The sequence below is a fragment of the Bacillus rossius genome, chromosome 10, assembly GCF_032445375.1.
Source record: "Bacillus rossius redtenbacheri isolate Brsri chromosome 10, Brsri_v3, whole genome shotgun sequence".
Classification (NCBI taxonomy): Eukaryota; Metazoa; Arthropoda; class Insecta; order Phasmatodea; family Bacillidae; genus Bacillus; species Bacillus rossius.
Window position 1 is genome coordinate 2,030,422 of NC_086337.1, and position 144,179 is coordinate 2,174,600.

At 40.6% G+C, this 144,179-nt stretch overlaps 2 protein-coding genes and 2 long non-coding RNA genes across 5 annotated transcripts; 3 read left to right on the forward strand and 1 right to left on the reverse strand.

The window, feature by feature from the left end:
* Positions 1-508: 508 nt before the first annotated feature.
* Positions 509-8,796, forward strand: LOC134535711 (uncharacterized). Its single transcript, XR_010075685.1, has 4 exons — positions 509-2,191; positions 2,397-2,650; positions 5,427-5,680; positions 7,167-8,796. It is a non-coding gene; the product is annotated as an uncharacterized LOC134535711 (long non-coding RNA).
* A 19,328-nt stretch (positions 8,797-28,124) lies between these two features.
* LOC134535712 (ubiquitin-like-conjugating enzyme ATG3) lies at positions 28,125-87,127 on the reverse strand. The gene is made up of 7 exons (XM_063374916.1): positions 86,961-87,127; positions 78,618-78,806; positions 69,370-69,501; positions 68,558-68,674; positions 48,875-49,027; positions 37,427-37,554; positions 28,125-29,562 (listed from the first exon to the last, which is right to left on the reverse strand). The coding sequence occupies exons 1-7, from the start codon at positions 87,030-87,032 to the stop codon at positions 29,412-29,414; spliced, it is 942 nt and encodes a 313-aa protein (XP_063230986.1). The 5' UTR covers positions 87,033-87,127; the 3' UTR covers positions 28,125-29,411.
* An 8,145-nt stretch (positions 87,128-95,272) lies between these two features.
* LOC134535714 (uncharacterized) lies at positions 95,273-112,015 on the forward strand. Its single transcript, XR_010075687.1, has 2 exons — positions 95,273-95,375; positions 109,855-112,015. It is a non-coding gene; the product is annotated as an uncharacterized LOC134535714 (long non-coding RNA).
* On the forward strand, positions 95,643-105,066 carry LOC134535713 (putative nuclease HARBI1). Of its 2 annotated transcripts, XM_063374918.1 has the most exons (4): positions 96,043-96,593; positions 96,779-96,835; positions 97,307-97,522; positions 98,803-105,066. In XM_063374918.1, exons 1-4 carry the CDS (start codon positions 96,303-96,305, stop codon positions 99,301-99,303), a joined length of 1,065 nt encoding a protein of 354 aa, XP_063230988.1. In that variant the 5' UTR covers positions 96,043-96,302; the 3' UTR covers positions 99,304-105,066. The 2 variants fall into 2 exon arrangements, 1 of the variants encoding a protein (XP_063230988.1); XR_010075686.1 differs by lacking the exon at positions 96,043-96,593 and adding an exon at positions 95,643-96,036 and having other exon boundaries at positions 97,307-105,066.
* Positions 112,016-144,179: the final 32,164 nt, after the last annotated feature.

A 144,179-nucleotide genomic window follows, 5' to 3' on the forward strand; every position in this document is an offset into this window, starting at 1 on the left:
AAATATTATCGGATTTTAATGGGGAATCATTTAAAATATATAAAAAAATTAACCAATCAATTTTTAATATTTTGTTATTGCAAAAAAAAGCACAAATAAAGCCCCGGGTGAGGATAAAATTACTTATCAACTTCTTAAAAATCTGCCACTTAATGCTCTATCCGCAATAACAGATCTTTTCAATGCCATACTCACGTTTCAACACTTCCCCAGCTCCTGGAAGACTGCTAAAATTATTACTATACCAAAACCAGGTAAAAACCCTAAAATGCCCGAAAACAGACGCCCTATTTCACTGCTCAGCTCTCTTAGTAAAATCTTTGAAAAACTGTTTTTAACCAGGCTCCAAACTCATGCGGCAGTGCACAAAATTATCCCGGACACACAATTTGGTTTCCGCTCAGCTCACTCCACAGTTCATGCACTTACTAAATTTACTACAGAAACCATGGCTGCCATGCAGAAAAAAGAATTCACCATCGCAGTATTTTTAGATGTTGCCAAAGCATTTGACAAGGTCTGGATCCCGGGGCTCCTACAAAAGTTAATATCATTTAATTTCCCGGACTGCTACATCCATTTACTAAGCAGCTACTTTCAAAATAGAAAATTTTACGTGTCAATAGACAAAGGTCAGTCTACTATCCGGCCAATCACCGCAGGTGTACCGCAGGGCTCGGCAATTTCGCCATTCCTGTACAATATATATACTGCAGACATCCCAGTTACTCACTCCACCATTCAAATGTACGCCGATGACACAGTAATTTTCACACACGACCCTAACCTTCCCTACGCTGTTCTCCGCACTCAACTACAATTAAATGATTTAGAACTCTGGTTCACTAAATGGAAAATTAAAACTAACCCAGCCAAGTCGCAAGCTCTAAATCTCACCTCTCGCAGACTAAAACCCTCTAAAAACGTAACTCTAAATAATGTAATAATTCCTTATACTGAAACTGCCACGTATTTAGGTTTAACTATAGACAATAAGCTTCGTTGGACCACACACATTCACAAAGTGCGGGGGGCAGCGATGGCCAAACTATCCCTACTGTACCCTCTCCTCAAGAGTAATAAACTACCCCGCCACTTAAAATTACTCCTTTACGTGTCTATTGTCCGTTCCGCGTTTATGTACGGTAACGAAGTCTGGGGCAATGTTACCAACTACCAAAAACAAATTTTGCAGGTAATTCAAAATAAATTTCTCAGGATAATAGGCGATGCGCCCCCACTCACACGGACAATAGACTTACACAGCCGACTTAAAATTCCTCTTGTAAAAGATTACTTACTCTTCCGAAATAATAAATTCTTCAAGAAACTCGCACTTCATGCTAACCCAGAAATTAAACGCCTAGGCGATTACAACCCCGATATAAACCGCCGCTTAAAACGCCCCAAAATGACACCTAATTAAAATTATTTAAATAGATTAGACACAAAAACTCCGTGCTCCTCCTACATTGCAGCGCGGATCATATAATTAAATCTATAAATCTATAATTGATTAATTAATTAATTAAATATTACCGACCGTTAAAATCACCTTAATTACGCAACGCAGCTTCACTGTCAGCCTTGGCGCCACCTACATCATATAATTAGAAGTAAATTCGAAAATTCGAGAATCTCACCAAACTTTCGGCAAAAATTAAGACATGCCAACAGGCCAGACCTACAGTATTCAAAATTTTAATTAGCCACCATCGGGGCAGGGGATGTTTTACCCTGCCTCTCCCTCCTTCCCTGGTAGGCAGGACAGGAGGGGGAAACCAAAGGGAAAGGAAGGGGGGCTGAAACTGTGGCTCTCAGTCCTCCTCTCCACACATTCAGCTGGGAATCAGCACTCAATAACCAAAGACGAGGGGGGAGGGGAGGGGCTATCCCTCTCTTTCCTCCCATTCCGATAATGACGACCACTTGGGAGGACAAGAGCCCTGACAGGCTTGTACCTCCCCCGCGCTGAGGGGCTGCGCCCCAGTGATGATCAAGCGGCGGCCTTCTGAAAGTTGAGGCCAACATGTCCTCCCGCCGCGAACAGCTGATTGTGGGCCGTTTTCTGTTGTTTTGCTATTAGGATACATTGAAGCTATGTGCAGCTGCCTGTGAAATTGGTTTAGAAATGTGTTGCGTACGGTTGTAATGAAAAATCTGTCAAAGGAGCATCGGTGTCGTTTCACAGGTAAGTGTATTTATCAAATTTATGGTGTATTTTGGGATTGTATGTCAAAATTGTTCTGAAATAATTATACCACTTTTACGTTTTGGTTGCATGATAGTTTGACTTAAAAATTAATTTATATTTACGTTAAATGTGGGGTATATGTATGGTATAACTATTGGTTACATGTTTTAATCGGAATTGTGTGTTATATTTGTGTGTTTAGTTTTCCTGGAGATGAATTGAGGAAGAAGTGGACTCTATCTGAGGCGGGAAAGTTTTGTGCCATCCAAGCATTTCAGAATTTGTTCTAAACACTTCTCCCAAGATTGTTTTGACAAGGAAGCTTGTTCCAACTGTTTTTGACTTTCCGGCACATTTACAACCTAACAATGCTAAGAGGAAAGCACCTACCGAGAGAAGCCAAATTATGACTCAGCCGCATGAAAACGCCACCACCTCGCAGCAATCCACTACCAAGTATGTGATTCAGAAATATTTTTTAAATTTTATATATAGGTATTTAAATTTATTTAAATTTTAAGGTTTAAGACTATGTTTAAAGACATTTAACTATTAGCCGTAAACTTAAATATACAATCATTACAGCTTTTGGCCAAAAAGTAGGGATTGGGTTAGGTTAGGTTGCTCCTGAACTAGGTACTTTGTATTTTACAGGGTGGCCATCAAACCGGGAAAACGGGATAAACCGGGAATATGTCGGGAATTTGAAAGGGCCCGGGTAAAACCGGGAAACTGTCTGGAATTTTATTTCTTTCCTGGGCAAATGCTGCGGTGTAAATGCGCACAACTTATATAAGACGTGCATCGCGGCGTCTGATAATCACGCGGCAAATCTGTACAGTGTCATGTTGGCAGCGACTGTAGTGTTCCCAGGCGTGTCATGTTTCTTCTTTCCTCATAGACGCAATACGTCACTAACAGGCGGAGGGGGAGGGGGAATATGAACCGCACTACGGCGTGCAACACGGGGTGTTGTTCTAATTTGTTCTGTTCAGTACAAGTCTTCGAGCGGTTTTAGTCTTACGCTGTGCAGTTTGTTAGGAAGCTATTGTGGTAATGTCTACTAGGTATTCCTGTCGTTATGAGTCTTGAGGTTCCATGGGCTACTGAGGATGCGAAAGACAGAACTTGTGCGAGATGCAAGATATGCAATAAAAGTTTCAAGATCGATACAATGGGTAGGGGAGCATTCACAAGCCATGCCAAATCTAAGAATTACAATAGAGTTATAAATAACCAATCAAGAAACCTGCAAGTTACAGAATTTTGTTTCCACTCAACCCGCTCAGGATGAAGCCCACGCTTCCTGTAACAAAGTTTTATTAGTACTTTAATTTATACTAGTAGCTTCCAACGGTTTAGCGGTGTTATAAACTACGACGTCTTGTAATCCATTGCTTATCAATAAACTGTCAAATATGTCCAGTAACTAACGACACTGCACGTTTTTTTTATGAATATTCGCAGCGTGTTGAGGCCGGCCGATAAACCTTCCGCATTAACTTACCTTTAACGTCGGTAATGCTATGTTCACTTAAAATTTGTAAAATAACAATACTAAACATATAATTATTATGTACACCAGAACCCCGATTTCACGAACACCGGATTTAACGAAGCAGTGATTTTACGAGTACATTCTCGGGAACCGTAAAAAAATTGGAAATTTTGACCAAAATGTGAAAAACAGAAAAAAAAATTAAAAAAAAAAAACCGCAATGAAAGATCATATATACCGAATAAAAGCATGTTGGACCTCCAGCGGTCACCAGCAAAGCATAAACACGACCCAATGCGTGGTGCAACTGCTACATCGCTTCGTTATTGCTCGCGCGAGAGGCGGGACGTGGAATGTTAGAAGAAAGGAAGGGGGAAATGCGGGGGATGACAGACAGCAGCCAGTGTGTTTCCTGCGTGGGGAATAAGTGGCGTAGCTCCTTTTTTTATGCTGTGTGAAGCGACCTTTTTCTATCAACTCACGGGAAAAGATAATTGCTTGAGCTGTCAAAATAAACATCGCTGCGGCAGTTAAAACAAGACGCGGGCGAGCATCCGGTAGGTCGATGTGTATATCTACTCGAAAAACATATCTCAATTCATGACACTAATAAGATTCCTTATAACTTACACGTATAGCCTGATGTTTTCAGCCTGATCCATGCAAGTTCTTTAGCCACGTTTTGAATGAAAACAACCACCAGCCGGCCAGTGTTGTGCCCTGTTTAATACGCACAAAATATACCAGATATATTTGGTTCAAAAAAAAAAAAACAGAAAAGAACCTCAGGGAACTTAAGGCAAAAAAAGTCGAAATAATGAGTGATGCCTTAAAACAGACCACTCTCATAGACGAAAAAATTTTAAACACAAAAAAGGTTAAAGTTATGTGGCAAATATATATTTAGTAAACTGCCACCTGTTTTTTTAGTTGGGTATGTATCACATTTTGTGCATTTTTGTTTTATATTTAGTACTATACAGTTCTGTGTTTTAAAATGTGTGCTTTGTATCATGTATTACATAAATAAAAACATGTCATTTTGTATATATATTGCAAAACCTGGAAAATCTTGAAAATACCTGGAAAAACCTGGAAAAAACCTGGAATTTTTTATCACAAATATAGTGGCCACCCTGATTTTAACTTGGAATGAATTTTCAAAGTTCTTCAGGAAAATATCAAGAACTGTGTTACATTTTATATTTACATCCTCACCTTCAAACAATGAATGACAATGAAGGTATTGATTTGAAATTCAGTAAATTTTCTAGTTATATAATTTCATGTTTTTTGTTTCGCGTCTATACATTTCACTGGCAAGTCAATTATTTGAGCCAAGTGATCTGAGCATCCTAATACAACATTTTCTACTTTAAGGAAAAAGATGTTTGTAATGATGAAATCCAAGGGTGTCGCCAGGGGTGGGGGGTAGGGGGGCAGTTTACCCCCCCCCCCCCCCCCTAGAGCCCTAGAGATTCAACAAAGTGTAGCAAAATGTAAAAAAATACATACTTTTCCCACAACTTGCCCCCCCCCCCCCCCCCCCCCCAGGTCATCGGCTGGCGACGCCCTTCATGTAATCTATTGTATTTTTTGATTGTGCTGTTTAGCACGTATAGCCAAACACTCTTTTTCAAATTGCATTTGCACATAATCTCTACAAGCCTGGTACCTACATAATATGTTCATAGGTTAGCAAAATAATAATTACAAACATAATTTTTTTTACAGGGATATTCATACAATTGGAAAAAAGTTAAGATTGGCATATGTAGGTGACTTCAATGAGAAGAACCTGACTTCCCAGCAGAAGTAAGAAGTGCCTTGGTGTTGCAAAGGAAATAAGATTAAAATACAGTAAGAAACTGAAACTCCTTCGTCAGCGGTGTAAACGAGCCACTGCAAAAATAGTGAGCCTTCAGGCAGTTATCTCGCATCTGCAGGACAAGAAACTGATGGGTGATGTTGCTGCAGATACACTACAGGTAATGCCACTTCAAATAGCTCAGCTCATTAACACATTCATTGTTTGTAATACCTATTAGCACCTGGACACCTGAACACATTGTCACTAACTATTAGATTTATTCCCTCAGCTTTCCTTTTGTCTAAAATATATCATAATTCAATTTTAAGTAATTATAACACAATAAGTTCTCTCTGAAACTTGGTTAAAGAGATATGTAAGGGTTAGAATGACCAGGATCTAAACTATACTTATGGTCAGAACTGTATATAATTATTCACACGTTTATAAATTTAGTGGTCTGAGTTATTGAGAAAATTATCAAGTACATTATGCAAAATTTCAAACAATACATTTTTGTTAGGAGAAATGACAATTTGTAATGCGTCTGCTAGTTTCGTCCTTTATTGAAAGACCAGCTTTGACAGAAAATTCCTAGTAGACATTTAAGCTGTTATACATTATGCAAGTTAGTATATTATTTGCAGATGCTGAAACAGCAATAACTTAAACCAGCTGTAACAACCCAGATTATAGCCTTCCTCATGCAATCTAGTAATTATTTTTGTTATAAATTTTTTTTGTCAAATTTCAGGTTAGGTTTTCAAATGATGTAAAGTTTTTCCTTTTAAAAATTTTTGTAAACGTAATTCTCTGGGTTTATTGTTTTTATTTTTTATAATGCATAAGTTTATTTTTGAAGTAATTTTTTTGCTGGCTTCTTTGTGTGGGAAGGCGTGCTGACGTGATTTTCCTTCGTTATTTCCACGACCGAGGCTATGTTTCACACGCTAGGCGTGTGTGTTACGGTCACGGGAGTGCGAGAAAGATACAAAATCGCTGCGTCGTGGGAACAGAAGTAAGCATTTCGTGGGAGCTTCTGTTGCTATGCGCAGTGATTGGCTGAAAATTACGTCAGCGAGCCCATGTCACTGCCCGCACGAAGGTAAGGAAAACTGAAAATCAGTCATTGTCTGAGCACCGTGCCGAGAGGTCGTGGTCGGGCGATGGCTCGTATCATTTAACAATGTAATATTGAACTAAAACTTAGCGGCTACGGTGCGAGCGACGCCTAACAACCTTCTTTTTTTTTTCTTTGGACATTTAAATAAATTAGAAATTTTTGACCGTAGTCGTAGGCAAAGCTCACAGCGAGGCAACAAAGTGTTTTGTCCAGCCGTCGCTGCCCGGAACTGATCTGGGCAATATAATGTAGTCGTAGTAAGAATTTACGTGTTTTTTCTCCTTTCTGGAGGTACAGTTTAAATTTTTTTTGTGTGCTCTGTTATACGGAATATGGTGCGATTTTATCATGAATAAAAGAAACAGGTAATCCATCAAACATTGAGCAGTAATTTCTTCGTGACCTGCTTCTAACCTGTATGTTCCACTCATCACCAAATTTGAGCTAGCCGGAGGTGGTGGGTGGTGACACAGTTTCTTTTTACTAAATTTTAAAGGTAAAATCTGTTGCACTATAACACAATTAAGATCATTGGTTTCAGAAATATTTGCCACCTGCTGTTGCGGATCTCATCCAGCGATGGAAGAAGGGGCCAACCAGAGCTGAAGATGTTTGCTCTGACACTGAATTTCTACTCGGTAAATATGTAGTTCAGCGGTATTTGCGAGAAAAAAAATGTTAAAAATCTGAAAATACTTTTATTGTATGCTCTTCAACTTCCTCTTTTCATTTAAAGCGGCGGAGATAAGAAATTCCAAATACTTTAGGAGATATCGCCGTTCTTATTTTGCTATACAAGACCTGTGTAATCATTCGACAGTCACAATTTTTTTATTGCCGTGTGTTTGTGAATGCCTAATTAATGAAAATGGTTGATTAGGTCAGGTCAGTTACATTATAAATACTTTGAAACTAAGCGTACATAAAAAATAATATGAATTAATTTCAATGGTTTTTTAGTTTTAAAGTATTTATAATGTAACTGACCTGACCTAACAAACCGGGACAAAGGATGAACAGTAACAACTCACGTAAAAATTTTTTGTTACTTATTACTTGCGCAACAATATCCAAATAACAAATAAGACTTTAAAATTAGAAACGTTAAAAACTCACCTAAGTTGGAGGCGGTAATTAAACACTGTTTTAAACAATAAATGAACTAAATAATAACATATTGGTTCATTTGAATTCTGGCCTATCACGAACAATCACGTGACATCATTATCCAATAAAAAAATAGATACACGTAAACAAGAAACAATGTTGAATGCCACATGAATGCACTGGTATTGTGATGAAATTTAAAAATTCGATATCTCCTAAAGTATTTGGAATTTCTTATCTCTGCCGCTTTTAATTAAAAGAGGAAGTTGAAGAGCATATAATAAAGGTATTTTCGGATTTTTAACATTTTTTTTCGCAAATACCGCTGAACTACATATGATGAAATTAAAAAATTAGATATCTCCTAAAGTATTTGGAATTTCTTACCTCAACCGCTTTTAATGAAAAGAGGAAGTTAAAGAGCATATAAAAAGGTATTTTCGGATTTTTTACATTTTTTTTCGCAAATACCGCTCAACTACATATTTACCTTCTACTCTCCTAAGGCGTACAATTATGTTAGGAAAATGTTTATGAAGTGTTTGCCACATCCTGTTACACTGCAGAAGTGGTATTCAACTGTTGATGGAAAGCCAGGCTTCAGTACTGAGGCTTGTACAGCATTGAAACTGAAGACAGCATAAAATGTTACTTGTGGTAAACCTACATTATGTTCTTTGATGTTAGATGAAATGGCCATACGTAAACATATAGAATTTGATGGTCAGAGTTTCATTGGATATACTGACTTCGGTACAGGGTTGGATGATGATTCCCTACCTGAAGCAAGGGAAGCATTGGTGTTCATGACTGTTGCTCTAAATGGTAGCTGGAAGATCCCAGTAGGGTATTTCTTGATTGCTGGTCTGCTTGTATAATAGTCTACCTCAGCATGTTAAAAATATCAATAATAAAAAATAATTTGCAATAGAGTTAAAAAAAATAGCAGAAGAACTGTTTTTCTATACCTTCAAAGATATTGAAGACTTTATAAAAATAAAAAATAATAGTAAATATTTTACAGGGTAATTTCAAACCTACTTGTAATTTATGCTATTACTATCTTTATGGCATACTAATTATGTGTTATATGTTCTGTTTTACTTTTAATTATACTATCAGTAGTTTCATATGCTGTAATTAATAACTTATAAGTAAAATGTAATTGTATATTTTGTTTTTTTGTTTTGTGAAATTGTATATTTTATGTTTTTGTTTTTTGTGATATTGTATATTTTGTGTTTTGTTTTTGTGAAACTTTATATATATATATATATATATATATATATATATTTTTTTTTTTTTCTATATGTACTGGACATTTATCATACCCTAGAAATGGGGTCAAAGGATATGAAATAAAAATATAAAATAAAATGGTATGACAATGGCAAGACAATGCTTGAAGATTCTTTTTGATTGTGGCATAGTTGTAGCATCAATGAAATTTGATGGTGCTGCATCAAACTTATCTATGGCTGAACATTTTGGAGCCAAGTTTTCAGTACCTGATATGAAAACTTGGATCACAGATTCTCATACAGGTAAGCCTATAGGTATACCTGTTTCTTGACCCATGTCACATGTTGAAACTTGTCAGGAACTGTTTGGCCAGCAAGGGTAGTTTAGTGGATGAGAATGTAATTATTCTGTGGAGGTTTATTGAGGAATTAGAAAAACCTTCAAAGGTCTCAAGGTTTACATGCGGCAACAAAATTGGGAAAACGCCACATAAATTGGTCTAGCGAAAAGATGAAAGTGAAGTTAGCTGCACAAACATTCAGCCAGTGTTGCTGATGCTTTAAAATTTTGTAGCCAAGATTTACAGTTGGTTGAATTTGAAGGATCTGAGTCTACCTTCAGATTTATAGAAGTTTTCAATAATTTATTAGATATTTTGAACAGTCGAAACTTGCTAGCAAAGTGTTACAAAGCATTGACAAAGTGAAGGAATTCTTGGTGTCGCAAAGAATTATATATTGACATTATGTGAATCATCAGGTGGGAAACCAATGCATTTGAGCAACACAAAGACAGGTTTCATTGGATTTCTTGTATGTATTGAAAGTTTATTGCGTTTGTATGATTATGTGGTAAAAATAAAACTTGATGAAATTTCTGTTGACATACAAAGTAAGCCAGGACCATCTGGAGTTATTTTTCAGTGCAGTAAGGGGTCATGGGGGCCATAACAACAATACAACTGCGAAACAGTTTCAAGCAGCTTTCAAGCGCCTGCTAGTGCACATACAAATAGGCACTGTTGTAGTGTAGTCATGAAGTTGGTGCCACTGTAAGACAGTTGTGATGATGGTGTCATGGAGCTAGGATAAACACATATTCCAACTGCCAAGCTATTGATTCTACCACTATTTTGAATGCAAGCAGTGGGAAAAGGAATATTAGTGATCCCTTCCTCAACATACACTGTAGTGTTCCTGTTGCTGTGGAAAGTGTTGAACATGACCACAGCTACAATACACTAGCGAGTTCTACCAGACTGAGTGAATATGTAGATGATGTAGTGGGGTATATTGCTGGCTTTGTTGTCAGGAAGTTGAGATTAATTTTGACAATTTTTGTAGTGCACTAGTTGCAGAGGAAATGGGTTTAAAGCTTCTGAACCGGAAGAATATTGGTGGATTGGCGAGACCTGCTGAAGATGTAAAGTTATGCCGTTTGGCTGAAAAGTATTGTAGGATTGAGCTCTAAATTTCGCATTGCATAAAGTTTGTTTGAACACTTTTTGTGTAAAATAATGAGAGGCCTCGATCTATCTCTGTTCTGTGTGCTAGATGAACATATACTGTATCAGCAACCCTTACATAACCATAATAAGATACAACTTTTAAAGTCCATACTTACCAGATAGTACATAAAAATTAGATTGTATCACACAGGAAAACAATATTCAGATCCTTGTACCAGGAGAGAGTTAGGAGAGTGTGCACCAAGTTAGTGCTGTTTAAAAATCAGTAAACCTGTGTACGAAAGTATTTATTTGGTGCATATTCAGAACCATTTTTGTTAATTAAGGTAATGCATCAAGGGATGCAGTGGTAATTTTAATTATGTGAAACCACGAAGTCATGCATTTCGTAACACTAACACTAAATAGTTAATGCTACTGAGAAATGCTTTGAACATTCACAAAAAATTTTCCGTGCAATATATGGTTTTAGATTGAGTATCTATACAGCCCAGATCTGTGTCATTCTATAACCTAACGAAATATTTTTTTTAGACATTTGATAAAAGTACAATTAGTTAATTAATATTATTTAATTTTAGCACCTTTTTTGTATATTTCATCCCAGCTCAACATGCCGAACGAGACGCTATCATAAAATTATTGTAAATTTAAAACTTCATTATGCCAACACTAAGTTAACATTTTAGGTTTTCAAGTTTCTAATTATTCTATAATTGAACAAAGCACGCAATATAATAGTGTTAAAGTAATTCTAAGTAAAACACATTCGAAAAAAAAAATTATGCTGTGAGAAGGACGAACACTAACACTTCGCATATGCTCCAAAATATGCCGTACATCAGTAAAATGATATAAATAAACCACAGGAATATTTAAAGCACCTTTATTGACGTGTAAGTCATTTAATTATCACCATATCTTACAGCAAATAACGCATATGTCAGAGGTGCCCACCCCCCCAAAACACTATGACTCACCCCCCCCCCCCCCCCCCCCCCGAATTTTTTTACGTCATTTTCTAAATGATTTACTCAATTATTTTATAATATTATACTTTTTTAGTATTATATTTCATCACATTTTGCATTAATTAAAACTGATTTTCTAATAATAATTTTGGTCATATCAGGTAATAGTTCCATCCTGAACCGACGGATGCCAAACTGCCTTTGTTGAGGAAAGTGCGGGGTGGCCAATTTGATTTACAAGATCTCTTTCAATTATCAAAGCACCAGAATCGTATTTTCACATTAGAAGCTATAATTATGTAAATAATATATACATTTTTCTCGTCTTTTAACCACCCCCCCCCCCCCCCCCCCCCCCCCCCCCCACCCGACACACACCCAGAAATTTTAATGACTCAGTCTGCGTCGTTACCCCCCCTTGTGGGCACCCCTGCATATGTATTCTAATTAATTCAGAACCATGTTTCGTATCACGAATTGCCATTACGTTGCAAACAATAGCAAACCCGAGTGGCCCACAATCAGCTGTTTTATGTTGACCTCAAGGCGGTTTCCCAATACCTTTGTGCAATGTAGGCTTCCCATAGACGACGCAGGGTCTATGATATATATACGTCGTTGGAGCTACCACCATATTAGTTTAATTTTTAATCACTAAAGTGCAGTAAATATTTATTATTACTGTGGCACCCACCAGCCAGATATTTAGACACCATATTGGAAATATGTAATTAAGTAGCTAGAAATCTAGGAAAAATTACGTAATTCATAAAAAAAAATCTGCAATTGATCTACTGGTTAATTCAATAGATTCCTGTCCTTTGTTCGATTCTTGATCAATGGAAAATCACTCAATTTACGGATTGAATCTTGTTTCGTCACTTGATCAATGCAAAAAAAAAAAATACTGTAGACAAAAAATACTTATTTAATAAATTATGTTCAAAATCCTAAAAGAGTATTCAGTCCCTAATATTTAAGCCTTCAGTAAGCTGATATGACCACCATCTTCCAAATTATAGACCTAGTAATTAGGGAAACATTCTAAAAATCAACAAAAAATTACTTATTAAAATAATGATTCACCCGACGTATTTCCATCTTTGTTTAGATTCTCAGCTACAGATGAGAGTTACTAAACCTTCAGACAATCAGAGGCCAGTTCCCCCACTTCCTAGGCCTTCGGGCTCCTGGCGTGAGTTGGAACCTTGTGAATCCCAAGGGACAATTGATTCGTCCTTCTGCCGTCACCCTGGTCGTTTCTTCCAGTGCTTCTTGCCCGTGAACCCTTTTGCGGATATTTCTCACGGCGACTACTCGACTCGTTTAAGGGATGTGATCCCACGGATCTGGGAATGATCCCAATCATATTTAATTCCACTTTTGCCTATAGTTTACTTATTAACTTAATTTTTTCCCCTGATTTCATAATCCCAGTTCATCCCCTTTATTTCTATTCTTGATCCCTGGACCTCCTTTCTGTGTGGTTCCAGTGGGGTCCAAAAGTTCGGACCTGTCGCCGGCTCAAGTCCACTACATTTACATCCTCCTCCTTTTTGAGTTGATCTCTCCAGCCGCCACCTCTCCTCGCTTCTAGTCAGCGCCAGTGAACAGTCGATATCAGATATTGTTCCTTATAAATTATACATAGTCCCTCGCTGGGTGGCTAACAAATGTCTTAAGACAGTATTTTAACCAATAACTCTCCTACTTAAATTTTAATTTTAGTTTTTTTTCGTGAAAGCTTGGGTATTAGAAGTCTTAGTTGGTCAAAGAAAAATGTTACCAATTTATATTCCAAGTACAATTAAGAATCCATTTGTAAAAGTTTTGATGGCCAGGGCTCCAGTAACTTTAGTGTGTAATTTTGCAATTCTTGAAACTAACAAGGTCCAATTTATTTTTTAATCAGTTATTGGTTCTCTAATATTGTCAAAACAAAAAGTTCCGTCAGTGATCTTATGTAACTAACACTGTTAGGCCAAAAAAGGAACATGTACCAAATCACTTCGTTACAAAAGAAAAAAATTTAAAACTATATGCCAAATTAACAGGGTAAGCTTTGAAATAAAACAATTTTTTATTTAACTGTATCACCATTTGATCCACTTTATACCCCTTCTTTTAAGAGTACAGTACACTCCCTATTTAACGCGGTTGTCGGGGGACATAACTTTTACCCGCGTTGTTGCATAACCGCGATGTTTCGATGTGACCAAGGTCAAAAGGCATAAAACACCGCCTGTGTTCTAATAGGTCGGCAAGCACGCACAGTATAGACGGCCCGCCTTTGTGCGGACTTTGCATCCGCAGTTTTCACTAAACGCGGGTGAAAAAATAAAAATAATAAATTTTAAAGATAAATATTAAATGTTGAATTTTATTTTTTATTTTTCCGCATGCCGCGCACAGTTTGTCGCACGGCCTACGAGCGCGCCACACGCCGCCATACACACGTGCGGCACACAAGCTGCTGCCAGTCTCGTGGTGTCAGCCACAGTATCTGCTTCGTCTAAGTGTCCGTTACAAAGTAAGTGCAGTGTGTGCGGTTACACACGATTCTGTGGTCAAAGTCTTCTAAATAGAAAGGCCATAGTAATACTTCAAACCGAATATGAATCGCAAAGTACCGAGTTTGATTGACAAAATAAAAATTCTAGATTTACGTACTTACAGATAGCGTGTCTTTTGCAGAAGTATGCAGCAGATACGTGAAAAACGATTCTAGCATTCGTACAATATAAAATAAAGAATCGTCTATCGTGTAAAGTGGTTTAACTTTGTTATCCATGCTTACAGTAAATTATAAATGGTCACATGTGGGATACAAAAATTGCGCCAAAATAATTTTAGCGCAATCAGTGGCGCCATATTAAAAAGTCTGTTAAACGTTGTCTTTACTTATTCCATCAAACGCTGTGTCGAGTTGCTGAGTGTGTGTGGCTCGGATCGGCAAGTGTTATATTCCCCAGCCTCTGGTTAAAGGTCGGGAGGCCGCTACACATAAACATTTCCGGGGCTTGTTTACTACCTCACGGCAAAAGTGGTACAGTATGGTTCACGTAAGTATTGGACCACTGGGAATTCCTCGGCAAAGATTAAAAATACGCTAGCTGATTTACTTTACTATTTAATGTTAAAACATTATACCAAAGTAAAAAGATGAACGTGTATAATACAACGAATAATATTACGTCTGTAGGTTCAAGTTGTAACAAACCATTTATATGTCTCCGCTTGTCAACACACGTGACCACGAGAAGAGTGCAGACGAAAATGAGTGAACTACTCAAAGTCACCATACTTCCCCCCTTTCGGCTTAATCGCCCCTCTCATCATTGGCGCTTATATTCCACTCCTCCCGTTTACCCGGGTGTCTTGGTCGCATATTCTCGGCTCGCCTCTCCCCTCCCAGCGCTGGCCGTCTACCAAACCTATCCAAAATCAATCCCAGCCGAGTCACGCTGGATAATGTCGCTGGACGGTGGGCTTTATCGGGTCCCCTTTCCGATGCTTTATTTGTGGGTTAAAAAAAAAATGTTAAGAACTAGTGTTTCAGAAAATAACACTGGGCTGGATTGGACCATAATTTGAAAACACTACAAGATAGAGGAATAATGTACGGAGATATCTTGTTTAGAATTTCACTGCGGACATTTTCTACGCCTAGGATTTTTTCTTCCCGATGCTTAGTTTGTGAGTTACAAAGCAAAATTATCCTAATCGGCTGTCAACCATTTATTCCATTATTATTACAGTAGAAACTCGTTAATCCGTGACGATTTAAAAGTGCAGAAAAAAAAAGAGAAGTAAAAATTTGTCAGCGCTTAAAATTAACGTCACGCGGGCCGGCGGCCGGCAAACACTGCAAGCCTTCGCATGGGCCGCCAAACTCTGCAACGCTGTTTGTACCGACCCTTTGTGTCGTCCCCCTTTCAGCTGTCACATTTGTCACTCTTTTAACTTGAGGGGGATGTCCTGACTTCTGCTTCCCGTTTCCCTTTGTTTGTTTCCACCCGCCAACGCACCAACGCACGGCAGGCGCCTGGCGAGTGACGTGTCTGGCTGGCATTCGGCTGGACGAAGTGTGATGAGGGGGGTGGGGGGGGGGCTACCCAAAATTGATGTGTGAAAGTTCAGCACGATCTTATCTTTCTCTCTTCGGCTGTTGTAAATGACCGTGAACTAATGGCCAGGCAGTGCCGTATTTTTTTAAGCCGAGACTAATTCGAAGACGGTCCTTACCTTGAATGGATTATCCGGGTTTATTACTTTTTTTTACAGGATTTTAACTATCCGGGCATCGGCGGGTCCCAATTAACACGAATAATGGAGAGTTTACTATTTTTTATCCATCTGCTGCCAAGGCGCAGTAAGCCTCGGTAGACGTTACGTCACATGACCTTGGCCTTAACCCAGCTGCACGCCGGTGTCTGAGAAGCTTGACAAGACCTTCCGGGCTTTTAATCGCTAGCCCGTGAAATTCGGTAATCCGTAATTATCTCGGTCCCGACCATCACGAATTAACGAGGTTCTACTGTGTTATTAGTATTATTATTAATTTCTGATTGGGGGACATGGTTTGACCCGCGATATACCCGATTCCGCGATCTATCGGGGCGCGGTATACCGGGAGTTTACTGTAATTAAATTTTTTTTATGTTCGCCCTTGTGTTCGTCTCGGGTGTAATTGCACTCCTCCTTTCTTTACCTGAGGAGCATAACACACGAGCACTTACTACTTGTCGCTGCTAAACAACAGACGAGTCCTTGCTGCTACTGCTGGCCATCAATGCTGCCAGGTGGCACCACTGTCATCTCCTAGTGTATTTTCATAAAAACAATAGGATGTCATTCAGAAAAACAGAGCACTCATTAAAATGCTTGAATCTCCCATGATTCACGCTTTGGTTTTGCAACTATGAATCATACACCTTTGTTAAAACAATACGGATAAAATTTTTTTTTTTTTTTGGCTTTTATGTCAAACCAGTGAGTTATAAATTGTTACTAAATAATTCCTTGCTATAATTTTTTTCTTCAAATTTTTTCATTAATGACACAATTCTATTAAATGTTGTAATTACATGACATTAATAAGTATTTGTAAAAAAAAAAAAAAGTAAAGATAAAAATACAGACTTTCAGAAAATTTTACACACTATCCGAAAAATGATGATGACCAAAAATGCACAACATTCTAGCTGTAAATGGGTCTAAAAGGATCTAGAAGGCCTCACAAGGCCACAAGGAGAGACACACTTGGCGTGTTGACGGCAGTACTGGACCCGCCTCAGACGGACGACAGGAGGTATCAGGTATGGAGCCTGGGTCAGCATGCTACTTCACACTGTATACTAAATGATAAATAATACAATGCCAGTCAAAAAATTTATTTAATCCATAATGTAATAAAAAGAAAATTATGTACATGTTATAACTCATTGTCATTTTCAGCTAAATAAGCAAATATACCCATGTTTATCCTCTCAAACATCACATCAACAGTGGCATAGTGAAATTCACAATGGAGACAACAATGCATATAAGTCACAAATCATGGTGGGGAAAAAGAAAAACATTATAAAAATAAAACAATCACTACAAACAATTAACATATTCTAATATTTAAAAAATGCAACAATAATATAGAAGTAAATACATACATACATACATACAACACACTCGACATAACTTCTGGTTAGAAGTGATGTGATGCCATGAGTGCCAGGAGTGATGAGTGATAGGAAGTGAAAGTGGCGTGCTGCACTGCGCAGATGGTTCCTGAGCACGGCAGTGGCACGACTGGCAGAATGACGTGCAGCTACGATCCAGCCAACACATCAACCAGTAACAGCTCGGTTGGAATGTCAACAGCAAAGATAAATACACCCATTCCGAAGTATTCACAGAAGCATTAAAGAATATAAATACCTTAAATTTTAATAATAAAGACAGTTCAGGCAAACTGGCTACCAACATCAAGTTCAACAGCCCATACACATACCTAAGTATTTCCGAACACAAACCACACAACGCAGCATCCCCAGCTCTGCAGCAAATTATTATAATTTTTTTATTTCAGTAATGCACTACATCGGCTGATTGAATAGTTCAATTCATGGTGCCATAATTTGAACTGGTTTTTTATTGACATGAATATTCTGGTAACAGTTTCTGATAATTAATCATTTTTATTTAGAAAAGCCTTTTAACCATATTTTTATTTACTTTCGATAGTGTTGTTATGCCTGTATTTTGTATTTGGGTTTATAGAGGTTATAGTTGTGATTCTAGAACACTGTAAGGCTCAGATACAGGTACGCAACACGGCGTGTCATGTTTCCAGTTACCGAGACATTCTAGTGCATGCTGCATGTATTCTTGCAGTGGGACAGAGAGCAGATGTTCGCTTCCACGGGAGATAGAAGAATTATTAGTGTTTCATGCCAGCCAATCAGAAACAACGGTGTTATACATATGTTTTGTTTTTAACAGATGCAAGGGTTATGTATTTTTATGCGTTGTTGTGTCCTTGAAGGTAAGAGGGGCATTGTGATTGGTCGGTGAGTTCAACAGCTACCTCCTCCGTGCAGTTGCATAGCCTGGGACTCTATCTGACTTCCACTCACGACAACTCGTCTCCTAACAGCATCTGTATTCGCAAATGGGGGGGCGTAGGCGAATATTTCTCGTAGCCTCCGAGCACTGCAGACTATTAGGCGGTACCAAAGGTATTGTGTCATCTTTCCTGATACACATACCACACACGAGCCGAAACTGCCAACATGGCACCCTCACATATGTGGCAGCATGCACACGTTTATGTTCACGTTTCTGGACATGGGGAAAACGTACCAGAAGTATTGGTGTGTCAAATGAAACTTGTCACAGTGAAACAACCTTGGAATATATTTTGCCAACTTAAATAATTTAAATATGAAATAAACAAAAACTTTAAGAATTCGTGATTAAACTAGCTTTATTACATTTATGAGGAAATGTCTCAAAATTTCAGGTAATGTGTGTCAGTAATACAACAGTAAAATGCATAGTGCCAATAAATGAAAATTAAGGCCAATTAAGATATGTTTCAAACTCTGTCATTCCATTTTATGTATTTTACCTTATGCAAAAAATATTATGTATTTATCTCTTTAATTGCAGTAATAAATTTTAATTCATTTTCCTGCTTTTTTGTTGTTATTTGTTACCAGTTAGACCCACAAAAATGTTTAAAATTTTACTAGTGGTGCACCGATGCGGATACCGATGAATCGTAATCGGCGATTATGGGTACTTACCGATTAATCGTAATCGGTGATTATCTTAACGATTACTTTGCCGATTATCTACGTCCCGGCGTAATTAAGTAGGTTTTTACCGTGTAATATTTTGTTACACATTTTAGGACGAAATACTGTAATTTTTTATATATTACAAAATTCATCTAACTCCGCCATATCATGATTACAGATATTTCGTTAAGTTTAATAAATCTCATTGCCTCGAACAATAAAAAATACATTTTTCCTACACGTTTATTTACGTTTCGTCTTTTGTTTAGTGGCCTTGTACAATACGTATAGCCAGAGACGTAAAATAGATGGCACGCAATCAAAATACAAGCAGTTGCAGTGTATTCTATGACAATCGATCTTTTCGAGTCGTAGTAGCGGTTCAAAATCGTGGTCCCGATACCTTCTAGAGTTTATCTCTGCGTTTTACAAACTCGTTATGGGCATCTTTGGTAACATTATTTGTTGTTGTGTTATTTGTATGTGACGTGAAAAGTTAAAAAGTATTTATAATTTTATATATTCAGTCAACATAAATAAAATCACATGTGCTAGAATTGGTTTTGAGTCATTTTTATATAATTATAGTGAGATGGCGACTAGGGAGAAAAAAAGTGAAGTGTGGAAACATTTTTCTATAAACTCAAGTGAAGAAAATATAGCAACATGTTTACATTGTTAAACGGTAATTTCTCGATGCAACCTTATGTGATAGTCGATAATAATGCTAGTTTTCCGCAACAAAAACTTACCCACTGTAAATTACAATTATTAGACTGTAGTTCAAGTTGTTTACAATAACAAATATAAATAGAAGTTAATTTAATTTACACTTTGCAATGACTTAATATTGTATTTTATATATTTTTATACTGTTATTATAACTGCATTCTCAATTTTACCTAATCTTGTTATAAAATTCACATGGAAATAAAAAATTTTGTGTGCATTATTACACTTAAAAAAATTTGTTCAATATAATCGGTAACTGAATCGGTATCTGCCGATTATTGCTCTCATAATCGGTAATCGAATCGGTAATCGGTAAAGTCATATCGGTGCACCACTAAATTTTACTATATTAAAAAAATTAAAATAATTATAAATTTATATTAACTAACTAAAAGAAGTGAATGTTCATATATTATTGACATTTTAAACGAACAAATTGATAGGAATATGGGGTAGTTTCCTTTTATTTAGTATTGTAATTTATGATGAGGACTTCACTTATCTTTAGCGTTGATTGTTTCTAGGTTCTAGGGCCCCCTGAAAGTGGTAAATAAAGTTTTCAGATTTCGTCATTAAAAATAAGCAAAAGTGGTGTTAAAATCCACTTAAAAACACAAAAGCGGTACTAAAATTCACTTAAAAACACAAAAGCGGTGCTAAAAACTTGAAGATAAAAGTGTGTGTGTTATTGTAAATATATGTGAAATTATTTAAGTTAAATAATTTTACTTGAACCTACTCATTACTGAATACCCTAAACAAATAGGTTACATATATTTATATGACAAACTATTGATTTAGACACTGATTATTAGTTCGTTCCCATAAACTAATCCGGAAAACTATTAATCCCTTTAACAAAATCTATAAAACACTGTTGACAAACTTATCATCAACGTCACACCATTCGAAAATTAATTTTTGTTTACATTTTTCCGCTTTTTTGGCGCGATTTAAAATGCTTGTGCTGCCCCCTACGGCTGGGTGATGAAGTAAAGATAGTTCCCAAGGTCCCCTTTAAGAGTTTCCTGGTTCGCCCGATAATCTGCTTGATATTACGACGCTGTTCCAACTATATGCCAGCGCCCCCGGCTGACGTGATATGGCCACTCACGTAAGGCTGTTCCAAACACCGTTTGCCACCGTTCGCCCAATCATCTGCTTGCTTTTGTATTTATCCGGTGTCGCTGTTACAAGCTGACGTCAGTGCCCCGAGCGGTGTGCGTAGGCTTTAAAACTTTGCCTGTTTGTCTTATCTATCCAAACATTATGCCGGAAAGGAAAATAAACGCAGTAGTTTTGCGTATTTTTACAGTATATTTTTGGGTTTAACATTATAACGTGAGCGTGTGTAAGCTTTTGTTTGCTTTAGTGCATTTATGATTACTGTTCAATGGCGGCCATGTTGCGGTGTTTGTTTACCAGTGACGAAACAAGTCTTTTACCCAGTATTTAAATTTAGCGTAAAAAACACTGCGCTTTCACGTTCTAATACTAAATTTTGTGTAAAAACGCTGTGTTATGGCGATTTCGCGTAAAAACTGTATTTGCTGTGATTTCACGTTTATCGTCGTTTGATCGCGATCGCGAAAAGAACAGGCCCCCAGTTATTACTTTAAAAATAATTGCTTATTACAATTACTCAAAAAGCTTCATAAGTTATACAACACACTAACAAACTAACATAAAATAACCTGTTTGAAGAGCCTGACTCATTGTCAATATGAACTATTAGGATGAACACATTTATTACTGTGGACGTAGACTATCCCCAGGAATTAAATGCATGTTATTTTACGATTAGGCATACCTACATCACAAGTTTCCTACGTTCAATCAAACTCAAAGTCTCTTGCATACTTCTTAAATTAATATTAAATAAATACATTTCTAAATTATCTCATCAAGAAGGAAAAATTCAGCTCATTTAGTCCAGAGATGGACAGAATTTTTTTCAATACGATGACACAGGTTGCATAATTTTTGTAAAGTGATGTGTAGAAGAAAATTATAAAAAATCAATTCCCCTGGTAACATTCTTTCAGAATCAATGGCTTACAAATTTTGGTAATTTTAAGTAGGTATTTGGTTAAATTTACAGAAATTTTACCCAGATATGCAGCCACAACACAACATAAAATCTACCGAGGAAGAAAATAAATTTATATTAACATTAAACAATACTTTTCTCACTTTGGTTTTAGTTGCATAATAACTTCCTTGTGTAAGAAACATAATTCTTGCTGTGTCAAAAGTGTGGTTTTATGTTATGTATGTAAAAAAAAGAAGTTTTTAACAAGCTTTATCCTCACGAAGCTGTCAGTGGTACATCAGTGAATGAAAAGTTGCAATGCACACTTCCAAAGCGATGTTTTCATGGTTTTAAGAACTTGAAAGCTTAAATAAAACCTTACAAACTAAAACATTTGGAAATTAAAAATAATTATTTTTATTTCACACACCAACTCTTCTGTGTTATACCACTATGAAAAGATTAATTATACAAAGTAAAATAAGTCTAATAAAAGAAATTACCACCCATATTTCATAAGCACAGTTTATAGAATAATATTTATATTTAAATCAATTTTTTGACATATTGACCAGCAAGGACACTTTGGTTGCAATTAAGCCCACCTTACACGATGTTTAATTTCTGCCATATCGTCTGTCATACCCGTAGATATAAAAGTGGGCATGGCAATTTGTATAGCAGTGACGAATGGATTTGAATCTTCACACACACTATACATAATGTGCCAACAGAAAAACACCTCCATATTTGCTGACCAAAGCAGCTACATATCCGAGAAGAAATAAACACATTGCTATAATCTGACCAAATACTGAAAGGACACACACATTTCAGGAGTGGAATCTAAAACTATGTAACGTGGGGAGTGGATATTTTTTGTTTTTTCTTCTATACCTCATTTGCCTAAAATGTATCACCGGTGTCTTAATATACGGTTTATAAAAAATATTCTGTGGACTTTTCAACTTAATCAAAATTGAATTTACTTATATGCTGTTGAGAAAATCCAGTAATATTACGTAAAAAGAATACAATGGAAATAGAGTCTAATTGAATGTGTGTTTTATGTCATATAATTATAACATTACATGCAATTAGTCACTTTGAGATAATTTACAGCAATAATTGGATCATTTTACATTACAAGTTTAAAATGCTACCGATTTTTTTTTTAAATTTGATTAATTACTTATTAAATTAGTTTCTAAAATTGTAAAAAAGTTATCTTAACAACTGAGACAAAGTAACAAGCACATTTCAACATAATAATAATGCCCATCATTCTTAAATTCTAAGTGAAATAAAACCAACTCGCTTTTACATATAACAGGGGTTCAGTAGGCCTACATATAAATAATTCATTTATCCATGAATAATCTATGAAAACTTATTTACTTACAAATGTAGGTGTGTTCAATTATAGTTTTTTTGTGTAAGGTTGTTGTGCTTATATTATTCATTTTTACTATAAGTAACAAATAAAGGCTAAGTAGCATTAAATAATGAACCAAGAGACTTAGGTACATATGTATTAAAATTTATTACAGCAATTAGACGCAGAAAAGAAATTAAAAAATCAATCATTTTTGCTCTAAGTAAAATTTGTATACTGTAATATTTATAATTTTTTTTCTGGTGATGAGATTTTAACCCAATCAAAAAGAACCTCTTCTGATCAAGAGGTGAACACTTAATACAATATTGCCAAATGTTTAATGTATTTTTAAAGTTGCGATTACTCCTTTCTACGACGTTTTAAGATTAACAATTTGTATTGGAGAATGGTTTTGCTACCAAACATGTTCACCAGGCACACCAATACGGCTGGTGCGCCCCCGATGTTTCCTGACTGGGGCGTGCTGCGACGCTGCTGTGCTGGAGGCCATGACCGCTACTGGGCCGGGCCTTCGCGCCCACCGCCTGCTCGCTGCGTGGAGAACCTGGCCAGTCGCTTCAAACACTATTCACAATATTTTATTATATTTATTTATTTATGCCTATCTACGGCAAGAATGCCTTAGATGATAGGCACAAAGACAATCATATACATACAATTACAATCTTAACTAAACTTTAACACAGAACTAATTAAGAACAAAACACACAGGTACAAAGACAAAACAAAAGTACACGGATTTGGACAACACTAAAAACAAAAACAGGACAATACATAAAAATACACAAACATTAGATCTATCATGGATTGTATATCATTTATGTAGGGTAACGGATTATGGTAAGCTACTTCAACTTAGAAATAGATAACATAACACATTATATATTTAATTTACTATCTGAAAAAATAAGGAAATAACTATCATACTAACTGAACTTTGTAAGAGGCTTCTATATAACATATTATGTGCTAGTGATGAATATTAAGTGATAGTACAGTTTTTTTGTAGTTACAGTAAGTCCACTATTTACGTTGTACCGATTTACGTAGTTTCGGATTAACGTCGCTAATGTTTGAGTACTCATGTTTCAATTTAAGTTGTCGCCGATTCACAATAACGTCGTTTACAATGACCGTAAATCTTTATTTTAACCAAAACACCGTATATAATTCGTTTATAATTCTTTGTTTCCTTCGGTAGTTAATTTATGCTATGTAGCGTAAGCTACACGTTCACCGCCTTATCTTATCATACATCATGAGGGACGCTTCCTGCTCTTACGTACAGTATGTACTATATATCTGTTTTTATATTTCAATCAATAAAGGTAATAAAGCAGCTGGTTAAATAACCATTCTATAAAGCTGAGAAGTACTAGTTGGACTTGTTTCCCACGCTGTCGGTTGTCATTTGCTGATAAAATTGCCCGTTGTCACGTCTGTATGCCAGCGCTTCCGGCCGGCCGGTGGCATGAAACATGGCTCATTTTGCGTCGTTTATATTTATGTCGCGGTTTTCAGGAACGTAACCCCGACGTAAACCGAGGACTTACTGTATATTATTTAATTAGGGAATTAAGCTATTATATTTGTTCAAGTTTTTGACTATACTATATAAAATATTATTAATGTACATTACAAGGTCGGTATTGACTGTTCAAAGAGGGAATTTTTATTCCAGTGTTTTCAGGAACATAATAACATTTTAATTTAATATCATAGAAGTTTTTTTTTTTTTTTTTACAAATTGTGCATCTAATATATCTCTTCTTGAAGACAAGGAGCCAAGAATAGAATGCTTATCAACATCATTATTAAAATTCTTATTTTAACTTACAATTTTGATTAATATTTTTGGACTTTTTCTAGTTTATCACTTTCTGGGTTGTTAATGGTGTTATAAATGCTAGAACAATATTCTAGTTTGGATCCACCCAATGATGTATAAAGAATGAGAATAGAATCTAATTTAGTTGCATTAAATGCAATTTATGTAATTAGTACAAGAGTTCTATTCACTCTTGTTAGTAAAGATTGAACATGATGGAAGAATAATTCAGAATTGAGAGATATACCTAAATCTCTAACAAATGGATTTTTTTTATATAATAATTTATATGTTTATAATAAAAGTTAATCGGATGATACTTTCTAGTGAAAGTTATGATAGTTGTGTTATTGTTGTTCAATTCAACCAGACTTCAGTTACATAATCTAATGATAGTAATGACAATGACTCTGTGTAATGAATCAGTCATGTACAGAAGTGACAGATCTGGAAAATGTAAGGTCATCAGCAAACAGAAAACCAGTAACGTGTTGAGTTCCCTAGTGTATCATCTATGACTATATTACAGAGGAGGAGAGAGAAAGTTCCACCTTGAGGAACAACTAAACAAGCAATTTGTCAATTAGAGTTGAAATTATTTATTGAAACATAATTTTTTTTTACCTTTTAGATAACTAAAAAACCAGTTCAGGTATTTATCAGTTAATCCTGTGTTAGAAAGTTTATAAACTAGTAGAATGTTTTGAATTATAGTGTCAAAGGCTTTTGCTAAATAAAAATAGCATGCATTCACCTGAATGTGTGTAATAACTTCAGTGACTGAGCACAGTTGTACCTTGACCTTGGAGAAACGAAGCTCCAAGATGTGATTTGAGACAAAAAAAAAAGAGTAATTAAATCGTGATGAGCCCATTGCTGGTATGCAGTTAATAAAAGCCTGTGCTTATATTGAATACCAAAATTAAATGTGTTGGATGTGTGTGTGTGTGTGTGTATACATATACACCAGGCACATTGAATTCACCCATTATTATAGTATTATCTTGACAGTTTATAACTTATATTAAAGTAATTCAAAGTAAGAAATGTAAGCTGCAGTAGCAGAATTTGGGGAAAATAAATGTTTCAGAGAATGAAAAATTTAGTGAGTTATTTTTACTTTGTTGGCTAGACAGTTGAAAATTTTTTGTTTATTAATTGAAATTAATGCACAACTCCTGTCTCCCTCATTGGTAGGATAGGATGTGTGACAGTCCTAAAGATGTGACAGTCATCATTGAAGCAGTGTGAATTTATACTAGTTATTGAACCATGTTTCGGTGAGACAAATTATGTTGTGATCACAAACTTCTAAATTGTTGTTAAATTCAATTGCTTTTGTTCTCAGGCCTGTAACTTTTTGATACAGTGTATCTATCACTCTCACTGAACACCGACAAGTCAGACCGAGGGCATTCTACTCCTCCAGTCCCGGGCTTGAAGACTTATCCTTGGATTGGGATTGGATTTACTCATTTATTCTCGTACCATAAGACTAGTCATGGTTATTGGAAATATGTTCTGCGTGAAGTGTGCCATAAAAACGACTGATCAAACAGCCATAAAACTGTGTTATTTATCCTAATGAAATCTTCTTCCAGAACAGATATATGAAAAGAAGCATACTTATCATATTTTGAGCTTCATAACCTTGACTTGGGAAAGATTTAATTCTCTGGTGATGTAGACCATTATCTCCTTTTTCTTGTACTGATGGATCGAAACGTGTTGCAAACAGGGCTTTGCTACTTTTTAACGCTAGATTGGCTATGGTTTTTAAGGAAGCTGTATTTCTTATACCAACTTTCATTGGGTTTTTCTTTTTATCATTAGACACTAAATTGGATTCCTGATTCCGATTAGAGTTAACCTTGTGTTTATTTTGTTGTACAACGGTAAAGCCTTGAACATCTGTTGTCTGTGGTTTTTGTGGGTTGATCGTGTGTTGCTGATGTCACTGGAATACAGCTGCGTTGCAAGGTCAGTCGTTCGAACATTTCTTGTTTTCAGTTACCTTTTTTTTGTCCCGTAGAACTTCTTGCGACTTGAGAAATGATTTCTGATTTTCATTTTGTAATTTCAGACCTTGTTTAACTATGGTCATTTCACTCTTAAGATTTAAGATTTCGTTCCTGGAGTTGTCAAACCATGAATTCAGCACTTTATTTACACTTATTAGATCGTCAATTTTGATTCACAGACTTTTCACTAAATTAGTTCTGTTGATTTGCTGGATTCCATTGGCACTGACATAGATTCAGGGGTAGTAATTGAAGTGTTTTTACTTTTATTCATAGTCACGTCTGACACAAGTTCAAATGCTAACAAATGTTGATTTTAATCTTTATCTTGTGGCATTAGAAACCCCAAGAATTCGTGACTTTCGTCAAATGTAGAATTAATGTTAACGATTCACGCCATTTTCAACAACACGCACAACGAACATTTGGCCGCTTGACTCCTGACGCGTGTGAGCAAGCAATGAACACGGCCGTCGCTACAGACGAACGGCCGCATTAAAATTATTTTGTATGGTTTTAAAATGTGTTAGTAACATAACATTACTAATTTAAAAGTTTGCTTCAAATCATGTCCTTATCTGACTTGCTGCAGTTCGGAGCCTGTCCCACAGAGTCTCTGGAGATCTGCGTGTCCGGGCGCTGGACACTGCTCCTCGACGCATGTCACACTCGTAGCTCAGTCACTCAGCATCGCAGCACCACCCACATTCTCCTGCTCATTCCACCATTTTACAAAATGTTTTTGACGGGTTAACGTCTTATAAACCGATGAACGCCGGCTGCACGCACGAAAAAGCATGACTCATTGTCACGTTCCGCCTGGGCCGAGCGTGCAAGAACCGGCCAACCACCGTGCGAGAAAATCTTCTATAATATCAAACAGGTTAAGGCAGGCTTTTTAAAAGCAGAAATTTAAAAAATTTGATTTGTTTGTCCAATTTCATCATTTCAAATTAATAATTCATTGACATTGATTTGATTTCAGTTTATTTCTGTAACTAATTAATTGTTTGTGATTATATTTAAACAAATTATTTAAATTAAATTTGCAAAAACTGTAAAAAATATTTGAAAATTAAAAAGTATGCAATTTTCCATCAATATTTTCTTATGACATTATCACGTAAAATTATCGTCTGTAAACAGACTTTACAGATAATCCCCCTCTTTTTTTTCACAAGAGGACTGTTCACTTATCTCTCAGGGCGAGTAACACTATAGTCCCACGGCAGGGCACCACATGTAATCACAACTGTGCCTGACTGCAAAGACTGTTCCTTGCACACACAGAAAAACTTGAAGAATATCCCATCTGAAGTTGCAGTTAGTGGGGGGAAAAGCCCTGTTTTTGATTACTAAATTTTTGAAAAAACTGTTACTGGTTGAATTTAAATAAAGAAGTTTGAAACGAATATTGACGTTTATTCTTCAAATGATGAAAAATTTACATGTTCTTTAGAAGATAGGCCCGACAGAAAACACTTACTCACTTTTGCTAATCGTTACTTCCAGTCCTGTGCCTAACGAAAGGAAGTCCGTAGCGATCTCATCGTCCAGGTGCGAAGAAACACGGAAACTACGTCCCGATGTACCACCCGGGCCTGCACCGCACATCTGGGGCCTAATTTATAATTCATGAAGTCCGAAAGCTGAAGAAAACAAAAGTTGACTCTTAGCAGCGGCACGACCCTGGTACCCAAACGTAAAATGATCTGCCCCTAACTACTCATAAACCTTGTTTGTGAGCCACAGAACAGTGCTACCTGACAGCACAGCTGCGTGACCGCCCACAACCACCAAGCGACCTCAGCGACCAACCACAGCACAACACTGTACGAGGATAGGGCAGTATACAAATTTATCAACCCTTGCAATGAGGCTTTTCCTACAAAAAATAAAACTGAAAATTCACAAAGTCTTTTCTGATTGGCCGGTGCAACAACGTGATAATTTTACAGTGTCCTGAGAGTGAACATCTGCCAATTTTTCCATCACAAGAAATACATACAGAACGCACTAGAATATCTCGGAATATATCGGCTATGGTGTACGTGTGTCTCTCGTCCTTTCTTCTACCAACACAACACTCACTGTTCTATAGCTTCCAAACAAATACAAACATAAAATACAGGTATAAAAACACTATTGAAAGTAGATGAAAGACTGAAAAAAGTATATACACAAATAATAAACTAGCGAGCAAAGTGTAAACCAGGAACAACACAGGTAAAAGGCTTTTCTAAATAAAATAAAAATAAATATTTAAAAATTAATTACAAGAACATTAATAATGATCAAATTCAAGTATGAGAAACTGGGTCACTATGACCTTGAAGCTAATATAATCAGCTGATACTATTGAATTTCTAGAAAAAACAAATAGGTATAAAAATACGGTGCAAGTTGGGCAGGGCAGGAGGCTGCATGCTACAACATGTGAAGTGTCTCCCAAGTGCCCTAAAGCCGTCAGCCTCTGCTGTCCAGGGCATTACACCTGCCAGAGACCACTTCACCTGAGCCAACGAGGCCGGCTCGGCCTATGCTGTGCATGCGGTCACCACCCGCTGCACGCAAACACATCGGCGCGTTTCCGTAAGTAGCTAGGATACTGATGGAACGTCCGTGACGGAACCATGCATTGTGCGGTTTAAGCACAAACGAAGCAGCGAAACAGAGATGGTGAAGAGTTCACATGGTGAAGTTCTGGGTGTAGTCGTACTCTATGGTGGGGATGACCGCCTGCAGAAACTTGAGGAAGATGATGAGGTAGATGTGCACGCCCAGCTCCCCTCCGCCGTCTGTCACCGTCTGGATGATCTTCTTCATCACCTCCGCGTGCCTGCAGTCCACAGTCCCAACACATCATCACACTACATGACACCTTCTTCCATCTCTGCCGCTAACTATCGCTAATCTATCCTCCAACACATCATCACACTACATGACACCTTCTTCCATCTCTGCCGCTAACTATCGCTAATCTATCCTCCAACACATGCTCACATTACATGACACCTTCTTTCATCTCTGTCGCTAACTATCCTCCAACACATGCTCACATTACATGACACCCTCTTTCATCTCTGCCGCTAACTATCACTAATCTATCCTCCAACACATCATCACATTACATGACACCTTCTTTCATCTCTGCCGCTAACTATCACTAATCTATCCTCCAACACATGCTCACATTACATGACACCCTCTTTCATCTCTGCCGCTAACAATCACTAATCTATCCTCCAACACATCATCACATTACATGACACCTTCTTTCATCTCTGCCGCTAACTATCGCTAATCTATCCTCCAACACATGCTCACATTATATGACACCTTCTTTCATCTCTGCCGCTAACTATCGCTAATCTATCCTCCAACACATCCTCACATTACATGACACCTTCTTTCATCTCTGTCGCTAACTATCACTAATCTATCCTCCAACACATCATCACATTACATGACACCTTCTTTCATCTCTGCCGCTAACTATCGCTAATATATCCTCCAACACATGCTCACATTACATGACACCTTAATCATCTCTGTCGCTAACTATCGCTAATCTATCCTCCAACACATCATCACATTACATGACACCTTCTTCCATCTCTGCCGCTAACTATCGCTAATCTATCCTCCAACACATCCTCACATTACATGACAACTTCTGTCATCTCTGCCGCTAACTATCGCTAAACTATCCTCCAACACATGCTCACATTACATGACACCTTCTTCCATCTCTGCCGCTAACTATCGCTAATCTATCCTCCAACACATCATCACACTACATGACACCTTCTTCCATCTCTGCCGCTAACTATCGCTAATCTATCCTCCAACACATCCTCACATTACATGACACCTTCTTTCATCTCTGCCGCTAACTATCGCTAATCTATCCTCCAACACATCATTACATTACATGACACCTTCTTTCATCTCTGCCGCTAACTATCGATAATCTATCCTCCAACACATGCTCACATTACATGACACCTTCTTTCATCTCTGCCGCTAACTATCGCTAATCTATCCTCCAACACATGCTCACATTACATAACACCTTAAACATCTCTGTCGCTAACTATCGCTAATCTATCCTCCAACACATCATCACATTACATGACACCTTCTTCCATCTCTGCCGCTAACTATCGCTAATCTATCCTCCAACACATCCTCACATTACATGACACCTTCTTTCATCTCTGCCGCTAACTATCGCTAAACTATCCTCCAACACATGCTCACATTACATGACACCTTCTTCCATCTCTGCCGCTAACTATCGCTAATCTATCCTCCAACACATCATCACACTACATGACACCTTCTTCCATCTCTGCCGCTAACTATCGCTAATCTATCCTCCAACACATCCTCACATTACATGACACCTTCTTTCATCTCTGCCGCTAACTATCGCTAATCTATCCTCCAACACATCATTACATTACATGACACCTTCTTTCATCTCTGCCGCTAACTATCGATAATCTATCCTCCAACACATGCTCACATTACATGACACCTTCTTTCATCTCTGTCGCTAACTATCCTCCAACACATGCTCACATTACATGACACCCTCTTTCATCTCTGCCGCTAACTATCACTAATCTATCCTCCAACACATCATCACATTACATGACACCTTCTTTCATCTCTGCCGCTAACTATCACTAATCTATCCTCCAACACATGCTCACATTACATGACACCCTCTTTCATCTCTGCCGCTAACTATCACTAATCTATCCTCCAACACATCATCACATTACATGACACCTTCTTTCATCTCTGCCGCTAACTATCGCTAATCTATCCTCCAACACATGCTCACATTACATGACACCTTAATCATCTCTGTCGCTAACTATCGCTAATCTATCCTCCAACACATCATCACATTACATGACACCCTCTTCCATCTCTGCCGCTAACTATCGCTAATCTATCCTCCAACACATCCTCACATTACATGACACCTTCTTTCATCTCTGCCGCTAACTATCGCTAAACTATCCTCCAACACATGCTCACATTACATGACACCTTCTTCCATCTCTGCCGCTAACTATCGCTAATCTATCCTCCAACACATCATCACACTACATGACACCTTCTTCCATCTCTGCCGCTAACTATCGCTAATCTATCCTCCAACACATCCTCACATTACATGACACCTTCTTTCATCTCTGCCGCTAACTATCGCTAATCTATCCTCCAACACATCATTACATTACATGACACCTTCTTTCATCTCTGCCGCTAACTATCGATAATCTATCCTCCAACACATGCTCACATTACATGACACCTTCTTTCATCTCTGTCGCTAACTATCGCTAATCTATCCTCCAACACATCATCACATTACATGACACCTTCTTTCATCTCTGCCGCTAACTATCGCTAATCTATCCTCCAACACATGCTCACATTACATGACACCTTCTTTCATCTCTGCCGCTAACTATCACTAATCTATCCTCCAACACATGCTCACATTACATGACACCTTCTTTCATCTCTGTCGCTAACTATCGCTAATCTATCCTCCAACACATCATCACATTACATGACACCTTCTTTCATCTCTGCCGCTAACTATCGCTAATCCATCCTCCAACACATGCTCACATTACATGACACCTTCTTTCATCTCTGTCGCTAACTATCGCTAATCTATCCTCCAACACATCATCACATTACATGACACCTTCTTTCATCTCTGCCGCTAACTATCGCTAATCTATCCTCCAACACATGCTCACATTACATGACACCTTAATCATCTCTGTCGCTAACTATCGCTAATCTATCCTCCAACACATCATCACATTACATGACACCTTCTTCCATCTCTGCCGCTAACTATCGCTAATCTATCCTCCAACACATCCTCACATTACATGACACCTTCTTTCATCTCTGCCGCTAACTATCGCTAAACTATCCTCCAACACATGCTCACATTACATGACACCTTCTTCCATCTCTGCCGCTAACTATCGCTAATATATCCTCCAACACATCATCACACTACATGACACCTTCTTCCATCTCTGCCGCTAACTATCGCTAATCTATCCTCCAACACATCCTCACATTACATGACACCTTCTTTCATCTCTGCCGCTAACTATCGCTAATCTATCCTCCGACACATCATTTCATTACATGACACCTTCTTTCATCTCTGCCGCTAACTATCGCTAATCTATCCTCCAACACATCATTACATTACATGACACCTTCTTTCATCTCTGCCGCTAACTATCGATAATCTATCCTCCAACACATGCTCACATTACATGACACCTTCTTTCATCTCTGTCGCTAACTATCGCTAATCTATCCTCCAACACATCATCACATTACATGACACCTTCTTTCATCTCTGCCGCTAACTATCGCTAATCTATCCTCCAACACATGCTCACATTACATGACACCTTCTTTCATCTCTGCCGCTAACTATCACTAATCTATCCTCCAACACATGCTCACATTACATGACACCTTCTTTCATCTCTGTCGCTAACTATCGCTAATCTATCCTCCAACACATCATCACATTACATGACACCTTCTTTCATCTCTGCCGCTAACTATCGCTAATCCATCCTCCAACACATGCTCACATTACATGACACCTTCTTTCATCTCTGTCGCTAACTATCGCTAATCTATCCTCCAACACATCATCACATTACATGACACCTTCTTTCATCTCTGCCGCTAACTATCGCTAATTTATCCTCCAACACATGCTCACATTACATGACACCTTAATCATCTCTGTCGCTAACTATCGCTAAACTATCCTCCAACACATGCTCACATTACATGACACCTTCTTCCATCTCTGCCGCTAACTATCGCTAATATATCCTCCAACACATCATCACACTACATGACACCTTCTTCCATCTCTGCCGCTAACTATCGCTAATCTATCCTCCAACACATCCTCACATTACATGACACCTTCTTTCATCTCTGCCGCTAACTATCGCTAATCTATCCTCCGACACATCATTTCATTACATGACACCTTCTTTCATCTCTGCCGCTAACTATCGATAATCTATCCTCCAACACATGCTCACATTACATGACACCTTCTTTCATCTCTGTTGCTAACTATCGCTAATCTATCCTCCAACACATCATCACATTACATGACACCTTCTTTCATCTCTGCCGCTAACTATCGCTAATCTATCCTCCAACACATGCTCACATTACATGACACCTTCTTTCATCTCTGCCGCTAACTATCACTAATCTATCCTCCAACACATGCTCACATTACATGACACCTTCTTTCATCTCTGTCGCTAACTATCGCTAATCTATCCTCCAACACATCATCACATTACATGACACCTTCTTTCATCTCTGCCGCTAACTATCGCTAATCCATCCTCCAACACATGCTCACATTACATGACACCTTCTTTCATCTCTGTCGCTAACTATCGCTAATCTATCCTGCAACACATCATCACATTACATGACACCTTCTTTCATCTCTGCCGCTAACTATCGCTAATCTACCCTCCAACACATGCTCACATTACATGACACCTTCTTTCATCTCTGTGGCTAACTATCGCTAATCTATCCTCCAACACATCATCACATTACATGACACCTTCTTTCATCTCTGCCGCTAACTATCACTAATCTATCCTCCAACACATGCTCACATTACATGACACCTTCTTTCATCTCTGTCGCTAACTATCCTCCAACACATGCTCACATTACATGACACCTTCTTTCATCTCTGCCGCTAACTATCACTAATCTATCCTCCAACACATCATCACATTACATGACACCTTCTTTCATCTCTGTCGCTAACTATCGCTAATCTATCCTCCAACACATCATCACATTACATGACACCTTCTTTCATCTCTGCCGCTAACTATCACTAATCTATCCTCCAACACATCATCACATTACATGACACCTTCTTTCATCTCTGCCGCTAACTATCACTAATCTATCCTCCAACACCACATCACATTACATGACACCTTCTTTCATCTCTGCCGCTAACTATCCACTTTGTGTTACTGGCTGCTGTGAAAAATGTTTATTTTAAAACAGAGAGGAAATGTTTCCAGCATCTTTGCTTTCTACAATAGTAACTGTAATAAATGAATGTTTTTAATTTTATGTGTGCGAAGATTTAATCTTATTATCTGCTTGTCATTATAACTTACATGAAGAGAGTTAAAAAAAAAAAAAAAAAAAAAAAAAAAAAAAAAAATTAAATACTAAGACGAAAATTGACAGCTGGTTTCTTGGGACACTCACAGAGAAAGGAACTTAATAAATTTTTGTAATATCATTATAACTTTTGATTACTAATCGAGTAAATTTCTAGCATATAATATAAATGAACATTAATTTTAACTGAAATTTGATAATAACTGTAACAGAAATAAAAGTTAAATGCATAAATTAACAATTTGTTGAATTTGCTTAAGTTATAAAGAACTACGACAGTGACTGAAGACAATCCCTGTCGGCTGAGCAGGTTACACTGTTTCGCTGCTTGTCACCATATGCCTAACCAGGAGGTAGTAGTAACTGTAGCTGTGGTGCTTGGTATTCACTCACTGCCAAGAGGCACACTCACACAAGGGTTTACTACACAATAGGCTTCACTGCCAAGAAACCTTTTTGCCAGAAAGCTTCAATTGCCAAGAACCTTTACTTCAAAGCGGCTTAATGACAAGAGGCTTTCCTGCCAAGAGGTTTCAATGACAAGCGATCATACTAACCTAAGATGATATACTACCCAAAATGCTTTACTGTCAAGAGGCTTCACTGCAAAGAGGTTTCATTGCTAAGATGCTTTACTGCCGAGAGATTTTCTTGCCATTAAACTTTACTGCCCAAGATAGTTTACTATCTAAGAAATTTCACTGGAAAGGAGCTTACTACCATAAGGCTTTACTGTCAAAAGGCTCTAAAGCCAACTGTTTCACTGCCTAGAGACTTTACTGCAGAAGATTTACTGCCAAGAGTCGAGACTTTCAATGTCAAGAGGTTTATTGCCACCTGGCTTAGCTGCCAAGATGTATCATTGCCAAGCTTCACTGCCTTAAGCATTTACTACAAAAAATGTGTCACTACCAAGAGGTTTTACTGTCAATAGGCTTTACTGCCTACAGGTTTTACAATACAAAATGGTTCGCTGTCAAGATGTTTCTTTGTCAAGAGACTTCACTGCCAAGCATTTTTAATGCCCAACAGCTTTACCGCCAAGATGCCCATTACACAAGAGGCTACATTACTAAGAAATTTACTACACAAGAGGCTCACTGCCAAGAAGCTTTACTGCCCAAGAATCTTTACTTTCTGAGAGGCTTTACTGCCAATAGGCTACTAAGTGATTTATTGACAAGAGGCTTTAAAACCAAGAGTTTTCTCTGTCAAAAAGTTTTCACTGGCCAGAGGGTTCATTGACAAGTCATTTAAATACAAGAGGCTTTACTACCCAAGAGGCATCACTGCCAAGATTCTTCCTTGATAAGAGACTTAACTATCACGATGATGTACTTATCATTACGCCTTTCTGCTCAAGAGGTCTCACTGCTATTAGGCCCAATTGCTAAGGGACATAATTGCCAAGAGGATTTACTGCCAAGAGACTTTACTGTTAAGTAATTTACTAACAAGAGACTTTAATTCAAAAGGTTTTAATGCCAAGAGGCATCATTGCCAAGAGGCTTCATTGCCACATGGCTTCATTACAATGAGTCTTCATTGGCAAGATTTATTTTTGCCAAGTGGATTTATTCCCCAAGAAACTTTACTGCCAATATGCTTCACTGGCTAGAGGCTTCATTGCCAAGAAATTTCACTCCCAAGATGCTTTAATACAAAAGACTCTTAACTACCAAGCTTTATTGGCAAGGGGTTTTACTGTCAAGAGTCTTTATACACAAGATGCTTAGCTGCTAAAAAGCTTTATTGTCAAGAAGCTTTACTGCCAAGTGGCTTTACTGCCAAGTGGCTTCACTGCCAAAGAGGGTTTACTAATTAAAAGGTCTCACTGTAAAAATGTTTTACTACCAAGAGGCTTCATGCCATGATCCTTTATTGCCAAGAGGTTACTGTCACCTGGGTTCACTGCCAAGAGGTGTCACTGCCAATAGGTTTTACTGCTAAGACTTTACTGCCTAAGAGACTTTACTACCCAAGATACTTTAATGACTTAGAGGCTTTACTGTCCACGGGGCTGCAGTGCTCAGGGATACTTTGTTCAAAAGACTTCTCCATAGGGTTCACTGTCAAAGATTCTTCACTACGCAAGAGGTCTGACTGACCAAGATGTACCCTGACATAAAGGCTTCACTGTCCATGGTGATGCATTGCTCAAAGTTATCTACTAACCAATATACTTCACTTTTCAATAGGCTTCACTACCCAATAGACTTCTTTTTCCAAGAGACTCAACTATCAAACTTCTCTTCCCAATAGGTTTGACTGCCAAAGAGGCTTTATTGCAAAAATGCTACACTGCACATGGAACTAATCTGCCTATGGGGTTAAATTCCCCAAAGAATCCAGTGCCCGAGATGCTTTAATATGAAGAAACTTCTCTGCTAAAGAGTCCTCAATGAGCAAACTGCTCCCATGCCAAGAGGAACACTCACTTGCAGGGGTGCACGGACGCCATGGGGGGCCCGGGGATGTGGGGGTGCGACTCCATGGTCACCGTCTTCTTGGCGTGGTCCTGGCTCACGTCCTCGTACATCTCCTCCACCGACAGCGGCCTGCGACTCTGCACATCACACACACTCTTCACCGAACCATCCAACCCTGTTAGTACACCTTTATCCGCTCAGCCACCATGGCACCATGAAATACAAGTCTTTAAGAAGAATACCTTAAACGGGCCTTAGCTATCAAATTCCTTATTATTTATAATAAATATATTTAATTTGATAAGACTCGAAAGTACTTAGACTCGTTCTGGTGTATTTATATGATAAGAACAAAAGAACGAATCATTTAGTTTAATTTGTGGGCGCCACAACTTATACGAAGTTGTAATAATGAATAATCATTACAATTACTTCTATTTTAATTAATTTGTAATACACACCATTAATTAAAATATATTTTATTATTGTCCGGACTATTCAGGGGTAGAGTTGGGTATGTCGTGGAAAAATTCGTAAAACCTTGGATTAGCTGGTATACAACGATTTTGTGAATTTTAACTCAAGTTGTCTCTAACTTTAGCAACCTGGTAGTGTGAAAAGATTTAGTAAGGGATTTCAAGTGATATTAATTATTCCCGATTGTCAGTTTTGCAAGCTAGTAAATGTGGTGACATTCATTCATCATTATATAACCGACCTGTTATTATAGTTCCGTGGTAACGAACTATGCGTTACTAGGTTTGCCTTCTTTCGGCCAGGACCTCAGCAATGAATCTTCTGCATCTTCATCCTTGGCACGCCCATTCGCTGTCTTGTACCTTCGTCCTGGGAACGCCTGGTATTACAGGTAGTCTTCGTCCTGGGAACGCCTTTCGTTGTTTCAAACTTCGTCCTGGAAACGCCTCTAGATGACCATCTTCGTCCTGGGAACGCCGATAGTTGATCGTCTTCGTCCTGGGAACGCCTATCGTTGATCGTCTTCGTCCTGGGAACGCCTCGCGTCGTTTCCGTATGTTCTCGTACAGTTGAAAATTAGAAATACTTCTTTCTTCGTCCTGGAAACGCCTTAATCTGATTTCAGTCTTCGTAGTTTATACTCGTAGTCTTCTTCCTGGTATCGACTTGTAGTACTCAAATCTTCTTATAAATAATAATTCTTCTTTATTTCCCTAACTCTCTTCAAATCATTAATATTATTACTATTTCTATCATTTCTTATAATTCTTCAAAATATTTCACCAGTTATAAGTTCAATTTCTGCCGTCATAAAATATCATGTCTTTCCTATCCGAAGTTCCTATATCAATTCCCTTTCGTTTTCTCGATTCCTTCCAAACAAAACTTTTATTAGCTAGCAATAATTTTTGTTAAATCTTTTCCACCAATACCAGATTGTTTTACAAATATTCGTCATATAATATTACATATGAACTGTGAAAAAAAACTATTCTTATTCGTTAAACAAATATCATTACTTGAGCAAGGAAGTATTACATTCAAAGATATAAATACAAATTACTGATTTTATGTTTCATAGAGAAATAAAATGTGTAGTGAAGTGAAATTATAAATATGCTACATTAATTTTGTTCATCCATCTTGTTATGTGAAATTAACAAGTTCAACCTTTATAACCTATATCAAATAAAAGTCTCAGAAAAAAATTTAATTCTTACGGGTCCTTTAATAAATGTGTTTGAATATGATTTATTATATAATCTCGAAGGAAATTTTATTTCTTTTGACCTAAGCCCTAATAAAAAATTAAAACTCTGTATGACTATAATCTTATTGCATAGGTATGTCTCTAACATACACCCTTTATTTTATGTAATATAGAATAACTTATTTGATTAAAATACATTTCTTAACAAAATGTTAATCATTAAAAAAAAAACATAAAAAAAAACACTTTATATAAAACTAAATACCTATTGAGTATTGACTCTTGTGGTAAAATAATGTAATTTTTATGTTCAATTCACTTTAATTTGTTGCTGAAAGTAATGTTTTCAAGCTGTATTTAGCCTAGTTTTCATAAGTCCTAATTAAATATTACTTCAATTATTTATTTATAGAAGCAAGCCCTTCATGAAAACTTTACTCAGGGTTTCCCTCATTGTCATCACTGTTGAAAAAAAACAAATTAAAAACAAATTTAAAACTGCATCAATAGTGAACTCAACTCAAGGATATCTATGCAACCACCAATAGTGGACTCAACATACGTTAACCCTACACACACCAATATGTACTCATTGTTAGGTTAACACTATAGCTAGGTTAACACTGCACCCACCTATAGCAAGGTTAACCATAAACTCACCAATTGTGAACTCAACTCAAGGTTAACCCCTACCCACCAATAGCAGACTCAACGCTATGTTAACACTTCAGGAGTGGGCATTTTTTACTCAAAATCTATGGTCTTCTTCACCTTTGGAAGGTTGTTGAAACCTACTTTTCAATTCTTGTCAGCTATCATGTAGTATGCAAAATTTTGTGATCAACCGAATCCATAAAAATACAAACGTTGTAAAACAACATTTCAACACAGCACTAGGTGAGTTTTTTTTCTAAGGAACCATGAAATGTATATTTTATCCAGATCTCTTATATTTTGAATCATTGTTGTGTGTAATATAGGGTGACTAAATCATAAACTTGAAACAACGGGACACATCCAAGGAGGGTTTGGGGGCGATACCCTCCAGCTAAAGGGGGGTCCGAGTGGCCGCCATCGAGACGTATTCATTGAAACATGCTCTTTTCTGCTCATTTGAGACCTATAAATATTTTTCAATTTACCTATGAATATGTAATTTAATTTAAATTGTGAGGCGTATAATAAATAAAAACAACAATTTTGCAGTGAATACTTATTTATTATAAGAATTATGACATACTTCAAAAAATAATTACACAATATAACTAAAATTGCTAGTCAAAGTTATGTTAAAAAATCTTTAGGATTTCAATTGGGGATATTTTTCTTTCGTTCCAGCCAATTAAAACCTCTCTTTTCCAATATAAAGTTGTAAAAACTAGAACAGTCCATTTTTAAATTGTAGAGTACCTGCAAGATTGCAAAAAGGGTATCCACTCCCATCTTGTTCCTTTCATCCGTCCATTGAATGTTCATAAGCAAAATAATTCTTTCAGTATTACCATTATGGGCAGGGATCGGAACACATACTGGCATATCTTCAAAAATTCAGAGTGCTGTTCTGGCCTGGTACGCGTTTTAAAAAAACAAACCCATTTTTGATAACATTGAGGTGGTTTTTTTTATCTTCATCAATCAATTCTTTAATTTTTTCACTTACAAAATCCACTAATGGTGCCAGTTAATCAAATAGAAAAGTATCATTTATGTCAATGCTTTTTTCATTGAAGTAACAAATAGTTTCTTCAATTTGTTCCCAACTGGGGATCTCTTTCAAAAGCATCCATTTAAACCTTGAGGAAGTGCAGAATGGTACACTCCATGTTTCAAGATACTGTATGCATGTTTCATAAAAGTCATTAACTTCAGTTCTGAAGTTAATTTTGTCTTGTTTTTGTTGCATAATACTGCCATGCTTAAGGGAAGTTTCAATAGAAAATTTTGGGGAAAAAAAAAAAAAAAAAAAAATCAATTTCGAGATTTTTATTTTATCGTATAGACTGAATTCTAACATTAAAAATAATATATAATACATAATGTTTATTAATTAAAAAAAAAAAAAAACCCAAGATTTTATCACTTACAGTCAGAAGTTTTCCTGAGCTGGTTTATATATTTTTATAGACTTGTATCAATATTGATTTTTATTGTTTGTACCAGTTATGATTTTAAAATAATTTTTAGGTTGTGCATGCAATTTTTTTTGCTGTTAAGATATGAATTACGGTCTTTATTTCTGTGTAATTTACTACTTCATTTTCAGTTTTAGATTTTGAAATATTAATTAATTAATTGTATGTGAATAATGTATTTCTAATTTTTATAATGCATGTATTTATTATTTTGTTAGTGTGCAAACATTTTTTTATCATAATGGTTCGAATGGTAGGTAAATATTAAAAAAAAAAATTATTTTTGTTTCAGTTTTATTTATTATTGTCAAGAAATTTTCTTGAACTGGGAGTATTACTATTTTTATAATTATGTAAACCTGTAGCTTTATTGATTTTCACAAACTCCAAATATTTATTGTTGTCCTTTTTAGGTTATGGTTCAGGGATGCATTAGTGAAAAAATGTGCGACAAACTTTAAATGCAATTTTCTGTGAAATATTTTTTTTCAATGCATTTGTTCCTTTATCTCAGCTTCTAACAATCCTAAAAATCTCATATTTTTACCATGCACTGTGAACACTGCATTAAATATTTTAACGTAGGGATATTGCTCTAAACACAATATGTTTTGTGGGAAAAAATATTTATCAGAAATATTTACATAAATTTATGACTGAGAAATAAAATTAGAATTATTTTTAAACAATAATAAATGGAAACCCCTATGTTAAAGTACTAAACAACCCTAGTAGATTATTGTGAGCAAATTTCAATCTGTTCCATGATGTAGTTTCTGAGAAAAAAGAACATGAAGTTATGGAATTTAACATTGTGTGAAGATAGGCCATTGAAACTCCCCTTAAGAATGGATTTTACATTAAATGATAAGAACTGTTCCTCTTTTCTTCTGGTGAAAGCTGTTAGAGTAGATTCCAATACATCATCACTTCCATAACACATTTTGTACTTCCTTCAATCTTTTTAATTCCTTGCTGAAAAATATTGAATTGGCTATGGACAAACCATAGGTATGCCTCACTTAAAGGATTATTAAAAAATGTTAACATAATGTTTGGAGCTTTTTTCTCGTTTAAAAAGAAATCCTTTGTTTTAACAGTTTTAAAATTCGTTCTATTGCAGGCATCAAAGACAGCCAATGAGTTTTTGAATGTGCTAAAATAGTGCCATATTCGACGTCGACCATTTCACAAAATTCTTTTAGCCTCTGTTTGCACCGTGTATGTAGAAAAATAAGAGAAGAGTTTGACAATAATACCTTCGATGTCACAGCTTAATCAATCAGATGCTGTACAAATGGAGTTATGTAATATAATATATGCCGGGCAACCCACACCATGTAAAGTAGTTTTAAATTTTTTTAATACGTTGTTTGGTCCCTCTCTGTTCAAACCACCAAAATTTGTATTTGTATTTGATAACTTTTCGTAATTAATCACAATTTTATTTTATACTTACACACATACATGTTCTTGTTATTTCCATAGACAAAACGATAACAGTTTCTTTTTATCAACACAAAATAAAAACCGTCAATTTATATAAACAAAACATAAACGGGAAATCGATACAATGGATGGCGCTAAATTTGAATTCATTTTAACACGCCCCTCTCAAATTTTTGCATCTCTACAGACTTTTAATCCCATTGCTTCTGCATGACGATGATGCGCAGGTCCTGGAAGCGGCTTTGTGAGAGCATCAGCAGGCATTATTTCTGTTGGTATATATCTTAAACTTAGTTCATCATTTTTCAACAATTGACGCACAAAATGGTATCTTGTAGCAATGTGTTTAGTGCGTGAGTGACAAGTAGCATTTTCTGCAATATATTTCGCACCTCTGTTGTCTGTTCCGAGATCTATTTTTGATAAATCAATCAAGTTCAATTCCAACATTAAATTTCGTAAATACAAAGCTTCGCGAGCTGTTTCTGACAAGGCTACATATTCAGCTTCAGTGGACGAAATCGCAACTGATTTCTGTTTCTTCGAACGCCATGATATTGCAGCTCCACTTAATGTAAATACATATCCTGTGTATGAAATTCTATCGAAGATATCATTTGCGTGATCTGCGTCAGAATATCCTTGAATTCCATATGAGTTCCCCTTAAATGCTAGGCCATAATTTTGGGTACCTCGTAAATAACGTAATACACGTTTAGCTGCTGACCAATGAATATCTTGGTACTTTTCATTGAACTGCGATAATCTGTTTACAATAAATGTAATGTCCGGACGAGTAGCAATTGCCAAATACATCAATGATCCAATTAATTGTCTGAATGGTTTTTCTTCACTCCCTTTTCGATTTGAATTTCCATCTGGTAACTTTGCTTGATGTTCACAGGGAGTGTTTACAGGATTACATTCTTCCATGTTAAATTTTTTCAAAACATCGTTTATATATTTTTGTTGACTCAATATAATTTCACCATTTTCTTGATTAATTTCAACTCCTAAACAGTGTCGTGCTAATCCTAAATCTTTTACTTCGAATTCTTTTGCCAGACCAGTTTTAATTTCATTTAGCTTCTTTTCATTCTTTGATATGTACAAAATATCGTCAACGTAGACAACTAAAATCGTATACTGATCTTCACTCATGTTGTAATATAAGCAAGTTTCGCTTGCGGCTGAAATAAGTCCAATACCTTGCAACACTTCACTTAATCTTTTATGCCACTGACGACAAGCTTGTCGTAGACCATATAACGCTTTCCTTAACTTACAAACTTTATGTCCTTGTGCTAGTGTCAGGAGCATTTTTTGAGCTTCTTTTCCTATTTAACTGTTTATACCATCATTTGTAATTATTTCTTGTAAAGCTTCTTGAATGTACTGTGGGGGTTCCATAAATATTTCTTCTTCTAAACTTCCATTTAAATAAGCTGCGACAATGTCCAATTGAAAAACTGGCAGTTTTTCACGAGCAGCCAGTGCCATCAAAAGTCTAACTGAATCTAATCTTGCTACAGGAGCAAATGTATCAGTAAAATCAACCCCTTGTCGCTGCGTAAAACCACGAGCTACAACTCTTGCTTTTCTTCGCTCAAGTGTTCCATCGGGCTTTAATTTATTTTTAAGAACCTTTTTACTTGTGATAACTGCTCTATGTTTAGGACGTTCAACTATTTCCCAAGTATTATATTTTATCAAACCTCGAATTTCTTCAGAGATAGCTTTCATCCATTCAGCTGCTTCGTTTCCAGTCATAGCTTCTTTCAGTGTTATGTTAACCAAGTTTGCTTCGTCGAGTATGTCAATTTCATTTTCTGCACCATCAACAAATATTTCATCATCACTCAGAACTCCTTGCGTTCCAGTATGGTTATAATTTTCATATTCTTCTTGATCTTCATTTACTTTTGCTGTTGGTCCAGTGTTATAAATTTTACGCGGTCTTCCTCGTTTACCTAATCTCTCCAATCGTGGTCTTCCGGGCATTTTATGCAAAATTGGCTGAAAAATTTCATCTTGTGCCTGTTCTTTTTTATTTATTTGCTCATTTCCTATTTCTTCATTTTCTTCCTGAATTTTATTTTGCATATGTACACATTCAAAATCATCTTTATTACTCTCAATGGTTTTACTTCCCTTTTCTTCATTCAAAAATTGGTTTTCCAGTATTCGTACATCTCTTGCTACAACAACTTTCCTTTCGACTGGAATCCATACTCGGTAGCCTTTCGATTCTTCAGAATAACCTACCAGCACACCTTCTTGTGATCGTGAATCAAATTTTGATTTTCCTAATCCTTTTTCCAAAACAAATGTTTTTGCGCCAAACACTTTCAAGTTACTCAAGTCCGGCACTTCTTTGTTCCAAGCTTCAAATGGAGAATGACTGTCTAGACTAGATGTTGGGCACCTGTTTCTCAAATAATTTGAAGTAGATACTGCTTCAGCCCAAAATCCATGACCTAATCCAGAACTTATCAAAAGACATCGTGCCATTTCAACTAATGTTCTATTTTTTCGTTCTGCCATTCCATTTTGTTGTGGTGTATAAGGAACTGTCAGACGTCGACGAATACCATTTTTCTTTAAGAAATCATCAAATTCCTTATTGCAATATTCTTTACCGTTGTCTGACATCAAACATTTTATTTTACGACCAGTTTGTGTTTCAACACAAACTTTGTATTCCTTAAAAACTCGAAAAACATCACTTTTATTTCTAATGAATCGAACTTCACACCAACGAGTGCTGTCGTCAATGAATGTGACGAAATACCTAGCGTGTCCTAATGACTCTGTTCTTGATGGTCCCCAGACGTCGGTATGTATTAATTCCAATATGTTTGTACATTTTTCAGATTTCTTGGGAAATGGCAAGGCGGTCATTTTTCCTCGTAAACATACCTCACATGTTCCCAACTGCTTTTCTCCATTTAGCTTTATTCCAACAGCTAATCCTTTTCGCGGAATCTTTAACAAGTCTTCTTCATTCAAATGACCAAGACGATGATGCCATAACTTCAAACTAGCAGAATTATCGTTTGCAACATTTGTTTGTTCTCTACTACCGCAAACATAGTATAGATTTCCAACTCTTTTTGCTAACAGTTTTATCTTACCATCTTTCCCGAAAACTGTTGCACCAGTTTTGTGAAAAGTGACTGTATTTTCGTGATCAGTGATTCTCGCAACAGATAACAGATTTGTTCTCAATTCTTTTACTAACAGTGTATCATTTAGTTTTACCGACCTGTTTACTTTCCCATCCGTAGTAGTAACTTGCGCGGTTCCTTTTGCAACAATTTCAGTCTCCGCACTGCTAGCTAACAAATCTTTTCCATTTGTTGATGACATATTTAGAAACGCTGCTTCATTACAACTTTACAACACATGTGAGACGTGCAACCACTATCCAGACACCATCGATCATCGCTTGATGTAATCTTCGTATGTAAAGATTCCTCGGTAATTTTCTATTTGATTTTGAACACATCTTCAACTTGAGATTCAACTTTTGACGAAAATTCTTGACCATCATCACTTAGTTTTCTGGGACAATCAATTGCCTTATGTCCTATTTGATTACATTTAAAACAGTTGTATTTGAAAGGCCTATTAAAATCACTATTGTATCTGCGTGGACTTCCTCGATATTGCTTGAAACTTTTCTGATTTTTCCTTACCCACATAACCTCAGAATCGTCTGTATCTCGTTGATTTTTAGCTTCATACCTTTCGATAATTTTTTCTCGAAGAACATCCGGTTTTGGCAATTCGTTTTGAGACTCCATTGCACATCTAAACATTTCAAAACTTGGTGGTAGTGCGTTTAGAAGTAACGTTGATTGTAAATCATTGTGCATCTGAACGCCCATAGCTGATAGTTTTGCAATTATATCGAAAAACTCCATCAGTTGTGTGTGGAAATCATCATTTTCCCTTATTTTGTACGAAGTTACGCGTTTTAATAAACTTGCCCTTTTTACTGGTCCTGTGGAAGCATATTCTGACTTTAACTTATCCCAAACTTGTTTTGAAGTTTTTAAACCTTTTACCATACGTAATAAACTGGGATCTATTGCAATTATTAGATCTGATTTTGCTTTAGCATCATCATCCTCCCACTTTTCAAGGTCTCGTAGTGAAGCGTCCTTACCTTCAACTTGTTCTGGTCTTGGCTTTCTTCCATTTACGTATACCCATGTTCCATTTTTAACCATCACAGCTTCAATTTGAATTGCCCAAGTATCGTAGTTCTCCTTTGAGAGAGGTTTAATCGAACTTGACGAAGAAAACATCTTAAAAAACTTATTAAATCTGATCAAATTTTCACGAAGCACAACTTTTACATTCAGTGGATCAACAATTTATATTTTAAGCACTCTGGGCCCATAACCTGATAACTTTTCGTAATTAATCACAATTTTATTTTATACTTACACACATACATGTTCTTGTTATTTCCATAGACAAAACGATAACAGTTTCTTTTTATCAACACAAAATAAAAACCGTCAATTTATATAAACAAAACATAAACGGGAAATCGATACAATGGATGGCGCTAAATTTGAATTCATTTTAACAGTATTATCACCACAAAATGCAATGCAACTGTTTTTATTTAACTTGAACTCATCAATACAATTTAAGCAGAAACTAGATATCTCATCTGATGTTTCACATGGCAAAGAGGCAACTTTTAATAACTTTGACTGTATCCCTTCATTTATGTCAAAAAACTGAACCTAAAAAGGAATGATTTTTACAGCCTTGTGATTACTTGCATCAGTTGAAATGCCATAACAAGGGGATTTATTCATCTGTTCAATTCTAGTTTTCAAGCTGAATGGAGCTAAAACACCAGTTATCAGAGCTGACTGTTTTTTTCTGGCAGAGCTAAACTTAGATGCAATTGCAGAGTCACTAAACATAACGCTGTTTCACTTACTGATACAGTCATTTGACCTGAAGCTGTGGTGGTGCTTGATCGTATGAAAGGCCTGAGTTAACTCAGCAGCTCTAACTTTCGTTTCTTCATTTGAATTGTGTTTTATAAAATAATTTTCAAGAGACTTACTGCTACTTGGGGCACTCAGTCTGTTCGTATGTTTCACTGATGCGATGTGTTGTTTTACATCTGAACGTCCACCATGAGCAATACTAAAAACAGTATGGCAAACTGTGCACTCTGCTTCATTGTCATAGCTTCCCTTTTTAATGTACTTCCATTCTTTAGAGTACTCCTCCTTAAACGTGCACTGACGCTTGGGCATAATTAGTAATTAATAACAATATGAGATGCACCAAACAAACACTTGTAACAAGACAACACCCACACCCACAGCCACACTGACTTGTCTGACTACGGTTGGATAGCCGCCTGCAGAATGGGCGAGTTCAACTGTCGAGGAGAGGGGAAGACGGCCTGAGGAGAGGCGCGACAAAAGTGTATCATCAACACAACGTACATACGGGACATTTAGGCATCCCGGGAGACTTTTTCGGGACTCCGTGTACGATCATTAAAAAACAGGTCAATCCCGTTTTTACGGGACGTTTGGTCACCCTAGTGTAATAGCATCCACACCCTGGCCATGAGGTGCTCATCATGAGCGGAAACTGCTTAGTTCTGGAGTGATGTTTTTCCTCTTGTACCAGCTGCCCTGGAGATCGGTAAAAATTTACAATCTGTAAGCAATGATTTTCGGTATTGAGCTAAGGTACAATATACGCTGACTGTTAATGTACAACAATTGTAATTATTTGGCTTAGCAAATTTTTTGGCAGCATAATAAAATACTTTATAATTTTATGCCTTTTTTTATAGCAGTGATCACCTACTTGCAACTTAAAAATTTGGAACATAATTTTTTCTTGATGATATGTAGCAGGTTGCGAGCCACGAGGTTATAACTACACCCACTTATAGTGGACTCAACACAGGGAAACTCTGCACCTATCAATAGTGAACTAAACAGGTTATACCTGCACCCACCAATAATGAATTCAACACAGGATAATAATGGACTCAATGCAACAGGCTATCTGAATGAGACAACTGATTTCAAGTCTGGAACTAGCCAGAAAACCTAACATGTCAACTAAAAACTAACAATTACTTAAACGTAAACTTATCTTGAAGAAACAACGCGTTGTTAAACCTGAACAAACCTCATCGTATCCACTGAGCCACATCCTCGGCGTCTGGTAGTACTTGTCGTAAGTGATGTGCAAATCATATGTGCGTGTGCGAATGATCTCGCCGCACGAAGACAGATTGAGGTCAGCTTCGTTTTGATGATCATCTACTGCGGAGTTGACGGTCTGTGGGGAAAAAAATTATGAATGTATTAATAACTAAAATAAACAAGAACAACTCTATTAGGCTTTTTATGATTTTTAATCAAATCAATCTCTATCAACAACTAATACAACTACTAACTAACGCTTGAATAATTTTATTATACACTATTGTGTTTTTGGCATTTTTTACAGCAATATTATAAATGTTTGGCTGAGGACGAAAACCCGGTTACGGAATACTCATTCTGAGTAAATGGCTATTGAAAATTAGCATTTTGCACTAATTCTATACCATTATACAAGTATTATAATTGTTTATTAATATAAATTGTATAGTGGTCCAGACCTTCAGCTAGTTAAATCTTTCTGACTATTACATATAACACTGGAAAACTTTTCTGGGTTTGAAAATACTGTTCAAATCTAGTAAAAATTTTTCTGTTGATGATTGATTACTGAAAAAAGTCTCGTGGACCAAATTACTAGATTAATTTCTCTTTTATGAAAATTCAAAAGTAACCTTGGTGGATATCTTCCGATCACAACACTGTTCTAGACTTCTCACAGTAACATCACAAAACTTTGTTGATATTACAAACAATTCTCTCCCCAAAATGTCAAAGAAGTCTATTAAATATTATGAAAATTACTTCCCTGCTACGTTCCACCCGTTATCTTGGGCCCTTGCATCGCCAGCATTGGCTCTTATTATTTTATTTTATGAAAAAAAAAAAAAAAAAAAAAAAAAAAAAAGAATTTGTAAAAAATATTTAATTGCCATTACTTACATTTATCATGTTATAATTTAGTAATTTCTATGTACCTATGCTTTGTAATTTGAAGACATTGTTTAGAATCCTATATTGTTTAGAATCTTATATTCACAATTATAGTTATTTCCATTTAAATCTTTTTGTGAAACGAACATTCACTGGTCTCACTACCTTGTACTTACGTTTTCTTAAAATTTAATTATTAGTTGAAGATTTTTGTCTTTCAAATTTTCTTCTTTCTTTTCGCAGTTTTTTGCACTCTGAACTAAAAAAAAAACTGCTCAAATGTTTTGCTCGACAACTAGCAACTAAAATTATGTAACATTATCGTTTTTACCACCTTTGGGATAAGTTTAGTTTTATTTGGTTAGGTTTGGTTTTGCTCTGTACTCATTGGGAGCAATTACAGTGTATTTTCCCTTTTTTGTTTTTAGCAGTGTGCATCAACTTGTACAGGCCATAATTCTTTGTGATCAGTCTTAGCAGTTGTAATTGAGCTAATGCTGATAAGTATAAATATTAATTTTATGTTTTCTATTATTGTGACAGTAGCCAGTACAAGATTATAAACAGGTTACCACAACTATTTTAGAAAGGTTTATTGGATCTGATTTAAAATATAGAGGGGCCAATCAAATCCTCAAAGAGAAACATATTTGGAGAAAAATATCAGAGTAAATAAAGTCAATTAAAAATTTCAACATTGATAACCTTTGAATACCAGGTCAATTGTTTCTTCATAGCTATTTTGTTACCATTCCCGAAGATAGTTTTAAAATGTACTAATTAGATAAATAAAATTACAATATTTATTGATTTTGGAAACTTAGTTTGTGAAAAAGCATATAAAGGTTGGAAGGTATTAACACTATAGTTAATATTTTTTTTTTTTTGTAAATATAGTATATATATTTTTATTTTTGACCCTTGAAACCTAGATTCGGATTCGAGGGTTGTATTTAAGACACTCTTTCGGATTCAAATTTGAGATTAGATTCGAAAAAATTGGAATTGAACCCATCGCTAATTTAAAGCAAACTTAAAAAAATTAACATAAATGAAACTGGAAACATTTACTGTGGTTTTTTTATGGACATAATAAAATTTTGCTGCTAAAATAGCAAAATCTCAACCATTTAAGAAAGCGTTTTAAGTCAAAAAAAGTGTAAAACTATGATATTATAACTCATTACATTTAAATCACATATTTTTCATTTGGAAAATAACCTTACTGTCTAATAAAATGCACAAAAAAGTTTTCTACTTTTTTTTAACATTGCTTCCTTGACTAAACTGTATCTGATATCTCGCACGAACTGGTGTTGACTGCACTGCAAGGCATCTGCTGAGTGCAGTATTCTAGCAGAGTCTCCACTGTCACCACTCACCACGCTGCAGTAACCCTCGCATTACCACGGCCCTGCTGCTTGCGCGCGGGACTATCTCCGACAATACAGTTGCCAACTTCATGTTAATACATGCCTCACATTTTACATCATTGAAACAAACTTATTTACAGTATATCCTTTGACAAATGTATTTTGTGTTTGCATGAATAGACAGCATTCAGGGTGGCCACTCTTCTGGGATAATAAAATTCCTGGTTTTTTCCAGGTTTTTTCAAGGGTGGTTTTTATCAATATTTGCATACAATTTGCATTTTTGTTACACAAAGCACACACAATATGATGTTTTATTGCCGTTAAACAATAGACAACTTAACTATAGGCTTAAAAATTAAATCAATGAACTTGCTTAAAACAAAACCTACCACCAACAAAAAATTTATAATCTCACGTCACAAAAATTACTTGACACCCAACGCACGTGTTTTGCCCCTCTTGCGTGGCTGGCTAATGCTGTTCTTCCCATCCATGCTACCGATATAGATTTTAACATTACAGAAATTGCAAATAGCATTCGTCCCACACTTTGGATCTTTCTCCACCCATTCAAACTCTTCCGTACATTTGTCATTGTATGTGGTGACCGAACTCGTTGACATTTTGATAGTCTGCGCCAATTACATGTTAGATTAAAAAATTCAAAACAACGTCCCGCACAACTAAACTTTAAAAAAAAACTCGAGAAAAGTATCCGTGATACCGTGACGCAACAACATGAGCGCAAAGTAAAAACAAATATACATACAAAACTAGTGCTACCAACATGCCGTGCGAGAAATTACTACCATCCTACAACAACATTTTCAGCCAAAATGCTGTTGCTTTTGAATACAGAAACATAATAAGTATGGAAGTCTGAATTGTTAACGGTTTCTTATGTACTACAAAAGTTTTTAAATGCAATATGAACAAATTAACTTTCACAAAATATAGCACACGAGCACACTGTCGTGCTTCGACGGGTGGTGAACGTGCTCATTTAACAGCCGTATGTTATTGTGATCGTTACTTCATAAAAAAAATTCCCGGTTCTAATAAAAATTCCTGGTTGATTCCAGGTATTCCTGGTTTTTTTAAGAAATCCTGGCTATTTCCCGTATTTCCCGGTTGGCTGGCCACCCTGGCATTACATTGCTTCTGCATGGTTCGGCTTGAGAGAGGAGGGGAAAGGAGGGGGGGGGGAGAGAGAGAGAGACAAACCCCCCCCCCTCCCTCCCCAAACACGAATAAGCCACTTATCTGAAGTCACTACACCATTCACAATAGACTTTGTATAACTTATTCAAAGTTAGACCTGGAGAAAGGTACCTACTTTTTATAGGGGTTATATACTGCCTACTGTAATGACTGTTTGTACCTTGGAAAGGGACGAATATGTTCACTAACATGATCAATATCTTTTATGCTAACTCAATTTTTCGAGACACTCTTTCCATTTTCATTTATGGGTGCTATCCCAGCTTTCACTTTTCTTTTCGAATGCAAGGTCTCGTGTCAGTTGTGTGAAATACCTAGTGGTTTAGTTAAAAATCCTTTGTGCGTAGCTGGCGAATTATCATGCAAATCAAACAAAACAAGTGACTTTTTTATTATTTATTTATTTACTTTATTTGATTTTACCATGCCTACAAAGAGCAAATGATTAGGCTTAATTGATAAGCACAACATCAAATCAATGACTAAACACACAAAAACCATACAAATGAAGTTACTTAAAACAAAAACTAAAAATGGACAGATACCAAAACACCAGAACACAGTACAAAAAACAAGCCAAAACTAAAACTATATAAAAAAAAAGGACAAAATAGACCAGTTAATAAATCAAAGTAACTAGTATAGAGAAATAATTTAATCTATTATTTACTTACTATGTAGCGATTTGAAATGCGCGCGTCATCGCGGGCCTCCGGCACTCCGCTCCCCTCATCCTTCTCCCTCCTTTCCCCCCCTCCTAGTGTTTGTTCAATTTGTACTCGTTTCCCCCACCCTTTCAATATGCGCATGCGCGCGCTGCGGCGCGAGTTTATAAAATCTGCTGCAGACATGATGAGGGCCTTCTTCTACTGGTAGCCTTTGTGAGGCTTGGTTGTCAGCAGTAGCTGACCAGTTGTTAATTTCACTAGCATGTAGTCCGAGAGCTTCGACTTAGTCTTCGTGCGTGTGCGACCTCAGGGGAGAAATGTAAGTTGGTTCCAGTCGTCAGTGAGGCGGTGGCCCTCACCCTAATGTAGAATCATTATGTTTGAATTTGTTCTGTCTAAATTCCTTTTCGGCCGCCACCATCAAAAATTGTTTGGATTTCTGCTTTAAATTTAAATTTAACTTAACTTGCGTTTTTCTGTTTGTAACTGTCTCCCCCTGAGACGTCGTCGCACGTATTTGTTTGTTAATGCTTTTTAAAGAATAATGAAACTTCTTTCTTCCGTTTACCTGCACTTTGCAGTAATTTTGTAAATGTAATTTTTTTGTAATATAACTTCATACGTGGAAATTATGTCCCTTTTTGACGATCCTTGATTCGATCGTTCACTGTGTAGCCGGCTTACCCATGCAAATTATAATTGTCAACTAACTCGTTTTGTCAGTAATGTTAACGTAATATTTATTGTGTATTAATATTGAATTTGTTCTTGCTTTTTGTATTTAACTTTGCATTGACGTAACTGTATCTGCATATTAACGTAATATTAATTATGAACTAATATTGAAGTTGTTCATGCTTTTTGTATTTTTGTATTGAACATTGTCAGAAATGTTGACGTTATATTAATTTTGAATTAATATTGAATTTGAATAAAATGTCTGTGTACCTGAAACCTTTTACCTTGATTACCAAACTGTTCCAATCACGTGAATCCCTGTCCCATGCCAGGTTCTGGCCTCCCTTCAATCCCTAATAGGCCCCCACCTATTACAACTGCGCAACTCTGCTGCAGGACTGTGTGTACTTATGTGTTTCTGTTCTTTTTTTCATGAACCATGGGGACTCCGGCAACCGGGTGGATTTACCGTTTGCGGAGAGACGACCTCATCCAGGTTTTGACGGAGCAAGCCGTTCCTTTCGAGGAGGACGCAAATGTGGCGACCCTTCGTGGGTTGCTGGTCAGGCACGTGCGCGGCGCCTGGGAGTCGTCAGACGAGGTACCGTCTCGGCAAGTCCCCACCCCCGCTAATCCAGTTCAGAATAATTCCAGATTTAATGAAAAGATTTTTTTTTCTAATTTGAAACTTCTCCCACGTGTTGATAGTTGTGAACCGCGTGCGGTTCTTGATTTTCTGAGTGCCGCGGCACGTTTAGCTGGTTTAAAGTTAGTCAGTGAGGCGGAGTTTTTGAAAGCTCTCCTGAGCCTGTGTGGGCCGGCATTTTTGCCACTGCTCACTGACGTCATGAATCAGAATCAGACCTTCGCACAGTTCAAGACGTCTGTGCTACAGTTTGCCTGTCCGCCTCGTGTGCTAGAAACGTGTAAACGTGAACTTGTATTCAGGTTTCAAAGGCCTGAGGAGCCCCTGTTGCAATTCATTAATTCTGTTGCGGCCTATGCTGAGGTACTGGAGTTGAACCTCGCTGAGGCGGAATTAACGCAAACTATTGTTAGCAACGTGTCTCCACTAGTGTTACAGCATAGCGCCATGCTTAGCCCTCCCTCCAATCTGAATACACCAATCCCTCGCATAGCACGTCTTCAATTAATGCGAATTCAGTTAGCACGATGTAAATTTTACTGCCCTAGTCTCGAATAGCACGTCTGTAAATTTCAGTTAGCACGAAATCGCCACAGGCTAAAAAAAATCTCGGAAACGACGCGACGTCAGGTATGGAATTCGAGGGGGGAAGAGTGGTTTGAAATGCGAGGGGAAAGAGATGCGCACGCAGATAAACAAACACCGGGCCGTACTGTTGATGCCCGGCCGGAGACCAGGCCGTACCGTTGATGCCCGGCTGCAGAACAGGCCGTACCGTACAGAAACCAAAGCAGATGAAATTGGACAAGTTTTTTTAAAAAAAAGCAAGATGATAGTGTTAATTTCACCCCAGAAAATATTTAACTAACTTTTATGTTTTGTATATGTACATATTGTACATACAGTAAACTCCCGGTATATCGCGCCCCGATTGATCGCAGAATCGGGTATATCGCGGGTCAAACCATGTCCCCCAGTCAGAAATGAATAATAATAATGGAATAAATGGTTGACAGCCGATTAGGATAATTTTGCGTTGTAACTAACAAACTAAGCATCGGGCAGAAAAAAGCCTAGGCGTAGAAAATGTCCGCAGTAAAATTCTAAACAAGATATCTCCGTACATTATTCCTCTATCTTGTAGGGTTTTCAAATTATGGTCCAATCCAGCCCAGTGATATTTTCTGAAACACTAGTTCTTAACGTCGCTTTATCTCACAAATGAAGCATCGGACAGGGGACCTGATAAAGCCCACCATCCAGCGACATTATCCAGCGTGACTCGGCTGGGGATTGATGTTGGATCGACTTGGTTGTCGGCAAGCGCTGGGTAGGGAGAGACGAGCCGAGAACATGGAGAGAGGTAGAGATTAGAGCGGGCAGAAACACCAGGGGGAGTGGGGGAGGGAATGTGTTCACGCAGCACACAGGCAGAGCATGAGTCACTTGACTGAGCAGCGTCGCTGCGTACAAGGCAAAATCAGGTAGTCCGGTGTTTAAAATTCCACTCCAGAATCTTAATTGGTACTTTACTGGACATCTGTATATAAATGTTTTGTTACAACTTAAACCTACAGACGTAATATTATTGGGTAATTCATTGTATTATACAAGTTCATCTTTTTACTTTGGTATAATGTTTTAACATTAAATAGTAAAGTAAATCGGCTAGCGTATTTTTAATCTTTGCCCAGGAATTCCCAGTGGTCCAATATTTACGTGAACCATACTGTACCACTTTTGCCGTGAGGTAGTAAACAAGTCCCGGAAATGTTTATGTGTAGCGGTCTCCCGACCTTTAAACAGAGGCTGGGGAATATAACACTTGCCGATCCGAGCCACACACACTCAGCAACTCGACACAGCATTTGGTGAAATAAGTAAAGACAAAGTTTAACACGGTTTTTAATACGGCGTCACTGATTGCGCTAAAATTAAATTGGCGCAATTTTTGTTTCCCACATGTGACCATTTATAATTTACTGTAAGCATGGATAATAAAGTTTAACCACTTGACACGATAGACGATTCTTTATTTTTTATTGTACGAATGCTAGAATCGTTTTTTTCCTGTATCTGCGGCCTGCTTCTACAAAAGACAAGCTATCTGTAAGTAAATCTAGAATTTTTATTTTGTCAATCAAACTCGGTACTTTGCGATTCATATTCGGTTTGAAGTATCACTACGGCCTTTCTTTTTAGAAGACTTTGACCACAGAATCGTGTGTAACCGCACACACTGCACTTACTTTGTTACGGACACTGACGAAGCAGATACTGTGGCTGACACCACGAGACTGGCAGCAGCAGCTTGTGTGCCGCACGTGTGTATGGCGGCGTGTGGCGCGCTCGTAGGCCGTGCGACAAACTGTGCGCGGCACGCGGAAAAATAAAAACAATTCAACATTTAATATTTATCTTTAAAATTTATTATTTTTATTTTTCACCCGTGTTTAGTGGAAACTGCGGATGCAAAGTCCGCACAAAGGCGGGCCGTCTATACTGTGCGTGCTTGCCGACCTATTAGAACACAGGCGGTGTTTTATGCCTTCTGACCTTGGTCACATCGAAACATCGCGGTTATGCAACAACGCGGGTAAAAGTTATGTCCCCCGACAACCGCGTCAAATAGGGAGTGTACCCGTATTTTAATGTTATGTTTGTGCTCTAGGGAAAATCTAAATCTGTTTATCTGTTAACTGATTTGTTTACATAGCCGCTTTTATAAGAGGTGTGCATAACAAATTAAATGTTTACATATGGCTGTGTGTTTTAAAGTTATATAAAACCGGTTCTTAATTTCATAAAAGTGTTTTAATGTTGTTAAGTTTTAAACGTAATAACAAAGGATCCAGCTGCTTGCAACAGCAGGCAGACAGGCGCGCGCGTGTTGAAGGTCACGCCTGGGCGGGCAAGCCAACCTGCTGACTGACGGTAAATATGTTACCACTTATCTCCCGTTACACTGTGCCATGTTTTCTTTATCTAACGTATTCGGTGGTAGGCTTAAAAAGATAAATGATATGACATATGCATTTTCAAGTATTATTCTACGCATTTATATTATGTAAAGATTACTTCCCTACACATCTTGGAACACATTAAATAATTTAGCCTTATATTTATGGGGACTAATGCTTCAGAATACGCGATTTCGATTAACACGAACATTTTTAGGAACGAATTAGTCGTGCTAAGTGAGGGATTGGTGTACTCTCCGTAAGTGGAGTGCAGAAGTGGAAAATAGATTGTTAGCTGTCAAAAAATACCATGAGGATTTTCAGTCCAAGGCCTCTCCAGGTAGTTTTGTTCCTGTTTCTAATTCTAATTCTAAATTCAATTCTCCTAATGTTCAGTTTACGTCTCACGTCAACACCGTACCCGCTCGCGCGGTGTGCGCATCGCGGCCCGTTGAGTGCGCGGCTAGTATAAGTGATCCCTCTGTCGGGGCGAGTGTTGCCGCCGGCAGACGTCATGAGTCGGCTAATGCACCCGGCCCGTCCTCAAACCGTCCCAGGTGTGCCAACTGCTGTACTTACGGCCACGCGGTGTCTGAGTGCACGCAGCCCGCTGTTAGCCGTGAGCAGCGAAAATGCTTTTGTTGTAAGCGCACTGGGCATTACAGAAATCAATGTCCCGGGAAACGGGCCCTGACCGGGCGAGCAAGTGGTCGCCACGGTCGTCGCTTGAGGAAAGCCGCTCATTACTCGTACAATAATTTTGTACACGTACGTCTGTTTGGAAATAATATTCCGGCCTTATTAATTGATTCCGATGCTACCAGTTCCTTGATTAGTTCTGAATTGTTCGATGCATGTTGCATCAAACATCCGTATTTGTTAAGCCGTGTTTGTACCGGCTCTGACGTGAAAATTTGTGTAGGCAACGGCGTAATTGTTACGTCAGACGTAGAAGTTGAAATGCACATTAAGGTCGCGGGTTTCTCTTGGAACTGGCACTTTAATGTTGTTCCCGGGTTATGTCACCCGCTTATTCTAGGTTTAGATTTTCTGGGAAAGACGCAATGTTTGTTAGACGTCGCTAACCAGGAACTGGTTTTTGGTTTTCATCCTACACGTAAAATTAAACTTATTCATCATGACTCCGCTCCTATCGTCATGTCGTGTGCCGACAAGTCTGACGTCATTAGTAGGGACGCGGTCATTGCTGACGTCATGAACAGGTATTCTGACGTAATTAACAACCGGATAGGCAGGTGTGACGTCATGCCCTATAAATTTTATTTAAAGGACACGACTCCTGTTAGGGCTAAAGGACAAAATTTCTCCTCCCAAATTGCAAAAGTTGAAAAACATTATCGATAGACTCCTAGAAGCAGGAGTTATTGCTCCGTCTGTTTCCGATTTCTGTTCGCCTTCCTTTTTAGTCCCTAAAAAGGAAGCGGGGGAATTCCGGCTGGTACACAATTACAAGGAACTGAATGACAAAATTAAGGAGGACAGCTACGAGTTGCCGACCGTAGAGAGCGCCCTTCAACATTTAGGAAAAGCCGCAATATTTTCCGTCATCGATTTAAATGCTAGTTTCCACCAATGTTTGTTGCATCCTGATTGTCGTAAATATACTGCATTTTCTACCCCGTGGGGGCAATTTCAATTTAATCGTGTGCCTATGGGTGTGTCTTTTGGTAGCCAGGCTATGAGCCGAGTGCTAGATCACATTCTAAGCGACTTAAAATTTAAATCAGTCTTCAATTACATTGACGATATTATCGTCTACAGTGATAACCTGGAACAACACAAGCAACATTTGAGTCAGGTGTTTGATCGTCTCAGAGCCGCCAATTTGACAGTTAATCCCGAAAAAATTCATCTGGGAAAAGATTACGTAAAATTTTTAGGTTACATTATTTCGCAAGGCTAACTCATAATGGATCCCGATGAAGTTTCCCCCATCGTAAACTTTCCTCCTCCTAGGAATGTCAGAGGAGTTCAGAGATTTCTCGGCATGACGGGATATTATTCTCGTTTCATCCCCGATTACGCCGCAGTATGTGGTCCGCTTGATAATTTACGTAAAAAGAATGTTGTTTTTGAGTGGGGCGACACTCAACGGAAGGCCTTTGACAGTCTTAAGGCCTTAATCTCTTCTCCCCCTGTCTTGGTTCTACCTGATTTTCAACGCAGGTTCGCCCTCCAGGTAGATGTATCAAGCATCGCGGTAGGTGCTGTATTGGGGCATATTGAAAACGATAGGTTGCGCCCTATCGCCTATGCCAGTAGAACACTTACTGACGGGGAACGACGTCTGGGTACCTATGAAAAGGAAGCCTTAGAATGTTTGTTTGGCGTCGAGAAATTTGCGTCATATCTCGATCTTTTTACGGACAATCAAGCGCTCAGTTGGCTGTTTAACCATCCGAATCAGCTCGGTAAACTAGGGCGCTGGGTGTTAAGACTGTCCCGCTTCAAATTCAAACTGCATCATATTAAGGGTAGTGACAACGTTGTGGCAGATGTGCTTTCGTGAATGTTTTCGCCCGATGAATTTACGACTCGTGTTTCGTCCGCGGATGAAACACAGCCGATTTGTGCAGCTGTTTGCAAAATATTTCCGGAATCATTCCTTAGCATTCGTCAGTGTCAACAGGAGGATCCTTTGTGTGTTCAAATCAAGAAGGATTTGAGTGCCGGTAAGGCCGTGCCATATGTTGAGGAACAGGGTGTTGTTTATTATACCGGGACAACTGGTGGACAAAGGAAGGCTGTTGTTCCTGCATCCCTACGCCCTATGGTTCTAAAGTATTTTCACGATTCCTTATTGGGTGCACATTTGGGCATCGACAAAACGTTCCGTCGAATTAGTGCACATTTAGCTTGGCCTGAATTGCGAGCTGATGTACAAAAACACGTGCAAACTTGTCGAGATTGTCAAGTCTCAAAACCGCCGCAGTGTGCCAAAGTCGGCTTGTATTGTGCTGATGCTCCTGTTGCCCCCTGGCATATACTTCACATTGACATTTTTGGTCCCCTAACACGTTCTAAAAAAGGTAACAATTGTATTTTGGTTATTCTGGACATTTTTTCGAAATTTGTGTTGCTAATCCCCTTAAAGAACATGAAAGAAAACAGTATTGTTAAAGCCTTACGAGATCAGGTATGGATATGTTTTGGTGCTCCGGCCATGATCACGTGTGATAACACACGTTACTTCCGCTCTGTACTTTTCAAAGACATGTGTTTTCAATGTGCCATTAAGCCCATTTACAGCAGTCCTTACTGTCCCCAGGGATCTGAGCGCGTAAATAAAGTGCTTAAGGGAATTCTTAGAGCTTTCTACAGGGATGATCAGTCACTATGGGATAGTGATCTGGATTTCATTAATGTAGGCCTTAATTCAGCTGTGCATTCCGCTACCCGGTTCCCACCTTCAATTCCGTTTCTAGGTAGGGAGCTGACCCACCCTCTCCTTAACCTGTGGGGACTGCCGCCCCTGGAGGCTGCCTCGGATGACGAGTCACTGGAGGCCGTGCTGGATAGTGTGGCTTGCAATCTCACGAAGGCTCGTCAAGCCGTGGCTAGTTCATATAACGTTTCCCGGAAGCCCCATGGCTTTTCTGTTGGACAGTTGGTCCTTGTAAAGAATTTTGTGCTACCTAATTCAGCTGAAAGGATTAATGTTAAATTAATCCCACCTTATGTGGGACCGTTTATAATAGACAGGTTCCTTAGTGAGAATACTGTCTTGATGCATAGTACTTCTGGATCTAAAAAATTTAGAAAGGCCCATGTGTGGCAATTAAAAAGGTTTAATACATAAATAAAGGGTTTGTTGTTGTTTTGGCGTGCGCGTCTGGTTTGTTCTTTTTTTTCAGTTTGGTTTAGTTATCGTTCTTCCCCCCTCCTTCCACGTCGCGGATGCCGTGCCCTCAAGAGGATCGGCGCAGCTACGGACCTGAGGCTCCTCCGCCTGCCCGCTCCGTCGTGGTCACTGGTGCCCGCCCGCTATTCGCTGCGTCTACGAGGCAGCCCGCCTCTTTCGCTGTCTGAGTCCGTGGATGTGTCCATGCGACTCCGTCATTCGGAGTTCCGCATCAGCATGATGCTGTGTGGCTCTTCCCTGGCTCGCCCCGAGGCGCCCTGAGTCGCTGCGGTTGATGGATGCTGTTCCTCGGTGAGCGAGCGGCTGGCTGCTCTGCCGTGCTGGTGTGCCGGCGTGTTGGCGTGAGACTTGTCCCGCCAGCCTGGAGCCGTGATGCATGCCGCATGCGAGCCTGAACGATGCACGCATTGACATCTGGAAGCCCTCGTCCCCTGTGAGCATGCAACCCGCTCGACAGGGGAGCGAGGTGAAGAGTCGACCCTGCCAGGCGCCATCGGCGTCAGCTGTTGCGGGGACGCCTGCTTCGGTTACGTCCGGAATTGCGCCTGTCTGTCGACATACGAGCTTGAGAGCTCGTTGCTACAAATTGTAACAAAAAATGAACTTTCCTGGGACGTCCCTCAAGATAAAGAAAAGTCTTCAGCGCTGAAGATGCTCCCTTTGGTCGTTGTACTAGATCTATGTAATCCTTCAAGAATCTTTGGCCATTATATACGGCGTGTAAACTTTGTATGTTTAGACCTAGACTGACAGTTGAAATTGTGTTCGTCATGAAAATAAACATTATCATTACATTACAGTAACATTATGAAGATGGAGAAGATGGAAAAGGGCGGCGGGTACCGTGGTTTAAGGGCAGGAGAGTTGTAGCGATTTGAAATGCGGGCGTCATCGCGGGCCTCCGGCACTTCGCTCCCCTCATCCTTCTCCCTCCTTTCCCCCCCCTCCTAGTGTTTGTTCAATTTGTACTCGTTACCCCACCCTTTCAATATGCACATGCGCGCGCTACGGCGCGAGTTTATAAAATCCGCTGCAGTCATGATGAGGGCCTTCTTCTATTGGTAGCCTTTGTGAGGCTTGGTTGTCAGCAGTAGCTGACCTGTTGTTAATTTCACTAGCATGTAGTCCGAGAGCTTCGACTTAGTCTTCGTGCGTGTGCGACCTCAGGGGAGAAATGTAAGTTGGTTCCAGTCGTCAGTGAGGCGGTGGCCCTCATCCTAATGTAGAATCATTATTGTTTAAATTTGTTCTGTCTAAATTCCTTTTCGGCCGCCACCATCAAAAATTGTTTGGATTTCTGCTTTAAATGTAAATTTAACTAAACCTTCGCTTCCGTTTTTCTGTTTCTACCTGTCTCCCCCTGAGACGTCGTCGCACGTATTTGTTTGTTAATGCTTTTTAAAGAATAATGAAACTTCTTTCTTCCGTGTACCTGCACTTTGCAGTAATTTTGTAAATGTAATTTTTTTGTAATATAACTTCATACGTGGAAATTATGTCCCTTTTTGACGATCCTTGATTCGATCGTTCACTGTGTAGCCGGCTTACCCATGCAAATTATAATTGTCAACTAACTCGTTTTGTCAGTAATGTTAACGTAATATTTATTGTGTATTAATATTGAATTTGTTCTTGCTTTTTGTATTTAACTTTGCATTGACGTAACTGTATCTGCATATTAACGTAATATTAATTATGAACTAATATTGAAGTTGTTCATGCTTTTTGTATTTAACTTTGCATTGACGTAACTGTATCTGCATATTAACGTAATATTAATTATGAATTAATATTGAAATTGTTCATGCTTTTTGTATTGAACATTGTCAGAAATGTTGACGTTATATTAATTTTGAATTAATATCGAATTTGAATAAAATGTCTGTGTACCTGAAACCTTTTACCTTGATTACCAAACTGTTCCAATCACGTGAATCCCTGTCCCATGCCAGGTTCTGGCCTCCCTTCAATCCCTAATAGGCCCCCACCTATTACAACTAGATAATTGTTATTTATTAAAGGAATTAAACTGTTAGACTTAGTATTAAAATTTTTGACTATCCTATAAACGTATAAACTATATAGATATTTTGATTTATTTGATGAACATAACAAAGGTTATTATCGACATTTAAAAGAAGGTATTTTCCTGTATTTTCAAGAAGATAATTAAGGTTAGATTAGTTTATATGATTTCTTTACAAATAAAGCATCTAAAATATCTCTTCTAGACGACGGGTGTCAAGACAAGAGTGTAAATCTAGATTATTATTATTAGTGGTGCACCGATGCGGATACCGATTAATCGTAATCGGCGATTATGGGTACTTTCTGATTAATCATTATCGGTGATTATCTTAACGATTACTTTGCCGATTATCTACGTGTTTCATTTAATCTTAAGTGTTAACTAAAAAGGATATAATGTTACCATTTTTTGCGATTCGATAATTATCTGGAATGAAGTGAAACATTTTTAATAATACGATACATACCGCATTTGTGCAAAGTGTTAACTATACTCAGCCCGGCGTAATTAAGTAGGTTTTTACAGTGTAATATTTTGTTAGACATTTTAGGACGAAATATGGTAATATTTGTTTATATTACAAAATTCATCTAACTCTGTCAGATCATGATTATAGATATTTTGTTAAGTTTAATAATTCTCATTGCCTTGAACAATAAAAAATACATTTTTTCCTACACGTTTGTTTACGTTGCATCTTTTGTTATGTCTCTTGTTTAGTGGCCTTGTACATTTCCTACAGCCAGAGACATAAAATAGATGGCACGCAATCGAAATACCACAAGCAATTACAGTGGATTCTATGACAATCTATCTTTTCAAGCCATACTAGCGGTTCATAATCGCAGTCCCGATACCTTCTAGAGTTTATAACTGCGTTTTACCAACTTATGGGCACCTTTGGCAACATTATCAGTTGTGTTATTTGTGTGTGACATGAAAAGTGAAAAAGTATTTATAATTTTATATATTCATATAATAAAATTCACATAAATAAAATCACATGGGCTAGAATTGGTTTTGTGTTATTTATATAATACTATAGTGAGATGGCGAGTAGGAAGAAAAAAAGTGAAGAGTGGAAACATTTTTCTATAAACCCAAGTGAACAAAATACAGCAACATGTGTACACTGTAAAATGGTAATTTCTCGTGGTGGTTGTAGTGGATTGACCAATCAGCAGGAATACACTACTATTAAGTATTAACCTATGGAACCACACAAAGCGAATGCATCCTGATAAATTAGTGGAGAAGTGTGCTAATGTAACCACAGATGATTGTGATACAGATGGGGTTCCAAGAAAAGTAATGAAATTGGCTCAAACAAAAATAACACATCATGGAAAAGAAAATATGTATAATGTGAATTACCCAAGAGCATTAGAACTGACACAGTTAATAGCTGAAATGATTTGTGAAGATATGCAACCTTATGCGATAGTCGATAATAATGCTAGTTTTCCTCAACAAAAACTTACCCATTGTAAATTACAGTTATATTAGACTGTAGTTCTTCAAGTTGTTTACAATAACAAGCATAAATAGAAGTTAATTTAATTTACTCTTTACAATAACTTAATAGTGTATTTTATATATTTTTATACTGTTATTTTAACTGTATTCACAGTTTTACCTAATCTAGTTATTAAATTCACACGGGAATAAAAATTTTTGTGTGCATTATTACACTTATCAAAATTTGTTCAATATAATCGGTAACTGAATCGGTATCTGCCGATTATTGCTCTCATAATCGGTAATTGAATCGGTAATTTGTAAAGTCATATCGGTGCACCACTACATTAGTTAACCCAAAAAAGTTGGATAGTTTACAAAGTAATAAGTTTTGGTTGACAATATCAAATGCTTTTGCCAGATCAAAATAACAAGAATTCACCTGACCATGTGAAATAACTTTAGCATAAATACAATTTAGAAAAGTTAGTAAATTAGTGATTATCGTAGTTTGGCCACTTCGAAAGCCATGGTCACTATAAGAAAGTTTATTTTTGACATTGAATTCCAGATCTTAGTAAATAATTTTTATTGGAGCTGGTGTCTTCATTGCCGGCATTTTGTTGAGGATGTAATTTTCCTTAGAAGGGCTGATTAAGCATCTACTAGGCCAGAATACTATATTAAAAATTCTGCTGAAGAACAGAAATGTACGAGGGTTATTTTTTTTTCAACCTCCGATCGGCTGTAATAAAAAAACGGGAATGAATTAGGAAATTATTTTAATGTCAAAAGAAACGTACATCTTTACTCTATTTTTCCACATAATCACCGTGCAGATTGAGACATTTGTCGTACCGATGCACCAGCTTTCCAATACCCTCTGTATTATATGATGCCTCCTGCCTATTCAGCCACGTTTTAACACACAACACTCATTCGGCGATGGATTTCTGCTGCAGTGTGCCCTTCTGCCTGTAAGAAACGGATGACTACAAGCAGCTCGCATTTCGCCGTACAGTATATCGTTGCAGCCATGTTGACATTCCCATAACCAAGCTTCAACTGAGGTGTGAGTTGGCCGCTCCACATGGTTGGTGGAAGGGGGTAAACACTAGGAGACGTGTCAATTCGTGTACAAGCAATTAGGGTATCGATTAATGGGCATGCCATGGAGAAATGAAACTGTAATCACACTGCAGGGCACTGTTAAAACGTGGCTGAATAGGCAGGAGGCATCATTTTATGCAGAGGGTATTGGAAAGCTGGTGCATCGGTACGACAAATGTCTCAATCTGCACGGTGATTATGTGGAAAAATAGAGTAAAGATGTACGTTTCTTTTGACATTAAAATAATTTCCTAATTCATTCCCGTTTTTTTTATTACAGCCGATCGGAGGTTGAAAAAAAATATAACCCTCGTTGAAGGAGAGTAGGAATTAAACTTTGTTCACATTTTGACAACTTTCACATGGGAGAGATTCAGTTCTGTGTTGATATAATAAGCAACTAGTACTTGTTCCTGGACTAATGTGTCGAAGAGTGTCACAAACTGTTTTTGAGTGAAGCTATGTTCCTTATACCCACTTGCATGGGAGTTATTTTACCATCCTGTTTCCCTTTCATTTCAGAGCTCACATTATTCTTATGTTTACGTGAACGATCACCATCAACATTATATTATTATAATGTAAGTACATCTAAACTTGGCACTCATATTATTTGTAAATGCTAAACTCCTGTCTGGATCACTCTTGCCCACATAACTCACTCACCAACGATTCTATCATTAATTACATGGATAAGGCTATAAACAACACTAACCTACTTTTCGTCCAAACAGAAAATGACATATTGCAAGTACATCAATCCCTCACTTAGCACAACTAATGCGTTCCTAAAAATGTTAGTGTTATCCGAAATTGCTTATTCTGAATCACTGGTCTCCATAAATAGCAAGGCTAATTTACTTAATGTGTTCCAAAATGTGTAGGCTAATATTCTTCACGTAATATAAATGCGTTGAATAACACTCAATGATAAATATGTCACACCATTTATCTTTATAAGCCTACCATTGAATACTTTGTATGACAAATTCAACACCGTGTAACGGGAGATAGTTATCAGTTGGCTGTTTGACTTGTCCGGGCGTGACCTTCAACTCATGTCAATTACCTTACCGCAAACTTTCCAACCATCCTTTAATGGCAATGAAAATGATATTACTGTCCGGATATTTACATTTTCATTTTTCAAAAATTAAAGTGTTTATATTTTTGTATCACAGCTTGGTTCACATCAATCCTGTCAGGCTCATGAATTTTTTTTTCATTGCACCATTCATTTAACAACCTTTTCCATGTGAATCATCTGTTCATTTCTGTTCTGGTATCTAATGTCAAATATATTCCCGCTAGTAAAACCAACAGCATCAGACTTATATAAACCTTTGGTAAGAGTCCTTATTTCATACAAAACGCTTGAACACGATGCATTATGCTTCACTTGGAAGCCATGATTCCACTGTAATTCCCACTGCAGGTGCTTGCGCACGTACAGTTACCGGCAGACGAACGGGCAGACGTTGCTTTGTGTTTGTTCCCTGCCACTGGCTAGACTGAGTTTACCACGGCCCAGTCTGAAGCCGGGAGACAACGGTACGGCACGAAGGCATACGCGCGGACGTAAAAACATTTGGTCTTTTACACTCCATAGCCGCAACTTAACTTGCCATAGCTGATGTTTGTACAACGGTCGATAGCGTAGACAGACCTGTGCGCGCATCTCTCCCTCCCTTGTATGGCTAACTGTATCCCACGGCACATCTGTTGTTTACAGAAGTTGAACAGACTTCGTGGCGTCGTGCTTGATTTTTTTTTATGCCTGCCGAGATTTTGTGCTAACTGAAATTTACAAACATGCTATTCAAAACAGGGACAGTAAGATTAACATCACACTAAATAAATTTGTGTAATCTGAAAACATTATAAGTGAGGAAATGGTGTATGGTAAATGATCCCTTTACAGATAGCATTTCAAGTTCATTATACAACTTGATTTTTGTCCACAACCGGTTACGTATTCTGCTTATTAAACATTTCCTTAACTCAATTTTTGCGTAAATAACCTTTTAACTGTTTTTTGTTCTCAGCTCCTCAAATAAAATCAGACAAAGTACAGGATGTCCATAAAAAGTGTCACAGTTTTATTTGTATGTTATAACAGTTTGATTTAGACTATTTACAACAAATCATAAGTTTGAAGGTAAAATAACATAGTTTTACATAAATCATGTTATATGTGCACCTTTAGATATAAGACACACATCCAACATAAAGTCCAATTCAACCCACACTTTGGTTAACAAGGCCAGTGTAATGGAAGTAATAGTCTTTTCAATTAGGTGTACCAACTTTGGCAAATCATTAGGTAGTGGGGGAATGTAGACCTCTAAAGGAAAAAATTGCATAGCGTTATGTAAGGTGAATGTGGATGCCAGCAAAAAAGATGTCGCCACCATTACGACCAATCCGACGGTCAGGGACTCCAACCTTCAACCACTCTTGTTCAAAAAGATTTCAATTGGGAAAGGCTTAATCCTGTTGTCAAATAAAAGTATGCAGGTTAACCCTTTACTAATCGACATTTTGTGTACGTGGCACTGCAAGCGAGAAAACCACAAAGCAGTACTCGCGAATGAGCTTGACAAAACTGATTGAGTTAATCTTTGTGAACTTGAAAAGAATTCTAAAAATCTAACAGTTAATAATATTAAAATTTATAAGTGGGACATTCTTTAAAGGGTATACTATTATGATGATAAAATATTTTCTTTCTGCAAACACTCACGTTGTCTTCTTCATCCAGTAAGCCTTTCTGTTCGAATTCCTCCATGTCCGCTGCCTCCTCATCCTCGTCTTCATCATCCGACCTGCTCTCATCGGCCGCGGCATCAGGCATGCCAACCTGCAGTCACAATCATGCAGTCTGACATCCACCATGCCTATAGCTCCCCGCCCGCTGCGCTTCTCTGCTCCATCTACCTTTCTTCATATCCTGCAACGGCCCTTCATTTCTTTTATACTTATTTATACACTAACAATTCAGCACAAAGCCAGTTTACAATTTTTTTTACACATTGCAATAAGTTAACTATCAGGTTAACCCTAAATATTAAACCACGCTTTAGAACTCCATTAAACATACTAAAAAAGATATGCAAGTCCTTCCATTAATAAAATTAATCAGTTCCAATTCGTAAGAGATACCTACTTAAGAGTTTATTCCTATACATGATACAGTATGTTATAATACTGACTGGGTAGGGCCACACCTGCAGTGTGCCGCCTCTGTCAATGAGGCAGGGTTCCGCTAACCGAGGCTAGGGGTCACCATACATCGGGCTTGTTACAAGAGGACTTCCCATACAGCACACAACTTTCACATATATTTCTGTATTGTTGAGAAAACATAACAATGTTTCAGTAAGTTACTGTTATATATATATTTTTTAACTTATCTGAAACACTGAGCACTTTTGGGTAGTGATTATGAGGCAAAAGTTAAGATTCCAATAACTAAAAAGGAGATGCATAATTCAACTGATGTATTGTCCGTGGGAACAGGCCTAAACCACTGTCGTGACGCGGGAACGGCCTCACCTGAGGTTCCAACGTCATCTCCGAGATGTTGTCGTCGAGACCGGCCGAGACATCGAAGTGGTGCGTGTCCACCCAGCCCCCGTCCGCGTCGTCCGCGTCTATTATCTTCTCGTTGTCGTCGCAGTACTCCATCTGCACGGCACACGCACATCACGTGCCATGCTGCGCTGCTACCTGGCACACCTCAGCATGGAACTGCTTGTAGCAGTACATAACCAACTGTATGAATGAGAAATGATGGGCAAGTCCTGTAGCAGCGTTCTGCTCGCACCAAATGTTTCGTGGTTCCTAAAATGACTTCAGCAAACAAAATTTTAACAATTTCTATCTAGTAGATTATTGCTTAAGTATAATTTTTTAATTTGTAATGTTAGTGTTCAATAAATTTTTTTAATATAATAATTAATCATGAAATGTGCCTAAAGTGCTAAACTTAGCTAACAAGTGTATACATTGAAAGTAGGGATATTTTATGCACACATTATTTAAGGTTAAGACTGCTAAATTATTCTGCTTCTCTAAATGTGTATTTTTGTGGTGTTTTTGACTGGCTCAATAATCTAAAAATATTTAATAGTTAATACATGGTTTTATCAATTTAGTACTAAGTGTTTATTTAATGGTTTCAAAAAACTTATATTCACATTTTATACTTAATCAAAGCATACATTGAAAGAATTAAAATGTGTCGTACAATCTGAATGAACCATTTGATTATAGATTTTGTCACAATCCAGGCCTCACCAGTTAGCTATGGCTTGAACTGCACACACAAAGCACTCACAGAATTGCGTATATTTAATTTGAGACTGTTCATTATGATAATTGTGCAGATTATTAATGAATTTGGAGTGACGATTCAAATAAAAATGTTTATAGCTGAATACTGCAGATTAATTTTTTCTTTACCAAAATATTTAGCATACTGTCCACGAATATACAAGAGCCACTGAGTTCATAGCAACTTATAACTCAGCTCATAAAAATTTGTTTAAGGTTATGCAAATGAGGAAATTCTTCTGAATATTATTTATTTACTGGTAAAAATGTCCCGTGGTCACATATGAATACACGGTATGACCAAGGAAAACTAACTGTCCTTGGGACAACGCAAAAGTTCACTACTGCCCCATCGTGGGCTCCTATCGATGATTGTAGTCAATTAAATTCCAATTAAAATGTTACGAAAAAAAGTTATTATCAGCACAGCCCAAACCACTTCCATTACGTTTGTCTCTTTGTCTCATTGAAATTCATGAGCAACTGTCCAGCGCAACCTCACATGGCAACGTGTGAGCGACTACTAGCCAGACAAAACACACCCAAAAAAGTACAAACTGGGAACTTCCCTTGCTATTGGCTGCAAATATTGTTCTTACAGTTATTACTTTGTGATTCCCCAGTCAGAGAGCTTTCACATGGACCTGGTGATGTTAATGTCTCTCTCTAACACAGGATGTGATGAATATTGTCTATCATTTTGGCTCCTCAGTGCCACACATCATTCTTTCTTTCACCAAAACCACTGTCCTACGTTCTAGAAACATCAACAACACACTATGAAACAGACTGTAAACTTATAGCTATAAAATAAAATACTGAAAATCTCATACATAAATAGAAACCTAGCCAACCTTGTGAAAATTAGTCAAAACATAATTAAATGGATTTTCTAAATAAAAATACTTCAATATCAGAAATATTCCAAAAATATTTCAGGCAATAAAATACAAATACAAAACTAGGTCACCATGTCCTTGAACCATATATAAATGCAATTGCTGATATTCCACCTTACTTAAAAACATCATGTCTAAAGAATACTCCGTGGAGTTGGGGAGGGCAGGGGTCTGCAATGACACAACTAAGACACAAAATTGTTAATTCTAAAAGTTCATTCATAAAATTTGCAAAAAATTAGTTTTCAGAAAAACCTGTAAATTGTAGTTTTCCAGAATTTTGGCAAAATCACATTTTTAAAGCTTCATAAGCAAAATCCTAAAAGATAACAGTTTAATGACAAACACTACAAAATAATGATTTATTAAAACTTGTACAGCCACAAAATAACATGGTCTCAGTTCGTAATAACGTTGAAATATAAGTATCTTAAGACTAAAAAAATAAACCCAAAGGAATAAACACAATTAAAATTTGATACAAAACAATTTCTGGAGTTCCTTATTACTTCAGCCCTTGCCACTAAGAGTCAGCTCTTTCAAAAACAGGCTTCACGGCCAAGACAAAAACCAAGACAGGATATTTTTGCTTCAGAGACATCAATGTCAGATGTGTGAGAGCATTTTGGTGGGTATCTGAAACTTAATGTTTTTTTTGTTTGGTTATAATTCTGTCATGACTAAAGAAACCATGCCATAATTGTACACTCTGAAACACCTCACATATTTTGAACAAATTTCTGTAAGAGTTTCAAATGCCTTCTCACAGAGGCTACTCTTTTGTTCAGTAATTATAACAAGTTAACAGGTAGATACTCTTCACAGAATATTGATCACTACCACTGGTGTAAACACCACATAATTTTAATAATAATGATTTAACTAAGAGAATTAAATTCTGTTTTCATTGTAATTAAAGTACTAGGAAAAATGTAACTAGGGATACCTGCAAATGATAATTATAATCCATCAGTATCATAATTAAAAATGTGTTAAAATTAAATAAAAAATTGTAATCATTCAGTTGCTAAAAACATAAACTTGTTTTACACTATGCCAATATAATTCAAAAATAAATTTACTGTAAAATATTAATACTTAGGGATCAAAATAATACAAAATTTAGTTAAAACATGTTATGAACAGGGACAAACCAAATAAGCCAGTTGATGAGGATGGTTGTGATTGCTCAACAATTACGAGTGGAGTTAACGAAGATGAACTAGCATTAAGCACTAAGTAGCACACACAATGTAGATCAATTGTTTAAATCTTCAAATCTACGACAACCCTTTTTAACTCTAAGAAAAATTAATTCAACATTGTGAAAATGCTTCTAGTAATAAATAGACAATACTAAATCCAACTATTGAATATATATGTATGTATATACACACACACTGTAGAGAGAATGGAAGTTGTGAGCCTACATATGTTAAACACAAGTTGAGTCAGCTCAACAAGGTCTGACGTCACCCGGGCCTGCGTCCCAGAAGCCTGGTCAGCCTCCGCCACCTTTCCCCTCACCCCCCGTCCCACCTCCCTCACTGGCAGCCGCTCCGTCGGGTGGTTGTGTTTGAACAGCGCTGTAGCAGCAGTGCACCACACCCCTCTAACTAGAGACAAACATTGTAATTATTTTTTTGTTTATTTTTCCCCAAGTGGCGTGTGACGGCAGATCAGCCGGGAGTGTTTTATGTACTTTACGCCTTAACTAAATATTAATTACTTTAACAACGAAAAGACGTACTGAACATGCACGAGGCGAACCGAAGTCCGCCGAAACCGGACTGGTTATCATTAATAATAAATTGTTGTAATTTTAGTTAATAATTCTTATCATGCATTAGGTGTAATATAATTATTAAGAGTGTTTCATGTTTTACCTGCAGCTTCCTGTGGCACGTAATCGTATATAGGTATAATAGTAATTAGTTCGGCGCGAAGACGCCATGTTAGGCTAGCGGAGCCCTGAGCTCGCCCCAGCCCTTCGCCAGCACCGACTGAGAGCAGTGAGCACCCCGGGGACCTCACCGCTTGCCTGCGCTGCTAAGTAATTCCGTTAAATCTTAATCATCTTCAATCTTTCGTTCGTAATTCCTCGGGGCTTCTCTTAGTCCGGGGGGGGGACTGTTTAAAAAATTGTATGAGTGACCACTATGGTCCTTTTTATGCTAATTACCTAATTGTAGAGTGTGACCACGTGGTCAGGTCGCACCACGTGAACCGATTCGTGCCGCAGGCGTTGTGTGATATAATCAAAGATGTAGGCGAAGTAGCAACTAATAAACCAGGACATACATCCTGTGTGTTATGGTGTGTGGGATGCCGTAAGAGCCCACTGCATACGTGAAGAGCGTACCCGACGCTGAGAGCGGACCAGTGGCGAGTACTAGGATTGGCTTTAGGGGGGTCAAAATCACACCTCACATGGGCAACGTCACGGCCCTGAAGAAGAGTCTCTCCCGGGTCCATGCCCCTTGCACGGTGGCGCCCACAAATTAATCTCAGTACATGTATCGACGCGAACCCCTGCTTAGCATAAGAACAGTTAGGCCGCGGCCATGTCAAGTGGCGTACAAGAGCGTGGGGCGTATAAAAGCAGCCTAGTACCGAGATCTGTATGAGCGCGGGAGATAAGCGGTTGCTGCACGGGAGCACGGAGCGAGACAGCCTGCATTGGCGCGGAGTGCATAACGGAACTCTGGCGCACCGGCCATGTGACCATGACGTAGCGCGGACAACTCCAGGAATCCAGCGGGCAAAGACCACATCCCGGGCGCGGACGGCTGAGTACAGGCAGCTCGCAGGGTGAGTGTGTGTGTTGGAGCGCCTTCCGGGCCGCGTGGCAAGGAGAAGCAAGGCAGTACACCGGCCTTACCACCACACACCACCACGTCGGACAGTACGCGAACGGACGGTAGCACAGGTGCAGTGAAACTCGAGGTATTGTACAATGTGAATCGAATGGGATGTAATGTGAGAAGTGCGCGTGGCCTAAACACGTAGGGGACGTACAGGGTATGTCGTGGGCGGACACATGCCGTGTGTTTAGAATCACGTGCGAGTAACCTACTGCTAGGAACGGACTATCTCAAGTGCACAAACGCGACGTGTGACGGACAGGCAGGCGAGGGCACGTGGTGCAAGCTGTGTCGGGCATTCAAACACCTGAGATGCCTCACAGGGAACAGACAGACAGTATCAAGAACAGCTGGTATCTCTGTACGGATTGCCGGAGTATAGCGCACGCGAAACGGGAAGCAGCAGAGCGGGAGTGTCGTGACGTCACGCGGGACAGAAGGCACGTGGTTCCGGTGGGGCCGATTGGACTTCCGGAGTTTGCGGGACGGACCAGTGACGATCCTAGACAATTCCTGAATGCATGTCGCGGACGGTTGAGTCGCTACGGAGTGCCGGAAGTGGAGTGGACAGAGAGGATAGGCGGCGCGCTATGAGCAGACGCAAAAACGTGGCGGACGATTATTCAGGAGTTCGACATGCAATGGTCGGAGTTTGTCAGGAGGTTCGAGTCCCGGTTCGCGGATGCTCGAACAGAACTGAACGTGCGAATGGAGCTATTTTGCGTAGAACAAGGGCAAACGGAGGTGGCTGAAGCGTTCGTACTGAAGAATATCCGCCTACACAGATGCCTATTTCCGACACAGGTGCCGGAGGAGGTTTAGGGCCAGTCATAGAACTCATGCGCCCTGAGATGCGCCCGCACATGCGTCACGCGTCATGTCACTCGGCGGAGGAATTCGTGCAGCTCGCCAGAAACGTAGAACAAGACCTGAAAGCAGTAACACCGCCCCGAGCCAGTGCCGGAACACCAACACGGACCAAACAGACCGCAGCCAACTCCCAGGCAGTTGAGTGGTACCCTGCGTCGCGCAACAAGCAGGAAGACACCACAACAACCACCCACCACCGGCATGGCGTCAGCGCGCCATCGGCAACGGACCACCCCCACAGTGCCACACATGTCTGGCAGGCACACGCCACTGGCACGAACACTGCCTACTGCGGAACAAGTACCGACCGGACTCCATGACGGAGCAGACGATGTGTAACGGACAGCAGAAGGCGGCAAGCTAAGTCAACCTACCTTCCCCGCCACACCTAAAGAACCGGAACCAGCAACGACAGGACCTCTTCTGGGACACGTGGGCGCAGCGGAAGCCCAGCTTCTTCGGATTCCGGTGATCGTCAAAGCCCTCGTCGACACCGCCGCCAGCTACAACTGTCGTGGCGCGGTTGGTCGATCATACCATGTTCGAGGCCAGACTGGGCCGACTCCACCTGGCCACTACGGGAGACGCCTGCCTCACGCAGGGCGTTGCGACGCTGGACGTGGCCGTGAGAGACCAGCGGTCTACCACTACTGCCTTGGTGTTGGAGAACCTGTGGGACGACGTCATCCTCGGGCTGCCATGGCTGTGCGAGCAGGATGCGGCCTTCGAGGTACGAGCTGGGTACGTGCACATCGGCCCGCAGGGATGCCAGACCGTCTACGGCCTCGGACGTCTTACGCCTCCAACTACCACCCAGGTCAGTCTCGACGAGTTCCGACACGGAATTCCTCCTGAGTTCCGTGCCGACATCCAGACCATCTTAGAACAACAGTGTCACGTGTTCACGTCCGCGGACCCGTTAAAACGTACCAACATAACTGAACATGCCATTCCTACCCACCCTCACGAGCCAATGTTCATACCACCCAGCAGCTATGGACATGCAGGTAGACAGACCATCCTTGAACAGGTGCATGAAATGCTCCACGATGGCATCATTGAGTCAAGCGAAAGCCAATACAATTTGCAGATCGTGCTAGCCGAAAAGAAGGACGGTAAATTATGTTTTTGTGTAAATTTCAAACCTATAAACAAGGTAACCATTAACGCACCTCCGCCTTTGCTGAACATTGCCGACACGCTGACGGGACTGGGGAACACCAAAATATTCACATCTCTTGACCTTAAATCAGGATTCTGGCAGGTACCTATACGGCCAGAAGACCGACCCAAGACCGCATTCACGATTCCGGACGGGCGTAGATTCTAGTGTTGTGCAATGCCCTTTGGCCTCCAGGACGCACCAGCCACGTTCCAAAGCATGATGACGCGAGTCCTAGACAAATACGCAGGCAGATTCGCAGCAGCGTATTCAGACGACATCATCATATGGTCTCAAACGTGGGAAGAACACACACACACATCACGTAGCGTTAGTGTTGGAGCGCTCGGGCTCACGTGCAACCGTGAGAAATGTCACATAGGAACGACGGAGTTAGATTTCCTGGGATTAGTTGTCAATGCCGAAGGGAACAGGCAGACGGAAAAACAACTAGGGGTAATCGTCAACAAAGACCCGCCGCACACCCAAAAACAACTACAAAGGCTCCTGGGACTGGCAAATTGGCTACGCGCCTTCATTCCAGAGTTCTCGATAGTAGCGGCACCTTTGACGGAACAACTGTCACAGAAAAAACCATTCCGCTGGACGGAGCGTACGCAGCGCGCCTTTGACGAGCTGAAACACCGCTTCCAGCAATGTCACCTGCTAGCGCGACTCGACCCCAGTAAACAGCTGATCGTTCCAACGGACGCGAGTCAGGAAGGCATAGGCGCCATCCTGTTAAAGCTCGGCGACAATGATGAACCACGACCACATTTAGAGGGGCAACAATTCGTATTGAGGACAGACAGCCAATGTCTGAAGTGGCTGGCAACAATGCAGGGCCGGCGGTCCAAATTGACACGCTGGGCTATGCTACTTCAGGCAATGGACTTCGTGGTAGAACATGTGCCTGGTAAACAAAACGAGCTAGCGAACGAATTGTCACGACATCCTGACGACACTGACACTGTAACTGCACGCGACGACTCAGAATGGGACGAGTTGCTACCGCCCACTAGCGGACATAAATTCTCTAGCATTTCTACCCTGACGCCAGACGCGACTCTGTGCGCTATCGCCACAGACGCCACGCCCACTTTACCCCAGGCACTGAGCTGGATGACCTGGTAGCGTACGTGCGAGCTGTACAGCTGACGGACGCTGGCATGCAGGCTTTAATACTCCGGTGCAGCGAGGGGGAATGCGAGGGATATCGCACGGTAGACGGCAACCTGCCAGTATGACCCAGAGGAACGGACGGACCATGGCGGACATATGCACCTGTCACCACGCGGCACGAAGTGTTTGACATGCTGCATGTAAACAGACTCGCCGGACACCCAGGGGCAGACCAAACATTACGTAGCATCCGTGAGCTGTTTTATTGGCCAGGCGTAAACAAGAACGTGAGGGACTGCGTGTGCATCTGTAAACACTGCCAGAGACATAAGACGCGCCGGTCAGACGGAAACGCACAACAGCTACCAAGGCAGCCACCGGAACCCTTTCATACAGTTGCTCTTGACTTGATGGGCCCGTACCCGAGATCCCCACGAGGGAAAAGGTTCTTGTTAGTTGTCACTGACTGCTACACACGTTGGGTGGAGGCCTTTCCACTGGCTAACGCCCGCACCGGCACCATTGCCAGAGCGCTCGAAGCAGAGTTTTTCCCGCGCTGGGGATACCCACGTGTTATGCTGACAGACAACAGTAGTCAGTTCACCGGATGTAGATGGACACAGTTGGGTGTGAAATGGCGGGTCCTCCTGCACACCACACGGTTGTACCATCCACGCCCCAACCCGACGGAAAGACGAAACCAAGAGATCAAGGTGCAGTTACGGCTGCGACTCTCGGACGACCACACCAAATGGGACACGCACATCCCGGACATCCTGTACTGCATACGTCGCAGGGTGAATGCATCGACGGGAGAGACACCAGCGACCCTGGTTCAGGGCCGGAACCTTCCCCTCCAGTGACAGTACCGCGTACAGACACAGAGGCAGAGGTTCCAGAGGACCAGCTCAGGAGACCAGCGGAGCTACACGACTCGGCGTGATGCGGGCAGGCGGTGTATCAGGTGCATCGAACACCTGAGACGACCCGCCCCCCTCCGGCGTTGAATCCCGGACAACTGGTATACGTGTGGCTACACCCCTTCTCTGCAGGAAACCACAAGTTCTGCGCAAGCCTCGCACAGAAATGGATCCACCCCGTGCCTGTGATCAAGGCAGGGAACACGGCGGTGGTAATAAAACTACCTTCTGGGTGTGTGGCGAAGTACCACAGGGATGACGTACGGATAGCGTTCGAAGCGGGGGAGGAACGGGCAGAGACGACAGACGGGGAGACAGCAACCCCACTGCAGCAGGCGCAAGGGGCGGATTTTACAGGATTCCCGGAAATGGAAATGGGACACGAGATGCACCCGACCATCACACAGGTACGGCCGAGACGGTTGTTCCCAGACTCGGAAGACGATGACACCTCTTTTTACGGCTTCAACGAGGCCATAGGCGACGAACTCCACGACCACGAGGCTGACCCCACACCACTGATATGGGAACCGGACGAAGAAGAGGAGGGACAGGAATCGATGAAGAACCCAATATGTTTGGACAGTTTGGGAAACACGCCAATGCGGACTGAATGAACAATAGTGGTCACCTGCTTGCAGCGGCGCGAGCACGGCACGTTGCGGGTGATGAGGAACTGCTTGTTGCGCGGCAGGTAGTCCTTGGCACGGCCCTCGTCGCCCGTGGCCCACTGCCACGTGGGGCACTGGTGCACCAGGTGGTCCCCCGCCGCCACAAACTCCTCCGGCGTCAGCACGCCCGTCTCCCGGAACCTGGACACCTGCGCGACACCACCGCCACTGCTCGTCTGCCACAGTCGTGTTGGGGCGTTTCAAGGACACCTTGGGACCACCAATGCTTCATTCATCGAAAAAAAAGAACTCATGAAAATAATAATAGAAAGCAAACCATTCACTTCCACAAATCAATAAATATTCTGTAAAAGTAAATATGTAAGTAGTATATGATAGGTGCTCCTGGTGCAGGTTCCAGGGTCAGGAGCTGGGTGTCCACCTGCCATCTTGGATTGTGACATCACAGCTGTCATCTTGGATGACCTTGGCCTTGACCCTTGGCCTTGGCCACCATTTTTGAATTATGTCACATCGATAATCTTGAAATTGAGCATCCTACTCACGAATGTTGCACTTTTCGTTATGCTGACATCACCATCGAGCGCCCCACGCATGAACTTTGCAGTTTTCATTACAGTAGAACTTTCCACCATCTTGTTTCTCATTTGCTGGAAGCTGCCATCTCTTATTTTGCAGCCACCATATTGTTATTGTTCTGCTGGATTTCACCATCTTGGATGATGTAATATCCACTATCTTTGTTTCTGCTGATTGTTCCTAGGGAGCACCAGCATAGCTTTGTCTCATTCATGTAGCATTAATTTTTCATTATCTAACAGTGTTGATATGACCCTTATCGACATAATAAATTTAATTTTTAATACAAAATACATTGAAAGTGAGGTGATTCACCATGACAGCTCGGACCTCTGAATTAGAAAACTTATGCCATCGAGACATATTCAAAACCGAGAATTAAAAAAAGGTATATTAAAAAAACACATATTCAGACTTGTAGATTTTCATTTGAAGGGAATAATAGCATCATCTGTGATAGAGCATTGCCACCATCTTTATTTTCAATACTTGCTACTAGGAGCACTAGTATCGTGTAGTGCACACATCGTTTGCTAGAGAGCGCTGCCCCCATATTGGTTTAATTTTTACCTGCTAGAGTGCAGTAGTATTTATTTCCATGGTTTCTGTAGTCTTGTCAGCCATCTTGGCTGCAATTATTAACTTAGCAAATAGTAAACAATTCTATATAAAAATAAAAATATCACTTATTATAATATTGATCAATTCAATCGATTGCAGCCCTTTTCTTCACTGCAAAAAAGTTTTTTTTTCAGGTTATAATTGTTTAACTAAAATCATTTCAATTTAACATTTTACTAAAATATTTATTACCAGGTTGTCATAGCATCTGCCATTTGTCGGCCATCCAGGCCAACAATTTGACAACAGTAGTTATTAACTTATAAATTCGGAAAAAATCTTGCTTTATTTAAGTAACTTGAAATAATCATAGGCTAACAAAAATGACAGCAGATTAAATAGTTTGTTACTAATACAAAGTATACAGATATGAACATTCAATAAGCTACATTTAACATGACTGATTTTCTTAACGACAAAATAAACATTTTCATCATATCCAAAGCCTCTTGTGCCTCTGTCTGATTGGACTGGACACCCTACAGTACTTACTTATCTTTTTATACAAAACATGACAATTTACAACTCACAATACATTTTAATATTATTACGTACCCATACAACATTGCAAATTCCTGAGGGCGACCACACCCCGACAAATCAAACAATCAGTACGCCAATTAAGTTCAAGGTCAGTCCGTTCCTAGACTCCGTTTGACCTTTGAAGACAGAACATTGTTTGCAACATTGTCCACACTGCAACTCACGATTTTAACCGAACCATGTTTAATTCCAAAGTTCTTAAGGTAAATGTAATCATCATCTCACTGCTCAACCACCTAAAGGCTAAAGATCAATTTATGTACTAATTGAAAATCAGGATTCCATCATCATAAAATATGTTGTGTGTGCACATTAAACTGTGCACTGAAAACCACCAGGGGTCAGCAAACTAGAGTGCTCAAAATTACTTAAGACCCTTTCTCTAACATAACTTCCACAAACCGCAAATTATTTGTCTCGATACCCTCGAGTGTGTTTACGCATCACAGACAGATACCTAGAGCATTTAGGTTTACCACCGCATGAACAGACATGTTTGGAATAAAAGTTGTGCTGCAAACTCAATACCATAATTCTCGAACACATGAAATTAACAACTATGCAGAGTCAAGCCGAAACACGCGCAGTGCTCCCAAACACTAGCATCTACACTACTAATGAAATACCACCGCGACTTCTACCCACACAATATTACAACATGTCCAGCCAAGAGCTCGGGGAAGGACGGTCCCACTGTGCGTGCGCAGAGGGGAAGGAAAGGAGAAGCACGCTGAAGGGTGGAAAGCAAACACGTCGCAGCGGCCTCTTCAAGACTTAAGCGTCCACCCCTTACTGCCGGTACAACGTCCTAGAAAATTATTATAAAGGTTTTTGTACATTGAGCAATCAATATTATTTGTGAGGGATACCTACTAAATAACTTTCATTACAGTAGGATACTGTTGGAGGTTGCAATGTATCTACGAGTTATCTTGGCCGATCCTATTCCCCTCACAAAGCGAAACACGGTGGACGTTGCCATGCATCGAAGTGGGGTTACCTATTTTCGACATATTACAACCATTCGTTGAATATTACAACCACAATATAGTGTGTGTAAAAGAGAGAAAACTATGTATTGCTGGTTTTCATGACAGTGTTTGCGATTCTGTGGTATCACATAGATAATTTTTTTTTATAATTGTAGTGATAGATTTTTTAAGTATACTTTAGCTTTATTCTCCTACATTTGTTACAAAAAGATAGGATAAATGCATTTTTGTGCACTTAAAAAATATAATTAGCTTGTTTCAAATTTTCCTAATAAATGCAAGTGTAAACTTGAATTTGATGGTTTTTTCCTTCCAGCCAATGGTGTTGGATGTAAATTGTCTGTGTGTTCGCTAGCATATTTTTTTGTTCCATAGAGTTAGTGTTGAGAGAATACCATATCTATTATACATTGAGCTTTTTTTTTTGTATCTTGTATGGTACTAATCTATTTTATGCATGTATTCTTGTCACAATGTACGTCAGTAAACTTTAATGGTATTTTGTGTCTCCAATTGTGGAACATTAGTGTAAAGTTAGCATAGTACATTGTTGGTATTTTGGTTTGAGAACTTTTTTTTCTCAACAAGTTGTGAAACTATGTTTAACTGTGTTGGGACAGTTTTTCCAATCTCTGCTTATAGGTTTAGTCGACGATGGTTGTCTAATGTGTCCGGACTTTGGGATATCACGTTTTACGCCTGTTGGTTTTATTATGCCTCACTGAGGTTTGAACCTTCAATGTTTTGGTTGAAAGTACATTTTTGTTTTAGATAAGTCTGTTAAATAATTACATATTGTTTTCACCCCATGGGCGTCCTTAGTGTCTGCGAAGGGCCCGCCTGGCGACTCATGCTGGGCTGTGATGGTCGCAGAGTTCAAGGTTACTGTGTCACTATGTCTTCTTGCCTCCTCCTTTTTTCATAGAGGGCTATGGACATCCTGGAGAATATTCTATTATGTGTGCTGCGTGCTGCAACTATCGCAGCTGGTGTATTTTTTAAATATATTTATCCTAGTTGAACACACTGATTATGAGTTATGTTAATTTACGTGTCTGGTTCCCTCGACGTATCTTGTCCACATCATGCTTGAGCAGGGTTTCACTGGGTACTTGATTTTAATTATTAAAAAGTTGTACATATCCTACGTGTCTAAGCATAATTTTCTCGTTTCAAGCACTGTCAAGTGCCTAGAAAGGCTGACAGTGTGCGTCAATATGGTTACAGGCGTGTTGAGCTTCTAGCTTTCTGTGTGATAGTTGGCGCATGCACATTACTAATATGATATAAAGGATTAATTCGTGTTGTACTTAAAACATTAATTTTGTTAAGAAAATTATATATTAATTTTGTCCTGCCCTCAAAGTGACATAGTTAAGTACGATGCTTTTTTAATCACTCCCAACATATTTTTTTCTACTACTTATTTTTTATATTTGATTTGCCTTAATTTTTTTTTTAACTTTAAAACTTATCATTTGGTTCATAATATTGTTTATGAAATGGCTTAACCTTGTTCACAGGGGTGGTTACCATACATATAATACACACGTGTTTCTCTCAGAGAGCGAGTGAGAGAGAGAGAGAGAGAGAGAGAGAGAGAGAGGACACAAACATACGTCAGTCACTTCAAGACAGCAGCCTCCAGAGCCAGACAGAGCCAGCTGTTTCGCCAAGACGGTGAGACAGAGAAAGGCAGTGAGGAATATGGAGAACCACCCCCCTCCCACCACCTATGAATACAGTCATTTTTGCTATTTGCAATTTACAAAATCAATGTGTGTTCCATGCATTGGGACCTCATCTTTTTTGACGTTATAACGTCTTATAAAGCGATGAATGCTGGCTGCATGCACGAAAAAGCAAGTTCCGCCTGAGTCGAGCGTACAAGAACAGGCCAACCACCATGCGAGAAAATCTTCTATAATATCAAAAAGGTTAAGGCAGGCTTTTTAAAAGCAGCAATTTAAAAAATTTGATTACTTTGTCCAATTGCGTCATTTCAAATTAACATTTTATTAACATTGATTTTATTTCAATTTATTTCTATAACTAATTGTTCGTGATTATATTTAAACAAATTATTTAAATAAAATTTGCAAAAACTGTAAATAATATTTTAAAATTAAAAAGTATGCAATTTTTCATCAATGTTTTCTTATGACGTTATCACGTAAAATCATCATCTGTAAACCGACTTTTCAGATGATTTTTGCTAACTTAAATTTTTGTCATGAATTTTTAGTATTTTTTTTTTCTAACGCATTGCTTGCTGTGTAGCTATAATGTGCAGGCTCTTGTTATGCAGCTACCTTGGCTCTAGAGATAGCGAAGTTATTAGAGTTGGCTGAGCTCCACACTAAAGGTAGTAGTGTGTGTGGATCCGAGGCCTGCTCTTTGCGAATATGTGACTGCGATCTAGTTGGGAGGTATTTAACCCGCGCTCTGCAGTCATTGGTTTTATTATTTTTATTGTTTTTTTCTCTTGGATTAATTAGAATGTTTTTCATTGAGTAATATATTTTTCTTAAATCATTTGCACGTACAATTTGTAAGCTTGCTATCATTTAGATGTGCTTCATAACTGATGCAAGAAAACGTTGTAAGTTTAATTTCATTTCTCAAGAGGGCTACTGATACAAAATGAAAACTCCTCTAAGGTTTTATTTTCTAAATAATAAAATTTAAATAAATAATTCATGAAATTTTTTATTAAAATAACATTAATATTCTAAAACATTTATTATGTTAAAGTAAACATATACAGATTTTTTTCCCCAATTTTTGTAGTATATTTGGCAGCATATCACCTTGGTTTTTTATTAACCTGTACTTTAATGATACTGTTACGAACGTGACATTGGCCGGGACATGTGCAGGTGCAGAGCTGGCTGGCGACGCCGCAATATATGTGCCGCGCGCGCCTGGAAGATAACAAGGATTGTCGCTTTCCCCCCTCCTTCCCACCACTCCCCGCGCGGCGCCCTGCCTTTGACACGTAACTGACACCGGAGAGCTGGGAGTTGCGCGAGCCGCCGACACGTGTTTCGAGAGATTTCTGCCGTCGGGACGGCTCGCGATGACGCGACTGGCCCCAGCATCTCTCGTAAGTTCTGGAATTGCTCGGGCCTATATATATGCCCGAAGACGCGAGTCAGAGAGGCAGTTCAAAATGTTCAGTCGGGAGTCCTCCCGCGGCGGAGTTTCCGGGCGATAGTGCCGCGGGTGCGGCAGAGTGGCGAAGTCCTTGGACGAATGTTCCAGGGCAGGGAGTGAGTGAGTTCAGTGGAGTCGGGAGTTTTCCCGCGGCGGAGTTTCCGGGCGACAGTGTCGCTGGCGTGGCGGAGTCCCGAGCGAAGACCCGAGCGAGGCGTCGAGCGGATCCTCGGCGAAGGCAAGTGTCGGCGGCGGCGGAGTGCGGCGACGGAGACCCACGAGGGGTGCTGCGGCGAGAGTTGCGCCGGAATTGTGGCCCAGCGAGGTGTGCGAAACGAGTAACTGGGGAATTGACATTTCTTTAAGTGTAATTAATTATTTGCCAATTTAGAAGATTATTTGTAAGTGACAAGTAGTGGTAATAAATAAAACTGTGTGTGTGATAAAAATCTTTAATTGGGCTATCCTTTACGTACCCGCAGGAAAATCGTAACAATACTAAAAAAAATAGTAAGCAAATCTAAGAAATAATATAAAACATGTTGAATAAACAGGATAGCAATAATATTAATATTACTTTTGTTGTTTGGTGAAAAATCCTCTTGGGGAGAGAAAAACCATTATAAATTTCTGGCAGTATGACCTACAACATTATCTAAGAAAAAAAATAGGCTATCTCCGAACTATTGTTCAGCTCAGAATGATTTCTTTTTCTTTATTTTTTTTAGGTTTGTTGCAAAAATTAAAAGAAATTACTGAGAACTAGAATCACTTTGGGTAGTAATTGTCTGTTGTAAAATTGCTTTGGGATTGCTCTTGCTGGCTTGTGTCATAGGCAAGACCCTTCCCTTTCTCTCGTCTTATTATATTTTCTTTCCCAGAAGTGGCAATAGCTAAGTATTTGGGTTTCACTAATCTAGTGACATATACAGAGTGGTAGGACACGCCCACGAGGCCATACTAAGGTAATGTAGTTTCAAATGCTATATATATATATATATTTATAAAAACTTTGTTCACGGTAGGGGTATAATATTAACACGATTTTATAACAAATACGCATCCCAAATACACCAAACTTATTTATAATGTGTTACAATATTTTTTAAAACATTGTGCAAAAGATCCCGGGTGTAATTTGAATTATTATGTGTAACTGTAAAACACTATTGTTGGTTCTAAACGTATTTGAATTTTCAACATTACTTTTAAATAACCGTACCGATTGTGCTGAAAATCGGTGGATGATCGTTAAATTACATAATATTAATAATTCAAACTACGAAAATATGATTTAAAAGTCAAATCGATGGTTGTTCCAATCGAGTGGAAGAGAGATGCCATGCATGCGTACAATGAGCATGAAGAGAGATGCCACGCATGCGTCCAATGAGCAAACAGAACACATCCGTAGTGGGACATCCGTAGTGGGACACTTTTTCGTGTGTGCAGCTGGCGTTCATCGATTTATTAGACGTTATCACGTCAAAAATTTTACGTAAGTTGTTACTGTTCATCCTTTGTCCCGGTTTGTTAGGTCAGGTCAGTTACATTATAAATACTTTAAACTAAAGAACCATTGAAATTAATTCATATTATTTTTAATGTACGCTTAGTTTCAAAGTATTTATAATGTAACTGACCTGACCTAATTGACCATTTTCATTAATTAGGCATTCTCAAACACATGGCAATAAAAAAAATGGCAGTTGAATGATTACACAGGTCTTGTATAGCAAAATAATAACGGCGATATCTCCTAAAGTACTTGGAATTTCTTATCTCCGCCGCTTTTAATGAAAAGAGGAAGTTGAAGAGCATATAATAAAGGTATTTTCGGATTTTTAACATTTTTTTTCGCAAAACCCGCTGAACTACATATGAAATTAAAAAATTCGATATCTCCTAAAGTATTTGGAATTTCTTATCTCCGCCGCTTTTAATGAAAAGAGGAAGTTAAAGAGCATCTAATAAAGGTATTTTCGGATTTTTAACATTTTTTTTTTTCGCAAATACCGCTCAACTACATATTTACCCCTTTTCGGAATTACAGAAACGGAAAATCCACTACTCTATAAATTTACCTATTTGTAAATAAACTTAACCTAGCACTTCTTTTAAACGGTAACCTAATAGTAAAATACTTGAAATATCACAACGACCTCTGAAACAATAGTTGTAAAACATATTGCAGTCATTAAAAAGCATTTTGGAAATTTCTTTGTTTATTTATCATCAGAGAAGATGCTTTCTTTAATTATTACCGGGCATTGTGATACATAAACTACTTTTTCTTGTAAGCTTTTAAAATAATTTCGTTTACTACCAAAGCCGTGACGCTGAAAATTTACCGAAATTTGCATTTGTTCTTTAATACAATTTAGATTAGTTTTCAAATTCTTATACTAAAGAGATGTGACATTGAAATATTAGATTAGGCGTTAAATGTACCTTCAGAACCGGTTTCAAATACTCTGCAACACCTAAAGCAGTGCCTTTAACAGTATTTATAACATTCTGCATGTTTGGACACGACACTGAAATTCCAAATTGATTAAAATTTCCAACTTCAAAAAAAAAAACAATAACTAGTTGCTGCAGTCTGCAGACCTCTTCCCAAAGATAAATGTTAGCATAGATAAAGGCTTCTAGTACAGAGCTTACTGGTCTTAAGTTAGGAAAAAGAGTCTCAGTCAGCTGACAGAAGGCTTTTATTTAGGTTTTTCCATTAGAATCAATGAAGTGGCCGGTTAATATTCTTGATATTGTGTAGTTGCTGTATTAATGGAAGATGGTAATCCTTTGTTGTGTCCTATATTTGTCCTCGGCCTCTCTCTGCAACCAACATGGCCGCTTCGTTAAGAAATCCGTATCCCAACAGGCTTCTCTACACCAGCCGTGGGATATAGGCTATGAGTGGTGCCGTTTACATATCATAGATGGCAGCACGCATCTTTTGATCTGTTATAGCAGTGCATATGGATTTATTAATGACTGTATAATATAAAATGTGTGTTAGTGCTATATATGTTATAAGGAAATAATATCCTAGTGTGTGAATTACTGGGGAGGGCACAGGATGGCCTGTTTTTCTGTATTGAGGAAAGATTGTCGCTTTGTCAGTGACCAATGTCTGAAGGAGCTGTATTTAAGCTACGTCGAAATGTGCCTAGCCAGGCAGTGGTGCAGAGAGGACAGCCTCTCTAAGGCCTAGCTTCGCTGTTCATATCAGTGTTTGTCAGCCACCACTGCTTCAGGTATTAAGTGACCCGGCGGGTCGGATAGCCCGCGAATCGGAACCGCGACAGGGACAGGGATCATGGCGAGTACGAGTACAACAACACACGAACAGGCCATGGAAACCCAACAGGCTAACACCAAATGCGAACGCGCTGACGATGAGATCGACTTCCAACAGGTCTCGGGTAAAAAGGCCTTGAGGGGAAACCGTAGCACATCACTCGGTAGGCGTCGGGAGACGGTACTGGCGAACAGTGAGGACGCGCGGATTTCGAGGCGCGGCTCCGCACAACAACACACAGCAGCGACATCCGCAATCCCGCTGCAGAACAGCTACGGCGTGCTGGCAAATTTGCCTGCCGACACACAACCACAGACAAGTGCACAACCACAGACCACAACCGCGGCCGGCACACGGTACAGGGGTGTACCGATAATGGTCAGGGAAGTTGCGAAGCTCAAGGAGATCGCAACTTTCCTGAACACACACAGAATCGCGTTCAGGAACACGATCACGCGCAGGAGAGAGCTGCGACTGACATTTGAGAACAGAGAGGGCTACTCTCAAGCTCTCTCATACCTGAAAGGCCACAACATCTACCACCACACGTTTGCGCATCCCGACGAGCGCAACACAAAGGTCGTTATTAAGGGATTGTACCCGGAGGTCGTCGAGGCCGACATTGCCGCGGAACTGACGGAGAAGGGATTCGTAGTTCATGACGTGCGTAATTTCGAAGTCACCCGGTCAGACGCCACAGGGCAGCAACAACGATTTAGGTCGGGAACTTTCTGCGCGACAGTCGCGGCCTCTGACGTCAACATTCTCGCCGTTCGTACACTTCACTATACGACAGTGACTATTCAAAAATACCAGGCCCGCCCACAAGACATCGCCCAGTGCAAGCGCTGTGGTGAATTTGATCACACCCACACTCGCTGCAGTAAGCCACCGCGATGCGTCAGGTGTGGCGAAAATCACACCCGAAAGGACTGCCCGAAAGCTGACGACGCAGATAAATTCTGCTTTAACTGTAAAGTGCGGGGACACACTGCAGCATGGAAGCAGTGTCCAGTATTTTTGAAAATGGTCACGAGTAGGTCACAGCGACAATCCGTGCAGACACAGGCGCAGACAAAACAACAACCGCCAGCCACGCACAGCCAGGTGGAGTTCCCCCCCACCCGCCCCGCTCACGCACAGCCGCGCGCCCAGGTGGTCAACAAGCCACAGACACAGCCGCAAACAACAACCACCGAGCTGACACGATCGGAGTGTAAATATTCGCAAGCCGTGAAGGAACCACGCACCACACACACTCCAGCGCAGAACAGAGTAGAAGGTAACACCGTCGGTGATCTATTCGAGCTGGCAGAGATTCTGAAACTCTGCAATTTCTCACAGCTCATTGCTACACTCTCGCCACACTACGCCGCCATCCGAGCTGAAACAGACGCATCGAAGCGACAGATGATCTTACTATCCGCAATCCTGAATCTCGCTACACCTTAAAATGGCACAGAACCCGGGGAAGCTTTTACAGGTCCTAATTTTCAATGCACACGGCCTCCAAAATAAAATATATGAACTGGAACAGTTACTTTTTGTGTACGGAATCGATGTCGCTTTCATCTCTGAAACTTTTCTAAAACCACACATGCGAGCGTACATATGCGGCTACACAATATACAGAACAGACCGCCCCGCACTCCACGGCGGCGGTACAGCCATACTAATAAAACACGGAATTCACCACCACCCGATAACAATAAATGGACTACAACACATTGAGGCCACCAGCATAAACGTCCGTAATAATAATTCGCATGTTTGCATGTCCGCGGTATACAAGACGCCACAAGACCCACTCACACCACAGGACCTCAATAAATTAATGGAAGTCGAAGATCAATTTTTTATAGCAGGAGACTTAAACAGCAAACACACTGACTGGGGCTGCACCCAAACAAACGCCAACGGGAACATTCTACACGGCCACGCGGTTGCAGGAAACTACATCATTATTGCGCCTGACTCCCCGACATGCTATCCAGTAAATGGTGGCACCCCAGAAATTTTAGACATAGCCCTAACCAACATTCCAAACGCTCAGATAAATACAGAAACCTTGGATGAACTAAACTCCGATCATTTACCGGTGCTAACACAAATAACTTTTAATGCTACATCCAACATACAACTCTTTAATAATAAACTAAAGATTACAGATTGGGACGGGTTTAAGATAGAACTTATAGACACCCTAAATCAGCCCCCCGAAATAAATTCACCCGAGGAAATAAATCCACACGTAAAACTTTTCACGGACACAGTAAAAAATGCCATTAAAAAACACTCTCGCTTTGAAACAAAAAGGCAGTTCACTCGAACACACTACCCCGATCTGGATTATTACATTTCTCTTAGGCGGCAAGCCAGAAACAGAGCACAAAGGCTCCGCACAACAGAAGCCAGAAACGAATACAACAGACTGAATAATCTCGTACAGCGTAAATTAAAACAGGAAAAAATAAATCAATTCGGAAACTTAATAAACGAAGTAGCCACAAAACCGCAGGAAATGTGGAAACTATCTCGCAGGCTCCGCGGCAACAAAAAATTTATTTCAACCCCAGCTATTATAACAGCCACCGGGGCTAAATACATCGCAGAAGACAAGGCCAACGCAGTCGCAGACCTACTGGAGAAACAATTCTCCCCGAACACAGACGTAAATGACAGAAACTTCACGTTAACAACAACACAGGCGGTAAATAACTTTTTACAAACAGGCACGCAGTCTGTTCCTGAACCCATAACGTTAAGGGAACTTTTAAAGCTAATTAAAGCCAGTCCGAACAACAAATCAGGCGGCACGGACGCAATAAATTACGAAACACTTAAAAAACTCCCTCTAGAGGCACTCGAATATTTACTGGCGATATTCAAAGCAATACTAACACACAAAACTTACCCCGATTCCTGGAAACTTGCAAAAATAATCACAATTCCTAAACCAGGGAAAAACCCAGCCATCCCAGAAAACAGGCGACCTATAAGTCTTCTAAACAGTATGAGTAAAATTTTTGAAAAAGCCTTACTCTCGCGCCTTCAAACACACGCAGAGGAACACGACGTGATTCCAGACATTCAGTTTGGTTTCAGGAAAGGTCACTCAACAATCCACCCCTTAATTAAAATCGTTGAAGATGCTACCGACGGATTTAATAACCCATCTAAAGCCTACACAGTAATGACAATGCTCGACGCAGAAAAAGCATTCGACAAAGTCTGGATTCCGGGTCTTATTCAAAAATTAATAAACTTCAATTTTCCAGACACATATATATACCTGGTGGCCCACTATCTATGGCGTCGTAACTTTTATGTTGCTCTGGACGGGGCTAAATCGACTACTCGCGAACTTACAGCTGGAGTGCCACAAGGCTCCCCACTCTCTCCTTTCTTCTATAATATTTACACAGCCGACATACCGCATGCAAACGCCTACGTACAGATGTATGCGGATGATACAGCCATAATTAAACAATCTGGTAACCTAAGATATGCCATGGTATGCGTCCAAAGGCAGCTAACTGCACTTGAGCAATACTACACTCGGTGGCGAATTAAAATTAATGCAGCTAAATCAACCACGCTTGTAATTTCAAAACGTAGAGGCAGACCAGACAGGGAACTAGAAATTTTTCACCAACCTATTCCTAATGTTTCACAGGCAAAATATCTAGGACTCACGCTAGACAGGACATTACTATGGAGCAAACACATTACTCGAGCAACAAACATTGCAACAGGATCCTTAAGAAGCCTGTACCCAATGTTAAAAGCACCTAATTTACCACGCAGGAAAAAACTCCAACTTTACACTCAAATTGTACGCCCGCAGTTGCTATATGGTTGCGAGGTCTGGGGCTATGCTGCAATTCACCATATAAATCGGCTACAAGTTAAACAGAATAATTTCCTAAGGGCCATTTTAGACTGTAACAGATTTACGAGTAACGAAACTATTCACAACGCACTTAAAATTCCGTACATCCGCGAAATAATATCAAAGAATAATAATAAAATGTACCTAAATTTACCACAGCACGAAAACGCACTGATAAATTCAATAGCGATTTACGACCCGTCCGAGCAACGAAAACATAAAAAACCTCGATTAAATTAAAACAATAATTATTACAAAACGAAAGCGACATGGATTCAGTTTTTAAAAAAAGTCTTCAATAAATTTTAAATTACATAAAATAGCTCTCCGAACACCTCGTGCGGGGGCTTTCGGGGCCCCGGCCAATCACAGGCCTAGAAGCTCTCTGATTGGTCGGGGCGCTGGAGGCCCCCAAACAAAACTGTTTTTTCTCCCGACACCAAGGCAGTCGCATTCCAGCTCCGGGCGTGTTCACACCGCGCAGAGCCTACAGTTTAAAGTTTAAAGTTTACACGGCCTATACAATTCAAAATGGTCCGAAGCACGCAGGTGTAGGTTTTGGCTCCCGGGAGATTCACTGCCTGTGTTGTTAGGGCTGACTCCCTATGCCTGAAGGGTGAGACCCGCCTGGCAGGCTTCACCTCCAGTGCCGGCCGCGTTTCGGAAAGGCATGGGATTTTGAATTGTGAAACAATTATAATTTCTATATATAATAACAACAATAAAAATAAATAAATACAAGCTACAAAATAACTTCAGCATCATTAACTCCACTTCTTTCGATTCAAAATGGTCCAAAGCACGCAGGTATGTGCGGCCCCCTCGGGTTCACTGCCTGTGATGTTAGGGCTGACTCCTTATGTCTGAAGGGCGCGGTCCGCCTGGTAGGTTTCACCTCCAATGCCGGCCGCGTTTCGGAAAGGCGGGGGATTTTGAATCATAACAATAAAATACACTTCTAGCTCACCACTTAATAATAGCAAATTAAATTTCTTACATTCTCTGCATTTTTCTCTCTCCTAGCTAATTCAAAATGGTCCGAAGCACGCAGGTGTAGGTTTTGGCTCCCGGGAGATTCACTGCCTGTGTTGTTAGGGCTGACTCCCTATGTCTGAAGGGCGAGACCCGCCTGGCAGGCTTCACCTCCAGTGCCGGCCGCGTTTCGGAAAGGCATGGGATTTTGAATTAAAAAAGCTAGTTCCGTAAATCCATCATCACCTAATTAATTTTCCCTTCCCCGGGGTACGTAACATTTTACAGCCACACCACTACAACACGCGCGACAATCCACACACATGTCGTAGCACCTCGTCAAGGCAGAATCATGCAGGTGAACTGGTAGAGGGAGCTGCCCCAGCCCTCGCTGGGGATCTGGGCCGAGAGGCATGCATGCCTGTCAGGGCAGGGCTCTGGGGGCTTGTACAGTAGCTTTAAGTCTAGATTTAAAAATAAAAAAAAAATAAAAAAAAATTATAAAATAATAAAATAAAATAAAAAATATATATAAAAATTAAAAACAAAAATAAAAAATTAAATAAATAAAAAAAAAAAAATACTGGACGAGGGCATCTCTCTGCTCGAACAATAATAGAATAGGACGACCTTCATTTATTAATTTCACTTTCTATTTTTCAGGTTTAGAAGACAACAGCCAGGGGGCTAGCTACAGCAATACTGGTTTAGCCTAACTTTGACCGAACTATATTGGAACGCAATAGTTCGGTCCTTAAGGCGGCCAGGTGTTTACTAATCTATGTAATTTCTTTTACCGTATCACCAACACGACCACACGATGATATGCCTGTGTGAAGTGACGGCCTGAACTACCTTGTTACATGCAATAATGGGCTAACTACCCTAGCATGTTTCTGTGTTCCCAGGGGTTCGTAGGAGCGGCTTGCACAGCTTTACACTACACGCCACACCCGAATTTAACTAGGTCACTTGAAATTACAGCACACCGACAAGCCTCTATTGCACACCAACACGACACTACATCACGCCAGTTAGCCGATCTAGCTGGTGGGGAGCTTCTCTCCCCCGCCGAATTAGGTACACGTAATTTTTTCTAGCATTACACAACCTACCAGCGCACACACAGGCCCGTGTGCCAAACTTATCCCTCAAGACACGCGCCCCGCCCGTTGATCCAAGTGATTCTACAAAAGTGTGGGGTGCACCTGATTTACAATGCACTAAGCGAGTTATAGAAACTTCGGTTTCTGGTCTCGCACACACTAACTGCCCCGGATGGCAATATGATGGATCGGCGGCGGCCTAGCCAGAGATCTCTACCTCAGAAAAATCTGGGGGAAATAAAGCAGATAGTTGGAAATTGGGTTATTGCTATCTGCTCACCTCTCCCCTTCCTTCCATCCTCTGGAGGGGCCCTTGGGTGCTCGCTCTAGGAGCTCAACTTCCCCGCCCCTTGGAGCGGCCTTCGGGTGCTCGCTCTAAGGCACCAACTACCACCCCTTCCTCGCACTGTACCTGACCACACCCCTTCTCTACCCCTGACCCAGCAAAAGGGCAGGATAGTGCCAATATCTGTGAGTCAAGGAGCAGCTGCCAGCCTATCAGAGGGCCTTTCGCCCCACCTCAAGTCACTCCATCACCCGACGCTGTTGCCGGGACACATCACCTTTTTTTTATGAAAATAATAATGTTGACAAATGAAAGTGCATTTTAAATTGTGATAAAACGTGCGTAAAGTGTATGGAACTTATGTTATTTAGGTACGCAAATGTATTGTTGATAACATGCAGGCAATTTTAAATTTATTTGAAAAAGAAAACTGTTTTCATTTACAGGTAAGGTTGTTAAATAACATTAGGTTTGACGCCGTACCTCCTCTTTATTTAAACAAAAACCCGGGTCACAGCCCTGTCCACGGCACAATATTCCAGCCATAGCCCTGGTAGTGCCACCACTCGTCACCAGATGGCAGTTGTAAATATAAAGAGACAATGTATTATAGTAATGTTATATATGTTATTATTGTAAATATTTATCAAGATTATTAAATGTGTATTGTAAGTATGTTTTGTAGACTTGTAAATAATATTGTAAATGCAAAAGATCCAAAGGGATAGGAATATATAAAATTCTAACACAAACGATTGTCGGTGGTCGTCTCTCGGGGTGTGCGCATCTCTCTCGTGGGCTGTTGGCTGGGAGTTCCCTGCGCCCTATTGGGTAACCGAAGGCTGGCAGCAGGGGGTGGCAACTCTAATAGGCCATTATGTACCCAGATACTATTTTTAATCTGCACAACAGATAGCGCTAGTAGATTGACCTAGTTCGTTTGTAAATTCATAGGTAGCGTTAGTGTTCATGATCAAATGTCAATTGAATGTTTATAAGAAACTAAATTTATGCAATAAATACTAATAATGCAATAAATATAGTGTAATATTAATTTATTTTGATTTCGAAAACATTTGATTTGTAAAAATTGTTTTTTTTGCAGTAATATTCGTTTACATATTGATTTGAGCATTATAGTTTCTCTTTTTTTTTTCGGTTTGTAGTAGATTTTGGTTGAGTGAAAGATGGTTTTTAAGCCGATGAAGATGCCTGTGAATACACAACGATGTTTTGTGTCTTCGTGCAGGAACAGTATTACTGTTTATCCTGATGTGACAACATTCAGATTTCCATGAAGCCGAAGCAAGTGAGTACTGATGTTTATATAAAAAAAATTACAATAAGTGGTTTAACATGTTAAGGGTTAGGCATTTATGTTAAGGCTTATTATACGGGATGTATATAGCGATATTATCGAGACCTGAATTTGCTCACATAATAATTTTTAATTAAGTAGTATTATCATTTATTTTTAATAACCCACCTATATATATATACATATATATATTGACGCCGCCGTCAGTGCTCCCTCTGAGAGCACAGGCCGTTATGTGTCCTCAACAACTGATAAGTGCCGCGCCCCGAACGCGCCCGCGCGCGCAACGTAGTGCAGTGCCCCGAACGGCGTGACGTCAGTCACGGCCTCCTACGTGTGCAAAGCGCCCGGCCGGGTGTGGCACTGCGCAAGGGTATTGTTTCTCAGGCATTTTATAATATAAACAAAAACTAAGAAATCTAAACCATTCAATAATTAATGTTAATTAAATGATCATATGTTACAAGGGTATAATTCACAAAACTGGCCGAAGTCATCTTCCCGCGCTCCGCAGTTTTCCCGCGGAATTTCCCCCCTCCCTGGCCCCGGCGGCCAGGGAGGTTAGTCAGTCGCCATCCAGCACTCGCCCGGGCCGGCAGCCCACACACGGGGAGCCTTCAATTTTCGCGCCAACACCATATAACTGCAATAGGTAAATATAGTCCAAACGTTTTATATCAGCTCCCCGGTCGGCCCAAATCGGCCGTTAGCATCCACGCGCGGTCTTTTAATAATATGGGCCGAATGCATAGACCATACTATTACTAAAATTTAGTATTAAGTTTAACTAAATCGGAATTTCGGTATGCACAGGTTGTGAAGTATTAGTGGGGCTTATTTTTTAAGTGCATTCGTGCAGAGAATATTTAGTCGCCGATTGGCCGTACTAAATTGCTATTTAGTGCTACTTTTCACAACATGGAAGCTGTAGGACGCATTGTGGATGACGAGTTTGTGGAATTTGTGCGATATGCTAGGGATGTTCCCTACAATCCGCCGCCTAGAAAGTATCTTCGAGATGGGGATAATCCATTGGAATGTTTTAGTGATGAAGAGTTTGTGAAACGTTTTCGTTTCACAAAAGAAACTGTAATTGGTACCATCGTGCCCCTTGTTGCGGCTGACAATGGAGATAAGCGTGGTTTGCCGGTGCCAGCAATTGTTAAAGTTACCACTGCACTACGCTTTTATGGTAGTAACAGTTTTCAGGTACGTGAGAGTAAAATTTATTTAAAGTGTCTGACGACAGGTATGTTGGTTGTAAATGAGGTGTAACTGATAGAAATACATTTACCTATTTATTGTCTTTTTTCGTAATGCTGTCATAAACATGCCTATTTACCCGATATTTCTTTTAAGAGAGAAATTACTAACCTGTGTTCGTTATTTTTCAGATTGTTTGTGGTGACCTTATCCACTTGAATCAAGCAACAGTAAGCAGAATTATCAAGGTTAGAGTTGCTTAAGTTTAGGTTATGTACATCATCATTTTGGAAGACAGTTTTGTGCCCTTCATTTGACATGTTAATTTCCATTAAAAAGTAGGAGCAGGGCATTTGGGAAAAAAGTTGAAAATAAATATTTCGAAATAATTTTTTTTTTTTTAGCAAGAGACCCCAAACTAGGCTATTACCCCAAATTGTCTATCTAATAACAGTTTGGTATTAAGAGTTTTCTGGAAAAATTTGTAGGTGGATTACTGTTTACATGCTAAATGAACCGATAAAGTAGTGACTAACAAAACAAGTTAATTTGTCATGGTAATACATTGTGCTGCCCTATTAATGTTGGTAATCATGGCAATAAATATTATAGAGCAGTTGTTTAAATTGTTAAAATTACGAGGCATTTACCTACACTTTTATGAGTTTGGAGTGAGTAGTTTATATTTAAATTATAAGTATGTGAAACATATTTTACAGGTAACTTCAAATGAGCTGGCAGGACATTTGCTGCAGTATGCACACTTCCCAGGACCAGGAGGTATTCGTAGTAACCAGAGGAAGTTCTACGATTTGGGTGAATTTCCTGGAGTCACTGGTTGTATTGACTGCACGCACATCTGTATTAGTAATCCTGGTGGCCAGTTTCCTGAGTTGTACCGTAACAGAAAACAGTACATGTCCTTGAATGTTCAGGTTTGTGTAGATAATTATTATGTTTGTGTCGTAAAAGAGAGGTAATTTCGAAAACACTTTTTTGGAGCACTAAAGCTGTTCTTATATTTTAACCTGAAAATAGTGTTTATAAATTGCTACTGATTTCTGAAAAATCACAGTTTATTGATTACATTACATTACCTTTGCATTGATGTGGCCACTCTCATTTTTTGCTTTCCTAGGTGGGCAAACCTCACGTTCACAACATCCATTCCGAGGCCACATTTGTGCATGTTCAGCATAAATATTACAAGTTTGTGATAGTGTGAGAATGGGAGATGGGTTAAGTTAGTAACATTTAAGTTATTTTAAAATATTTCAATGGGTTGATATAATTAGTATAGCTACAATAAAAATACTGTTAGATGTTTTTAATGGTAGCTTTGGAATTGCCATGTAGCATAACAACCAATTAATATCAGTGCATTCTGTGGCCTAAACAGTTCCTAAATTCATTGGAGGTCACGGAAGTTTGCAGTTCGCACAAGCAACTTCAATAATTGTACATACTATAAATAAAAACGTGAATAAAAGATGTCTATATTGTCTTTCATATACTTAAATGACAGAGAAATTAATTTTTGAGCTTTGTTTAAAATATTAAAAATAGTGTGGGCTGGTAATTAGGTTACGTTAGCTACATTTAAAATAGTGATAAATTGTGTGTGGTTGGTTAGGTGAGGATAGCTGTATCTTATATTAGCAATTCCTTAGCAACTGATAACATTATTTTACAGTATTTTTTGTGTAGGTTATTTAACTTAATAGACCAGTCTCATGATTTGACTTGAGTTCTCGAAATCATATACACAGACCCATGTGGGAAAGAAAAAATGGCTACAGGTGTGTCAGTGCACACACATTGTAATGTGCACTATAAACTGAATATTCGGAATCTGGTAGGAATTTAGAAATTATATTTTCAGGAAAATTACATGAATGTTTCAGGTGTTCAAAAAAATTATTTAGGAATTTTATTATTAATGAATGGAAAATGCAGCGGTGTGAGAATTTAACAAAAAATTGAATTAATTACTGTACTTGAGATGATAATTGAGAATTTATTTTTAGTAACCTGCTTCTGCATTCGGTAAAAACCTTAAACAAGTTTAAAATTAAATTAAACCGTTAATCATATAGATTTTTAAATGTTAACCATTTTTAGAGATTCTTTAGTATTTACTTTTTTTTTGTACAGCCAAACATTATATGAATTTTAAGTGTTTGGGTAATTTAACAAATGTATGTATATACATTAGGTTGTTGCAGGTCCTAACCTCGAGATCATGGACATTGTAACACGATGGCCTGGCAGTACCCATGATGCCAGGATATTTAGTAACAGCAGGGTGATGGTTAGGTTTGAAAATCAAGGACTCCCAGGAATACTTCTAGGAGATAATGGGTATCCACAGTTACCATTCCTGTACACACCAGTACTGGTTCCAACGACAGCAGCTGAGATCAGATACAATTTAGCTCACAGAAGAACAAGAAACATTGTGGAACGGTTATTTGGAGTGTGGAAGAGGCGGTTTGCATGCCTTGGGCAAAAACTACGAACGAAACTGGCTACTTCAAACAAGGTTATTCTTGCATGTGCTGTGCTGCACAACATTGCGGTTCAGCATGAAGAGCCTTTGCCACCTCCAGTAGAAGAACTTCGTGTTTTACCCATAGTGCCAGTTGCAAACTTGCGTCCACGCAACCACCGAGGAGCTGCAATGAGAGCAATGTTTATTGAACGTCATTTTGTGTGAATGCATTACGTAGTTTCCGTGGTTTTCTGTACATAACTGCTTCAAATGTATTTTTTAATTTTTTTTAATAGTTTCAGTAGTGAATTAATTTTTTTTTATTTTTCCAGGCACAGTCTAGAACATGGAATGTAATAGGCCTCTTGGGGAATCTCGCCATGTATATAAATATAGGAGATAACGCATTGAGCACTATACCTCCAGAGAGCTTCCTCTAAGGTGATGTGGAAACTGGTGCAATGGGTCAAAAATGTGAGTAAATGGGTAAGTTTCCTGCAATGTGTATGTAATGATGTTTATTTGTTCAGTTTTTTTATACAATTGAAATTTAGTGAAGCTTTTGTTTTCTTTTAACAGGTTTCTGTGTTGTTAAGCGATTACATAAAAAATATACCTTTTTAAGGTGTCAGTTAGCAGTCTTTATCCTAACATTTATTTAACCACTTTGCAAATCTTAAGTATCTAATAAAACTTTAGCATTTCATGATGTGGGTTATGTGAGGCCTATGGGAATCGGAGAAATAGTTAAGCCTTATGTATATAAATGAAAAGTGCATATTATCAATGAATTTCAATGAGTTTTTTTATTAATTATTCATGCATATTAATGTCGTGATAGAACATACCCTAATTTAACCAGCTGCATTTCTCAAGCCTCGTAATTACTGATTTTAAAATAAAGTGATTTGTGTGTTCATAATAATTACCAAGCTATATAGATGCAGAATAAATACTTCAACAAGATTTATATTGCACTGAATAAAGTCTCAATGATTTTAATACAAAAGCATGTGTGTCTTTTTTCCCCTTTTCCTTGTGCCAATGTAAGTGTATTGTGTGGTGTAGGGTGAGATTTGCTTGGAGACAGACTAGACACACTGACACTGCAGGTAACGGAAAGATTACTGCTAAAAGGTCCACAGTGATGAGAGTGATCACAATGGAGGAGTGTGTCTGACAATATAATTGGCCAGTGTTCAGCCCTTTTGCAGCAAGTTAAAAAATTTTTAGTATCCTTGAAACCTGGTTTTCTAAATAATGAAAGAAAAATTGACAATAGTAGATACCAGATACTCTTAGAATTAGTGTATGTATATAGCAGTAAAATAAGTTCTAAAAAGTTTTAACCAACTATCTAGAGATATATAAATAGCTTATCACCCTGCTTTCAGCACCATTTATTGCTGTGTATGGTAAAGTCGAGTGAGAGACAAGAGATCTGTTTTTAGAGATTAGTGGTCATAAAAGCATTGGTTATGCAAAAAACAATAAATTGCTAATGAGTCCTCTTGGAATGGTCTGTTGCAATTTTAACATTTTTGCAGGTATTACAAAATGATGGAAAGTCGAAATAATGTCAAATATTTACATTTATTATTAGTCTGATGTTAGAGTTGTAACTATGTACACTGTTTAATGTGCTTAAAAATTAGCCAAACCTTCCTCTTATTATAAATGTTGTATGCATACTGTTATGCCTTTAATTGTCTATTTTGCTGTTTAACATTAAAGTTTCACTGCAGTTTATAAACGGGACTAAACTATAGCAGCAGTTAACACAGTAAGTTCTAACACTAATTTAAATAACATAGCAATATAAAACAAACCTATTGCTAGATTAGGTTTCAAGAGAATATCACATTGGACCAGTGCAAAACCAGGCAAGGTTCAAAATGCATAAACATCGCTGTATAAATATACAGAGATAAATAAAGGAAGAAACAACATTTTTGAAGCTTAGCATAAATGTTTGATCTTTAACAATGTGTACAATAATAAACAACTAATTGTCATTCTAAAATTTCACAATATTTTATTTTTTTAAGAAGCCATTAATTTTAAAAAGAGAAGATCTTTGGAAATAAAGTGAATAATAACTAAATTGAATGTTTTTCTTATATAAGCTATATTAATAATAAATTAAATCTATGCTAAACTGTTCAATATATTAATAAAAAAAATTTTCTGAGCAGCTTCTTAGAAGTAGATGAATTGGAACATGCGTAAATGGTTGGTTATGTCAGTTGTATTAATTATTTGTATAAATCTTGGAATTTTAGGGAATTTATTAGTCATTAATGTTGCTTACCTACCCTAAACAGTCTTTTCTCTTAATTTTTAATACATATATGTCTCAGAGGGTGCTAATGTAGTTACATGAAAATTTATAAACATATTTGCAAAAATATTTAAGACTACATACAGTAATTTCCAAGAGTAGGTGCACTTACGGGAGAAACAAAATTCAAAAATGGTTATTTTGATTACTTATCTGCAAAAATGTATAAAAGTATTTTAAACCACTTATTTCCTTGACATATCACAAAGTTGTTAGATAACATTATCAAACTAAATAAGAGAAGCTCAATAAAATAATTTTCAGACTTTTATTTCAATATTTTCAGTTGGAAATTGAATCAGTATTGTCTATGGTCAAGCAAAACATACAATTACAAATAAAATACACTGTTCAATACCTACCAACACTAGTTGTTTTCAATCACATTTTCTAATCATTAGTTGGAGTACACCACAACACCACAGATGACCACACTTGTCAATATTTTAACGAACCCCCAAAATTTTAATAAATTCAGTTACTGTCTGCTTATGAATGTTGTCATTTGTAAATGGTCCCAATAATTATAATTTGGATTCCTAATCATACATATGAAAAATAAATAACACATTGCTCATTTATGTTGTATACACCTTCTCTTAGGAACATTGAATTTTCAGCTGCATTTGGTAATTTTAAAGGAAAGCCTCTTTCCTGAACAAAAAAAAATCTAATCAAAATTCTGATGTTTTTACTTACATGTTATGCAATTTTTCTCTGTAAGATACTTCAAATATTTTGCAGTAGTTTACATTTTTAACAAGTAGATAAGTCAGGTATATTTATTTCAAATACTGTGTGATACTATGAAAAGGGATGGGTTTGCTACATCAAATAGTGGGCATGGGATATATTAGGTGTGGTAAGTTCAATTTAAAATCCTTGATTAAGTATTATGGATCATTAGTATTTAATTAAGCTATGCTAGAAACATTTCAGATCATTTAAATAATTTCTTAGTTTTACCAATTTGAAATGTCTCTTCATTTAACCCAACACACCATCCTAACTCTCTAATATTTGTAATGCTACTAACCTAACCAGTCGCTGACACAACTTCAAACAGTATATTTTTATATGGCTTAACAAACTTAACTGTTTAAACAATTTCACAGTTAGCTAACATAATAACCAACAACTCTCACAATTTTACACTATCTATTATATAACTTAATCTAACCACTCCTTAAAAAGATTCAATCTGGAAAATTGTAAACAATATCGCAATGCCCTCTTAGATAATGTTTGGAAAATATGTTAGGACATTAATAAAAACTGGTTTTTGGATTTTTTTTCAGCTAAGAGGCTTTCTTTCAATTTTACCGTGCCATTTTGCAGAATTTTACTAAGTGCAATTTAGAAACCACAGGAAAGAATAAATACAAATAAGGGCATAATATAAAAATGGTTATCGACTGTAATATGCAAGCAATTTACAGTGTTTTCCCGTTTCCTGATTTCATTAATTCCATTCGCAACTTGTGTTCTTCTTCACGATGATTCTTTGCCTGCTCGTGAAGCTCTTTTGTATATATTGCAGCAGTTCTTGCTGCCCTCACTCGCAGTTTCTGCTCAAGCATCAAAAGCTTATGATGCTCAATTTCCCGCTTTTCTGTACTGTTAAGTTTATGCAGGCGATGCTGCAGTTCATCTTCAATTGCTACTTCACGACGTGTATTTGACTTATTGGAGCGTCCAGAAAGGAGAGCATCCTTCTTTCTCACCTGTGGGCTGTCAACCTCCACCTCATAAGTAATTTCTTCTTCAGACATAGATTCTGAAATGGGCAGCTCATAGTCATGGTCCAATGCAATTACTGCCTGGTACTTAGCAGCATTTTCAGCACTGTCTGCGGAAACGACCATGTCATGATCGCCACCATCTACAATAAAGTGCTGTGTCCCAGCTAATGCCACTTCCAATTCGGGGTTCGTGGAGGGCTCCTGGACAAATGGACCACCACCAGTGGCCATTCGCTGCCTTGTGTTGGCAGCAAGGATCTTCTTCCTCTTCATTTTCTCATTTTCCCAACATTTCTTTAGCTGGGATGCAGTACGCTGCAACAAAAAAAGTAAAAACAATTGTAGTAATGCCATAAGTTCTGATAACTTTTCCAACATGCACAGTTTTATTATTTCAATAATGATGGAAAAACACAAACTTCTGAAAGCATAAAATGTATATTTTATGCAGAATATAATCCATCTAAAATACCACAATCTGATTTTATTAGCCTATTTAAATAGTTAATTTAAGTGATAGTTAAATGTGAAAGAAAAAATCGGCCAAAAATAATCTTTGCAGATGAGATATTTTAGAAAATTTTTATACACCCTTCAATGTAAAATAATTAAATTATTAACTGCTTAATGTCGCTGCTTTCAATAATGTGTATTAGAATTATGCAGAAATACATGATCAACTTTGGATTAACGAGAGGCAGTTAATAAAAAAATTTATAATGAAACATTGGGTACTATATGCAGTCCAACAGATCATATGATATAAAAACACTAAAGTACGTTCCTTTATTTTAATAATTTGCTACTAACCTTGGAGACTTCTGAATAAGAATTGAAATCTTTTTCAATCTCCTGCCAAGCTTTCCGCTTTTCGGCGACGTTTTTGAAATCCGTTTTTTTGGCTTCCACTATTTTTGCCCTATTTTCCACTAATGAAAATAAAATTGACTTCTCATTCATAGAAAACCTTTCGGCAAATTGCCTCGGAGCACAATCCATAACGACCACGTGGATCGGTGGATACACAAATGTTTATTATTTTCACATACAAAAAAATAAATATACAATATAGGTTTCCTATTGGCCGAGGTTATGTCGTCATGAACGACGTCATTGATTTCGGGCCTTATTCGAGTAAACTCGGCCACCTTCGTAATTAAGTAGCATTCTTCACTTTACTTTGTAAAACCTAGCCGGGCTTATACTAAAATATTTCTAACATACGAAATTTAGTGAACTTCAAATCCTTCACTAAAGGAAGTACGAGTAGACACTTGGCTTCTAGTAGAATCTGTGCATACGGCCCTATGTGTATCCCATCAGGGATTTGTATAGTTTACGTAAGCAATTAGGTGACCTGTCGTGGCACCTGCGCCTCACGCTTTAACGTCCCACCACGGGACATAGTTCTTTGCCCACGCAGGGCGGCACTGCGCCGAACGCGACCAGAACTTTCGGACGAGTATTCACCTGGGGCGTGCCACGGCCACGTGTGTGATATCACTCCCGATTCCACCGTGTCCGTGCCCAGCTTAACGTGGCCCAGCCACCCCGCGGACTATCCGCGCATGCATATCCTCCTGTGCGGGACTAATCGCAGTAATTCAGTGTAACGTGTTTTAATAAGTAAATATTCTCTTGTGCGGGACTAATCGCAGTAATTCAGTGTAACGTGTTTTAATAAGTAAATCATTCTCCTGTGCGGACTAACCACAGTAATCTAGTGTCATGTGTTTCCTTAATTAATTTGCGGGACCGATCGTCCACACACGTCACGCCACGTCCGTGTACTCTCGCAGAGACCCTAGCAGGTTCAGGTGCGCGGAGCTTAGGTCGACGGTGAAGCGGCCAGTCACGTGAACGTGTGACCTGTAGAGTGTGCTACGTAATAAATCACCAAAAGAACTCGTGTGTTTCATTAATAAGGCGTCCTGGGAGGCCATAACAGCCCGGGGAGTCCTTTGTCGCCGCATCCCTGCCTACCGCCACGAGGCCAGGACCCCCCCCCTTGAGATTCAAAATTAACCTACCAGCTTAAATTTACGTAAATTCAGTTTAGGCAACGGGGACGGCGTCAAAATGGCGCCCAACTAGTGTAGCTAGAACATCACCAAACTCTTTCGACGAACAAGCCAAGAAAACGAAACGGAGAAATTAGCAGACAAAGGGCTCGAGTAGGGACAGTGCAACAGCGCGCAGCGCGGCAACACTGCGCGACGGAGCGGCGCCGCGCCAGCCGGACAACCCCACCCCCGCATTCCTGCCCGTGCAGTACCCCTCCCCTCCTCCGCCCGAGACCACCCCTCAGCCCGCACGTCACTCCACTCACCACCCCTTCCCTCCTACGCCCGATACCACCCCTCAGCCCGCGCATCGCTCCGCTCACCACCCCTCCACACCACGCTCCACCCCTAGGTCAGCTGTGAGGGGTGACGTAGGACAGCCGCGAGTCAAGCACAGTGGAGCAACAAGGTCATAAGTCACCACGAGTCTCTGAAGATGAACGACTTCCAGGAGGCCTACGAGGCATGGGCAAGCGAGGGCTACCCATGCCCAGGGTACAACTGGGAGTAGGAGGAACAGGACGAGTGGGAGGATGACGTCACCGCAGAGTACTCTGAGGGGCCGGAAGTAGACTGGATGCCGCCACGATTGTACCACATGACACAGCACGCATCGCCGCTTCCACACACGGCCAGCCACCACGCCGCTGTCGCGGCCAAGATGCCGCCCACTTTAAGAACAACCGAAACACCCGTCCGCACCTCGTCGCCGCCCCCGACGCCGTCGCCGCCCCCGACGCCGACGCCGACGCCGCCCCCGCCATATGGGGCGGAGACGACATCACCACAGGTAGAGGAAGGCACGCCCATCCAGCCCCTGTGGTACAATTGGCACGCGGGGATCGGGTGGACACGTCAGGACGACGCGGACGCGCCGCCTCCGACGCCGCCCCCTGTTGCCGCCCAGGTGGCAATTGGGCCAATCAGAACGGCCACTTTGCGACTCAGTCGGCCGGATTACCAGGTGGCGGATCACATGCAGCACCACTGCGGATCCCGAACACCACCTCCGGCACCACCGACGACGCCGCCCCCAGCCACTGAGAGCGCAGCTGGCGCGGCCGCAAGCCTCAAGACGGCCACTTCGCGACAACGTCGGCCGGATCACCAGGTGGCGGATCACACGCAGCGCCACTGCGGATCCCGAACACCACCTCTGGCACCACCGACGACGCCGCCCCCAGCCACTGAGAGCGCAGCTGGCACGGCCGCAAGCCTCAAAACGGCCACTTTGCGACACCGCCGGCCGGATCACCAGGTGGCGGATCACACGCAGCACCACTGCGGATCCCGAACACCACCTCCGGCACCACCGACGACGCCGCCCCCAGCCACCGAGAGCGCGGCTGGCGCGGCCGCGCGTCGCGAATTCACCACATCGCGACCTAGTCCAGATCACCAGGTGGCGGATCACACGCAGCGCCACTGCGGATCCCGAACACCACCTCCGGCACCACCGACGACGCCGCCCCCAGCCACTGAGAGCGCAGCTCGCGCGGCCGCAAGCCTCAAGACGGCCACTTCGCGACAACGTCGGCCGGATCACCAGGTGGCGGATCACACGCAGCGCCACTGCGGATCCCGAACACCACCTCCGGCACCACCGACGCCGCCGCCCCCAGCCACTGAGAGCGCAGCTGGCGCGGCCGCAAGCCTCAAAACGGCCACTTTGCGACACCGCCGGCCGGATCACCAGGTGGCGGATCACACGCAGCACCAATGCGGATCCCGAACACCAGCTCCGGCACCACCGACGACGCCGCCCCCAGCCACCGAGAGCGCGGCTGGCGCGGCCGCGCGTCGCGAATTCACCACATCGCGACCTAGTCCAGATCACCAGGTGGCGGATCACACGCAGCGCCACTGCGGATCCCGAACACCACCTCCGGCACCACCGACGACGCCACCCCCAGCCACCGAGAGCGCACCTGGCGCGGCCGCGCGTCGCGTATCCAACACATCGCGACCTAGTCCAGATCACCAGGTGGCGGATCACACGCAGCGCCGCTGCGGATCCCGAACACCACCTTCGGTACCACCGAAGACGCCGCCCCCAGCCACCGAGAAAGCACGTGGCGCGGCCGCTCGTCTCAAAAGCGCCACATTTCGACCTAGTCTGGCAGACCACCGGGTTGTCGACGCCGTGCCACAAGGCACCGAGGCGGACTTGACAGCCACGACGCCGCCGCCGCCGCCGCCGCCGCCGCCCCCAACTGCCGTGAAGGCTCACGGGGGGTGGGCGCGATGCAAACCGGCCGTGCTCCCACTCGCGCCGCAGAAGGCGCCATACCGTCGCCTGCCGCGGAGGGCGCCACCACGCGCGCCACCTTGGGCGCGCTGCCGCCTGCCGCTGAGGGCGCCACCACGCACGCCACCTTGGACGCGCCGCCGCCTGCCGCTGAGGGCGCCACCACGCGCGCCACCTTGGGCGCGCTGCCGCCTGCCGCTGAGGGCGCCACCACGCGCGCCACCTTGGGCGCGCCGCCGCCTGCCGCTGAGGGCGCCACCACGCGCGCCACCTTGGGCGCGCCGCCGCCTGCCGCTGAGGGCGCCACCACGCGCGCCAACTTGGGCGCGCCGCCGCCTGCCGCTGAGGGCGCCACCACGCGCGCCGCTGCCTGCCGCTGAGGGCGCCACCACGCACGCCACCTTGGGCGCGCTGCCGCCTGCCGCTGTGGGCGCCACCTCGAACGTGCCGCCGCCTGCCGCCGAAGGCGCCGCCACGCCGCCGCTGCCCACCTCGGCCGCAGCTGACGCTGACGCACAGGTACCTGACGCCGCCCCATGGACAGCCGCTACGGGTCTACCAGGTCAGTGTGCCGGCGTATCTTTAAGTGTGTGTGTAAGGTGTTGAGGCACAGAACGGCCTCGTCGAGGGGGGGGCATTTGACGCCGCCGTCAGTGCTCCCTCTGAGAGCACAGGCCGTTATGTGTCCTCAACACCTGATAAGTGCCGCGCCCCGAACGCGCCCGCGCGCGCAACGTAGTGCAGTGCCCCGAACGGCGTGACGTCAGTCACGGCCTCCTACGTGTGCAAAGCGCCCGGCCGGGTGTGGCACTGCGCAAGGGTATTGTTTCTCAGGCATTTTATAATATAAACAAAAACTAAGAAATCTAAACCATTCAATAATTAATGTTAATTAAATGATCATATGTTACAAGGGTATAATTCACAAAACTGGCCGAAGTCATCTTCCCGCGCTCCGCAGTTTTCCCGCGGAATTTCCCCCCTCCCTGGCCCCGGCGGCCAGGGAGGTTAGTCAGTCGCCATCCAGCACTCGCCCGGGCCGGCAGCCCACGCACGGGGAGCCTTCAATTTTCGCGCCAACACCATATAACTGCAATAGGTAAATATAGTCCAAACGTTTTATATCAGCTCCCCGGTCGGCCCAAATCGGCCGTTAGCATCCACGCGCGGTCTTTTAATAATATGTGTATCCCATCAGGGATTTGTATAGTTTACGTAAGCAATTAGGTGACCTGTCGTGGCACCTGCGCCTCACGCTTTAACGTCCCACCACGGGACATAGTTCTTTGCCCACGCAGGGCGGCACTGCGCCGAACGCGACCAGAACTTTCGGACGAGTATTCACCTGGGGCGTGCCACGGCCACGTGTGTGATATCACTCCCGATTCCACCGTGTCCGTGCCCAGCTTAACGTGGCCCAGCCACCCCGCGGACTATCCGCGCATGCATATCCTCCTGTGCGGGACTAATCGCAGTAATTCAGTGTAACGTGTTTTAATAAGTAAATATTCTCTTGTGCGGGACTAATCGCAGTAATTCAGTGTAACGTGTTTTAATAAGTAAATCATTCTCCTGTGCGGACTAACCACAGTAATCTAGTGTCATGTGTTTCCTTAATTAATTTGCAGGACCGATCGTCCACACACGTCACGCCACGTCCGTGTACTCTCGCAGAGACCCTAGCAGGTTCAGGTGCGCGGAGCTTAGGTCGACGGTGAAGCGGCCAGTCACGTGAACGTGTGACCTGTAGAGTGTGCTACGTAATAAATCACCAAAAGAACTCGTGTGTTTCATTAATAAGGCGTCCTGGGAGGCCATAACAGCCCGGGGAGTCCTTTGTCGCCGCATACCTGCCTACCGCCACGAGGCCAGGACCCCCCCCCCCTTGAGATTCAAAATTAACCTACCAGCTTAAATTTACGTAAATTCAGTTTAGGCAACGGGGACGGCGTCAATATATACACACACACACACACATACACACACACACACACACACACACACCCATTTGGGGATAGTATGGGCTTAGTAAAATTACCATAAATCAGTAATTTAAATGTACTGATTTGTGATATGAACCCTAAAAATCGTTTTGTGTTACTGAATTTATATTATTTATACAATATGTGATTCAATGAAAATTAATATATCGTAATTAAAAGAAACCCACCAAATTTATTACACTCTACAGCACTTTAATAATAAAACATTAGCTCTGAAATATATACGTTCATTGAGTGGTAATGCTAAACTAAATACACATAATTAAATACATGTATGTTTATACCTTATATTTATAGTAGGCTACATGCTAGCTAATAATCTGGAAATACTAATTTATGTACTAGCTCACACTATAAAATTTTTTTGTTTTGTTTCCAGGTTATTGAAGTGGATTGCTGCAATTGGCTATGACCTTGATGCCAGTAATGCTGAAACATTTAAAACTAAATATGTGTGTTCCGAACATTTTGATATTGGAGCTTTCACTACATGTGACTGCATCAAATTGAATTGTGGTGCTGTTACAACATATTTTAATTCTGTGGACAGTGAAGTATGGATCTATTGTTTTAATTTATTATGTCTAGAATGCTGCCAAATATAGGTGAAATGTTTATGTTACATAACATAACTTGTAAGATCTACTTGTGCAGATATATATTTTCACCTGCCTCTAAGGTCCTTTGTTATTCACAGGTAGCATTTACATGTGATGGGCTGAAGCAGTATTTAACATTATTGGTCAACATGCAGTCCATCATTACAACCTTTGTACAGGCGCATACAAACATATATGTATGGGGTATTTCACACTTTTTATTTGATGTTAAAGATTGGTATGGTGACCGGGATACTTTTTTTATTAAACCTTCTACACAGTTCTCTACTGTTTCCCTTATCTGTTGCCTTAACATTTTTTTCCGATCAGTCCAATTCCTTGAATCACGTTGCAAAAAAAGTCACAATACATGGGATTGGGCCACTCTCTTCAAAGAATTGTAATTCGAGTTTAAACATAGCAAGGCTGACCATAAATTGTAGAGGCAAATTTAAAATGTTGATCTTCAACATATTTACAACCTATGATCATGTGATGTGTATATACAGCTAGTTAGAAAGTAAGTTGTAGTATAGTATGCAATTGAACCTTCAATAAGTTCTACATCCACACTTAAAAACTTATTTTTACTTGATGTTTTATGTTCAATAACTATTCAGTATAAAGGTTTTTTTTTTACATTATAAACTACAAAAGTATTCAGATTTGTAAATGTAACGAAATTCCACTGAGCCCTCTACCTTTTTTTTTAACTACCATTTCTGCCTTGTGGCCTTTTTTTTCTTACTTTTGTGTTCATTATAAGTTACAACCACTCATTTGATTTATTGTGTTAAATTAAATGATATTTAAAATTGGATGTCACTTCATAAGAACATTCAGGATTACCTGTATTCACAGCGCACAACTATACAAAAGTTTTTTATGTATGTAAAAGTGTTTTACGTAAGACAGTGGACACATACATGTATTGAGTAACATGAGAAAATTGAAATATCTAAAATAAAATTAAAAGGATACAAGCATTTATATACATGCAGCTCCCAAAAAAGTCTGCATACTAAAAAATAACACATGATTTTAAATGAATTCTTACCATCTTATAAACTAGTAGTATTTTGTTATTTGGTTTCAAATGAATTGTTTTTGGTTAATTTATTTGACTGTAGGGATTAAATATCATTTGTAACATAAAGTGTGAAAAGTAGTATTGATCGATTTAACTGTAAGTACAAAATATGTGTTACATTTCTTGTAAGTTAAAATTGTTCAGGTATTATAAATTAGCTGGAAAAAGCAAACTCATGACTAGAATAAATTGTACTGTTAGGTATGTTTCGAAGAAAGACTACCTGTTGCAGTCGTTACCATGTGTATGTACCACATTTTTATTGTCATGATAACTGCCATAATTTTGTACAAATAAATCACTTAATACATAAAATATGGTTATGGAAATTCTCAGTTGAGTTTGTTAATGGATATAAGCCCACCAAAGGGGTATAAATGGGGAAGATTTTTTGAAAAACATTTAAATCACTTCAACTCCCATAACATGAAACATACATATCACATCTGTTTGAACATATTATAACTTATAGGAGTATTACCAAAAATTTTGTCTACATATTTGGGTATGACCAGCCATAACTGTTAAGGGGTGGAAAAAAACAAGGGTTTGAGGACAAAAAACTCCTAACTATCTTAGTAGGCACACCATAGAATCTGTTCAAATTTGTTGTCAATTTTAAAAATTTTTATAACCACGAAGGGTGCTGTGGGTAAAATAATGAGGGGTTAATGGACAAACAAATATTCTTAATTACTCTATTAAGTTAACTATAAAATCTATAACAATTATTGCAATTCTTCTAAAACTTGTATAAAACTTTGATCTGAAACAATTTTTTTAGGACTAACCAGTGCTGCAAGAAGTTGAAAATACCAGTGGGTGGAAATTTAAAAAAAATAATAATAAAACTTCTGTACAGTGTACACTATCGCATCCATTCTTATTTATTTAAAACTTTCTAAATATCTTCTGAAACTTTTATGTAACCAAACATTACTGCAATGAGTGAAAATAATATATTCAGAGACAGTTGCTCTCTGTATGCTGACTGCATTGCTAAAATGCACATAGACCTCCAATTAAATTAATAAAATAAAGTATTCTGCAAAATGTTGATAGCGAAACAATTAAAATTGTGCCAATCTCACCTGTGTACATGAAAATCTATTATGCTTCAAATAGGCTATTTTATAAACCAGAAAATGAAATTACCAATTTAGGACTTTCCATTACCCTTAGCATTCCTTTACTGCATCTTATTTTTTTGTTCAGTTATAATTAAATTTTGGTATCTTCTTGTTATACACATTGTGGGTAATTGTTCCATATCACGTACTCAAGTTTAAGCCTTGATCCTGTATGATTGATCCTGTGGTACATGATGCTTGCTGTCTTAATTTAGTACATCAAAGATCCTGGACATAACAAAAATATTACAATAAAAATAATTTTAGGAAGTAAAAAAAAAATTACTTTCAGATTTTTATTTGATGTGATATTACCATCAGAATTCATTGTTACATCACAATTTTTTTTGTATCCAGGATCTTTCTATGTACTAAATTAAAACAGCAAGCATCATGTACCACAGTATAAATATATTCAGGATCATGCCATTAGGATCAAGGGATAGGCATGGATACGCTATACGGAACATTTACCCACATTGTGTTTAAATATAAATTGTTTAATCTTGTGGGTGAAGAGAAAGAAGGTATCCTCAGTCCAATTCTTTCATCTACTCCATAGTACATATGTTTCTAAGAGCTATACAGTTGGTTTTAGATTTATTTAGCAGTAGTTAGCTTCAAACCAGAAATTATATTAGGTCTTTACAGCATTATTTATAGCCTACTATTTTCCTTCACAAAAATTTATGAACCATCAGAAAAGTGTGGTGTGCTACCTTGTGTAATGTGAGAAAGCTGGTATACTTGAAACACGAGTGGGCCAAGGAAACTCATTCTGAGAACTATATATGATTTTATTTGTACACTTTAAAGTTGTGCAAGTGAGATACAATTTCTAGGTCTTTTACTTTACTTTTGATCTTGAAATAACAACTTTTGAAGAAAATATTTATGATTTATGAGGTCTAAAGGTTTAGACTTAACACAAAAATAATTCATGCTGAATTTTAACTCAAAATTTCAAGGCTTGACTAGTAAACTTTAATATTGTATTTACTGTTGACTTTTTGTAAGTCACAATGTCATTTTTTTAATGTAAATTTTGAATCCAACAATATACAAAATTATTCTTAAAAGTGAATTAGATAATAGGGTCATTCAAATATAAATCAGAATATTTTTATACAGATTTATTGGTGATATACGAAAAATACAAGTGGAATGCCTTTTTTTTCTACATAGTTTCCTTAAGCATATATACTTCCACCCACCCCCCCCCCCCCCCCCCCCCCCCCCAACATTTTTGATCCCTTCATGAAAAGAAGACTGGTGCTCCAGCAGCCAACTGCACATGTACTGTTTGACTGCAGCATTGTCTTCAAATCATTACCCTCCTAATGCCTCTTTCAGTGGACCAAACATACAGCCTGAATATTGCCTTCATTGATGCTGGTTGCCGGATGCAATATGTGACATCGATTTCCCACTTTCAAAACTTATGGCCCAATGGAACACTTGTGCATGCCTAGGTATCTCCTCCCCATTCTCCCGCCACCGATTCCCCAGCGTACTGCACCGCTCAAGTCGCTACTTGAGTCGAAAGAACAAAATTCTGTGGACAGTGAAGGATGGATGTATTGAACTTTAAAAATAGCCTTTTTAGTTTTGTTTCACCCTTGCCATATTATGGTTTACGTAGTTGTGTGAGATGCACTATGTACACAAAACTTAGTTTTTTATTTTATTTAAATTGTGAAATCGTCAAATGTTATATTCATGTTCCTTTTTTTTTCTTGGGTTATGTTTGTAACTTTGACTCTTTTTGTTTATTCATCCCGCTAGGTTAAATGGGGTTTTAATGATTTTCCATTTGAAAAAGAAAAATGTAGTGCCCAAACGTTACTTGAAAGAATTGAGTTACCACCTGATCGTTTCTGTGATAACTAAGGAGAATTTTAATTAGCAGATCTCATTTAGTCCAAAGTTTAAATAAATAATAAATGAACAGTTTTTTAAACACAGGATCACTTTCAGCACATTGAAATTGTATCGAGCATCCTGCAAATAAGATTATGAAAAAAAATTCAAAAGACTATTATTATTATTATTATTATTATTATTATTATACGACGGAAAATAGCCAGTTAGATAGCTCGAAACACGTTGCTAATCAATTTGTGTTATACATATCGATTTATATCGTTAACGCACTTTCGATCACGGTATTTCATTTGTAGATTCATAGATGGCAGCGTAATCGGCGATTGTTTGTAGGTACAGAAAAACAGCGTTGAGTTTCCGGTCTTTATGATATATGGTCGTTGGCTGGCAGTGCTTGTTGGTTTTGTGTGCGTGCTGGGGGCGGCCTAGCAGCGCCAATTGCTACCGACCGCGTCCCGCGGGTGGCGGATACGGGAGCCCGGCTCGAGAGTTGCAATCTCGCTGGGGTGGCTGTGAATAACCAATAGCAGTCCGCGGACCAATGGCCGGCCTGTGGAGTCGTTATCACGGCTGTCGGGGAGAAAGGTAGCCTGAATGTAGCTCGGCGCGCGGCAGAAAGCAGCTTCGTCGGCGAAGGCACCGCAGGGGAGCTCGATGTGCCCTGGATGCGAAGTGTATACGAACTGCGGGCTGGAACTTGCAGAGCTGTGGACTGCCGCGCACGCAACGGAACTGAACAGCATCGGAATTCTGAAGGAAGAGATGGCGGCGCCTTCAAGTTGGGGCCCTGTTGGAGCCAGTGGTAGCCTGGGCGGCGCGACCTTCAACCGACCCGGGAATTTGGGGGGCAAGAGGGTCCGACTCGCAAGATACTTCATTCGCCTGAACGACTTACCCCCACCCTGGCTTGAAAGGTCGTTGGCTGTTGACTGGAAGAAGGAAGATGAAGATGGCGCAATGTCAGGCTGCCTTTCGCTCCGAGAGCCAGCAGTTCGAGCCGGTTTACTGGCTCGTCTGCCCACTTCTGTTTTAACTGTGGCTGCCTGGGCAGCTGTGGCTGGGCCGACGAGTAAAGTCGCCCGCCCCTGGGGGCGCATGCGCCCCTGGTTAATAATAACCCAGGAGTTCCCAACCTTTAAATGCGGGCCGCAAGGCCCAAGCACCCAACTCCAGCATGGTTGATTTTTCAGCCCCTCCAACTCTTCTTACCTGGACCCTTCTTCCTCTTGTCCAGTAGTTACCTGCTTGCTTAATGCATGTTATTTGATCCCCGCATGAACCGGCCCAGGGTTTTCCCTGTGTCTATGCAGGTTTTACCTGGGTCACATTAGCTAGCTTTAAGCTAGGCGACCAATGGGGCGTCAGTCATGGCGCCAATTGCAGCCATGGCTGGCCAGTAAACCCCATGTAAACATTTGGACATGTTTACATGTTTATAATTATTGTTGTATCTTAGCTTTGTATTTTATGATCTAAGTAAAAGTAACTATACATTTTTATGTAATGTATGTAAATGCTAAATTGTACATGGTGCGACGACCCAGAGATATTCCATAGTTCATCAGTTGACATAGATATTTGGGATGTTATTCTTCTTTGTTGAACATTTATTTGAGATGTATTGTTCCGTTTATTACTGACTTCGCATCATGTAGATACTGTTAGCTATGGTCTTCGAGTATTGAATTCTCGCCAGGTAAGAAAAGAGGTTGTTTAATGATTCTTCCTAGCTGAGATGCTCGCTGGTCGGCATTTTCGGGAGGAACGAGGGACTTAAGTTTTGAACTGCGGAGCGAATGGACGTTCTCTGTGTGTGTGACAGTTCCTGGGTTCGGGAATTGCGCGCAGAGGACAAGAAGATACGTGGCTACCGCGTAATTAGTTATTTTTGAAGTCTGATTCTTCGTCATGCAGACTATAGGGAGTCGCATTTCGCATTTAAGTTTACTACCGCGTCGGGCGAATATCCGTCCTTGCAAGACTTCCGATCATCTTCATGCTGCAGTTCCTGTCTGCGCTGGTGAGACCTGCCCAATCTAAATATTTTTCAGCACACCCGGAATGGCGTCAACAGTAGCTGTCATCATCAGTATTGCTACTGGATCGTAGTTTAGACTTTATTTCACAGCAAGACTGCTCGTATATCCTGGAAAGCTGAGGACGAGATCAGTGGTCCAAGAAGAACGGAGTTTCAACTGCCCTCCCCTGAACTAAGCCGGACTATTTTCTTACGAATAACTTATTTATTAGCTAGATGCTCATGAAATTCAATTTAACCCTGAACATTACTGGCATTAGATATAGGTATCAATGGGTCGTCGCGTGCTAGGAAAATTTGTATAAAGTTTAGAGTTATCAAAGTTATCATTTTTTTTGTCTTATCTCCTTATAATATTACTTAATAAACTATGATGAATTTAAATATTGTAAATTTATGAACCCGTATGATACTATTTCACGTTGAACTGATACTAGATCACACACATCCATTAACATCACAAAATAAATTAAAATATTTAATTACAGATGACCCATCAATGTGGAGCGGAAAGCAGTAAATTCTTATTCCAATACATTAAACACAATAACGTGGGTCTGAAATCTAGCCTAAATTTGATAGATGGTGTTACGTGGCTGATAATCAAAGTAATAAAGTAACTGGGCAAGCAAGCGCCATCGATTCCCCAGAACAAATTCCATTTTCCAAAGAGAAAGAAAACCCGGTTAGTGCAGTAGAAAACACATCACAGACGGGAACGAATTTAACCACGATGGATGATTTCATGCGTGCTTTTAACACACTTTCTAATCAGCTAAACGCGTCACTAACATTGCAGACAAACAGTATTTCAGAGGAATTAGCACGTCAAAGAGCTGAAGCGGCGGAACAAAATAAAACTATTTCAGAGGAATTAACACGTCAAAGAGCTGAAGCGGCGGAACAAAGCGCAAAAATAACCGAAAACCTAAATAAAATGCAAACGGAGGTATTAGCGAGAGTAGACTATAAGATCTCTGAATTCACGCAACACGTCACTGCACAAATACATAATGTACGCGAAGAAGCACAAAATTCAGTCACCGCGAAATTTACTTCTGTCGAAGTTCAGATGCAATGCATGCAGCAATCCATAGAGAATGCTGAAACCGTGTGCCAGGACACAGCTAGGCGGGTAGCAGAGGAAACAATTACGCAAAACACTTGCGATATTTTGAGGCTATATCAGGGAGTAAAATTTTTAACAACCCTAGATCTTTCGGCCGGCTACTGGCAAATACCTCTGAAATCTGAATCACAGCAATATACTGCATTTTTATTTCGGAACCAACAGTATGTTTTCAGAGTAATGCCGTTTGGACTCTGTAACGCCGTAGCGGAGTTTACCAGGTGCTTAGACGCAACTTTGGGTTCCGAGTGCAAAGAGTTTGCCCGTGCTTACGTAGACGATATACTGATTACTTCATCTACATTCGAGGAACATCTGCAGCACATTCATCTAGTAATGTCAAAACTACAGTCTGCTGGAATGACAGTGAAATTACGTAAATCCGTATTTTGTAGAGAGGAATTGCCATTCCTTGGACATATTCTTACCCCTACTGGCATACGTACAGCGCCGGACAAGCTAAGCGCTATTACAAATTTCCCCATTCCGAAAAATGTGAAACAACTTCGAGCATTTTTGGGAGTCGTGGGATTTTACCGTAATTACTCAGACCAGGTTGCAAGAGTAGCTTTACCACTGTTTGAGCTATTGAGAAAGGATAAGTCATGGAATTGGACGGAATCGGAGCAGCAGTCGTTTGAAGGGTTGAAAAACATTTTTCTTACCGAACATGTGATTCACCACCCTGTACAAGGACGATCGTTTCTTATGTACACCGACGCATCAGCTTACGCGCTGGGAGTCAAACTAGCTCAAAGAGACGACGAAGGAAACGAGAAGACCGTCGCGATGGCAAGTCGGACGATGAACGTTGCAGAACGGAACTACACCGTCACCGAAAAGGAAGCATTAGCCATAATTTGGGCACTACAAAAATTCCGAGATCTGCTTTTGGGTGAAAATATCATATTAATGACAGATCATCAAGCCTTGACTTGTCTACGAACCGGAAAAACATTTGGTTCACGACTTACAAGATGGTGCCTACTACTTCAAGAATACGATATCGAAATACGTCACGTCCGAGGTCAAGAAAATCTGGCTGCAGATTATCTAAGTAGAGTTCCTGATTTATCAGACGAGTCTACACATCGAGCTAATAATTTAAAAGAATTTTGGGTGGCTAAATTAATTACTGATTATTTGAAGAATAATGCAACGCTATTAGAAATTTTCGCAAATTTGAAAACTAAGCAAAACGACGACAAATTCTGTAAGGATATCCGACAAAAATTACAAGACTTACCTACGCATCATAAACTTCATAGGATATACAGCTTGTCCGAAAAAGGAATTTTATTCCGATACACTATTCCTAAGTCACCTATGGAGGATCGTTGGAAACCGGTAATACCTACCGCAGTTATAGCTAAATTAATTTTAGAAATGCATGGTATCTTAGGACATATTGGTTCTGGAAAGCTATACGAATCTCTGCGTCGGCAATTATTTTGTATCAACCTGCAGAAAACTGTGCGACAACTTGTGACTAGTTGTGACTTATGCCAAAAGGCAAAACATCCTCAAGAGAACATGGAAGGCGAATATCAGCCCATTTTGCCAGACAGACCATTGCAGCTTGTATCCATCGATCTATTCGGACCATTACCTACATCAAAATCCGGAGTTAAATATGTTATTGTATTCATGGATATTTTCTCCAAGTACACAAAACTCTATGCCATCGTTAAAGCCGATGCGAAGACCGTTTTCACGAAAATGAAACTATTTATCTCGCAAGTAGCTAAACCAGAATGTGTGTTAACAGATAAAGGCACTCAATTCACTAGCAACGTATGGCAACCAGGTGTACGTAATTTGGGCATCTCACCTACAACTTCTTCGGTACGTCATCCGCAATCTAATCCTGTGGAAAGACAGATGCGTAACTTAGGCAACATGTTAAGGACATTTTGTCATAACGCACAACAAAGCTGGCGCAATCATTTACAGTTGGTAGAATGCATACTCAACCACACCGTGCATTCTTCGACTGGATTAACCCCCCATGAAATTTTGTCACACGAACGTTCGGAGGCCTTACCCACACTTTTATTACCTATAATTGACAAGAATAAGGAAGACAATGAAGAGGACGCAAATAAGCAAGAAGAAACGCGAGAGCAGTTGGAGGAGTTCGTCAGAGCGCGCCTTCACCTCGCCGCGGAACGTCGTAGAAGGGGACAGAAGAGAACACGCAATGACAAACTTAATATTGGAGATCTCGTTCTGAAAAAGTCAAATCCTATTAGTAATTTATGGCAACAAGTTACCAAGAAACTGTTTCTCCTGTATGAAGGACCATTTAGAGTGAGCGACATAATCAACGAGAACTGTTACACTTTGAAGGCTTTGGACAGCGAGGAAGTGATTGGAAATTACAATTTAACACAGCTGAGACGCTACAAACAGTATGAATTGCAGTAACTTATAACATCGTTGAATGTTTGTTTCAAGGTGGTAGTTATGTTTTAAGTGAAGAAAGGGGTGAAGCAGAATTGTTTATTTGATCATTAATTATATTTGCATTTCGAATGGATAAATGTATGTTGCATCTCTGAAGTTATTAAACATTGGAAGCGGCTATTTTGTTTGTGTTCACTGGATAATAGAAACCAGTGAGGACATCTTGGCGCACCGCGCTGTCGACGTTATTATTTTTGTCCACTGAGCAATGTAGGCCAGTGCGGACATCTCGTGCAGTGATTGCATTACGTCGATTTTAGTTGCCCACACCTAAATGGGGTAGTGTGACGTGATTAGCTTCAATGTTAAGTATTGAGCGATGCCACATTTTTTTTTCATGAAGAATTTTATGGAAGATTCGAAATTTTGTTTTTTTTCTGCCAATTGCCTAATTCACAACGGACAAGATATCTACCATGAAACTGATATTGCTGCAAGTCTAATTTAACTAAAGAGCTGGCCCACAAACGAAGAACAACTGCTAGCTTTCAATGGAATGAGTACCTCGAGATTATTTCCCACTAGCACTCCTCGTATATTGCTTGTCCATGAGTTAGTCGCTATTCTCTCATTTATACTTGTTAGAGTTGTCCTTATACACTCGTTCTAACATATACTCCAAAACAATGAAAGCGAAAATATTGATTTCTATTTGTTTACTTCTATTGTTGAAAGAGATTATCCTAATCTGTATGATGTCCTTCTCCATGCTCCTGTTTATTCTATCGCGTTCTTTTTCTCTTCTTCTTACCTTATTCATGTTTTCATTACACAACACGACATATTACCTACAAATCAAGAACTTGAATGCTGTTGCATTTATTGGTATTTAAGTGTGATTTTCATTTTTCGCACGCCTTGTCATACAAAAATAGGAAATTGTTATTGGTAAAATAATTACTAACTGATTTTCTTTATCTAATATGCAGTCATAAGAGATACTTAAAATAATAAAATAAAATGCGGTTTCAATATGTTTAGAAACAACCTATATATATAGTAGGACTGTAAATATAAGAGAGCATAGTTCTTAATGAATTTGTTGTTTTATTCATATTACATGAATTAGTGATGCAAACTTTAGTGTAGACGCAATGTTATGAAATTTTAAAACTTAGATGACAAGAGAAACGGTTAATGATAGGGAATTGTCAAATTAACCTACACCGACACCCATTGAAATAGGTGAACATTAACATTAATTAATACAGCCTCATTAGGGAGTGAAGTGCGCGAAAACGATCGTTGGTATACGATATGCTACTTCGATGGTAATTCGCTAGCGAGTGATTAAGGTCACAGTGCTTCGATCTACACTCATATAAGTACAAACTTCATCTGTTAAGATTTATCGACTTTTTGTAAATTATGTGATTTTGTCAGCGAACAAGTACGTCCGAACAGACTATAACAGTATTAAGTAACAAATCAATTTTATTCTTGGTACAGTTGTATACAAAAGTATTATGTATGATTCATGTTGTCAATTGATGTTGAAAAAAAAAATTTGCATCTTTGTTTATCATCTCCATAAACATAAGTTATGTTATGTTATAAGGGTAGTAATATATGTGATAATGTCAATTGTAATTTTATGTGTAATACCACAAACATTACAATCAAGCACGATTGCTTAGAAAACATTCAAACTGAAAGAGACTGACATCAAACAAATTGCATAATATTGTCTATGTTTGTCAATTATCAATTTTAAGAGTAATCAAATGTTTTTCTTTCTTTCAAGAAGGTATGAGTTAAGAAAATTTTACAATAATGTTATGTCATAAATATCAAAATTTTCTTGAAGCGGCTCTGTAAACATTTGGACATGTTTACATGTTTATAATTATTGTTGTATCTTAGCTTTGTATTTTATGATCTAAGTAAAAGTAACTATACATTTTTATGTAATGTATGTAAATGCTAAATTGTACATGGTGCGACGACCCAGAGATATTCCATAGTTCATCAGTTGACATAGATATTTGGGATGTTATTCTTCTTTGTTGAACATTTATTTGAGATGTATTGTTCCGTTTATTACTGACTTCGCATCATGTAGATACTGTTAGCTATGGTCTTCGAGTATTGAATTCTCGCCAGGTAAGAAAAGAGGTTGTTTAATGATTCTTCCTAGCTGAGATGCTCGCTGGTCGGCATTTTCGGGAGGAACGAGGGACTTAAGTTTTGAACTGCGGAGCGAATGGACGTTCTCTGTGTGTGTGACAGTTCCTGGGTTCGGGAATTGCGCGCAGAGGACAAGAAGATACGTGGCTACCGCGTAATTAGTTATTTTTGAAGTCTGATTCTTCGTCATGCAGACTATAGGGAGTCGCATTTCGCATTTAAGTTTACTACCGCGTCGGGCGAATATCCGTCCTTGCAAGACTTCCGATCATCTTCATGCTGCAGTTCCTGTCTGCGCTGGTGAGACCTGCCCAATCTAAATATTTTTCAGCACACCCGGAATGGCGTCAACAGTAGCTGTCATCATCAGTATTGCTACTGGATCGTAGTTTAGACTTTATTTCACAGCAAGACTGCTCGTATATCCTGGAAAGCTGAGGACGAGATCAGTGGTCCAAGAAGAACGGAGTTTCAACTGCCCTCCCCTGAACTAAGCCGGACTATTTTCTTACGAATAACTTATTTATTAGCTAGATGCTCATGAAATTCAATTTAACCCTGAACATTACTGGCATTAGATATAGGTATCAATGGGTCGTCGCGTGCTAGGAAAATTTGTATAAAGTTTAGAGTTATCAAAGTTATCATTTTTTTTGTCTTATCTCCTTATAATATTACTTAATAAACTATGATGAATTTAAATATTGTAAATTTATGAACCCGTATGATACTATTTCACGTTGAACTGATACTAGATCACACACATCCATTAACATCACAAAATAAATTAAAATATTTAATTACAGATGACCCATCAATGTGGAGCGGAAAGCAGTAAATTCTTATTCCAATACATTAAACACAATAACGTGGGTCTGAAATCTAGCCTAAATCTATCAAATTTAGGCTAAATTTGATAGATGGCGCCCAACGTGGGGCCATCATCAAATTTAGCCTAAATTTGATACCCAATAGCACACGATGCACGCGCCCTTGTCCTGCATGGTTAAAAACCCGCATGGTAGAGTGTATAGGCTTCGGCCTGAGACACACTTAGGTCCTCCCCTAACCTGGACCCTCCCCTACACACTTAGAATTAACTTAGGCTAGGGGAAAAAAAAAATTGCTTTGGTGGATTGGATTAGCTAATTATTGACATGCCCAAACTAGTAGCACAATGTGTCGGTCATACATGACTGTGATAGCTGGGGCAACCTGGGTGCTGCGGCCATATAATTATAGTTGTAATTGCTAGAGGTGGGTTGTTACAGCAATTTTCGGTATCTGTTCCAACTAGAGGTGGGTTGTTACAGCAATTTTCGGTATCTGTTCCAACCTGATACTGATACAGCATTGTACCATGTTACAAGTCTCTGATACTTCTGTATCAGACGGTCCTAGGAGGCAACAAAGCTCCGCGTATGCAGACCGTGCGACCGGAAGGAGAATCTGATACATTATTTATCACGCCTGGTAATTCTCTACCTCTGATACTCTCATGCCCGCCTGATACAGCCAGTATCAATCAGTTCAACATTCACTGCAGTTCGTCCTGGCCGTGTATCACCATGTTGCGGGCTGTCATGCTTTGTAGTTAGTATCTTTAAAGTGAAATAAGGAATGGATAAGTGCACGAAAAAGACTTCATTTGTGTGGAATTTTTTCACGGAAAATAATGAGTTTGCTAATTGTAATTTGTGTAAACAAAAACTGAGTTATAATTCATCGACTAATCTGAAGAAACATTTGAAAAAACATTGATATAGTATGCTCACTAATGTACCTATCTGTTTTTTTATTTTTTATTTTTGATAAAATCGTGAATTTTTAATGTATAAAAACACTAGTTACTAATTGTTTTCGAAAAAAAATGTCCATATGTTGATTACATCTGTTATTAGTGTCAACTGAGAATTTATTTGCATTTTCATAGCTGTTAGGTGCACAAATATAAATATTATATCTTGTATTAATGCACTTTTTAATATTAAAATTTCATTAGTTTTATTATTGAACGAGACGGTGCACGCACTGCGCACTGAGCGTATTTTTAAGTACGACAATAAACAAAACGACTTGTAACCAGGGCTGCCACTCTGATATTCATGAAAAACCTAGATAACCTACAAAAAAACCCAGACACATGGGTAAAAAACCCAGATGCGTCTCAAATGCTATCGTTGAAAATGTTTGCGTACTAATTCAAAAATATAAACATAACTGGTTTTAATATAAAACAATTAATTACCTTACAAGACTGAAAACGGTTAAATACAACCAATACAAGAAAATTACACTGCAGCAAAATGGCTGTATAAGTAATTCTTGGACCAGCACATATCATAAAAAAACCTACCAATATATACATGACAAAACAAACACCATCACTGCATTCTTTAAACCGGTAATTGTTTTTATAAAACTGCATCATGTACGTTAGTCTTTATTCAGTCTGATTCTACAAGATTGGTTTGAAGGTTAATTGTTGCATTGGTTTTGTGTTCTGCAAGCCTCTTTGAAGAATGTGTCTAATTTAATATTCGACTTGGCTTCTTGAAAACTAGTTTTGTGTTTATATGTATTTTTGTGTGTGAAACACATAGACTTGTTTGCATTTATCAAACAGATATTGCAACAGATACAGTAGCTACTACCTTTATTATTGTTTTAGGTATAAAAATAATTAAAATTATAAAAAACCTAATTGTTGGAATTCATTATTAAAAAACCCGAAAACCCAAACACCATTGGAAAAACCCAGATCTGGGTGGAAAAACCCATGAGTGGCAGCCCTGCTTGTAACAATATCGCTTTGCGCCTCTCCTTCAAGGCTTCAACGCCTTCCCCTACGCTTCCTCCCCTACATTCTTTCCCTTCTTTATCCCTTATTCGTCGTTCCTGCTCCCTCCCCTTTCACAAGCTCCGCCCAAGTGACCGTCATCTGCGATCGGGTACTGCGCTCATTGGCCGTGGTGTTGTTCCAGGTGAATTATTAACTGATACTAAAGTCTCTGATACTTTTCATGTGTACTCGTTTGCCGTTCCTGATACAGGCGCGTATCCGTGCTAAAGTATCAGGTTGATACTTTTCGACCCACCTCTAGTTCCAACTAGATACTGATACAGTTATGTACCTAGGTACAAGCCTCTGATACTATTGTATCAGAGCAGTAGCGGTCCCAGGAAGCGATAAGGTATCAGCATTCTCGTTACAGGGTACACATCCTCCGTGCCTTAATCACCAGCGTCAAAAGGTATCGGTGTCTCTGATACATTATTTATCACGCCCGGTAATTCTCTACCTCTGTTACTCTCATGCCCGCCTTATACAGCCAGTATCAATCAGTTCAACATTCACTGCAGTTCGTCCTGGCCGTGTATTAATTACCACCATGTACATTTTTGCGGGCTGTCATGCTTTTTAGTTAGTATCTTTATAGTGAAATAAGGAATGGATAAGTGCAGGAAAAAGACTTCATTTGTGTGGAATTTTTTTACGGAAAATAATGAGTTTGCTAATTGTAATTTGTGTAAACAAAAACTGAGTTATAAATCATCATCGACTAATCTGAAGAAACATTTGAAACGTAAACATTGATATAGTATGCTCACTAATGTACGTATCTGTTTTTTTTTTATTTTTTATTTTTGATAAAATCGTAATCTTAATGTATGAAAACACTAGTTACTAATTGTTTTCGGAAGAAAAAGTCCATATGTTGATTACATCTGTTATTAGTGTCAACTGAGAATTTATTTGCATTTTCATAGCTGTTAGGTGCACAAATATAAATATTTTATCTTGTATTAATGTACTTTTTAATATTAAAATTTCATTAGTTTTATTATTGAACGAGACTGTGCACGCACTGCGCACTGAGCGTATTTTTATGTGGGACAATAACCAAATGAGAAACGACTCGTAACAATTTCGCTTTGCGCCTCTCCTTCAACGCCTTCCCCTGCGCTTCCTCTCCTACATTATTTCCCTTCTTTATCCCTTATTCGTCGTTCCTGCTCCCTCCCCTTTCACAAGCTCCGCCCAAGTGACCGTCATCTGCGATCGGGTTCTGCGCACATTGGCCGTGGTGTTGTTCCAGGCGATTTCTGAACTGATACTAAAGTACTTGATACTTTTCTAGTGTACTCGTTTGCCGTTCCTGATACAGGCGCGTATCAGTGCCAAAGTATCATGTTGATACTTTTCGACCCACCTCTAGTAATTGCTTTTCTCTCTTTCAGCTAACCTGGCTGGCTGGCAGCCTGGTGGGAAACGACGAAAGTCGCCCCCTAAAAACCAGTCATGCCCAAACCAAAATGCAGACAGAAATGTCCAAGCGCCCGCCATTGCTTAGTAGATATTTTCTACTCTTCCAACTCTTCTTCCTGAGCCATCCTTCTACTCCCGTAGCCAACCCGCATGTAATTAATGCATGAATTTTTGCATCCCGCATGTAAGTGCCCAGGGTTTTCCCTGTGTCTATGCAGGTTTTACCTGGGCCCAAATTATCTAGTTTTAGTCTAGAATAGTCAGTGAGGGGAGTTAGTCATGGCGCTAATCGCTGCCATGGCTGGCCAATCCCCTCCTAGCACACGATGCATTCACCCTCTCCCGCATGGCTACCCCTGAATGATTAGAGCGTATAGGCTTCGGCCTGAGACGCACTTAGAGTCTGTCCCTAATCCAGACCCCTCCCAAACACACTTAGTTTTAATTTAGGTTAGGAAAAAAAATCGCTTTGGTGGAGGATGTATGTGTCCCGAAGCTGCTCTACCAGAGCTTCACATCAGCTGTGGCTAGTACCTAGTGCAGCCCAGTGCCTACTGCCAAAGCTGTGGTTAGTACCCTTTAGTGCTACCCAGCAATACTGAAAGGTGCCTGTGTGCTAGAGGTGGGTTGTTACTGCAATTTTCGGTATCTGTTCTAACCTGATACTGATACAGTAATGTACCTAGTTACAACTATCTGATACTATTGTATCATAGTAGTAGCGGTCCCAGAAAGCGACAAGGTATCAGCATTCTCGATACAGGGTACACATCATCCGTGCTGTCATCACTAGCGTAAAAAGGTAGCGGTGTCTCTGATACATTATTTATCACGCCCAGTAATTCTCTACCTCTGTTACTCTCATGCCCACCTGATACAGCCAGTATCAATCAGTTCAACATTCACTGCAGTTCGTCCTGGCCGTGTATTAATTACCACCATGTACATTGTTGCGGGCTGTCATGCTTTGCAGTTAGCATCTTTATAGTGAAATAAGGAATGGATAAGCGCAGGAAAAAGACTTCATTTGTGTGGAATTTTTTTACGGAAAATAATGAGTTTGCTAATTGTAATTTGTGTAAACAAAAACTGAGTTATAAATCATCATCGACTAATCTGAAGAAACATTTGAAACGTAAACTAATTGTTTTCGGAAAAAAAAGTCCATATGTTGATTACATCTGTTATTAGTGTCAACTGAGAATTTATTTGCATTTTCATAGCTGTTAGGTGTACAAATATAAATATTATATCTTGTATTAATGTACTTTTTAATATTAAAATTTCATTAGTTTTATTATTGAACGAGACTGTGCACGCACTGCGCACTGAGCGTACTTTGATGTGGGACAATAACCAAACGACTCGTAACAATTTCGCTTTGCGCCTCTCCTTCAACGCCTTCCCCTGCGCTTCCTCCCCTACATTATTTCCCTTTATCCCTTATTCGTCGTGCCGCTCCCTCCCCTTTCACAAGCTCCGCCCAAGTGACCGTCATATGCGATCTGGTTCTGCGCACATTGGCCGTGGTGTTGTTCCAGGCGAATTATGAACTGATACTAAAGTACTTGATACTTTTCAAGTGTACTCGTTTGCCGTTCTTGATACAGGCGCGTATCAGTGACAAAGTATCAGGTTGATACTTTTCGACCCACCTCTACTGTGTGCTAAATGTGCACAGGCGGTAAAGGTTCCAGTGTGTAAGTGAAAGTTGACGACCGACGACCTTGGCAACACCCGGGGAGTTAGATCCCCTGTAGCCTAGCCCGAACCCGGCTAACTAGCCCCAGGGGACGGTCAGTGGGTGTACCCAAGCGATAGGCGACAAAAAAACAGGACAATGACCAGCGAAACTGTCGATATGGCAGTGAGCGAGGCCCCCTCAGGGCCGAGCTCTGATGAAACAAGTGGGTGGACAATGGCCACCGGCAAGCGCGCCAAACGCCTGCACACGGAGGTGTCCGGTGCAGGCAGTGACGACGAGGCGGGCCCCTCCCCGTGCCCTCACCAACCAACCACGACCGAGGCCACCAAGAGGGCGCCACGCGTAGAGCCCCTGTTTTTGTTCCTGTATCAGGGACACCAGTACCCATGGGTGTACACTGCCCTGAAACAGGCAGTGGCAGAGAAATTCACGTGCCAAAACCGCGGCCGTGATGAAATCCAGGTTAATGTGGCCTCAGTCCCCGACTACCACAGGGCAGTCAAAGCACTGCAGGCCATCGGTGCTCAACACTCCGTCCTCTTTCAGAGGGACGAAGTGCCTAAGAAGTTCATGTTGCACGGGGTGCACCACCACACGCCATCCGAATTCCTCCAGGAGGAATTCAGTGCCCTGAATCTGCCGGTCCAGAACCACTGGTTCCTGGAGAACCGGCAGCGACGCGAGAAATGCGATGCACTCGTGATCGAGGTGCCTCAGAGCTGCGACTCTGAGCGCATCTACGGCCTCAAGGAGTTCGCCGGCATGCTCGTGCGTGTCGACGACTACCGTCGCCCCTCAGGCCCCTCCCAATGTAGCGTCTGCCAACGCTACAACCACGTTGGCAAGGCCTGCCACGCGGCCCCTGTGTGCCGGTGGTGCAGCGGGCCACACCGCGCTCCCGACTGCTTCAATGGGGGCAACCTAGATTATAAGAAGTTTGCACACTGCAAGGAGGCACACTGCGCTAATTACAAGGGCTGCCAGGTCTATAAAAAAGAGACCCGCAGACACCTCCCGCCCCAGGTGCGCAAGCAGCGCGAGCAACAGTCTTGCCGCGACTTGCGCGACAACAGGCAGGCTGCGATACAGCCCCAGCCGCGACCGTTGCCAAAGCCCCCTCCTGGCTACTTCGACCCCCCGAGGCAAAACCCCTGGGGTACACCGAGGTACCCTTCTCCCCAGAGCTTCGGCGACTACCTACAGCAGGCAGGTGGCAACCGATTTGCACCCCTGGAACAGCACTGCGAGCCCGGCTACAACGAGCTGGACCACCCAGTGCTGGCAAATAACCCCTGGCAGCAGAAGGGGTATAAGAAGCATCCGACGGGCCATAAAAATGGCCAAGGCAAGCCCCAGCGACCCACTCAGGACAGACCCCAGCAGCCTGGACCGGACAGGCCGCGACAGCCCGCCCAGGACAAGCTCGTGGCAGCCAAGGCTGCGCCAGCCCCGGCGAGGCGCACGTCTGTGCTCTCCCGGCCGCAGGTAGCCCCGGCACCTGAGACGAGCATGGCGGTAGACGCAGCTCCAGTGCTGCCAACTGCACCGCCCACGCCCCAACAGCAGCCAGCCTTGAAACAGGGCTTGGCTGACTTCCAGAAAGTGCTCGAACAGTCGCGCACTTTCAACACGGATGCAAATCTGGCGGCCACAATTGTCCCCATGTGCCAGATTATGGTTATATGGTGCGACCCATCTGTTGCCCTAACAGAAAAAGTCCATGCGATGATGGGCTTCGTCCAGTCACTGGCTGCCAAGCTCAATGGCAGCCACTAGACAGGCCCCGAGTTGCGTAACAACCCCGGCCGATAGGTTAAGCTTACACTCCCTCCTCTTCTGGAATGCATGTGGAAATAAACATAAATTACCGGAATTCATCCACCACCTGGTAAAATATAAAATCAAAATAGCTGCGATGAACGAAACACACTTGCAGCCGACCGACCGACTGACAATACTAAACTATACAGTTTATAGGCGCGATAGAGAGCAAAATAGATGGGGAGGAGTAGCTCTAATAGTTCACCGTAGCATTAAACATACTGTATGCCAACTACCCATTTTTCAAAATTTATAAGCTGTTGGAATAAGCTTAAACATTAACCAACAAAACATTAAACTCATTTCAATGTATGCTCCACCAGGTAGGTCCCTCAGTGTGGCGGATCTGGATGCCCTGTACGGGGCTGCTCCGAACTTCCTCGCTGTAGGTTACATTAATGCGAAACACCTGGAGTGGAATTGCAGGCATGTGACGACAAATGGAGGGCTTCTCTATGCGCATCAGCTTGATAAAAACTATCAGGTTCATGCTCCTACTGAGCCCACATTTGATTCAGGCAGACTGAACCAGTTGCCAGACATCCTAGACATCGTGCTTAAAAAGCGTGTCACCTCGGGATTCGAACTCGAGGTCGTACACGACATGTCGTCTGACCATTTCCCTGTTCACTTACATTTCGACAATGCGAACACGGAAACCAACCCACCATGTAAAATTCGGGACTACAAACACGCCGACTGGGAATGAATTTAAAACTCAAGTCGCGCAAAAATTTGTCAGACATCGTGGACATAAATAATAGTGAACGTTTAGACACCGCAATAACTTTTACTGCAGAAATCCAGGATGGTATAAGCCAGCGCATCCCAGAAAAGGAGGTTAAGTTAGTACACGACGAGCTGCCAGTATACATACGCGACTTGATATCGCGCAAAAACAGACTGCGTCGTGAATACACACGACGACGCACTATCCAAACAAAACAAAGAATAAATGAATTACAAATAATTATTTCAGACGAAATTTCACTGTGGCGAAGCAGACAGTGGGAAGCAAAAATCGCTCGTTTAAATATTCAGGACGGGAGTGCCTGGACTATGACCAAGCGATTTTTAAATAAATCTGAAAAAATTCCGCCCCTTCAAACCAATAATGGCCTAGTCTTAAAACCCCTCGACAAAGCACAAGCATTCGCAAATACACTGGAAACAGCCTTTCAGCCAAACATGGTGCCTTGCGATAGGCAATACATAGCGCAAATTTACCGCGAATTATGCGAAAAATTGCGCCAGCCCACTAATTCTGAGCCTCTATTAACTCAGGCACAGGAAATCAAGCGAGCTATTAGGAAAATGAAGCCGCGAAAAGCACCTGGGAATGACGGTATACAAGCTATCTTTCTCAAACAGCTCCCAGATGAAGCCCTGGAATATTTAGCTGAATGCATTAATGCAATGCTCAGGCTCAGTATTTTCCCCTCCCAGTGGAAGAAAGCTAACGTATTAGTTTTCCACAAGCCAGGCAAAGATAAAAAACTGCCCCAAAATTACAGACCAATAAGCCTGCTTAGTACTGTGTCAAAAATAGTCGAAAGCATAATATTGCATCGACTAAATTGCCACATACACGAAAACCACTTGCTGCCAAATGAGCAATTCGGCTTTCGTGGTGCTCATTCGACCATTCACCAGCTAGTGCGTTTCACTGAAGAGATTGCTAGTGCATTTAACGTACAAGACTATGTTGTCGCGACGTTCCTAGACGTAGAGAAAGCCTTTGACAGAGTGTTTCATGCAGGGCTTCTCTATAAATTATACCAAGCTGATTTCCCTGACTGCTATGTCAAGCTAATCACGTCATACCTAGCAGGCAGAACTTTCAGAGTATCAACTGAAGGAGCCACATCAGACCTAAAACAGATCAGAGCAGGAGTGCCACAGGGCAGCATCCTATGCCCTGTTATATTCAATGTATACGTGCGTGACATGCCACGCCCCGCACATAGACTCGTCAAGTTAATCTACTATGCGGACGATACTGTCCTATATAGCAGATCACATAACCTACAGCTGGCCACGACTAGGCTGCAAGTTGCGCTCACTGAAATAGAACAGTGGTGCACAACGTGGCGCATTAAAGTGAACACAACGAAGTCAGAAGCTATTGTGTTCACTCGTAAACACCTCCCGCCAATAGACCGCAGGCCGCAACTGAGCCTGTTCAATGAACACATCCCGCATAAAGATGTGGTTAAATACTTAGGTGTACACATGGATAGGAAATTAACTTGGCGCCATCACATAGACACTAAGCGAGCACAGGCTCAGGCTAGACTGTGCTCCTTGTATCCAGTTATGAGTAGACTATGTGGCAGCAGAGTCAAAACCGGCCTACTGCTCTACAAAGCCCTCATACGACCAATAATCACGTATGCAGCCCCTGTATGGGCCACTACAGCAAAGACACACTTAATAAAATTACAGCGAATTCAGAATAGATGCATTCGAATCGCCACAGACGCCCCAGTGTACTGCCCTGTCGAAGCATTGCATCGTGAAACCAGATCGGAAACTTTGCAAGACTTTTACATTCACACAACTCAGACTTTTTGCGATAAATGCGTAAATAGTCTGAATTCACATATTACTTCTCTAGGAAACTATGATCCGGACGTAGATCAGAAGTATAAACGACCTAAATCACTCCTGGCGCACCGGCCACCGTAGTGGCCTGCGATTGACTGGAGGCTCCGGTCAATCACAGCGCAGGCGAGCCAATTGTTTTTTTTATTTATTTATTTTTTTTTATTTATTTTCCTAACCTAACTAAAAACTAAGTGTATTTTGTTTGGGAGGGTCTGGGTTAGGGAAGACTCTAGGTGCGTCCCAGGCCGAAGGCCAATTTTTTTTTTTTTTCCTAGCCTAAGTTAATTCTAAGTGTGTAGGGGAGGGTCCAGGTTAGGGGAGGACCTAAGTGTGTCTCAGGCCGAAGCCTATACACTCTACCATGCGGGTTTTTAACCATGCAGGACAAGGGCGCGTGCATCTTGTGCTTATTGGGGTTTATTGGCCAGCCATGGCTGCAATTGGCGCCATGACTGACGCCCCATTGGTCGCCTAGCTTAAAAGCTAGCTAAGTGTGGCCCAGGTAAAACCTGCATAGACACAGGGAAAACCCTGGGCCGGTTCATGCGGGGATCAATTAACATGCATTAAGCAAGCAGGTAACTACTGGACAAGAGGAAGAAGGGTCCAGGTAAGAAGAGTTGGAGGGGCTGAAAAATCAACCTTGGTGGAGTTGGGTGCTTGGGCCTTGCGGCCCGCATTTAAGTTGGGAGCTCCTGGGTTATTATTAGCCAGGGGCGCATGCGCCCCCAGGGGCGGGCGACTTCACGTCAGCCCAGCCACAGCTGCCCAGGCAGCCACAGTTAAGACAGAAGCGGGCAGACGAGCCAGTAAACCGGCTCGAACTGCTGGCTCCCGGTGCGAAAGGCAGCCTGACGTTGCGCCATCTTCATCTTCCTTCTTCAGGTCAACAGCAGTACTTTTCAAGCCAGGGTGGGGGGAGGGAACCAACCTCGCCACCCAAAATCCCCGAGACGGTTGAAGGTCGCGCCGCTCGAGGCTACTGCTGCCACACCTACAGCAGCCCCAGCTGAAGGTTCCTGATGTCTTCCTTCAGAGTTCCGATGCATTTCAATTCCGTTGCGCGCGCAGCAGTTCACAGCTCCGCAAGTTCCAGCCCGCAGTTCGTCTACACTTCGCATTTTTGCAGCACATCGAGCTCCCCTGCGGGCCTTCGCCGACGAAGCTGCTTCCTGCCACGCGCCGAGCTGCATTCAGGCTACCCTTCACACCGACAGCCGTAATAACGACTCCGCAGGCCGGCCATTGGTCCGCGGACTGCTATTGGTTATTCACAGCCACCCCAGCGAGATTGCAACTCTCGAGCTGGGCTCCCGTATCCGCCACCCGCGGGACGCGGTCGGTAGCAGTTGGCGCTGCTAGGCCGCCCCCAGCACGCACACAAACCCCACACGAACTGCCAGCCTTCGGTATACCCAATAGGTCGCAGGGAACTCCCAGCCAACAGCCCGCGAGAGAGATGCGCACGCCCCGAGAGACGACCACCGACAGGCCGAAGGCCCAGCCGAGGCCAGACCCCAACACTGCGGTTGCGGACTGGCGAGAAAATTCTGCCTATGCTGTAGCATGCACAGAGACACTCGTAGGGTGGATAGGAGACCGGAAAAAGGAGAAAGGCTGCCGAGCAGAGAGGTTGGCAGCGGATCAGCTCCGGCGTGGAGACGAGAGCAGAAGTGCAGCAGAGTATCTACAAGTTGTGTTAGCACTTCTAAGTGCTAACACAGCCAGCAAGCGAAGAGCCTGTGCGCCCAGTGTGCACAGGCGGTAACAGTTGTCTGTGCAGGTCAAGTATCAAGGGTGCACACAGGCTGCTCGGTGGCGTAGCAGCCCCTTCAGCACAGCCGGCAGCCCGGTTTTTACCGGGCTGAATTGGTTAGCGGGCAAGCTTGTGTGAGCATAGGTTGTCCGCCCAAGGCCAGCAAATGGCTACAGGCGAAGCAGTAATGGAGAGCGACCAAGGCGGCTGGCAAACCGCCGGCAAGCGCCAGAAGCGTACCCACGGGGACGCTGTAGGCAGCGACAGCGAGGTGGGCCCCGCCCCCCCTTCCCCCCAGCCCGCAGGCCCCTCAGAGCCACCTGCGGCAGCGACCAAGCAGCGAAAAATCAAGCCCCTCTTCGTCTTCTTAGACCAGGGGCACCAATACCCTCGTGTCTACAAGGCACTGAAGGACTCGCTGGCAGAGAAATTCATCTGCCAGAACCGCGGCCGAAACGAGTTAATGGTCCACACGGGGTCCATCACTGACTACCATCGGGCAGTCAAAGCCATGCAAGCCATAGGCGCCCAGCACTCCGTCCTGCTTCAGCGGGACGAAGTGCCCAAAAAATTCGTGTTGCGTGGCATCCACCACGACACGCCTCAGGACTTCCTGCAGCAGGAGTTCGCTGCACTGAGCCTCCCGGTGCAAAACTGCTGGTTCTTGGAGAACCGGCAGCGGCGCCAAAAATGTGACGCACTCGTGATAGAAGTGCCCCAGTCATGCCCGACCGAGACCATCCAAGCCCTGCAGGAATTTGCAGGCATGAAAATCCGGGTCGATGATTATCGACGCCCGTCAGGCCCTGCCCAGTGCAGCAATTGCCAGCGTTTTACACACGTTGGCAAGGGCTGCGCTGCAAATGTTGTCTGCCGATGGTGCAGCGGCCCACACAAGGCCACGGAGTGCCCAAATGGCGGCAACCCGGAACACAAAAAATGTGCTCTGTGCGAGGGCAAGCACTGCGCCAACTACAGGGGGTGCAGTGAATATAAGAAGGAGACCCGCAGGCACCTTCCCCCGGACATCCGCAAGGCGCGCGAGCAGCAGTCTCGCCGCGACATCCGGGCCAACCAGCGAGCCGAGGCGCAGGCTCAGGCCCCCCAACCAGGCCCCTCTCACCCCCCAGGCCCCCCGAGGCAGAACCCCTGGGGCCCGAGGCACCCCCCGCCCCCCACCTTCGGGGACTACATGCTGCGAGCGGGCGTCAACACTTACGCCCCCCTGCAACAGCACTGGGAGGCCAGTCATGATGACATGGCCTACCCTGCCCTGGCCAATAACCCCCGCCCCCGCGGACAGCGCCAGACCCAGCCCAAAAAGCACTGGACTGGGCACAAAAATGGCAATGGCAGGCCACGCCAGCCCGCCCAAGACAAGCTGCAGGCCACTCAGGCCGCAGCTGCAGTCCCGCCCAAGCAGGCCCCCCAGCCCGCCCCGCGGCAGCCTGCGCCTCCCGCGGCCGAGCACATGGCCGTGGACGCAGCTCCAGTGGTGCCAACTGCCCCAGCTGCTCCCGCCCCCAGCGCCCAGCCCCTACAAATGGAGGATATGCAAAATATCCTCCAAACGAGCAAGGCCTTTCAGGGCAGCAGTCACATGAGGCAGGCTCTGGCACCACTGTGCCAACTGATAGCCATCTGGTGTGACCCGTCCAAGACCATGGCCGACAAGCTTCGTGCGACCATGGACTGCTGCGTTGCGCTTGCTGACGAGCTCACTGGCAGCGAATAACCAGGTCCCGGGATCCACACTCGCCCTGGCCAATAGTCTTAGGTTGCAGTCCCTCCTCTTCTGGAATGCACGCGGTATTAAATCTAAATTACCGGAATTTATAAACCACCTGGATAAATATAAAATTAAAATCGCGGCAATAAACGAGACGCACCTAATTCCGACAGATAGATTAACAATTTTAAATTATGTTATCTATAGGCGCGACAGAAATACCAGAAGCGGCGGCGTAGCTCTGGCAATACATAACAGCATTAAACATACCACTTGTCAGCTCCCGGACTTCCCTAACTTAGAAGCAATAGGCATAAATCTCACAATAAATCGGCAGCAAATTAAATTAATTTCAATGTATGCGATCCCAGGCAGGTCCCTCACAGTTGCGGACCTAGACGCCCTATATAATGCAGCCCCCAGCTTCCTCGCAGTCGGGGACATAAATGCAAAGCATCTAGAGTGGAATTCCAGGCGCGCAACTGCAAATGGAAGACTACTCTACACCCACCAATTAAATAAAAATTATCATGTTCATGCTCCTTCTGAGCCCACTCACGACTCAGGGAGACTGAATACTCTACCCGATGTTTTAGATATCGTCATAAATAAACGAGTTAATACAGGTTTCGAACTTGAAGTTGTGCATGATCTGTCTTCTGATCATTTTCCCGTGCATCTAATTTTTGATGACACAACCACGAGCTCACAACAGCCTCGAAAAATCAGAGACTACAAACATGCAGACTGGCAAGGTTTTCAAAATTTCCTCACAATAAACCTACCGGACGCGGCCGAAACTAATATCGAAAATAGCGAAAACTTAGAACGCGCAGTAACCGAGTTAACTAATCAAATCTAGGCCGGTATAAACCAGTGCATCCCAGAAAAAGAGGTTAGGTTAGCACACGACGAGCTGCCAGCATACATCAGCGATCTTATATCGCAAAAAAACAGGCTGCGCCGTGAGTACACCCGGCGACGCACACGGGCCACAAAACACAGAATAAACGAATTAAACTCGGTTATTTCTGACGAAATAAGCCTATGGCGCAGCAGCCAATGGGAAGAAAAAATAGCCCAACTCAACATTCAGGACGGAAGTGCCTGGAATATGACCAGACGATTTTTAAATAAATCGGAAAAAATCCCGCCACTCCAAACAAACAATGGACTGGCCTTCCAACCACAAGACAAGGCACAAGCTTTCGCTGACGTCTTAGAAACCGCCTTCCAACCTAACATGCAGCCTTGTGACAGGCAATTCACAGCGCAAATATATCGCGAACTTAGGATAAAATTGCGCCTGCCCACTACATCAGAACCCCTACTGACACAAGCACAGGAGGTTAAGCGTGCCATCAAAAAAATGAAGCCACGCAAAGCCCCTGGTAATGATGGTATTCAGGCTGTAGTCCTGAAACAGCTACCTAATGAAGCCCTAGAATATTTAGCCACCTGCATTAATGCAATGCTCCGACTAAATATTTTTCCCGCCCAGTGGAAGGAAGCTAACGTAATAGTTTTCCACAAACCGGGCAAAAACAAAACACTGCCTCAAAACTACAGGCCAATAAGTCTATTAAGCACCATTTCCAAAGTCGCTGAATGTATTATATTACACCGACTTAAGGTACACATCCACGAAAATAACCTGCTCCCAAACGAACAGTTCGGCTTTCGCGGAGCACACTCGACAGTACACCAACTTGTACGAATCACTGAGGAAATTACCAGTGCATTTAATGTACAAGATTACGTGGTAGCAACATTTTTAGACGTAGAGAAAGCCTTTGACAGAGTATTCCATGCGGGGCTAATCTACAAGCTTTATCAAACTAACTTCCCGGATTGCTATATCAAATTAATAGCATCCTACCTAGCAGACAGAACCTTCAGAGTAACAACAGAAGGTACTACATCTAATATCAAACAAATCAGAGCCGGAGTGCCACAAGGTAGCATTTTAGGCCCTGTGTTATTTAACATGTATGTCAGCGACATGCCACGCCCAGCACATCGCCTAGTGAAGTTAGGCTGCTATGCAGACGACACAGTACTGTACAGCAGATCCCATAACCTCCAACTAGCCACGGACAGGCTTCAGGTAGCACTCACTGAGTTCGAACAGTGGTGTACGACCTGGAGAATTAAGGTAAACACAGCCAAATCAGAGGCTATCGTGTTTACACGAAAAAATCTCCTGCCCGCAGACACTAGGCCCCAGCTGCGTCTGTTTGCGGAAAATGTCCCGCACAAGGACGTGGTAAAATATTTAGGTGTCCACATGGACAGAAAACTGCTCTGGCGTCATCATATTGACACCAAGCGCCAGCAAGCTCAGGTTAGAATTAGCACACTGTACCCAGTCATGAGTAGACGATGTGGCAGCAAGGTAAAAACAGGCCTCCTGCTCTACAAAGCACTCATCCGCCCTATAATAACATATGCAGCCCCTGTATGGGCCACTGCAGCAAACTCGCACTTATTAAAACTGCAGCGAATTCAGAACAGATGCATCCGAATCGCTACAGATGCCCCGAGATACTGCCCAGTAGAAGCCTTGCATCGCGAAACAGACACGGAAACGTTGCAAGACTTTTATATTCGTACAGCCCAAACTTTTTATGATAAATGCATAAATAGTCAAAACCCATTTGTTTCTACTCTCGGAAATTATGATCCAGAGGTAGAACAAAAATACAAACGCCCAAAATCAATCCTCGCGCACCGCCCGCCGTAGCTGTGGGCCTCTGTACAGCCCGCAAGGCGAGGCGCCCTCTGATTGGCCAGCCAATCAGCGCGCGACCCCCTCCAAACAAAACTAGTTGCCCGGCGCTCGGAGCAGCTCAGTACCTCCCGCGCCGGCCTTCCACGGACTCGTGGCAGGCTGGCAACACAAATCTGCCTATGCTTCCGCATAATTAAGAGCAGTGTGCGCATGACAAATGAAACAAAGCTCGCGCACAATACACATGTGTGCTGGCAGCTCTTAAATAATAAGTAAACGTTAAATTAATATAAATTTAAGGTTTCACCCCCTTAGTATAAGTTAAGTAAATTAAGAACATTTGCGCCCTAATTATCATACATGACAATTAATTATGTGATTATGTAATAACCAAACATGATTATAATAATTCAAAATGGTCCGAAGCACGCAGGTGTATGTTCTAACCTGCTTCAGGGTTCACTGCCTGCGTTGTTAGGGCTGACTCTTTATGCCTGATGGGCATGGCCCGCCTGGCAGGCCTCACCTCCAGCGCCGGTCGTGTTTCTGATGGCATGAGATTTTGAATTACACCTAAATAAACACACAGATGGCTGTAATACATGTGATAACCAAACATGATGCTTATTCAAAATGGTCCGAAGCACGCAGGTGTATGTTCTAACCTGCTTCAGGGTTCACTGCCTGTGTTGTTAGGGCTGACTCTTTATGCCTGATGGGCATGGCTCGCCTGGCAGGCCTCACCTCCAGTGCCGGTCGTGTTTCTGATGGCATGAGATTTTGAATACCAGCTACCATTGCAACTAGTGTGACATCGCACACACACAACATGCATACCAACCATATGTATGTTTGTGTATATGTATGTATATATGCCTGAGAGTGTATATATATATATATATATATATATATACATAACACAAATTTTTCCCCTTCTCAAACACCAAGCTAGCTGGCAGCCAGGTGGGAAACGACGAAGTCGCCCCCTAAAGACCAGTACCCAACCAAATAAAGCATAATGCGGACAAAAAGTCCAAGTTCCCTCCCAAACTTGCTAAGTAGTGACTTTCTACTCTGTCCAACTCTTCTTCCTGAACCATCCCTCTGTTCCCGTAGCCAACCTGCTTGCTATTAATGCATGAAATTTGCATCCCGCATGTGAGTGCCCAGGGTTTTCCCTCTGTCTATGGAGGTTTTACCTGGGCCCAACTTATCTCTAGTATTAGTCTAGAATAGTCAAGTGAGGGGAGTTAGTCATGGCGCCAATCGCAGCCATGGCTGGCCAATCCCCTCCTTAGCACAATATGCATGCTCCCTTGTCTGCATGGTACTCCCTGCATGAGTAGAGCGTATAGGCTTCGGCCTGAGACGCACTTAAGTCCCTCCTAACCCGGACCCCTCCCAAACACACTTAGTTTTTAGTTAGGTTAGGAAAAAAAAAAAAAAAAAAAACACTCGTATTTCTGGCAGCTCGTCCAATTTAATTTTAAGAATATTATTATTTTCAGAATATTATTATTAAGTTATAACATTAAGTATTAATCAATAGGATTCTGACCATGTGCCTGACCACGTCTTGCGGCGAAAATGCCCAGGCTGGCAGCATAATGTGTCGGAATTAAGGCCTCCCACAACCCCCAGTACACTCGCCGCGCCGCTCGCTGAATCTAGTCGTGTTTTTGGCCCAGCGGGGCTCTAATGAAACCAGTCGCGTTTTGGCCCAGCGGGGCTCTAATGAAACCAGTCGCGTTTTGGCCCAGCGGGACTCTAATGAATTACACACATGTGTCCTGACATTTATTGACCCTTAGATTAAACTATATATAATTATTCAGTGAGTAGACTCACTATTGATTAATAGGTGTCTGACCATGTGCCTGATCACGTCCTGCGGCGCAAATAAGCAACATTGGACTAGCCGATGATTGACATGCCCAGGCTGGCAGCACAATGAGTCGGCACACACGACCGCGGCAACTGGGGCAACTGGGCACTGCGGTCGTATAATTATAATATAATTATTACTCAACTATTCGGCTGACTGGCAGCCTGGCGGGAAACGACTAAAGTCGCCCCCAAAACAACCAGTGCCACCAAAACCAAATGCGGACAAAATGTCCAAGCTCCCGCCCATTTGCATAGTAGCCTTTCTACTCTGTCCAACTCTTCTTCCAGAACCATCCTTCTGTTCCTGTAACCAACCTGCTTGTAATTAATGCATGAAATTTTGCATCCCGCATGTCAGTGCCCAGGGTTTTCCCTGTGTCTATGCAGGTTTTACCTGGGCCCAACTTATCTAGTTTTAACTTAGAATAGTCAGTGAGGGGAGTTAGTCATGGCTAAAACTTTGCCATGGCTGGCCAATCCCCTCCTAGCACATGATGCATGCTTCCTCTCCTGCATGGTTCATAACCTGCATACTTAGAGCGTATAGGCTTCGGCCTGAGACGCACTTAGAGTCTTCCCTACCCAGACCCCTCTCAAACACACTTAGTAATTAGTTAGGTTAGGAAAAAAAAAAGAAGCCTAGACAGCAGCCTGGAAGCAGTGCCCAGTATTTTTGAAAATGGTCGCAAGTAGGACACAGGCGCAGACAAAACAACAACCGGCAGGCTGGGTTTTCCAATTTTTTCCAGCATCTTATACCTTTGCTGGTAATACCTTATTTTCATTCTTTGCTTTATTTCCCCAGCTCGTAGTAGTGTTTACAAAAGAGCTCCAAGAGCTGGAGCGTTTGAACCCGACTGTTGGTGGTGGAATCGTGTAATTTACACGAGTGAGTATCTTGCTCAATAGGTGATACTTAACTTGTCAAACCTTTAAAAAAAAAACAAAAAAAAAAAACAACCCCCAGCCATGAACATCCAGGTGGAGTTCCCCCCCACCCGCCCCGCTCACGCACAGCCGAGCGCCCAGGTGGTAAACAAGCCACAAACAACAACCACCACCGAGCTGACACGTCCGCAGCGTAAATATTCGCAAGCCATGAAGGAACCTCACACCACACACACTCCGGCACAGGACAGGATTGAGGGTAACACCGTCGGTGATCTCTTCGAGCTGGCCGAAATCCTCAAACTGTGTAACTTCTCACAGCTTATTGCTACACTCGCACCACACTACGCCGCCATCCGAGCCGAACCCGAAGTGTCGAAGCGACAGATAATACTACTATCCGCAATCATGAATCTCGCTATACCTTAAAATGGCACAGAACCCGGGGAAGTCTTTACAGGTTTTAATATTTAATGCAAACGGCCTCCAAAATAAAATCTATGAACTGGAACAGTTACTTTTTGTATACGGGATCGATGTCGCTTTTATCTCTGAAACTTTTCTAAAACCACACATGCGAGCGTACATATGCGGCTACACAATATACAGAAGAGACCGCCCCACATTCCGCGGCGGCGGTACAACCATCCTAATTAAACACGGAATTCACCACCACCCGGTAACTATAAATGGACTAGAACATAATGAGGCCACCAGCATAAACGTCCGTAATAATAACTCACATGTTTGCATGTCTGTGGTATACAAGATGCCACAAGACCCATTCACACCACAGGACCTCAATAAATTAATGGAAGTGAGGATAATTTTTTTATTGCAGGAGACTTAAACAGCAAACACACTGACTGGGGCTGCACACAAACAAACGCAAACAGAAACATTCTTCACGGACACGCAGTAGCACGAAACTATGTCATTCTTGCGCCTGACTCCCCGACATGCTATCCAGTAAACGGTGGCACTCCAGAAATTTTAGACATAGCCCTAACAAACATACCAAACGCTCAGATAAACACAGAAACTCTGGACGAACTAAACTCCGATAACTTACCGGTGCTAGCACAAATAACATTCAATGCTACCTCCAACATTCAGCTCTTTAATAATAACCTAAAGATCACAGATTGGGATGGGTTTAAGGAAGAACTCATAGACACGCTAAACCAGCCCCCCGAAATAAATTCACCTGACGAAATAAATCCACACTTAAAACTTTTCACGAACACAGTAAAAAATGCCGTTATAAAACACTCCCGCTTTGAAACAAAAAGGCAGTTCACTAGAACACACTACCCCGATCTGGATTATCACATATCTCTAAGGCGACAAGCCAGAAACAGGGCACAAAGACTTCGCACACCAGAAGCAAAAAACGAATACAACAGACTAAACAATCTCGTTCAGCGCAAACTAAAACCGGAAAAAAAAATCAATTCGGAAATTTAATAAATGAAGTAGCCACCAAACCGCAGGAAATGTGGAAATTATCTCGCAGGCTTCGCGGTAACAAAAAATTCATTTCAACTCCAGCTATTATAACAGCTACCGGGGCTAAATACACCGCAGAGGACAAGGCAAACCCAGTAGCAGACCTACTGGAGAAACAATTCTCCCTGAACACCAACGTAAATGACAGAAATTTCACCCTAACAACGACACAGGTGGTAAATAACTTTCTACAAACAGGCACGCAAACTGTCCCTGAACTTATAACCTTAAGAGAATTATTAAAGCTAATAAAAGCCAGTCCGAACAATAAAGCAGGCCGCACGGACGCACTAAACTACGAAACACTTAAATAACTTCCTCTAGAGGCACTTGAATATTTACTGGCGATATTCAATGCTATACTAACACATAAAACATATCCTGACTCCTGGAAACTAGCAAAAATAATTACCATACCTAAACCAGGGAAAAACCCAGCCATTCCAGAAAACAGGCGACCCATAAGCCTTTTAAACAGCATGAGTAAAATTTTTGAAAAAGCATTACTCTCGCGCCTTCAAGCACACGCAGAGGAACACAACGTGATACCAGACATTCAGTTTGATTTCAGGAAAGGTCACTCAACAATCCACCCTCTAATTAAAATCGTTGAAGATGCTACCGACGGATTTAATAACACATCTAAAGCTTACACTGTGATGACAATGCTCGACGCAGAAAAAGCATTCGACAAAGTCTGGATTCCGGGCCTTATTCAAAAATTAATAAACTTCAATTTCCCCGACACATATATATATATACCTGGTGGCCCACTATTTATGGTGTAATTTTTATGTTGCTCTGGACGGGGCTAAATCGACTACTCGCGAACTTACAGCTGGGGTGCCGCAGGGCTCCCCTCTCTCTCCTTTCTTCTATAATATTTACACAGCTCACATACCGCACGCAAACGCCTACGTACAGATGTATGCGGACGATACAGCCATAACTAAACAATCCGGAAACCTAAAATATGCCATGGTATGCGTCCAACGACAGCTGACAGCACTTGAGCAATTTTACACTCGGTGACGAATAAAAATAAATGCAGCAAAATCAACCACGCTTGTAATTTCAAAACGCAGAGGCAGACCAGACAGGGAACTTGAAATTTTTCACTAACCGATTCCTAATGTTACACAGGCAAAATATCTAGGACTTACGCTAGACAGAACACTACTATGGGGAAAACACATCGCTCGAGCAACAAACATTGCAACAGGATCCTTAAGGGGATTGGTGCACCAGCATCGTATTATAAAAAACAATATATTTGTGAATGATTCAGCTGCTAGAGAAGATTTGAACCATTCTGGTGTAAAATTTATTTTTTTATTT

Coding starts and splice junctions, on each gene's coding strand:
- LOC134535712 (XM_063374916.1), bottom strand. CDS start 87,032: ATGCAGAATGTTATAAATACTGTTAAAGGCACTGCTTTAGGTGTTGCA. Junction 69,502..78,617: donor GCTCGCGCCGCTGCAAGCAG/GTGACCACTATT, acceptor TGTGCCGTGCAG/ATGGAGTACTGCGACGACAA. Junction 49,028..68,557: donor TACTGGATGAAGAAGACAAC/GTGAGTGTTTGC, acceptor TTTTCCCCACAG/ACCGTCAACTCCGCAGTAGA.
- LOC134535713 (XM_063374918.1), top strand. CDS start 96,303: ATGGAAGCTGTAGGACGCATTGTGGATGACGAGTTTGTGGAATTTGTG. Junction 96,594..96,778: donor ATGGTAGTAACAGTTTTCAG/GTACGTGAGAGT, acceptor GTTATTTTTCAG/ATTGTTTGTGGTGACCTTAT. Junction 97,523..98,802: donor ACATGTCCTTGAATGTTCAG/GTTTGTGTAGAT, acceptor TATATACATTAG/GTTGTTGCAGGTCCTAACCT.